Here is a 144,179-nt window from a genome sequence, read left to right as displayed (position 1 = left end):
ATTTATGTGCTTGTTTTCAAATCATGGTGTGAAAAGGGGGACATCGGAGGGGAAGAGTGAGCTATCCTCCTTACAAGGAGAGGAAGCTTTTCATAGTGAGCCACAGAAGACACAAGCTTTGCTAATTGGGGCAAATTGTGAGTTGTGCCGCCTTCACCCACTGAGTGGTATCTTCTGCTAAAGGATCTAAGTGACCCTGAAAAATGTCCTTTCTCCTAGTCTGAAATGCCTCTTCTTTTAGAGCTTTGGGGATTCTTTCTGGTAAGCTGGCGAGGCACTGACATTTCAGAAACTCCAGACAGATCTGTCCCTGCCAACAAAGTGTGTGTGTGTGTGTGTGTGTGTGTGTGTGTGTGTTTAAATTACTAACAATTCACGAGCCTGTTATGACTGTGATTGTACAATTAGGAGCATTGGGCAGAGCTATCAAATCATTTTAAATTGGCCCCTCAGCATTTTCTTGTTTGCCGACTGGATGGAGTTTATCAGTGGATTGACATGTTTCCTAGCATATGTGACCTCGGGCAGTCACTCTCCATTTTTTATCCTGCCAGTGTTTTGTTCATTCATTTAATTAAAGTGTGCCGAGTGCCCAGAAAATGCCTGGAACTGGGCTAGTCATGATGATCGCTGCTTAGAGCAGACCACTGCTGCTCCGGAGACCCTTGCTCTGATGCGGTCATGAGGCAGGCCTGCCCAGCCAGTGGGAGCCAGAGGACCAATCGGTCAGCAAACAAAGCACACCATGTCCAGCCTCAAGCAGCGTGCAGTCTACCATAGAGATGAAGGAACAGCCCGGGAAGGCCTCCCTAAGCAGTGCGACTCTTACGGAAGTGGTAGAGGGTAAACTGACATAGCTCATCACTAACGGGGTTTACTTATATCTTAAAGGACAGAGAGGGCTGGAGGGATGGGCCAGTGGGAGCTAAAGAGAGGAGGGGAGTGGGAAGGAGCAGGGTAACTATAATGGGGAGCTCTGGGCTGGAGAGTGGGAGGTTGGTGACATGAAAGGTTGGCTTTGAACAGAAATTGTAGAACCTTGAAACACTGAGGAGACTGGACTTGACACAGGAGGCAATGGATTGCTGACTTTTTACTAGTTCCTAGAACTCCATAGTCCTTTTTGACCCCATCTCTAATGTTCCAACTGGGGCATTATCTTCTGTCTTCTATTTCTTCAGATGAAGATTTCTCTCATCTCCCATCAGGTAGTCTGAAAACAATGAGCTTGAGCTTTGGGCCCTAGAGCTGACAGAGTATTGTGGAATCGGTTGTTTGCCTGTGGTCTCCAGTGGCTTTTCTAGAAACACTCTCTTACAGAGAGGACAGGGTGTGTGTAGGTTTATGTGGAAGCAGATTTCTAAGAATATCAGGTGGGCTGGTGGCAAATTTGCAAAGGGGATTTATGCTATCTTTCTCAGAGACCAAGATATTGAAACATAGTGATAGCTCTTTTCCAACCAACTTAGGAAGAGTTTTCTAGGAGAACCCATAAGAATGAACACACACACACACACACACACACACACACACACACACACTGGTATATCCAAGAAAAAGAAAAGATGTAATTGTTTTCCTGAGTCTCTTGAATGTATTTATATTGGGTTTTATTACAAAATGTATTTCTTTTGGGTTTTAGGTTCCGCATCTCCTTTCAGAATATCTGTCTATTAAGGATTTTTCTTCTTGAATAATAGGTGGAGTCCACAGAGCTGTCTGTCCCCCCACCCCTTGAATTATTTCTTTTTTCATCCAATATATTTTTGTCTTAGATCACATCTGCCTTCTCCTCTTCAGGGGCCCTCCATGCTGTATTGTGAAATGAAGATGGGCTGGAGCGAGCAAATCACCCCATTTGGGGTAAATGTCATAGACCTAATTTAGTCCTGTTATTAGAAAAGAATTTTATGAATGGAACCCCCAAGGTGTGCTTTCCAAACCCGCCAGTGCCAGTGAGATGAATCATGGTTATAATGCACTTGGTCAGGCAGCAAGTCATATAATATGTTATTTTACTTTTTGCCTCTCTCCAGACCAAAGGTAAGTGGTGATTCTCCTTGAAGGACTGGAGGTATGTGCAGGATGTCCCGTGTTGTGACACTTGGGGCTGACTGGGGGAGCTGAGGACCACAGTCAGGCTGCAGAGGGCAGTGTGAGACCACAGAGCCGTGAGCTGTGAGGACAAGCCAGCACTGCTCCTAATACAGGCCACCTGCGGGGTTTCAAGATAAATTATGTTAGATGGGGAAACCAGTCTATTGGATTTACAGTCAATGTGGGCTAGTTAGCTTCGCCCCAAAGAAAGTCTTTCTAAAATTTCCCTTTCTTCCCCAATTTCAAGACATCAAGTATTAAGTAGCTAAGTGGCAAATTTGTATTCTCTTCAGGAATGGCTCCTGTAAATTCCTTGGAGGACAATTGAGATGATATTTAGTGCCTTATCATATGTTGAAATTTAACTGCACTGGTGCTGATGTAGGTCTGGGTATGGGGAGACACTTCTAAAAATAATGATGATGATGATGATGATAACAACAACAACAACAACAACAACAACAATCACCACACAGGCACCTTCTAAATATTTTCTGGAACAATAGGATATATAGCCTTTGCTTAAGAGCCAATTCTGGACACTCAGGGTTCTCTGGAATTTTTTAGGAGGGGAGGAGACTGGTGGGTGTGGAGAGAGTGGCTGGTCTGACATTGAGGTTAAGTGTACACGTTAGAGTCAGACCTGGCTCTCTCATTTACAAGCTACCACCTCAGTTTCCTCCCTTGTAAAGTTGAGATTACCATAACAGTGATTTCCTACAGTTGCTGCATTAAGTGAGCCCATAGTTGAGAGTATCCAGAGCATAATGTCATTGTTGGCATTCAATTCACAAACGTTCATTGAGGGGATTGACAGCAAGCAATGCCAACATGGTCCTGACCCTGAGGTCTAGCGAGAAGAACAGACATTGATCCCTTATTCTATCAAGATAGCTCTTGGGGGGAAGTATAGTAAACTGATAAAGAGCATAGACTCTGGAGTGTCTGGGTTTGAATCCAATGCTGTTACTCCTAGCTATTTGTTCTTGGGAAGTTTCATTTCCCACTAGCACCTACCTCATAAGACTTTGCAGGGATTCAATGAGTTAACACTGAGAAAGTATTAAAATGATGCACTGCATGTACAATAGTAAGCATGAGGACTGTGATGAGCTTTAGAAGGGAAAAGAGCAGAATGCTGTGCAAGTGTATTATAGAAAGAAGTGAAGTTCCCCAAGGTGGGGAATAAGGCACAAAATAAACTAGGGGGGGAAAGTATGATAGATAAGTTGACATGTTCTTAGGAAACAATCTCCAAAATACATAATTAAGAATAAATAGCAGTGGGGCAGAGCAGTATGCACAGCATACCCCTATTTATGTAAAAACATAAATTAAATCTCTATCTACCTATCATCTATCTATCTATCATCATCACCTATCTAGTGTTTATGCATAGACTATTTTAGGCAGTATACATTGAGAGATGGTTAATAGCATTGCCTTGGGGAATGGTCTAGGAGACTGTAATGGCAAGAAGACTTATTTTTGGATTATTTGAAATTAATGAGTATTTACTTCTTAGGTTAAAAAAGAAATAAACTAGAAAATGACTAAGTAAGAAGATACACAACTTTATGATCTTCTGGCTAAAAGACAAATAATAAAACTAGACCTAGTCTCAAGTTTCAGGTCATGGAGGCCTCCCTCCTAGGCCTCCCTGGGAGTGGAGGAACAGCCTTCTTCTACATAGGAATCTCAGACCTAATCATCAGTCCATAGATTATTCCTAGAGCACAGCTTTTCTTCTTATTCTCACATGTTTCTCAGGCTACCTTCTGACCTCCCAGATTCTTTTCTCTTATCACACTATTCCACACCACCTGCCTTAACCTGATTTTATTGTCTCTGTTCCTTTTTAGACTAAAACAGACAGAGACAGTACACATCAAGGAGAGACTTTTGAACCTCAAACTACTTTAGGCAGGAAGCAGGCTTAAAGAATATTTCTCAGGTGCAAGCAACAGGCTATTTATAATGGAAAAAAGATGACTCAGATGGTAGAACAAGAGATCAAGGGGTGAAGCCAGGAATAGTCTAGGGCCCTGATTAAGACACTGGTGATTTCAGAACTGATGTGGAGCAGTGATTGCTGTTTGCCTTGCATTCCCATACTTTTTGAACAGGAGTTTCTGTTTGGTGATTCTAGCTGTGTTTCACCATTGCAGGTAGGGTATGTAATGTAGTCTGTTGGGTATGATAGAGGCAAATAATTTGTAATAATTGTGATAATTAGCTCACAGATCTTTAAAATGACACTTAAGGAGCTTCATTGAAACCTGGGTCTGGTGTAGGTGACCAGATACCAGACCTTGAACATACGTCTAATACTGTAATGGGATGAGATTGGCTCTTGTGTGTTGTAGGAGTGTAAATAATTTATGGCCAGAGAGTAGAATGTGAGAGCCAAAACAAAATGACTGCAAATTATTTGATACTGCTCCCAACGGGAGGTGAGTCTGTGTCTCCTTCTTAGCGGTGTGCTGGAGCTGGCTCGCATCAGCTTGTGAGAACCAACTGTGCACATCTTGTCCAAGCATCTTGTTCAGTGATGTCCTATTGGTAACTTGAAGTCAGCCAGAGAAGAAGTTTTCACTCCACAGGAATTGGCAAATGCTAAAAACCAGGATTTCCTTCCCCTCTCTGAAAAAATTCTCCGGTATACCATTGTTTATATTGAAAACTTTCCAAGATGTTGATGGGGTAGGAATGAACACCTAAATAGGATAAGTCATTCACCTGGGAGAGGAGACAACTGTCTAAATTACACATTCACAGATATTACTTTATCTGAGGGGCTAGTCCAGCAATTCTCTGGGTCCTCAAAGTCAAAACTTTTACAATAATACTAAGATATCTCCCCCTTTCATTCTTAGATTCTCATCAATGTATAGTGGAGTTATCTATTGCATATTTGGAAGATTTGTTCAATAAACCGACATTGTCCAAAAGATCAATGCATGATGTTATAAAACGATGCATAGGTAAATGTTCCTTTCAAAGTACAAGGTACACTAATGGATTTTAGTGTAACAGAATCTGAAAAGTTATAGATATGGGTTCAGATTCCTTAGTAGCACTTGTTGAATTTTAGTGTAATATTAAATCAGTACTGTTGAGTTTTGATGTAATATCAGGGGAGAATATTAAAATACCGATTTCTCTCTCCTCACACATTTCTTTGTGAGGCTTGATTTTTTTTCATATAGTTCACACAAAACAACAGATCTCAATAGAATGAATGCAGAAGCAGATAGGGAATCCAGCTGTCTTCCTTTAAGCTAGACAAAAAGATTTTTAAAAATCTAAAACAGCACCACTGTGTTCACTATTTTATTTCATTCTGGTAAATGCAGTTACTTTTATAAAATGCTATTTGTACTTAAATATAACAAATTTATTGTTACTTTAAACAAGCTAATAAGAACTTAAAATATTTCTTTAAATTTCTAATATGGTAAAGTAATAGGTATAACCCATATAAATAAAAGTTAGTTGGGGACATCAGTGCTTTTAAAAAAATATATTTTATTGATTTTTACAGAGAGGAAAGGAGAGGGATAGAGAGTTAGAAACATCAATGAGAGAGAATCATCGATCAGCTACCTCCTGCACACCTCCCACTGAAGATGTGTGCACAACCCAGGTACATGCCCTTGACCGGAATCAAACCCGGGGCCTTTCAGTCCGCAGGCCGACGTTCTATCCACTGAGCTAAACAGGTTTCAGCAACATCAATGCTTTTTAAGAGTTCTAAGGGGTCCCGGGACTAAGGGAACCTTTGAAGCACCCCATCATCACTGTCCACACGGGTATAATTGGTTGGTGGTGGAGAAGGTGGGGAAGGATGTCAACACCATCCCTGAATGTGTAGGTGGAGGGAAAGTGAGCACCATTTCAAAGCTACAAAAAGGAGGAGGCTGAGCTCTGAAAACGAATCTCAACTAAGTTGTCAGGAGTAAGAAATGGGCTTCAAAAGAAGTTAAAGAATTTTTTCCAGATACCTACCTCTCAGCTGGATGTTGGGGCACTTTACACATTTGGTATAGGACTTTACACATTTGGTGCTTATTTTACTGAGTTTGTGCCCTTGGGATGCCCTTTGGGTGCTACCCATAGTCAGGTGGTTGACAGGTGACTTTGGATCATAGTGCTGGTGGTAATTTTGAGAATAACCCTGGGAATTCTATCTTTAGTGGGGGAGCTTTGGTTTTCAATTGGCTTCTCTTCAAACACAGGCCACCGTAGTCCTTACCAGCTGTGATGCCTTATGGATCCTCAAATGCCAAGTGATTTAGTCACAGACTTAGTAAATCCTCTGGTCTCAATTCTATGTTTTGTGGGGACCTCAACAATTCCTACCCACATGCTCAGTGTTAATAGGGGCAGACTGGGCAGTTCTGCAGTTTAACTACTAATACAACTAGTTTAACTACTAATACCACTACTACTTAACATTTATTTTTTTTTAAAAAATATTATAGTTATTTTTCAGCATAGAAAACCTTTTTAATAACAAGGTACAAGCTGGAGTTAGTTTTTGTAGTGATGGCCCTTGGAGTACAGTGGAGTTTTGTGTGGCTGTGAGGGGTTCCTGGGACTTATACACCTGTGAGAACTAGAAAGCAAAACTGAGTCTAGCCTGAAGCAAGGATTTGCAGCATGAGGCTTTCAGGTTTGAAAAGCCTTGTAGCTTGAAGGACAGTGTAAAACATCCCTCTTTCTCTTCTACTTGGAGAAAAATAGAGGACCACCCAGTAAATTTTCCCTGTTTCTCTCAGTTTCATTTCAATAAGAGGGAGGGGAAGAAGGGGGAGCCTTGTCTGGTAGCCACAGGTCATTTTCGTGTGACGTGTCCTACTGAAAAAAATCACAGCTATTTTATTTCCTCAAATTCTTTGGAACATGGGACAGTCACTCCTTACTTGTTATCTGAAAGCTATAAAAAGTTCTGCATGACCCAAAAATCTTTCCCTTCCAGGCCTCCTTTATTCCTGCCACTCCCTCCATTAGCAAGAGTCCTCAGACACCTTTGAGAGCTGTGTTCATTTGAACTGACTGGACATGTTCTCACACTCATTTGCACAACTTAGTCCCGGGATTTGGTCTTGTTCAGCCTGCTGCCCAGCACCCAGTGGTGGCCAGCACCCAGTGTCTCCAGTGGCCCTGAGTCCCTTGAGGAGGCCCTTACCAGCTGACACTTAACCTTAATTCTCACATTAAGACTCATCTGGCCCTAACCGGTTTGGCTCAGTGGACAGAGCGTCAGCCTGCGGATTGAGGGGTCCCTGGTTTGATTCCGGTCAAGGACATGTACCTTGGTTGCAGGCACATCCCCAGTGGGGAGGGAAGGGGGTGCAGGAGGCAGCTGATTGATGTTTCTCTCTCATCAATGTTTCTACTCTCTCCCTCTCCCTTCCTCTCTGTAAAAACATCAATTAAAAAAAAAAAGACTCATTTGTCCCATGTCCCAGTTCCTCTGACCACTTTCCTGGCCTCTAGTAGGTTATCTGTAGCTAACATAAAGCTATTTATTAGATCTGGGTTTTAACACTGTGTTCTAAAGAGCCCCAGGGGTCCCACAAAAGTGCCATTGGGGCCACTGTAGAGCCCAAGGAGGAACTAGGATGGGTGGCCCCAGGCCTTCAATTCAGTTATACTCCAGTCGTGCCAAGTATGTGTTTTATACAGTGCTGCATCCTTCGAAGTATTCCTTTGAAGGGTCTTAAAATATATATTTGGGGAGCATTTTATGAGACTAATTTGTGCAAATGAACATCAGAAGGAGTCAAATTGGTTATTCTCTGGCAACCTACAGGTCAGGAGAGAGTTAGGGAAGGCTTGCCTACATGTGCCCTTTTTGGAGTTGTCTGTTCCTGTCACTAAGGGAACTCAAGGGGGAAAACAATCAAATAGCGTTTCATACAGGTGAAAGGCCTAGTGGCTGAGACACATCCCTTCAGTGTGGCTATTACCCCCCACCCCCCTTTTTTAAATTGTGAAATAAACACACATGAAAATGTGCAGAAAACAAAATTGCATTGTTCAAACACTGATCACAAAGTGAGCCCTTATGTGGCCACCACCCAGGTGAAGAGATAGAACATGACCTATACCTCCAAGTCCCCTGGCCCTGCCCATGCTTCTACCTGTCATTGCCACCAGATGATGACCCACTGTCCTCAGCTCTATGGTAGTCACTTTCTGGCTTTTCACCGAAGCAGGCATCCCTAAACACTACAGTTTAGTCTTGCCTGATTTTAAACTCTATATTAATGGAAAAATGAAATTTGAATTATTTTGCTAAATATTATAATCTTCCTTCCTTCCTCTGAACCCCACCCCCTCTTAAGAAATACATTTTGCAAATCTTAGGAAGGATTGCAGTAAAATTTCTACATTATAGGACCGAATAATCAGAAAAAGGAGTTGAATAACAATGATTCTTAACAAATGTCTCCAGCTTGGAGGCGATTACAGTGGATGGGTATTAAAGTAAATGCAGCATCACCATAATTAGTATTTGTGAAAGAATCTTCATGAGAAGGACTTACTATGTTAACTTCACAGATGCTTACAATTCTCCAGAAGCAGGTATATGATAAACAGAAGTCTCTGCTTCTTCTTCATCTTTTTTCCCCCTTCTAAATCTCCTTGGTAAGGACACAAAGGGACATATATTATTCCAGGATTGCCCAGAAAGACAGGGGCAACTGGGAATAGGAGCAGCCCCCCTGACTTGGGTCTGGCCTTCTGGCCCCATGGCCCCCACCTTTTTCTGATGGTGAATGTTGAGAGATGGTGATGGATGGTTAGTCACAAATAGTTTTCAATTTACCAAAGTGCACCCGGCTTTCTCTGAACCTCTTTGAAATGCTTTTAGAGAAACATGGGGGAATGGAATTCAACAACAATTCTCCACAGCTGCAGTCAGAATACAGTGACCCCAGGAGCAGCTGGGGGCAGTTGTTTTCATGTTTGTACTCACTAGCTCCTTCAGAGCTATTTCCAAAGGTTCTGAAAGGTCCTCTGGCATCCATATTATCAGGGACTGAGCTTGAGGCAGACCCTTAGGTTCTAGGCACTGATCCAAAATTTGGCAAGTGTTTGTCTCCACTTTCACCAGCAGCCTGTTCTCTCAGAAGTACCTCACTGTGCCTTCCACCGCCCACCCCAACATCCCCCATGCAGGAGCAGTCACTGCGCTGAGGCAGCTCTGCTTAGTGAATACGACTCTCATAGAGAAGCCAGGCATCAGGCAGGGTCTGGGATCAGCTGATGCTTGATTCAACTCTGTGACCTTCTCTCAACACCCTCTCCCTGTTGGCTTTGAGCTTCTACATCGGTGAAGTCAGGAGGTTGGACAGAAAACCTTACAAGGTTCCTTCTGTAGAGATTTAGCCATAATGTTTCTAGATAAAGATTTAGCAGAAGATCGAGACACTTGCTTTGGCAGGGCTGTCTTTACAAGGAGACAGATAGTAGACAGAATAAGTAGCCTCGTATGAGGCAAGATTTAATACATGATGAAGGACCCTATTGCAAAACCAAGGAAAATATAACACCCTCAGAATAGAAGTTTCTCTCACAATGAGCAAACACTTTTTCCTTCTCTAGTAACCATTATGCTACCCAATAGTTTCTTCCTTTTTTTGCACATATTGTGATTTTCTAGAGCCTATTATACAAATGTAAATGTCCCTAAGATAAGAAATAAGCAGTGCTGTTATGGGATTAGTGGCTTGACAAGTTATTAGTACCCTCCACAGTTGCATGCTTGTGATGTAGCTCAGGACATTTTCCAACTGGAAGAGCTGTCTTCTATACCAGTTCTCAAGCTTCAGTGAGCCAGTGAATGTGGGGAAGATCTTGTAAAATGTAAGTTCTGATTTGGTAAGGCTGCAAGAGACCTGACAATCTGCATTTCTAATAAGATCCCCGGTAATGCTGCTGCTGCTGCTCTGCAGAACACATCTAGACTAACAAGTCTATAGCACATGACCCTGTCTCCCAAGCACAGCTGTGTAGACTTCAGGGATTGGGCACCTGGCTCCATGTCAGCCAATCTGTAAGATGACCTCTGATCAAAGGGGATGAAGAGCCAATCAGGAAATTAAATAAGAGAGGTGGGTAGTGGCTCCAGGAATAGAAATCAAAAAACCTAAAGAAACCCAGAGATGCACAATGAGGGCTTGACTCATTTTAATGACAGAATATGAGAGGACTCTCTGAAGATGTTCTTCTTTGAATATGAGCTGTCCCTGCATTTTGAGAGCAGAGAGACTCTCTGGTTCCTGTTTCTTCCATGGATGCTGGACTCTACTTTTTATTCATCCCACCAGGCCTGGCTGCTGAGAATGTTTTCAAGGTTCTTGGGGTAACAAGTATCAGAGATTCCTATTGAACCCTGAAGACTCCAGGTTGAAGAGAAATACCTGGAGTTGAGTAAGATGTACACCTTGGTAGGGTCTTACAGTGAGCACCATGGATTGCTGTTTGTGTTGCTTTGGACACTTGAAGACAGAAGTTTAGTGAGGATGGGAGGAGGGAGGTACAGAGATTATAGAGGATCAAAAGGAATCAGATCTCACAGTTTGTCCAAGGCTGCTCACAAATTTTGTCTGTATTGTTAAACTCTTTGTAGGGACTTGGATTTTTCTGCTCACCTATCATTTCCTAGAATGTTTTCCTTTCCCTCCATTCCTCATGGTTGCTCAGAGAGCACTTATATTCATTCCATATGACTCCAGCCCCTTGCCACAGTTGATTGGTCCAGCAGTGGACTGCCAACCCAAACCTGACCAATTCCAAATTGGAATTTGGCACGAGAGTCAATTTAGACTCTTCTGGTACCAGAGTCTGTACTATGTAAAACCCAGGAGCTATTGACAGACATTTTCTGCTACATGTTTTGGCAAAAAGGAATGGTTCTGTAACATGACAAAGGAAATAAGCAGATACACTGGAAAAAATGCACAGAGAGAAAGAAAACAGTTTCTCTTCATGATCCTAGCTTTTGTTCTAAATGGTTTTTGAGACTGAATTGCCTCAATTCTTATTTTCCCTGAAATATTCCAACATCCTTTCAATGAATTACTATTTGTGGTTTAAGCTACTTCAAGTGGGGATCTGCCACTTGTAACTGAGGAAGTCCTAACTAGTACACTCTTCCTGTCATAACTAGTACACTCTTCCTGACTATCATATAAGATTTTAGTGTTTCAGTAAATATTGCTCACTCAGTTCCAGCTACCTCAGATAGTTCTTGCTCAGCCATATGCTAGTGATTTTGTCTGTGGTTAGTTCTTAAGTACAACTAGAAGCAAAACCTTTTAATCAATTATTGATAAATTAGCCGGTAAACATCTCTCTGGCTTCCCTGCCCATCTTTACTCCCTTGAAAAATCAGAACAGGGATCTTTTAAAAATGGCCTCATCTTGTTTCTAAATTCTTGGAATGATTCACATTCCTTGTTGCTTCCACTTGCCAGAATGTACAGGAATGAATACCCCCATTCCAAGTACAGAATAATTATTAGCTTTCAGAGGTTCTGCTCTTCCCGCCCCCCTCACCCCCCCTATTTTAGTTTCAGATGTTGGGTGCCCTGCCTACACAAATGAAGCCAGGAAAGACACAGAGATGCTAAGATGCTTCTATTTTCTTCTTTCCTGGGTGGGTTTTCTTAAAAAGATATCAGCCTCAATTGGTGGCTACCTCCCCGTGGCATTTAATTATTCTTGACATTTAATCCATCATGATATAAAAAGAGAACATACAATTTGTCTTCTCTTCCTCTTCTTCCAAAGAAACAATGTAATCATTAAGATGGTGACTTAAGTTCTAAGAATAATGAAAAAAAAACAAAAAAAACAAAAAACCACATAAAGGCTAGCATCGTATTTCCCTTAAAACATTAGCAGGAAACAAGTCTAAGGGTATCTACCCCTACTTCATTTTTTTCTACCCAGGTAATCACGAGTCACCATCCTGTATAAATGAATAATAGTTTAATTTAAATCAGCCAGTATTATTTGGAGGCCATTTGTCACCTCATGGCTCTCATTCACAGACTAGTCATGTGGAACCACAAAACTTTCTTGTTGTGCACTGGAGCTGGAAATCTCATTGAGTTGGAGGCCTCATGTCTGTGTATTTGGAAACCAAATTCAACATTGTTCTGAGTAAGGGGGTAGGGGTGGGGGGTCAGCGATGGGCTGGGGTGAGGTGGGGAATCTGAGTGCTGCCTAGAGAGGCTTTGGGTTTGGGTTTGTCACTTTAGGACATAGAAGCTGTACTTGGATTTGCATAATAGTCAGTTGATAGTAGTGTGCACCCGTGTGTGTGTGTGTGTGTGTGTGTGTGTGTGTGTGTGAGAGAGAGAGAGAGAGAGAGAGAGAGAGAGAGAGAGAGAGAGGAGAACAAGAAAGAGAGCTGATCTGAAAGCATAACTTTTCAATAAGAACAACCCTAAAAGGAGAGGAAATGGACTTTTTTCCAGGCTAACTATAGAAATTGGATTCATACTGTTAAGATTAACGATTGAAGGAAAAGGAAAACTCCAGCAATGCTCCTCAAACGCTCCTCAGCCAGCACGTTCAAATGATAAATTGCATTAAGGCACTGAAAGAAACAACAGCTGCAGTTAATGAAAAGCCAAATTTATCTAAATTTCTCCAGTTGATCAGTCAAAATCATCAGTATGGCTCTCACTCCATAATCACTTTTCTTTTTTTTTTTTTTTGGTAGGGGGAGAGGGAGGACAAAGGGAGAAGATAGGTTTTTATTTTTCAAGGAATACCTTCTGCAAAGGCAGAGCCTATTGAGTTCATCTGTGGGTAGTTGTAGAGAATCTTTTTTTTCTTTTCTTAGTATCAATATCAGAAATACTCTCGTTTTGTTGTTTTACCACTTATTTAAATATATGTTTTCCTTGTTGGTAGTATTACAGATATCACTGTTTATTTTTAACCTTCCTAAGGAGAATGTGGCTGGCTCCTGGACCAAGGGAAGCTTGCACACGTGGGCTGGAGGCAGGAAACCCAGGAGGAGGATTGTGATGATAATGATACAAATCTGAGATGCTTTCCAAAACATGATTATGTCCGTGGAGATGTTTCATTATTGCAACACCTGTGAAAGAGAATTGGTGTTGTCTGTGGCTATTTTAAGCAGAAGAAGACTCAAGTTTGGGGGATCCAAGGGACTTGCCTGCCCAAGGTCCGCTAATAAGCCCCTGTAAGAGATGGGGACAGAGGAAGGGGTCTCTATTCCTCTCCAAATGCTTTACCGGAAAACAGAACACATTCCCTGTGCCCCCATGCCCACAGAGGGAAATTAGGAGTAGTCTGTCGAGAGGAAACCTCTCGGAGAAGCTGCCATCAAAGGCTGCCAGGGGCCAGCTTCCCTCCAGCACAGAGCTCCGCACAGAGCCTGCGTGTGGTGTGGAATTCCATTAGAACAGATGCACCATATGTTTGTTTGCTGGTGTTCAATGGAACCTGAGGGAGGGCATAACGAATCTCTGTTACTAAACTGTGTGGAAGGCTTCCAGATTTAATAGTCTACCTCGAGGTGATAAACAGAGAAGGGCTCTTTTGCTCTTCACATAATCAGGGAGCCTTGGTGCTCTCAATGCGCCATCCTCTTCAGGAAAAGTCTGTGCATCTGGCACTCCCGGAGTCATTTAAAAAGCGAAGATGGGGCAGGTGTAGAGTGTGGGGGTGTGTGCCTTTCTCTCATCTTCCCTGGAGAAGATCGGTGGGATGAGATTGCACTGATAGCTGGAGATTCTGAGAAGAGAGAGAAGGCATTCCTGTGACTTGGGTTCCCTACATTTTGGCTGCGGTGGCCATTAACAAAGGCCATCGCTGTGAGGGTCACTGCGGGTGATGGCTGGTGGCTTGTGGAAGCTTAAGGTGAATGCCTGCTGGGCACCACTCGACTGCAAGGTTGTGGAATGGCCATGGAATTGTAATCCTTCTGTTGGTTTTCTCACTGATGTGCTTTTAATTTTTATGTTGTGGATGAAGGCTGGAGGGTACTCACTGCAGAAACAGAAGCACAGTAGAACTTCGTTGGTATGACTGCCAGAGGACAAGAAGCACTTGGAAAGAGGTTCTCAAGGAGACTGAGCCTGTGAGCTCAGAAAGGGTGGGAACCACTGGTTCTAAAGGGATTTCAAAGTCCAGGGGGAGGTAAGAGAGGGTTGACTTGCAGAGTGGAGGTTATCAGCTCTTTCTCAACCCTGTAGTTCTTTTCCATCTACTTTCTATTCCAGCATTTTTTAAACTAATACTTCTCATTCCTGCCCCATTTACCTTCCTCTTTTTGACAGCCAAGTCCACAAATTAAATCCTATCATAAAAATAAAGGCCCTTGCCTTCAATATGGATTCAGCATTGCATTAATATTATTTAGTACAACAAGTAATGTTCAAAAGGGGATGGGATGGTGAATACCCAAACCTCTCTACACCAACCTTTCCATAAATTTGCTTAAAGACCTGTGCATGGAATAAATCATAATCTTGTATTATCCTTCTAATTTAAGGAGATTATGAGTTTTTTTTTTCTTTTATTTATTCAGCATCAACTATGTGGCAAATGCTGTTTGGACACCGTGAGTATAGCAGTGAAGAAGGTGTGTGCCCTCAAGATGCCTTATGGGAATGACATTAAAATAAACCAAAAGCCATGCTATCAAGTGTTAGGTGTATAGCAGAATTTTCTTTTCCCCACCCCTTTGCTTAGACGGGGGACCCTAGAACTTGGGAGAGAATAACCGGGCTTATTGCGATGTCAAGTTAAAGAGAGGATTTCCTAATGAAACTTGAGCTTGAAAAGGGGCAAATACTATCTTAGGATTCTAAAGTAAAACTGTCAGACATTAGCTTAGCAGGGGGCTTGGCATGAATGTCTTGTCCAGATCTAATGAGCAAGTATTGGCAGGAGATTGGATCCCCAAGCAAGTGAAAGATGCATCTGAAATTGTTTTAGGTACCTGAGAAGGACAAAGGAAATCAAGTTCAAGCTGGGCCAGAGTGATGGACCAACTGCCCTCACCCCTGCACTCCCCTCCTCTTTCTCCCAGCACCAGAGGAGGAGCCAAGACTATAATACGCGGCAGGCCCTGAACCTTACAAGGCAGGGAGAGGCCTGGGATGTATGATGCTGGAGGAGCAGAGTCAATCTTGGGTATGGAAGCATCAGGGACTTCTGGAGCAAAGAAACTGGGAGGAGGGATTTCAGAAAATGTGGGTAGCTAGATTCTTGCTTTCACAATTCATAGTATTCTGTAGTTGACTGCAGTCCTCATTTAGTTATATTAAATGTAAATGTTTTCTCTTAGTTGGGGTTTATCTTTTTGCTATCATTATGGTGTCTTGATGGACAAACATTCTTAATTTTAGTATAGTTAAATCTATCCATCTTTTTTTTATTATGGCATTTGTTTTTTTGTGTATTATTTAAAAATCCTCTATGTACCAAGAAAATATTAACTTCTTTTTATATAAGTATAATTAAAGATAAAATTTATTTTATTTTTCAAATAAATACATACCTTATCATTGTTCCAGTGCATGCCCCTACCCATTTCTTCAGAATTTCATTCTTTTACCATTGATCTTCAATGCTGCCAACTCAACCATATATCAGTTGTTCAGACGGAGATGGTTCAATTCCTGGGTTCTCTATTTTGTTTGATCAATCAATTTTTTTTTTCATCTTTGAAGCTAGATAATTGTTCTTAATCATTGTAGCTTTAAGGTAAGTTCTAATTTAATAATTAGTAGGAAAATGTCCCCAGTTTTCTTCTTTTTGTGTGTCTGCTAAAAAATAGCTAATACCTAATACTTCCATATAAATATTAGAATCAGTTTTCAAGTTTCAAAACACACCTTAGTGCACACACATTCTCTCTATCCCTCTGTCCTGACCCTGTATCTATTCCTCCTTTCCTTTCTTTTCCCTACCCCAAACTATTGGGATCCACTACTTATTTGATGGAGTAAATAAATAGCTTGGGATTTATTTTATTGACTCTATAGATCTATTTGGGAAGAATGGGTATCTCTCTCACACTGAATATTCCAATCTTTAAATATGCTTATCTTTCTATTCATTTATATTAAAATATCTTTAGAATCCATTTATTATCTTTTTCCATATATATATATATTTATTTTTTTGTAAATTCATTCCTAGATAATAGAATATATTTTGTAATAGTATTTTAAAATTTTCATTTTCTAAGTAATTATATATAAATGATACATAAAACTGCAATCATTTTATATGTTGATTTTATTTCCACCCTGTATAAACTGACTTCTATTTATGTATCTGAACAACAGTTTTATTCATTTCCCCCAATATTTATGTTTTGATCTCTTTACTAAGACCTGGGATATATTATTGAATATAATTGATGATAGTAGATATCTTTGTCTTGTTTTTAATCACAAAAAGAATAAATTCAACATTTCACTCGTAAGTGTGGTATGTATATAACACACACACACACACACACACACACACACAGATATGTTTCTTAAACAATTATTTAAAAAATTTGTTAAAAAGTTTTCCTTTTTCTATTTCACTGTTTTTATTTTACATCATTAAAGGGTTTTGAACTTTTTTCAAATGCTTTTTTTTTTTTTACAAATATTGAGATAATTACATGATTTTTCTCCTTTAATCTCTTAATATGATAGATTATATTAATTTATTTTTAAATATTAAACCAATTTACTGGGGGATTAAATCCCATTTAGTTATACATTTTTTTTCAATATTTTGTTTAGTGATGCCTATAATATTATTTTCTTGAGTAGTCCTTTCAGATTTTGACATCAAAGTTATATTATACTTCTGGTTTCTGTTCAGGGATTTATCAAAAGCTATCTATAATAATAAAAGCATAATATGCTAATTAGACAGGACATCTTCCAGACAACCTTTCAGATGAAGTTAGGGCTGCAAGGGAAGCCTGGGTCTCAGGTGCCAGAGGGAAGCTGGTGCCAGAAGCCGGGGTAAGAAAGGCCTACTTTTGCATGAATTTCATGCATTGGGCCTCTAGTATCTATATAACAAAAGCCTAAGCAATCATTAGGGTGGAATGACCAGAATGACAGGTCGCTATAATATGCACTGATCATGGGGGGAGAAGGGGTAGATGCTCAACACAGGAGTCAGGCTCATGGCTGGCGAGTGCAGCAGGTGGTGGGAGGAGCCTCTTCTGCCTCCGTAGCAGCATTAAGCAAGGGGCAGAGTGGTAAGGAGCAGTGAACAGGTGGGTGGTAAGGAGAGTCCCGGACTGTGAGAGTCCCTGGACCCCCAGGGATCGGGCCTAAGTTGGCAGGCAGACATCCCCCAAGGAGTCCTGGACTGTGAGGGGATTCAGGCTGGGCTGAGGGGACTCCCCCTGCACTGGGCCTCTAGTAGTATATAAAATGGTTAGAAAAAACAGTACACCTCCAAGAGATAAAGCAGTCATCAGATTCAGACTCAAATGTGACACAGATGTTAGAATCACTTGACAGGGATTTAAAATAAGAAGTTTCTAATAGAAAAGGCAGTCATCATGCAAGGTCAGATGGATAATTTCAATGGGAAATGGAAACTATAAAAAAAATCAAAGGAAATGCTAGAAATGTAAAACACAATAACAGATGATGAATGCATTTTTTAGGCTCATCAGTAGATTTGACATAACTGAGGAAAGAATTAGTGAACTTAAAGCTAGGTCTAGAGAAATTATCCAGATTGAAAAAGAATGAGAAACTGAAAATAAAACAAAAACAGGATAGATTATCCAAGAATTCTGGGACTATATCAAACATTCTGACATATGTATAATTTAAATTGAATTTTGGTGGGGGGAGAGGGAGAGACAGAGAGAGGGGAGGGGAAAAACAGAGAGAGAGAGAGAGAGAGAGAGAGAGAGAGAGAGAGAGAGAGAGAGAGAGAGAAAATGAAGAGGAAGAGAAATATTTGAAGAGATAATCATGCTACCTTTAAAAGCAGAGTTAGGGAGTGTTATGGACTAGATTGTATCATCCCTGTATTTATATATTGGGGCCCTAACCCCTCATACCCTAGAATGTGACTATATTTGGAGCAGAATCTTAAAGAGGTTATTAATGTAAAATGAAACTACCCTGTTTCCCTGAAAATAAGACAGTGTCTTATATTAATTTTTGCTCCCAAAGATGCGCTAGGTCTTATTTTCAGGGGATGTCTTATTTTTCCATGAAGAAGAATATGGCACACATTTATTGTTAAATGAAAATAAAGGAAATTTATTACCTGTATACGGTACGGTAGTACAGTAGTTGTCAACACAAACCAGACAAACTGTGAATCCTACAGTATCAAGAATTTACTCATTTATTCAATGACAATCATGTCATCATCTTCTGGAACATCATCATAACAATCCAATTCCTGAATTTCCTGGTGAATTTCTTGTGACTCCATTTCTTTCAGAATCAGTGGACCAAATCTCTCATGTTTAGCCTAGGGGGGGGGGCCTTATTTTTGGGGGGATGCCTTATATTTCACTCAGAAGGAAACCTGTAAGTAGGTCTTATTTTTGGAGAATGTCTTATTTTCAGGGAAACATGGTATTACAATAGGCCTTAATCTAATCTGACTGGTGTCCTTATAAGAAGAGGTGATTAGGAAATACAAAGAGAGACACAGGGATGCATGCATGCACAGAAGAATGACTAAGAGGCAGCAAGAGGGTGGTCATCTACGAGCTAAAGAGAGAGGCTTCAGGACAAACCAATCCTGCTGGCACCTTAATTTTGGACTTCTAGCTTCCATAACTGTGAGGAAAGCAATTTCTATTATTTAAGCCACCTAGCCTGTGGCATTTCATTATGCTAAACTTAGGAAACTACAGGGTGTGTTCTGGAAGGTCTTGATTTTTCAGAAAATGTTTATCGACCCTGAATCCTTTTTCATTCTCCCCATGTGGAGTGCCATCTTCTTGATTACTCTTATTACCTGAAAGAGGCACTATGAACCCTGGTTTACTGCTGGCCTACACCTTTTAACTTATATACAGAGTTTATATAGGACATAGGTTGGAAATTCAAATGATATGTGGAGTAGTCAGTGAATGTACATAATTGAAGCAAGCACAGATAATATAAGACACTTGATACCTTCTTAGTATATCTTTCCACTTTTGATAGAAACATAAATACAAAAAATAGCTTTTACTGCAAGAAAAACAAAAGCGAAAGTATGATGATAATGGGAACTGGCACTGGGCCTCATTGTCAGGGGAACAATATGGAATGGTGGCGACTGAGGCAAACTGGAGAGTTCATGCCTTGTCTAAAAGGAGCAGATACTATTAGCTCAGATCATTGTTGCCTATTGGAGACCTACTTTTCAGAAGCCTGGAAACAGAGCATGTGAAATTTCTCATTTTGAATATGATGGCAACTGATTTAGTAAAAAAACCTGTAGAGGCAATAAAACTTTGATGGACAATTATGACACATCAATTGTATATTTGCAAATTTGCTGTAAACAGAGCTATTATTCCCCTGTAGAGCTTTTAAAATTGCTTCATATAATTAGAGTACAACTGCGAAGACTAGATTTTAGCTAGTTTAACTGAAAATTGTCAAATTATTAACCATATAGTATTTGTTATTTAAATTAAAAATGCTTATATGTCCCCACCAGCCCCCCCTTGTATTTTCTGTATGTGTTGTTCAAAATTGTTTTGGTTAGAGGATGAATTGGTTCAGAAAGTTGAATCTGTTTCTTTTTCTCTTACAGAAAAAAATGTGCAAATTATTAAGAGTAATAAGTTTGAAGAGAGAATATGCCCAATTTAGGCATCAGTAAGTTGGGAACAGTCTTATTTTCATTTAGGTAAGTGAAATTTCAGTTTTCTTTAAGCAACACAGCAAGAGAGGTTATCATTTGTTAAGGGTGAAATGATAACCTGATGGGATCCTGGGGGACAGATATTAAAGCTAACATGTGGGTCATATTTGCATGTTTTCTTTCATCATTGTCCTAAGAAACTGTAACTAATTTTCAACTGCATGTTAAATCCTGGCTGTGTATGTTAGAACAAGACTTCAATAAGTTTTTTAAGGGCTTCCTTCACTTTTGCGTAATTGCTTACAGAAAGGTATGACATAACTTGCATTCTTAATTTTTTTTGATAGTCTTGGTTAAATAATTTTACAAGATTTAATGTATTGAGAGTAAGAAGTAACTAATTTTTAGTTCTATTTTACCAGGTGTGTGCGTGTGTGTGTGTGTGTGTGTGTGTGTGTGTGTGTGTTTATGTGTGTGGTGTATGTGTAAGAGAGTAGGGCAGAAGAAAAGGAAGGAAATCTGGATACAGTATTTAACTCACTTTATATTTAAAGTGAGTTTCTCACAGACAACATATGTATAGTTTGGTTTTGTCTATTTATCTCTGTCAATCTCTGTCTTTTAATTGGTGTATTTAGATCATTCACATTTAAAGTGGTTATTGATATAGTTAGATAATATCTACCATATTCATAACTGTTTTCTATTCATTGTCTTTTTGTTTTATGCACACTCCTAGTTTTTTTGCTTTCTCTGTTTTTAATCAAGCATTTGTATGACTTATTTTTTTATCTCATCTCTTTGCATAGCAAGTTTACTTCTTTAAAAATTTTTGTGTGGTTACTCTAGAATTTGTAATATACATATTTAACTGTAAGTTTAACTAAGTCTACTTTCACACAACACTATTTGACTTCATGTGCAGTGTATGCATCTATAATAACAGAATATTTCCAGTTCCTGAAATATAGTGTTTATTATTTCATTTAACAAATAAATTTAAAACAGATTCTATATGCAAATACTGTGCTAGTTTCTGAGAGCACAGTGGTGAGTAACACTCAGCTCTGCCCTCATCGGACTGATTTTCCAATGGTGAATAAGTGACCACACAGATATAGGTTTACAAATGCTGATTAGTTTTATGAAGACCTAATGCAGGGCTCTGTAGGTCATGCTGAAAGTATTCGTAGAATCTCCTCCATTGGGGAACTTCTGATTCCTTTGGGCTCACAGATAGCCAGTGACTTTCCTGACAATGAGAGAAAAAAACCAAATGAGTTTCTGGTCAAGGATTCTGAGAATTTTCATTTCTGGACTGAAACCAGTTCTTGTGGGTCATGGGAGGTGCAATCTGTTTTTCCTTTTGACAGTTTTATGCCCACTGCCCTCCCACCCCAACCCTGGCCAATATAGGTGGAAGTAAATTACTCTGGAAATCCTTCTCTTTTTTCTTCCATCTCGTTCACCTTCTCCTGAATTCTGAAATAACACGTAGTGAGAAGAGGGTGGTAAGGAGGGGCTTCTAATGGAAATTGGGCACATGGTTTTAGGTGATTCCTTCTTCCATTTTGAGCTTGTTTCATATAATTTCCAGTATTCCTATACACTATTTCCAAATTGCTAGCATGACCGAACAGTCACTTTAATGCAATTGTAAGAATAATATAATGTGTTTATTTTGTATGAGAGCCACAGAAAGGTACCGAGAAGTAGCAGATATGAATGTCCTAGTCACATAGGAGTGCAAAAAAAGTCATCTTCTGTAATTCACTTTCCTCTGGTTTTGAGCTTCTATTATGTCTGACACAGAAAACATAATCTTGTCATGTTAGGTGTACCCCTTTCTCTCCTTGTCTAATTCAAGATGACCTCTTCTTTTGGCCTTCTTTCACCTTTAAAAACATGCTAAGTTAGCCAAGACCAGTTTGGCTCAATGGATAGAGCGTTGGCTTGGGGACTGAAGGGTTCCGGGTTTGATTCCGGTCAAGGGCATGTACCTTGGTTGCGGGCATATCCCCAGTAGGGGGTGTGCAAGAGGCATCTGATCGATGACTCTCATCGATGTTTCTAACTCTCTATCTTTCTTCCTTCCTCTCTATACAAAATCAATAAAATATATTAAAAAAAACATGCTAAGTTGGATAGGGACAGCCCACACCTGCCAGCTGGAAGGGAAAGTGTGGTTGCTTTATCTTCATTCGTATGTTACTATTCTGGCATCTTTGAGAGTCGCTTACCTCTTCTGACCTTTGAGTATGTCTTCCATCCACTCTAGCTTACATCCAATCCAAAATGGTTCCTTCTTGGATTCTGATCTTTGTTCTCTGTCCCCACTACACTCATGGTCTCACTTTGGTTTCCACCGTTATTCTGCTGTGCATTCTCTGGGCTGAGAGAGAACGTAACACCACAGGTGAAGGTAGTGGGGGAACTGATCCACACCGACTAATAGTGCATTGTATTGTGACCAAGGTAACTTCCTCAATTCGAATGGCTAAGAGATTTTTTAAAGAAGGCTTTGGTTTTATGGTTCAGGCTGATCTGTTTTAACATAACTTTTTGTGTGTGTTTGTTTCCTAAGAAACTAACTCAAGCCAGTGACCAGGCTAAGCAAGGAAACTTGCTTGGTAATGGTTAGGCTTAGGTGGTTAGAGCCAGGCAGAGCTGGTGTGAAATTTGCTCCTGATATTTGCTGGTTGTGCATATTAATCAAAGCTTCTTAACCTTCCTGACCCTCAGTTTCCTAATTTGTAATGGAGAGATATGGAATACCATGAAAATGCAATAGTGCCACAGAGAGTTGTGGCAAGGATGAAGTGAGATAATGCATGGGGCATATAACTACTTAATGCATGGTGGTTATAGTTCTCCTTAAGGGTAAAGTTACATGGTGATGGCTGTAGCTTTATGAGTTGTAAATGGGTTCTGGAGCAGGGGGTAGTTCCTGGATCCTACTCTCCTCATTGCAGTTGTGACATTTGTTTACTCCAAGGCTGTCCTACTATGCTATACCTCTGCCTTTCCTTTCTCCCAAGTCACAAGGTCTGGTAGGGCCTCCTTAGTTGCATGGATTATTTCTAATTGTCAAGACTTTGAAAAGTCAGCATACTTTGAAATTATCTGGGATTCTGTTGAATAAGTCAGTATTTTTCTTACTATAGTTTTTTAATCTTGCATCCAAGGGCCACTAAGGATGTTAGGCTGTCTGTGACTCTCGATGGAATGGTCAGCAAAAATTTGATATGAAGGAATATTTTTCTGAGGATAAGTCAACAGTTTCTGCAGGTTCTCAAAGGTAGCTGTGGCCCAGAAAAGCTGAAGGCCTCTGTTCTCAAGGACTTACATAGTTTCCCTTGTGGTAGAAGTGAATACTGTCTGCTAAAAATCACCTCTTATGGGGAGAGCAGAACTCTAGGCAGATCTCTTGGTTTAGGTTCAGAAGCCAGGGGAAAGGTGGAAGATGACTGTTTAGTGTCAAAGTGTTTGTGGTTGGCTTCTCTTGTTCTTTAGAGTTCATTGTATAGTCATTCTTTCCCTCTGTAAATGTAAGGTCTCATACATTTTATTTTTTACATTTTTTTGTTAATCCTCACCCAAGGATATTAATTTAGAGAGTGAAATGGAGGCAGAGAAACAGAGAGAGAAACATAGATGTGAGAGAGACACATTGATTGGTTGCCTCCCGCATGCACCCTGACCAGTACAGGGAATTGAAACTGCAACCCAGACATGTGACCTTGACAGAAATTGAACCTGGGACCCTTTAGTCCTCGGCAGATGCTCTGTCCACTGAGCCAAACTGGCTAGGGCAAAGTCTCTCACATTTCAAATGCAATTCATTCAATGATGACCTTAGAACAGCAAGGGTAGGTAGGGCATGGAAAAAGGCAATATTTCATGGACTTTAGTGCTGGACTTTAGGTGGCTTAAAAGCCACCTAGTGTAATGCAAATGACACAAGGGAGGCCTGAAGGGCTTAAGTGACTTGTCCAGCAAGTCAATGGCAAACTCAGGCAGAGGTCTGACTCTCCCTACCTCCCCTTGCCACTTGTGCTTCCTGAGTAAGTCCTCCTCATCATGAGGTCCTGTGATCACACAGATCATAAGTACTGGTATTTGGGTAAGTGCACTGAAGCTTTGAAGAAAACATAGGGAACATACTGTGGTAGCAGGTGGGCTGGGACTGTGTTTCATCAATACGATGGAAACTGCTGGAATTTAGAATATGCTGTTTCCCCCAGGATTAGACTGTCTAACCTGGTTGAAATAGTTAAGTATTGTAAAACATTATGTTAACTTCTGATTTACTCTTTATGTGTGTCTTTCTAAAGCTCTTTCTCTTTCTATTATAGATAGGAAAGGATTATATTGTATCAAATTGTGTTGTATTCTGCCTTTTTTTCATTTATCATTATATCATGAAATGTCTCATATGCCGTTAAAAAAGCTTTTAAAAACATCATGTGTAATGGTCACTGATATGCTATTGCATGGCTGTACCATGATCCCAAATTCATTTAAACTTGACCCTGTGGCTGGACATGTGTGTCCATGGATAAGTCTAAATAGTACTATGGTGAACATCTCCACACATAAATCTTCATTCACACCCCTTATTACTTTCTTGAGGTAGATAAGTGGAAGTTGAGCTACTCAGGCAAGAGGGATGACCTTTTCCAAATCTCTTGGTACCTCCTGTCAAACTCAGAGACATTTAAATGTGAAGAAAAGGTCAGTGCAAAGGTTCTCCTCAAACTTCTTTTATGAGACTGGCTGACCAAACCTGCTGACCCAAGCCAGATTTTTTTTATAACTTTAACATGCCTGAAACCTGATAATTACTAAAAAGGGAACTCATGTCTATGCTAGATGCTCTGTGAGGGGATTTCTTGTTTATTCGAAAAGCTAATTACTGGGCACTTACTGTGTGCTGGAGACTGATGGTAGTTTTGATAAACAGATGACAGGGGAAAATAACCCCCTACATGCTGGTGTGCTTGAATGCTAATGCTGTCTGCATGGAAACTCTGGCTTCCAGGCACCAGTTATGGTTTGAGTGAGGTTTCAGAAGCTGTTAGGATGAGTTATTGTCTTTATTTACCAAGTTTATTTCTTTGAGTATTTTCCCATTTTCTCTGACCCTTCCTCAATTTTGAAAAAGTTACATACTATAACTCTTCTTCTTTCTACACCAGGAATATCAAACTCAAAGGCTAACACGGGCCAAATAAACAAGACTTAAGTTTATGTGGGCCGCAAAAGAACAAAAGCTTCAACTTTCATAGAAACATAGGTTTACTTCAATAGAGACATGCTGAATACAAAGGGCTGAAATAAATAAGTAATTGTTAATGTAAAATAATAAAACATTTTAATAAAATTAATATTTTTCCTTGAACATTAACTTACCAGACACTGAGTAGCTGCACAAATTAATAAGTGTAACACAAGTAAAACTATTTTTCTTGTTCTTTGAAAGCAAAATATTTCCTGTTGCCACACCAAACAAGTCAGTGCAAGACTAATGACGTGGCATTGGCTGCTAAAATATACGCTGTTGTTTTTTCGTGGAGAGAAATGGTGCACCTGCGCATAAGGTATGTAAGGGAAAAGAATGCAACCCGATTATAGTGATCATTCATTAGCAAATGTATAGTTTGTTATTAATAATTATGTATAATAGGATATTGTAAAAATTAGGTTACAAAACTTTTATTAAAACATTTTCTTACATACCATTATATTGGCTGGACCGCAAAAATATTCATTGTGGGCTGCATGTAGCCAGTGGGCTACGAGTTTGACATGCTTGTTCTACACAGTTTTTCCTACGGAAGGACAGGTTGCTAAGGACAGTATGGAAATATTTAGTTTAGTAAGAGGTATTTTCTTAAAAAGTATAATTGACCCTGTTTTCCAGGAAGAAAAGCTGCTTAATTTTAGTCCTGTATCCATCTGCTTTTACCAAGGGCACAAAAGTTCTAGAAGGGAGGAAGTTACACTTCTGGGAACAATAATTGGTCTCATGTCCTCACTTTGTTCTCTATAGGAAATCAGGAAGCCTCCTCTTATACACCTTACTGTCCCTTCCCATTTCCCTTTTCTTCTTGTCTAATGGCAAATCTATGACTTGGATGGGAAACAGACAATTATCCAGGTAAACATGACAACTGTGGCAATAGAAAACATCTCTAACATGACAACTGTTGAACAATAAACTATAATTTGTTCTGATAATGTCAGCCACAATCTACATTTAATAAAGTTTAGGTCTTCATACCATTATTGTCCGAGGCTAAGAATACCAGGGATAAAAGAAGACAAGCCTGAGCCACCATTTTCAGAAGTGTTTGAACCTACAATACTTAGCACGGAAATCAGAGCAATGGGCAAGCAAGTGGTGTTCAGATGAAATGAACCTTTGTCCTTGAGGTTAGGCATCCAGTTCAGTGTGTAAAACCCAATATCTGTTGAAGAGAGGTATAGGCTTTTATTTTAAAAAATTTTAAGTTTCCTTATCTAAGGGAAAGAAGAGCATGTGCCTTTAATTTATCTTTGTGTGTATCTTTTTGCGAGAGTCCTAGTTTTACTGAATACTTAGAATGCTTTTGTTCTAAAAGCAAAAACTTGTTTGAATAAGGACTAATTTTTCAACATGTAGACAAAATATTTAAATAACTGGTGGAAATAATAAATTACTAGTATAAGGTGATTTCATTGCCCTTAAAAGCAAAAAAGCACCCTTGAGAATTTCAGGGAAATGACTCCATTTTCATGTCATTCCCATAGTGGCCACTTGATCTCACTCTGGGGTGGACTTGAGAATAAGTTTATTTTTTAATAAGTGAGCACCTCCATATTCTCTTTGGGAAAACAAGTGGAGGAGCGATTATTGGGGGAAAACAACCAAGATCTTTAAAAGCAATCATCACATCCTTAATGTCCTGCCTAACTTCATAGCTCTTGCCTTCAAACAAAACATGTTTGTAGGAGCTGCCTTGAAAGGCCATGCTGTTCTTTTGGAGGAGCTTAATGAGTGCTCATTATTTCGACCATTTGCACTTTCCTGTTTCTCAGATTCCAACTGCATAATCCAATTATGGTTTATGGGTCTGGTTTGAGCCATGTTGATCTTTGAGAGAGAAAGAGAGAGAGAGAGAAAACCATTTCTGGATCCAGAATGGACCTCTGGGGTCAGGCTGTTCAACTTAATCTTGGTATAGGATGTACTGCCATTCTTCACTCAAGCTGTCTGGGCCTCAACTCATTTGCACGAGTATCACCCTCAGAGGTAATGAGGGGATTACAAGAGATAATGCATGTGAAGTGCTTGGCATATAACAATGTCTGAATACATGTGAACTAATACTATCACACTGAAAACACAAGTCATAACTGTTCCAGATTGGTAGACTAGCACTCGGTAGATGGGACCAATACATTTGCAATCCAGGTGTGGCTTTTTCTCTAACCTTCCACACATGCAAACCACAACTTATTCACATTACTGAGTTTTCTTTCTCTGGTGCAGAGAAATGTTCTCCACGATGCCTCTAGAGTAGGTTAAGAAGTTTATATTCTCTTTTAAGATGTTTTCCTTTTATCTGCCCAGTGATTATCGTTTCCTGTGCTCTATCTGTGATATCATATTCAAAATATGTTAGTGCTTGGTCTTTCTGGCTTCAAGCCAACATCACTGGCCCAGAGTTTCTGAAATAAAAACATGGATTTTACAGAATCGTACTCAACGGTGGACATGCGTTGTGCTAAAGTAAATAAAGCTGGGCATTTGAAAACACACTTCCCCTCTGAAGGTCTTACTTGACTCCTTAGGATGAAGCCCAAGTTCTCTCACTTTTGCTGGCATTAATCTTTTCCTAACTGGCACTCACAACTATCCTCCCAAAGTTACCATGTTTCTTTGCTGGTGTCTCTGAACCTCATGCACTTCTGGCCTTCATAGGTGGTTCCCGGTTCCAGGAATGAACACAAACTTTTACTTATTTATGTGTTTGTTTGTTATCTTTTATGTTTTTAAGAAACATTGTCTTTGGATTTTATTAGATTCTTAACATGGTCTTTGACCCAAGAAAGGTTCAATATCTTTGTTTTTCCCACATAGGCATCCCCATTGTGGTCTGCAGTAACATGCTTGCATCTATGCCTGGATACTTCCTCACAATACTTATCACTTCCTGCTTCCCTAGTGCCCTTTCCAATCCTGTTGCATCAGCATTTTACATAACATTTGTTCTGTTACCACCTCCACAATTTGTGGTTTTTCTTCCATCACCTGAACAATAATCTTATATCTCTCTTCAAATCACCTATCATATTTACTCAACTTTATTTTAAATATAACCTGGTGGGTAGGTAATAAAAAGGGATGAATATGAAAGTTTGAGAAGACTGTGACTTCAGAGAAAAATATATTTCACTTATAGCAGAAATAAAAGACAAAGACTAGCGATGTCAGAGCAGGGGAGAGAGAAATGGTCTGGGCTGGTAATTCCTGTCCTGTGTCAGGAGAACTAGAGAACAAGAGCCATTGGGAAGACAGTGGAAATGGGATGGGCAGTCAGGTATGGAGATTCTGGCTAACTTGTGGCAAAAGAGATGATGCTTACTCGGGAGAGAAAGTGGGCACAGGGTAGGAGTGGGAAGATGAGGAGACAGGTTACAGTTTCTGAGATGGATAGAGGGTGTTGGGTGAGGATAGAGAGATGGATAGAGGGATGGTGCATAGGATGAGGTTGTGAATGAGAGAGGAGCTTTGGCGACTGCAAAAAAGATGGAGGTTGAAGAGAGGGAGTGAGGTGGGTGAATATCAAGGCTGGAAGTGATATAGGCTGGAGGTTAAGATGAAAAAGGGCAGCATTTTGTTGAAGAGGGTATGGAGAGGGAGTGTGGGATGTCTCAAAAGGGAGGCTTGAGGGGTTGGGGGAATACTCTGAAATGCACAGAGGCAGCAGGTCTCATGGAGAGGGGATGTAAAGAGTGATAAATGGAGGCCATCTTCTTGACATGGCAAACGTTTACCTTAACGATCTGCTCTTAAGTCTGGCACAGAAATCTGAAGTGCCAATATCAACATTGACAAAGAGATAATAGCGTATTTACTCTACAAACTGTGATTGAAAGTGCCACGGTTTGGGTCAGATGGTGAAGAGGTACTTGGGCTACCCTGGAGATCTCTAGTAGGCTGGGAAGTGGTTCTCAAACTAGAGGGTGCCTAGGAACCCTCTGGGAGTCTTGTTTCTACAGAGGCTCTGATTTAGCAGGTCATCATATCATCTGAACAATTTTTTATCTTATATCTCCCCTCAAAGGGCCAGAAAAATTACATGTCTGACAAAACCCAGGGTGATGCTGCTGCTGCTGGTTGGGGACCACATTTTGAGAACGACTTGGCTAAGGAAACCCTCTCATGCCTTTTAGAGATTGATCAAAGTGCTCTTAAGTTTCTTTTGAACAATAAATCCCTGTGGTATAAAATGAGGTAAGTGAACACGCTCTTTTAACTCTAAACTAATAGACAAATATAAAACATTTTAAATGTGAAATGGAAACATTTAAAATTGTTATTGATTCTCATCCATTCAATAGCGCTATAAAGAAAAGATTCATGCTTTCAGTCTGCCCTTTTGGTTTCCTGTTTTAATGTGGATCCTTAGCTTTACTTTCCTCTGAGAAACGATCGTTTCAGATTCAGTCTCAAGTGGCCCTCTATGTCCTGAGGAAAGGGGACAACAGGGGGAGAGCTGGGAAGATCTCCTTTCCCAGTCTTGGAAAGGAAGGGGGAGATGGCTAATGATGGAGGGAGAGATTTTGCTCTTATGGAGCCAGGATGCTGTTCCAAGTTGACAACCTGGTCATGGGGTGTCTTCTCTCTGCAGCCTCTGGCCTCAAGGCCCTCTGCCTACCAAGGCAGCTCCAGCCTTCTCCCTGGATCTAGACCTGAGCTTGAAGCACAGGAAGGATACTTTGGGGGAAGAAAGGGCACATTGTCAGAGCTCAAAACGAACAGATTTGATGGCTTCAGAAACCATTGCATCTCCTTGAGCATTTCTCATGATTAACCCACCCAATGCACACACTCTGACAGATGCTGGCAGGGTAAACAAAAAGCTTTTAAATATTAGCATAAGTTTCCCATTTTTCCTTGTTCTGACTCGACAGAGTTTGTCCTTGCTCTTGATAAAGGATTCCAGGAATTGAGGCAACAATTAAGAGAGCTGTTTAATCATGAAGAGGGAAACAGTCCAATCAGCACTGAATACAAATAAACAATGGAAAGGATGATGGATATTGACTTCTCAGCCCTCCTAGTCTTTAGCCATCAGCGACCTGCGTAAGCTTGTTGCTATAGCTGTCCAGATTGGATGTGTTCCTTTGGAGGAAGGAGAAAAAAAGAGATAACTAGGGAAAATCAGAGACCGAGTGCTTGGGTATAGAGTTGTCAAATAGACTCCTAGATGCCCAGTTCAATCTAAATTTCAAATAGACAGTGAACAGTTTGCTGTATCACTCATACTTATATCTCTGAAATTCAAATTTAGCTGGGCATCTTGAATTTTTATTGGCCAGATGTGGCATCTCTCCTGAAGGGAAACTTTTCTGATTTGGGAACAGACTTAATATTGAAGGCTGAGTTGCCACCCGTCCTGGCTCATGCCATTCAGAAGGTTGAGATTCTCTGAAAGTGGAATGATGCAGAGTCACAAGTGATATTTGTAAATTTATGTGGCTCTTAAGAAGTTAGATTCATGATCTTGGGAAAGGTGAAAAAAATCAAGGCTGGTGTTGGCAGAAAATCAAATGTGATTCTTTCCGCCGTCTCAATGGCAGTCAGCTGATAATGTCAGTTGGACATAAACTATAACAGCGAGTAATAGACGGGCCACCTTTAGGTTTTCTGTGCTGCATTCAGCACTTCTTTGAACAAAATTATAATCTGTTGGGGAGAAATATCAATTTACAGATCAAGTGCTTTCATAAAAAAGTGATTACTCAGTATTTCCTACTTTGAACCAAAGCACACACCAAATTCATCGTTGCACTGCCTTTTGTGCAGCCCATATATGCTGAAAAATGGACCACTTAATTATATGATAATCTGTCTTCAGGGAGGATATGTGAACATGAATGGGGGCTGTCAAGAGAGATACATTGATTTACTTGGGATTATTAATCTATAGCTACAGCCATTACAGGTTACAAGTTGACTTTTAAAACAAATATCTAAAATATAAATTACTTTTACAATGCAAAATGGGCGTTGTGGTGTGAAAGAACTCCGTGAGCTGAAAAATGGACACATTACATGAGTGGGGCTCTAGGCTAACACCATCCTTTTCCTTTCCTCTGGCTTTTAGAGATTAGTCAGTCTAGAAGAGGTCAGGGGGAGAGCCAGCCTCCTAATTAAATGGGGAGTGGGTGGGAAGGGAGGACAAAGGCCATGCAGTTAACCTTTGTAATTGAATCACCAATTGCAATAATAGGAAGGAATAGCACGTTGCAGTGAATCAGAATTCTGGGAAAATCTCATGGAGATTCCAGGCACCACGAGATATAAAGATAGGGGGATGTTTAGCATCTGTAGTCAAAACTCCATTAATTTTTCTTCAGAGGGGGTTCAGAGTGCAGGAGAAAATTAAGATAACAATGCTGGTGTGAGCAAAAGCTAGCTGGGAAGCTGGATTCAGCTACAGTGGCGTAGGGTGTAGATTATAAAGGCCTTTCTTCCAAAGGTTCAACTAGGTGCAAGCAGTTCCAAGTGACACCCTTGGCAAATGATTCCAATGGCTTCCCAATGTTTGAGTTAGTTAAGCTTCAATTCTGTGTTTTATAACAAGTGATTATATAGTGGCAGAGGACAGATAAAGAGAAACAAAACATTGAACAACTTGGTTAAGGTTCCCACGGGGTCCAATTGGATGCTCGTTCCTGAAGATAAGTTCATTGCTTCTGCTTCCAAAGGCATCTAATGACTTTGAACATCATATTCAGGAACATTCCTGTTCTTGATGGAATGAAAATAGTATTTTCATGTGTTTCTATATGTCAAATAAATTAATTTCCCATTTCTATGAACGTACTCATAAATGCAACATTTTTGGAGGGGGGCGGGGATTTGCCAAGAAGCAGGAAAGTCTCCTTACAAAGCTGAAAATATTTTTTATGATTAAAGGATGAGCACCAAAGACACTAGAATAGTTCATTCTATGAAGATTGAAAAAAAAAAAATTCCTTGTTTTGCCCTAACTGGTTTGGCTCAGTGAATAGAACGTCGGCCTGTGGATTGAAGGGTCTCAGGTTTGATTCTGGTCAAGGGCATGTACCTTGGTTGCAGGCACATCCCCAGTAGGGGGTGTGCAGGAGGCAGCTGATGGATGTTTCTCTCTCATTGATATTTCTAACTCTCTATCCCTCTCCCTTCCTCTCTGTAAAAAAATCAATAAAATATATATATATTTTTAAAAATCCTTGTTTTGAAATCGCCGGGCCATGATTGCATCATGCTAGGTGAGGCCTCCACCTTTGCAAACAATAGATAGACATTAGCTCTTCTCCATCTCCACTGCCTGGTTTCGAAGGCCTTTTTATTTTTTATTTTTATTTTTTTTTTTTGCCTCTCTTGGCTCTGAGTGGCTGCAACACATGGTAAATCTTTAACTTCAAGTGTCCTTCTGTGGTGACCAACTAAAATATTAGCAAAATAAATGTTTTATGGGGAAATGTTGGCAGGAGCCCCAACAGAAACAGGTGGTATTGGGTTATTTCAATATAATGTAATGATACAGCCAGGTTTCCATCTGGACAGCATGTGGTTGGGGCTGCTCAGAGAGTATCAAAGAGTGTGAGTATGCACTGGGGAAGCCGGGGGCGCACAAGTGTGCAGCTCGATGGCTACTTTACAAAATAATAGTCTGGGTTTCAGGTCCTCTGGGTTAAATATTTTTACTGTCAAAATATGAATTTCTTCATAAAATATTAAAGGCGAAGCAAACCTCTGACATGCAATCCCGCACCGAATAATTATAAGGCAGTTCCTGGAAACCGAAGAGAGAGCGTGCATTAAAGCGAGGCGTTCATTATAAAAGAGTTCATTACCCTGGGAAGCCAAGACATGTTTTGGAGGGAGCCTCAGAACAGAGCAGCTTTTTAGCGAGGCTTCCTCTACTATGAAAACAAGGCTCAGCCTGGTTGGTAAGAATGCAATTAGGAAAATAAAGAGAAAATGGGATTAGCTGACTGCTCAGGGCCTGATCGCGGTCCAAAGCTAAAGAGATGTAGCCTTATTTACCACCAGGGAAGAGTCTTTCTCCCTCGTCCATAAAATTCCTGCTCCAGGCACTTCAAAACACATGGAATTAGGAACACTTGGAACATTTGGTTTTGCGCTCAACTCTCCTCACTGTATATTCATGCTAAGCTCGATAATAAACTCTTGGCTCAATAACTCCCTATATATATCCCAGAGAGAGGCATAAAATTATGGCTATGTGCAGAGGTAGATCCTCTTCAGAGGCAGAGAGACCTCACTCCCTGGCTCTCTCAACTCTAGCCAAAGGGAGATAGGAATATGCACACGGGGAGTAAGCAATTTGGAAGTGGCCTGCAATCGCCTTGAGGCTGACTGGAAGACTCGGGAAGTCATGGGCACCATCTGCCAAAATGAAGAAGCCACTTGGACCCCAGGGTACTTGGCCAGAAAAACCTGGCTGGCTTCTAGAGAATTCTTTGCAGCCATTAGTTGATAGTGCAGCAGACATGGAACCATTGTAAGCAAAGGCCTAAATAGGAAATCTGAGGCTAGATGGATTAAAGTGATGGAATCGTGAAGGCTCAGAAAGAAGAGATAATGAAGTCAAGCGCTTAATTATAGTGCCCTCATGCCACTGGCACCCAGTATGGGGAATGCACACAAGCAGCTTTTGCCTGTTATTCAGAGAGTGGGCTGCCCCACATTCTCTGCTGCATTTTTCTAGGTTATTAGAGAGACAGAGAAGAGATGGTGGCATGAGAGGCCTGGGTGCCCTGGATTCTGATTCTCATACTCTGGATTGAGGCTAAGGAGAGAACCATGCGCTAGGGAATAAGACAAGTTGTAGTGTGAGAACTGCGTTACTTGGGGAAATGGTTTTATCCATCTAGAGCAGATCTGACATGAAAATAAAGGTATGTCTCAGTTCTTTCCAAAATGTGTTGATACCAATTGCATGCACCATGGAACTTTGGTTCCTATGGGTGTGTAGAAGGTGGTGGCAGACACGGTCTTTCTAGTTGAAGATTTTATGAAGTAATGGGGGAGAATGGATACCCAGAGAGGAAATTGAATGTGAGCTGATCAAGGGAAAAGATTCTGTCTTATTCTCTATTTCATACTGTCCTCCATCATAGGCATATAGTAGACACAAAATTAATGAACAGAACTAGGCTAGAAGACAGGTTATGGGTTTTGCTGATTATCTGACTGTGTATCTTGAAAATGTCTTTTGACCTCTGGAGGTTCTCAATTCCTCCTGTGCAGAATGAAGAGTCAGATGATTGGATCTACATATATCCCTCTAGATTTCAAATCCTAGGACCTTAACTAACACAATATGGAGCAGATAGTATGTACACAGAAGTGCCAATGATTATAGGAGAAAGTCTTACTATTCATGAGCATCTTCTATGTTAGGGGATTTGAGCCTCTCTGTAATTCTGTGAGGTCAGCAGCTTTGTCTCCATTTTACAGATGAGCAAACCCATTATTTTGCCCAGGTCCACACAGCTGCTGATCATTGGAAGTGGAATTCTTTAAACCCAGCTAAGTCTAACTCCAAGTACTGGGTTCTTTCCACTATATATCAAGCTGCCTCTCACCTCTGAGCAGAGGAAATATTAGAGTGCAGTGTAATGATTTAAGAGAGAGGTGGGGAGGTTCATAACCAAGATTTATGCCTCAGATTTAACTGCTTGGGTTTTTTGCCAGGTTATTATTATTAACATTTTTGTCTTTAGAAAATCATTTGAGATCGGGACAGTTTACTGAATTAATTACATCATTGAAAACTCTCTTACGATATTGCTAGAGTTCTCTGCCTCACTTCCCTTTTCGTTTGAAGTCTAAACTATCCAGGTCTCCAAGTGTAAGTGACACTAGTTCTTCCCTAAAGAAAAATAAATACTTTAAGCCACAGAATAAAACAAGTGGTCTTCTCCAAATAGGGAGGAGGCTGGAACAGAGACTGTGTTTTGCAGCGGGGAGAGCCGAGGTGTTGATCTGTGGTTGTCGAACCCTCTTGCTCTGCTGTCGGTCTGTGGTGGCTCATACTAACAGACAGAAGGAGAAGGGGAGGACAGGAGCTTAGTGGAGAAATGCAGTGACTTTGGCTCCCCTCGAGCTGTCTCTGCATTCTGTGCAGCCTGGTTGATGTGAGGAAAGTTGCCTCACTAACTTCAGGCTATTGGGGAAATTGTCCAGACTATTTTTTAATGTTGGGGTGTCAACAAATCAAATTGTAGATGTAGAATTTGAGGGGTCATTTTGAAATGATCTTATTGAAAAGGGTGCTAATGTTTGATATTTATTGAGCACTTCATACATGCGAGGTCCTTTGCTAAGTGTTTTGCAGGCGAGAAAATGGAAGCTTCAGTAGGTTGGGTGATGGGCTTGAGGTCATAGGGGCAGGAGGAATGAATTTGAATCAGGCCTGTCTGACTCCAAAACCCATACTTTTAATTATTATGCTAACATTACAGCCCAAATATAATGCTGTATAAGTAAAGTAGTGACTGCAGAGTGAATCAGTGGAGTAAACTGGACTTGTGAATAACCATTGAGAGTGGATCGGGAAGAACTTTCCTCTCATGATGGCAAAATGATTTCAGATGGATTAAATATGTAGGCTATAAACAAAGGAAAAACACAAACCAGCAAATGTGATGGGAGGAAAAGTCGATGAATATAATAAATGATGATATGAGGCAGAGGAAGACTTTATAAAAATAAATGAAAAGTAGGTTTGAAAGAAGGAAGGAGATGGGTAGATATATCTGTAGGGCACTTTGGCAACATGTGCCAATGATTTAAATTTGTTTACACCCTGGGTTGCAACGATTCTACATCTAGTAATTTGTCTCAGAAAAATTATACTGACTGTGAACAATGACTTGCCTCTAAAGACAAGCATGGAAACAGTGTTCCTAATAACAAAAAATTACAAATAATCTGAATACTCACTAATAGAAGGTGGGTTGCCCTAGCTGGTTTGACTCAGTGGATAAGCATCAGCTTGAGGACTGAAAGGTCCTGGCTTTGATTCCAGTCAAGAGTAATTGCTTGGGTTGCAGGCTCCATCCTGGATTCCGGTGAGGATGCATGTGGAGGCAGCCAATCAATGTGTCTCTTTCACATCGATGTTACTCTGTCTCTTCCCATCCCTTCCACTCTGTCTCTCTAAAAAAAAAAAAAAAAAAAAAAAAAAAAAAATCAATGAAAAAATATCTTTGGGTGAATATTAACAACAGCAACAAAAAATAGAGGATGGGTTAAGGTAATATTTTACTTCCATCTGAATGGTAAGAAATTTGATAGAATATTTTCCAGTCACTCAAAATAACTTTGTAGAAAAAATATTTAATGTCATGAAAAAATGTTAAATCTGCATTCCCTGGAGAAAAAGTGGGCTATAAAATGTACACATTTTCCCCCCTAAAAATCACCTATGAGATACCTTTTCTAAAATGACTGGAAAAAGAGACACTAAAATGCTAATAGGGTCTATTTCTCTGATCAAGGAGATTATTATTTCTTCTTCTTCTTCTTCTTCTTCTTCTTCTTCTTCTTCTTCTTCTTCTTCTTCTTCTTCTTCTTATCACTTTCAAATATTTCATATGTATTTTTAAATCCAGAGCAAAATAGTGTTAAAAAGTAGACTTCCTATTTTGCCCATTTTCTATATAGTTTGCTAAGACCTGGTATGCTTGTGTGTGTGAGAGGGCCAAGGATCAAGTGCTACAAAATAAATCATCTGAAATATTGCTGTCATTTCTGAGTGTACTATTATAGTTTGGGGAAATCTAGTGTGTTGTAAGGAGAATAGAGATGAATATAGGAAAAATTGTACTTTGAGATTCCCAAATAAAGGCAGGAGCTATTAATTTACTGAACTCATAAAACACACACACACACACACACACAACAACAAAACAAAACAAAAAAACAAAAACACACAAAACAAAACAACAACAAAAAACAACAAAAAAACAACAACCACTAGATAACAAGATGTTAACTTGACCTGGAAATGAATTCACGTAGGGAAGCAGAGGTCATCAGGTTCTCTCCACACTTTCCAGGGCAAATTGGACTAAGATATGGCTTCTCCCACATTCATATTTTCAGGTTCCAAGTCCCTTTTCACCCTATTTAAGAGGAAATGTAAGACTAGAGTTGGGTAATTAACTAAAGTGTATGTGCATGCACATGTGAATATATGTGAGGAGGTGGGCATTGTAAGTTTTTTGTTTTGTACTTTTGAACTGAAGCCTATTGCTTTGATTAATTAATGCTCTAATTTGAGTTGAACGTATCAGCTCTGTTCATGATCACTTTTTCAAAAGAGTTTAATTAACTGCTTAGAAGAAATCTACTTTGCTGTGCAAATTCATGCCTCGTTAAATTCCCGCTGGAGACTGTGGAAGGCAGGGCTGGGATCTCTGTACTAGTGGTCTACTGGCCCCACTAATCACCATTTGGTTTTCTAGAGTCAGGAAGTGAAATCCTGGATCATTGAACCCAGATTCAGAGCCCTGAGCTTTTGGGGTGTGCTCTAGATGTCAAACAGAAAATTTACCTGTTAACTTAGTTGGGGAAAAGATTTCTAGCCAGCTGCTAGAGTTCATTTAACACAGTTCATTTGTCATTGGAGAATTCAGAGCAGCTACTGGTCTCCTTTGCCTCTCTCTTCAACCATGTTTTTTCTGGCAGTGGTACTTAGAATGGCCTTTATATTGTGTTTGGATTCTTTTGTGCTTTTGTCTGTTATGTGTCAATTTGTGTTCAAATGAACCATTTTCTCTAATCAAATAGAGGCATTTAAAATTTTACCTCTATTTTTTCCAGACATGAACAATTCCACTCAGCTCTTGCATCTATCCAAATAAAAAAAAATTACAGTTATTCTTTTTATTATTTAATGACTAAAGGCCCGGTGCATGAAAATTCATGCATTGGATGGGGGCCCCTCAGCCCGGCCTGCCCCCTCTCATAGTCAGGGGAGAGAGGCACCCAGTGATCAGGGGAAGGTGACACCCCCATCACACCTGTGCTGCTGCCACTGCCAGCAGTGCAAGCCTCAGCAGGCCCTGGTTACCTGAGCCTCGGGCAGCCCTGAGTGGCTGGGCAGCCACTATCTGAGGTTTGCCTGCACCTCTTGCTGGCCCTGGGTGAGTGGGGTTGTGAGGGAATTGGGGACTCTGGAGGTAGGCGCATGGAGTGGCCAAGCCCACATGGGTGTTGGCCCAGTCTTGCTGAGTGCCTGCCACCCCAGCAAAACTGAGGAGACTGAGCGCTGACACCATCTTGTGGCTGTAGGGGCTGCCATCTTTGAGGGGGTGACAGTCAATTACCATATTCCCTCCTTATTAGTGGTTGGTGTCTCCATCTTGGAGGGTGGGGCAGTCAAGTAGCATATTCCCTCTTTATTAGATAGGAAGATATTTTAAATAATACCAGGTCCCAGGAGACCATCTTGAAGGTTGTCAAACAATGAATTTCTACCTATTAAGTGTCCATCTATCCATGTTTTATCAGCACTGTAAGATAAGTGAAGTTGAGACAATATGGAAATGTATGGACTGGGATTGAATGCCTCATTAAAGTTCAGATGGATTCCGTCTGTTTTTTTCTCTCTCTACTTCAGTTACTTTATGTATGGTATGGGGAGGGGAACTAGCTAGATTTGGATTTCCTTTGACTTACATATTTCTCCAGTGCTGAATGGTTATTTTTCTCAAGTCAGGCTGTCTTAGTGGCCTGTTCATGGGAGCAAGAAATGGGACAGTATATTCAGTTTGGCAGCCAAGAACCAGTGCACCACACCAAAGGGGCGGTAGAGTGAGATGGAAGATCTTTGCTCTGGTTTGAAGAATGCAAGCACCTCCTGCGAGATAAATCAATGTGCAGTGGCCCCAAATCAAATACCTTCATTTCAAAGTGACTGGACTTTGTTTTAGATCTGTGGGGAGGAGAGAAAGTCTAGAGGTTTGGAGAAAATCCAAACCAGTTCATCAACCTTTAATGTTTTCAAGAACATTTTATTTTGCTGCAGCGTCTAGTAAAAAGTTTAAGGCTGCCACGGTGAGGGATGAAAAGCAGAGCTATTTAGCACTAGTGACTTCATAAGCTTCAGAACGTGGACCCAATTAAGCTAGGGACCCTGAGGAAGGTGTGTCTTCGGTATTGCTTACAAGTCCAGAGTATTAGGAAGTTAAATAAATGCTTCTCTTTGGAAGGAACATCCACATTTGCAGCCATCTATGAGAAGCATCCTGGTTTATTAATAACTTGGTGTTGGAGCAAGCTCAGCCCTTGGCATTTTTAGTACAAATCTGGAGCTCTGTTCTTCCAGGGTGGAAGTCTGTTGGGGTGTGTGCAAAAATGCAAAATTGAACTTCATTTGGCCATTAGTCACATAGGTCAGAAATAACAGAAGTTCATATAAGTTATGAGGGTTTTTGTCTTTCATGTACTAAAAGTCCAGAGACAAGCAGTCCAGGCTAATATGACAACTCCATATGGCACCCTAGGGTCCCAGTTCCTTCCATTTTCCTGTTCCTCCATCCTCGCCTGTGGCTCTGTCCCCAGAGCTGCATCATGGTTCAGTATGAGTGCTGGAGTTCTAGTCATCATCAATTCCATGCCTACGTAGGGAATCAAGGGCAAAAGGAGGACTTGCCTGCTGTGCATCCCTCCCCCAAGGAGGCTTTCTGGAAAGCCCCTTTAATAATAGCCACAGGGCTATTATTGGCCGCTCTGACCTGCAAGGGCATATTTTAGCCAGAGAGCTGCAACTGGATTCTCAAACTAAGGAAGAGCTGTGAAGTGTCGGTCTACCCATTAGCACTGACTGGGCAACCATCCATCAGCCACAGCAGGAGTTCCAGAAGCCTGTGTGAGGCATTTCCTGAGCAAGCCTTCCTGCTCCCAGTTCTGACCCCAAAGGCTTTAACGCCCTTTCTTTATAAATTCAGAGCCTCCCAGCCTTCTGTGCGGTGCAGGCAAGAAAAAGGATTTGTATAAATGGATCTCAGAGAGGTTCCCTCATTTGCTTTGGGACACACAGCAATCTAAAGAGGAGTGGAAATTGGCTCTGGATGCTGGAAATAGATATCAAAGGCAAGAGAGTAAAAGCACAACTTGAAATACTGCCCCTGGTGTCATCAGTTCACCAAGGATAACGGGATGTGGACGTGATTAAGCTCAGGTCTGCAATTTCTGCCGGCACAGGGATTCCCACAGTGAGAGCTACTTATTACCATGCACTTAATATGGGCCAGGTGTTACCTGTCTATTCTGTCTCATCCTTCTGTGACCCTAGATTCGTGGTCGGCACACTGCGGCTCGAGAGCCACATGCGGCTCTTTGGCCCCTGAGTGTGGCTCTTCCACAAAATACCACGGTCTGGGCGAGTCTATTTTGAAGAAGTGGCATTAGAAGAAGTTTAAGTTTAAAAAATTTGGCTCTCCAAAGAAATATCGATCGTCGTACTTTTGATATTTGGCTCTGTTGACCAATGAGTTTGCCGACCACTGTCCTAGAGGAAGGCATCAATGTCCCATTTCTTCAGCTAAGGGAATTGGAAGTAGAGAAGGGTTAGATCACTTACTCAACTCACAGTGAGTAAGAGCTAGAGCAGGGAGTTGAGCCCACATCTTGGACACCAAATCTGGCTTTGTCCTCTGTCACATGCTTGTGATTGGATGCTGGTTTAGAAAAGGCACTGAGATCCTGTAGGAAAAGAGTTGATGGGCTTGTTCTCATGATGGGAAGTGGTACTTAGGATGGTGTGAAGTGTCCCGGCCCCTGCTGGATCGCAGCTGTTCCCTGACCATTCTGTATGCACCCCAGGCCCGCTGCTGGTGTTCAGAGCAGCGAGCGCCCTGTCCCCTTGCTTCACGCATCCGGTCACATTGTGTGCCACCTTCCCCCCGGGGTGCCGCTCTGGAGTGGGGAAAGGCATTATAAAAGCAATCGGTCTATTCTCATGTTTTTTCCTTGATGTGCAAAGATGAAGTCATGGCATATGGTCAGATTGCCAGCACTGTTAATAATAAACCTCACGTAATTAAGCACTGATTTATTCCTTTATATAAGTGAAACAAATTGCTTTAACTGCCTTTTGCTCGAGACCATCCAGTCAGATGGATTATGTATAGGAAGCCGAAACGAAAAATTATGGGCGCTCATATTTCACTGTGGTGGAGGTTTATTGGAGGTACAATTAGAACCCTAACTAAATGTGTCCTGTGTTCGCTTTGATGGAGAGATCAGATATTAATCTAGGGATATGACTAATTCTCAACACAGCTGCTCTTCTTGCTCTAATAGGCCCGTGTTAGCTTCAAAACCTAGAAACATGTTTAAAAAAATTGATCAGAGCTTATAATAGCAATAATCACCTTGAAATTGGTTGTTACTCTAGTTAATGAACTGAGCAGGAGAGCATAAGCCTCCCTCTGCGTCCCTCAGGCCCTCAACTAACAAGCTAGTTGTTAACCACTGGGTTTATTAAAAAAGAAAAATCTCCTCCAGGGATTGAACTGGGAAAAGGCAGGGGTTGACTGTTTCCTCTCTGAGGACCCTTTGACAGTGCCGGCCATCTCCAGAAGCCACGCCCCTTGCCCACCAGAGCCAGGGCTGGGGTGACCAACTGGAGGTGGCATCTCCTCGTCCTCGAGCAGGGGCCTGGCTACCCAGAGTGAACCAGAAACTTGTAAGAAATGCAGAATCCCACCCACTCATACCTGCAGAACCAGGGTCTGCATTAAAAAAAAAAAAAGTTTATTAATGATTTTAGAGAGAGGGAGGAAGGGAGAGAGAAAGACATTGATCTTATTGTTCCACCTCCTATGCATTCGTTGGTGGATTCTTGTATGGGACCTGACCGGGGATCAAACCTGCAACCTTGGTCTGGGACTGTGGTCGGCAAACTGCGGGTCGAGAGCCACATGCGGCTCTTTGGCCTCTTGAGTGTGGCTCTTCCACAAAATACCACGGCCTGGGCGAGTCTATTTTGAAGAAGTGGCATTAGAAGAAGTTTAAGTTTAAAAAATTTGGCTCTCAAAAAAAAATGTCAATCGTTGTACTGTTGCTATTTGGCTCTGTTGACTAATGAGTTTGCCCACCACTGGCCTAGGATAATGCTCCAACCACCAGAGCCACCTGGCCAGGCTACAGGGCCTGCATCTGAATAAGATCCCTATGGAAGGAGCCCTGAGCTGGGGGCCTCCTCTCGCTCCAAGCCCCAGTTTGGAAAACAGAAGCCTCACTCATTTCAGAGGATTCTCTGCCAACTCTCAGAAGGTCTCCGCAGACCCGCTTTTTCTGGGCACATCTGGATTCCCTTGAACCCCTTGGGATAGGACAATCTACACCAGAACACAGAATGTGACGCCTGGTGAGGAAGACACCCTTAATGTGTATCTGTTTGAAAGCAATTTCCCCCAAGCCTACCTCCTTTCCAGGAAGAAGCTCTTGGAGGAAGGGGAAGGCCAGCTGGGATTGTCTAGCAGCCTCAGGCGGGCCAGGCAGTCCACGGGGTTGGCACGTGGCTCACACCCTTAGAAGACTTTCATGCGGTCCTGCTTTCTCAGACAGCTAGCCCTTCACCTCCGTGCTGCTGACCACACCCAGAGAAGCGCTCCTTCTCTATAGCTTCCCGGGGGCCCAGGGGTGGCTGGGCTCCATGCTCTGCTTTAGGTCTAATGAGCTGCTGTTTTATTTCTTTGCTCTGTTTCCTTTTCTAACTGTCCAAGGCAAAAGGTTTCCTCCGAAGCTGAATGAAACCTCAATCACAGGCCGCTGGGTTTTATTGCCGTGCCACTGTTCTGGAACCGTGGGGGCCACTGAGCTGGGGGCGCAGCCTTAGGGAGCCCCCAGGGCGGTGGGAAGCGCATCATGGGTTAGAGAGGCCGGTTGCAGCGGGAAGAGAGGTTTTTCCACAGCCAGAGGTTTGCAGATAAGCTTGGGAGTGAAAAGGGACCCAGTATGGGGTTAAGCAGAGCCTTGGCGATTGTGGAAATATGTGGAGTCAGGTGGGGCCCATCCACATCCTCACACGCAGGCCCCCGAATCGCTGGGGCCATGAAGCAGGCTCCTCCGTGGGAAGGCGGGCAGGGCTGTGCACGGCAATCCTACCAGGACCTCACCCCCCCACACTGCTCTCTACATGGAAACCCCCTCCGCTCTCACTTCCTCTGTGGTTTGGTAGGTGTTGGGTTCACTCAGTGGACAGGCCGCCCTCCTTCCAGATTTACTGGAATTTAATTTTCACTCCAGGGAAGGTAGCCCCTGAATGACCCTTCAGTTCTCTCCCTAACAGGAGGGCTACCTTTTACAATTTGCTAGTTGTGAACTGGCTAATAATGTGATTCTGTGTTACTTTTCACCCAGAAGGGTTCTTTCAAAAACGTTCCGGTTATAAATGAGAAGTCTCACTTGGTATTTCTGTAGTGCAATTGTTTAGGAATTCAAGCAAAGGAAGCTGACTTTCAGTCTACCTCGTGTCATCTGTGAAATTTCGGTTTCTTCCTACGCGCCTTTTCCCTGCGCTCTCCTTGCAGATGGTTGCACAGTGCTGGGGTTGGAGGGACCCATGCAGGAGCTGGTCCAGCTCTCTCAGGTGACAGAAGCAGAGTTCCTGCCTCGTGGCCCTGGCGACTTATCCAGGGTCACAAAACGGCCCAGCCTGGTAGCAGAGCTGGAATGCAGGTTCTCCTTTCTTGCAGAGCTGGAATGAATGTAGTTTCTCCTTTCTTTCTTTTTTATTTAAAAAATATATATTTTATTGATTTTTTACAGAGAGGAAGGTAGAGGAATAGAGAGTTAGAAACATTGATGAGAGAGAGACATAGATCAGCTGCCTCCTGCACACCCTCTACTGGGGTTATGTCCCAACCAAGGTACATGCCCTTGACCAGAATTGAACTTGGGACCCCTCACTCCTCAGGCCGACGCTCTATCCACTGAGCCAAACTGATTTTGGCAGTTTCTTCTTTCTTACATTGGATTTTGGAAATTGTGAAATGAATGCACACTTATAAGAAAGTCTGCCCTTTGTCCAAAATGATGCATCCAGACCCCGCCCCTCACCCCGAGTTGCCATTTATCTATAGGCTTTTCTATTCAGAAATTTAAATTCTAAATAAAATTAAATTTATTGATGCTTTCTTTGTAGTGCCTATGCATTTTTGTGATATTTATATACTCTATAAATATAACAGACTATTTATATGTCTGTTATACTCCAAGTTCCTTCTAGTGCACTTATATACCAAAGGAAAAGCTTATAAGTAAAATAGCAATGCCTGTCATTCTTTATCTTCTGTGCCTTTCTTTGTTTTCATAGCACTTCTCATTTCATAGCACTTCTCATTCTGGAAGGTGTCATGAGAGGTGGGACTTGGCTTTGTCCTCTACAGTACTTTGTCCAGAGTGGGTATGTAAGAAGTTTTTGATGTTGAAATAATTTATGGCTTTATTTTCACATTTAAGTACAGTTGGAATTTATTTCGTTGTGAGGAGTAAGGAAGGTCTTCAACTCTACGTCTTGTCTCCTCCTTTAAGTCTTTTTTGTCTCCAGCCAATTTATTAATCTGTAAGTTCATTATCCCCCATGTAGGCTTGAAATGCTGTTTTTATCCCATAATTCATACCTGGCTATATTTCAGGACTACTCTTCATAAATGTCCTGGCTTTCTTTCATGATTTTTCTGTAGATGAGATTTTTGTGGTAATTTTATCAAGTCCTGTACACCTCCACCATCCCTGTGGAGGTTTCTGTACTGTACTTGTAGACAAAAATTAGCTTGAAATAAAAAAGAAGGCATCTGGAGAATAAATAAAATCATTATCATCAACAGGACTGGAGGTGTGAATCCAGCAATAATAACCAACTGAGTTGTATTTCTTGAAAATGTACTATCATATTTTATTGAATGAAAATGTTAATTATGACATCATTTTATGTATCACCAGAAATAAAAATGCCAAATTAATTATGTTGCATCAATTATAAGTTGCATCCAATTTCAGAAATATTAACATGGTAAATAAAAAAAAAGCATTAGAATCAATGAAATACCACATTCTTTGAAAAAAATCAGAGGAAATTTGCTTATTTAGTATTTTTTCTACTCTTTAAAAAATTTTTTTTTTAAAAACAAACTCTTCTTTTGTTTGCCCCTTATTACTACCCTGTACTATAGGAAGGGCCAATGTTTTAATTCTCAGTTTACCCATAACAACAATAGCAATCTGTATATAGCAGTAACTCTGAGCCAGGTGCTTTTCCAAGTCCAAGGTCACAAAATAAGTGGAAAGGTCAAGGTCGGAGCCTGATAACTTTGGCTCCAGAGTTCATGCTCTTAATAAACAGAACTTGTGTATGATGAGGACCTTGAGACCCAGGAGCCTTAAAAGATTTGCTATTATTTCTCAGCAGATTCTGACTCCCACCTTCCGGCACATCTGAAGCTGTAATAGTGAGGATCCTGGGCTGCACATTTCCACACCTTTGCTTTCAGCTCTTGGCCTGTGGTGTTACCAGAAAAGATGGCGAGGAGCTCTTTAGGCCAGAGACTTAGGAGATATACCTTCTAAGTCTTTTCTAAGTTCTCTCTCATATATATATATATATATATATATATATATATATATATATATATATATATAATTGATTTTTTTTACAGTGAGGAAGAAAGAGGGATAGAGAGTTAGAAACATCAATGAGAGAGAAATATCGATCAGCTGCCTCCTGCACACCCCCCACTGGGATGTGCCTGCAACCACGGTACATGCCCTTGACTGGAATCTAACCCGGGACCCCTCGGTCCACAGGCTGACACTCTATCCACTGAGCCAAACCGGTTTCTGCCTAAGTTCTCTTTTGTGATCTTAGCATGGAGCAGGGGCTCAGACTTTCTGTATACAGAAGAGAGACTGCTTATTGGCTGCAAGTATGTCTCTTTCCGTTTTTGTTAAATCTGCCTTGACTGGAATAACACCCCCCAGTGAGGCCTGAGTTACCCCAGTGACATTGGGTTTCTGTCCTGAGGCTGTCCTTTTGCCTGACCCGGTACAGTCACCAGCAGTGGTGACCTGCACAATCATGCAGGACTGGGTTCTGGGGACCCTCAGCGGACTGTCCCTCCAGGTGAGGAATGTAGCCTCTCTCCCTGGAGTTAATCATGGCGATAGCTGCACGCTGCGCCTGGACTTTCTGTGGGGAACGGAGCATTTGTGTTCATCTGGAACTAATGGCTTCCTGAATGATCCACTGATCTAATCTTTTGAAGTCATTTCCCTCCACGAAGGACTCAAGGGCATGCACATGAATGATTTGTGAGTTTTCCCTGTGCTTTTTGGGGTAAAGAACATAAAGAACATTCCAGATGGAGGGAGGCAGCAGCACGTTACCTGGGCGTATGGTGCTAATCTCTGCTTGAGCGGGGATCAGGCAGCTTTGCCCCTTGTTCGGGCCACAGGAGCAGATCTTTGTTCTAAAACAAGTGTGGACGAATAGACTTCTCAAATGTCTTAAAAAAAAAAAATATATATATATATATATATATATATATATATATATATATTATTGATTTTATACAGAGAGGAAGGGAGAGGGATAGAGAGTTAGAAACATCGATGAGAGAGAATCATTGATCAGCTGCCTCTTGCACACTCCCTACTGGGGATGTGCCCACAACCAAGGTACATGCCCTTGACCGGAATTGAATCCGGGACCTTTCAGTCCGCAACCCGATACTCTATCCACTGAGCCAAACCAGTTTCGGCTCGAATGTCTTTTCAGGGGACAGTGTCAGGGTGTCCTAGGCCACCCTATGCTCAGCGTTAGGAGCCTAAAATAGAAGCAGTGAGAAAGCCTGACCAGCCTCACCCAGATCCCTGTGTTAAACCTCCTAACAATGGCTTTTTCCTCCCCATTTTGTCTCAGAGCCTCCCTGGCTGAGAATTTGGAAATAAACTGGCCTGTGTGAGTGTTTCAGACAGCATGTCATAAGCTCCCTGTCACAGCTTCTGACTCCCCATCAAAGAGAAGGGGAATCCACTGACGCCTAACAAATGACAATTTACCGCAGTCTCCTGTGTTCAATCTTAACCAGCGATCCCTCAGAAGAACTGCTCCCCTAACTAAGGAAACAATTCCAGATAGTTAGCCAGGCTGCAAAGTATTGCCAAAGTGACTGGTGCTCTTCCTCTGCTCTGGGATGGTTTCTTAACGAAACCGGAGGATGCCTGGATGCCTCTCCTGTCGCTCTGCCCGGGAGCCAGCCTGGGAGCCACGGCACTGGTGTGGCGGCTGACTCCGTGCCAGCAGTTTGATGTGGCCCCAGAGGCGGCCCTCTGGAAGCTGGCGGCCAGGCCTGCGGGTCCCCAGGGCTTCCTCTCTCTCAGCGGGGCAGCTAGGAGGGAACTGTGTGGGCCTCTCCTAGCAGGAGAGAGTCCCGGCTCTCGCTGTGATGAAAGAAGCTGAGCTTCTTGATGGCGAATGTTTCCATTGTTTCTCTCTCGTGGAGGACCCCCTGCCCCATGGCTGGGTCTCTGAACATGTTAATAACTGTAATTTATTGGGGAAACTCGATATCAAGATCCAGTTTCCTTTGAAATACTACAGATACTAAATAGATATTCCTCCATGTAAATTAAGCCACTGTGATTCCAGTGGAGGCAAGTGGGAGAGCAGCCATGGGGCTGGTGAGAAACTCTCTGGAACATGCAGTTTTACTCTCATTGCAAGTTGTGTGGCGTGGCCTCTGCTGTATATGTGCGGCAGAGGCTAACCGTATGAATTCGCTGTGTATTTCTTTTTCTTTTTTTTTTTTTTTTAATATTTCTAATTGATTTTTTTACAGAGAGGAAGGGAGGGGGGATAGAGAGCTAGAAATGTAGATGAGAGAGATACATCAACCAGCTGCCTCCTGCACACCCCCCACCAGGGATGTGCCCGCAACCAAGATACATGCCATTGACCGGAATCGAACCTGGGACCTTTCTGTCTACAGACAGACACTCTATCCACTGAGCCAAACCGGTTTCGTCTCACTGTGTATTTCAACAACAGTTGGGGGAGGCAATAGTAACAGGTGGTTAGGAGCTGGGCTTTGGGCAGAGATTATGAGTTCAGCCTCTGCTTCCCATTGCTGTCTGTGTGATTTGGGGCAAGTACTACTTCAAGTTTTATAAAATCCAAAGCAAAAATACAGGTCCATATTGCTTATCTGAAACCCTTGTCATTTAGAATTCAAATGCTTTCATATCTTAGAAAAGTAAACTAGTACATATAACCTATTTTACAGTTACCCCTCTCTCTTCCCAGCAAGGGTAAGATCTGATGGTATCCTATAACCTATTAATATTTTTATTAACATCTTATAACTTATTAGGAATCCATTATAAGCAAAACAGATGAGCACTTGCACTAAATAAAGATTAGGGATAGGCTTACAGCCATTAAAGTTCAGGTCAGATTTTATTACCTAGTGAGTTTGTGGCAAATTTATCACAAAAACTTGGTGGTTTTTAGGGCTTTTCAGATTTTGGAATTGTAGGTGAGGGATAGTGAGTTTGTACCTACTCATAAAGTTATTTTCTTAAACAAGGTATGTGTAAAGTGCTTATGGCAGTGGCTTCTATGCATTTACTGCCAATAAACGTCAGCCCCCATTGGAAGTCTCAGCCTCTTGCTACAGCCCCATCTCTGGTGCTTGCTTATCTCTGAACATTCTGGCTGGCCATTGTGTCCCTGAGTCTGCCTGTAAAGATGTATCATCTCCAAGTGCATCATGATGAGAAGATAAGTGCATCCCGATGAGAAGACTTTTACTAGCTCCGCCTCTTAAGATGGTTCTTCTGTTCCACCATAGAGACCAGCACTGTCCGATGGAACTTTCTGTAATGGTGAAAATGTCCTATATCTGTGCTCTCCAATACCGTAGCCATTAGCCATGCATGCGTTCTAAGCCCTTGTAATGTGGCCAGTGTGACTGAGAAACTGAATTTAAAATAGCCACATGGGGGTAGTGGACACTACATGTTGGGCAAATGCGGATCAGAAGAGCATGGGCTCTTTAGACCCACTGAGATGAACTTGTTCTTTCTAGATGAAGAGTTCATTATCTTCAAGCTGTTGAAGCTGGTGAGGAACTATTCATTTATTTGTTTATTTCCCAAGTATTTTATGAGTGCCTAATATGGATCAAACTCTGTTAGGCACTGGGGTATAGAACAGGAGGAGATGCATATTTAAAACATACATTTGTGAGTGTATGGAAGCGTACACTTAAGAACATAAATTCACTGTGAGATGCTGGACTGCTGCAGGAGCACAGAGGAGGGACACACAACCAGCTGGGTGAAGGGTCAGAAAAGGAAGGACCCAGCTTGTTGTACAAGAAGTTGAAGTTAGCCGAGAGCAGTGAGTTAAGGGGAAGAAGAAATTATGGGTGAACAGGAGGAGATGTGGAAATGAAAACCAGCTTGATGTCTGGCAAGCTCTCAGCTGTTGATATGGCTGTAGGGGCTGAGGTTGGGGTGGTGGAGGGGATGGTGGTCAGAACATGGGGGGTCTTTTTGACAATGAGCTCCTGGAGGCAGCACTCAGAGCCTGTGTGAACTCGAGAGGTTGGGGTTCATTCTTCAACAGCCTCAGTCAGTGTTTCGTCAGAAAAATGGAATCCACTGTAGGCATTTCAAGAAGGAAGAGGCCTCATGCAGTGAACTAGTGGCCTACATAAAAATGAATTCAGGAACAGAGGTATGGCCACCTTCAAGGAATTCAGAACGTTTAGGAATTGCAAGGAGCTGCCACCTATATGGCTCTGAAAACCATAGGCAGACGTCCTCATCTGCCACCTGCACCTTGCAATGCCCGTGTGCCTGCTGCAGCTGGGGAATAAGGATTTTCTCGCTCTTCTGCCCTCCAAGTCTATGTCAAGTTCTTCCAGGGGTGGCAGTTAGCAAGGAAGCCTGTGAGTTGTAGTTCCCAAGCTTATACTATTTGTAAAAAGCAATTGTATAAGCTACAAATACTTCCTTAAGTGCCTCAAATTAGCAATATTGCCTATAGGTAAGGTGACCACAGAACTTATCATCCAAACCAGTCACTTTTAAAATTGAAATAGGCTCTATGTATCAACTAATGCCTATTAGTAGGCATTAGTTGATACATAGAACAATTCTGTGATTGTCCCAGCCCAATGGGAATGTATAGCTATCCTAGATTAGGGCATCATTTAGAAAATCATCATCTAAAATTTTAAAAATTAAGAATAGAAGAGACAACACAGGAAAAGTGTAGATAATTGTTGAATATGGTCCATGGAGTTTCATTATACAATTCTGTGTTCTTTTGTGCATATTTAAAATTTTTATAATAGGAGTTAAATGAGTAAAGCACCTGAAATTGCAATTTTAATTGATTCATATAATATATATGTGTATGTGCTTATATACCTTATACATTTATATTGTCAATGTAACTTATACAGAAAAGTATAATTTTTTTAAAAAAATGTTCTCTTTTAAAAATATATATATTTTATTGAGTTTTTATAGAGAGGAAGAGAAAGAGACAGAGAGAAACATCGATGAGAGAGAAACATTGATCAGCCGCCTCCTGCACACCCCCTTCTGGGGATGTGCCTGCAACCAAGGTACATGCCCCTGACTGGAATCGAACCTGGGACCTTTCATTCTGCAGGCCGATGCTCTATCCACTGAGCCAAACCGGTTTCAGCAGAAAAGTATAATGTTTTTAAAAATATATCACGTGATCTTTAAGGATCCTTGAGAATAAAGTGTTGTAACCAGAAAGTGGAAGGTTGCTTTGGTTTGGGGCTTCGGCTGTTTGTTGGACATTACACCTGGATTCTGATTAAACTTGGCCAGTAGCTTTTTCGAGTGGACTAGATAATTAGTCCCAAAATAGAATGAGTTAACTAGCTCCTAGCTAATAGAATTAGCCCCTAAGATGATTTAGTGTAGTCCCTGGCATCCAGAAAGTGGTCAATAAAAACTTGTTCAGTCAACGAAGTCAGAATACTGCTGCTTTCTTTCTGCAAGAAGTGAGTTTAAACTCGGATGACAGCTGGCAAGGCGGGGAGAAGTCTGGAGAGATAGCTATCTAGATGTCCGGGACCGTGGCTGTGTTTTTGGAACACGAAGGGTTTGATTGCATCATGCTCACTTGATTTTTGTAGTTTATCCAGTTAAGCTCTTCACTCTGCTTTTGAAAAAATAAATTTATTATGCGTCCAGCGGAGCCCTGGCGATCGTTCCTCCAGCCTGGAAGCAGATGTGCGTTTGGACCCACCAACCGTCCAAAGGAACTGAACGTGAAGGGAGCTGGAATGGCTGGTTCCCCCTCCCAGGGATGCTTTGTGATCTAAGAGGTGTTTTTTCTTTTCAACAATGTGCTGCGGAGCGGTCTGTAACAGTCTGTTGCAATTTTCTCCCCCAAATCTCCCACGTTTCTGCCAATAGTGAATTAGACTGTCATTAGCTTTGCAGATATGCTTTGATCCCTACACGGCTTGTCTCCTGGCGCAGAGACATCTGAGTCATTGATGTGGATTTGCTAAACCTGGAGAAGAAAGCACACCATGGCCCATAGCGCGTGGGCGAGGAGCCTGGGACCCCGGGTTCGAGTCGCATCCCTGCTGCTAATTCTCTGTGTCATCTTTGGGTGAGGCATTGAACTTCCTGTGGTCTCTGTTCTCTGATCTGTGAAATGAGCGGACTGGATTGATTCCTAAGTCTCTCTCAGATCCTCTGAGGGTAAATGGGGAAACTCTCCAGGCTTAGAGAGAGATGCCATCTGGCTGTTGAGATTTGGCTTTCTGAATTATGGCCTCTGGTGCTTCCCTTGGATAACCAGTGAGCCTGTTTGGTGCAGAGCTCAGTACTCCCAGGCTGCAAGAGCAGTCTGGGTTTGATGATGTATCTTTTCTGGGCAATCTGTCCTTCCAAGACCAAGCTGTTTAAAGAAGAAAATTAGGTTAAAGAACCATACATTTCAAGCGGATTGGCTGGGGACTTCTAATCTAACCCCCTTGATTTACAGATTAGAAACACAAGGCACAGAGAGGGGAAATCACTTGCCCAAGGCTACCTGGTCAGAGTTGGGCCCAGCTCCAGTTTGCCTGCCTTTGGACCATAATCCAGCACTCAGTCTTGTCAGCAGCCCATCCCCTAGTCAGTGCAGTGATCCTCAGTGATTTTAATTTCACTAAAGACCAGCATGAGATTTTGATAACAACATCATGATGTGTGGAGTTGGAGTGCAGGTGCTTCCTCAGGCTCAGGAAAGGGTGTGACAGGAGATTGGGAAGCTCTGGGGCAAAGTTCTGTCTTCACTGTGTGCAAAGCCAGGCAACTCGCTTACTTGCATGAACCCTGGTGTCCTTGTCTGTAAAATGGAGTTGGTGATACCTGGGCTGCCTTCCTCTCAGACCTGCATGCAGAACTTGTGCACATGCTAAGGCAACTCAATAGAGTTAGATAAAAGATAATAAAGAGTAGCAAACACCTGTTGCAAAGTTTTGACATGTCAGGCAGCTTTGATGCACTTCAGGTGCACATTCAATCCTGAAACAATTCCATCAGGCAAGTTTTGAAATTCGGAAATTAGACTTTTAAAAAACGGATATGGTTCAGGTACAGAAGGCGAGTGCTGGGACTCATTCAGTGGCAGCCCAGAGCAGGTCCTCCGAACCACCATACTGGAGTGACCTATCTCAAGCTTTCAGTGGTCCACAAAACCAGCAACTGCCTCCCTGCCACCCACATGCACTGTTCTGAACATTGCTGGAAGGTATCTTTGTAAGGCTGGTCCTGATCCAGACAACCCAACCCATGATGGGTGGTAACACACAGTGCTTCTTATGCCCCAGAACCAGGATGTGGGTGACTTGCTTGGGAAATGATGAATGCTGAAACCAACTCCGAACAATTCATGTCCCCCTCCTCCACCTGTGGGGTGGATTCCCATCACCTCAGTAAGTGATCAATCTCTCTCAGGAACAGCCAGAGACATACTTGGGAAAGAGAGGCCAAGGCGTGAGTGTTCTCTCTTTTCCCAGAAGAGTGGGAATCACATATGGGGTCAGTTCTCAGACAAGGGGGCATATCTATAGCACTACCTCTATCTGTCTATGTATGTATGTTTGTATGTATGTATGTATGTATCTATCTATCTATCTATCATCATCATCATCTGCTATCTAGCTACCTACCTAACTTGTTCTAAGAGCCTATGAATTGGACTCTTAAAGAGGCTCGTTTCAAAGGTTTTGATTTCCAGTTGTTCCCCCTGACCTATGGACTCCACTGGTCATCAGCCGGTGGTCTGCAGACCACTGGTGGTCTGTGAGGTCCAAAAGTTTGCCGACTGCTGGAGGCAGTAAAAGGCATCAAGGAGACTTTGCAGTTCACATCTTAGTGAGAAGGGAGGAGGGGAGGATGGGATTCACATTTGGCTACTGCTACTGCAGCTGTGAGTTCAGCCAGAGTGAGGGACGGGCATCTCCCCCAGGAGAGGTGCCTGCTTCTGATGTTCTTCCCCTTTGCATGGATCTTCGAGTGTCAGGAGAAAGTGTGTAAAGAAAATGAAGTTCTTTGGACAAATATGCCCAAGATTTAAATTTGTTTTAATGAACATTCAAACACATGAGAGAGAGAAAAACTAAAGTATTTGTGTATGAAAGATAAATCTGTGAATATATACATGTGTACATATATGTACCAGGCATATATGATCTTGTTATATCTTTATTTGTTTAAAATATTTAATAATATGAACTTATATTAATTATTTTATAATTACAAAAATAAGACATACCTTGAAAATATACAACCATAATTGAATAAAATGATCTCTTCACCTCAAAGTTTTCACTGTAAAGATTTTCAGATATGCTTCTGTCTCTCTTGTTAAGCATGCACATGATTTGAAAAGTCAAATGGTCATGCAAGACATAGCATAAAGAGTAGCAGATCCCTCCTCCAGGCCTGTCAAGTTCCGTTTCCTGGAGGAAAGTGCTTTAGTTGTTATAGCGGTCACTGTTAGTATGTATTTATTACCATATTTATAAATGATACTTTATATGCTACTTTTTACAATATTTGCCAAATGTAAACATTACCTACTGACTTCCCACTAACATAAAGATTTGAGTATCTCACAGACCCTCTGCCCTTTCATACATAGCCACACACACACACATTTCGTCTCCTACCAGTACCTTTTATTGTAAATCAAAACTCATATATAATAGTAAAATCCTGATTTCAGTTCCAAAGTCCATGTGGAGAGTCTGGCCACACCATCAAGCAATTCTCAGCCACCAAACCAAAGGATGATGGGGAGGATATGGGAATCTAACTGAATCAATTTAAGAGCATTTTTTACTTTTCTTTTTTCTAGTGGCACACCTCTTCCTTTCTTTTCTTAGTTCCTCTGAAGAAATTTGCTTATTTCTGAGAAACTCCAAGGACAGTCACATGTACTCCACAGAGAAAGCTCAGAATTTTCTGGAGAGCCCCTACCAGCTGAAATTATTTCAAATAACCTAATCGCCCTAGGACAGTGGTTGGCAAACTGCAGCTCAAGAGCCACATGCAAATCTTTGGCTCCTTGAGTGTGGCTCTTCCACAAAATACCATGGCCTGGGCGAGTCTATTATATTTTGAAGAAGTGGTGTTCGAAGAAGTTTAAGTTTAAAAAATTTGGCTCTCAAAATAAATTTCAGTCATTTTATTGTTGATTTTTGGTTCTGTTGATTAATGGGTTTGCTGGCCACTGGCCTAGGATATAAAACCCAAATTCTTACGTGGAGTAACTTAGCAGTTTTACCTCCAGCCTGGCAACCAGCTATCAATTTACTCCCCACAATGTGCTAGCAAGGCTCACAGTTGCTAGGTTCTCTGTAATACTTTTTCCTCTTTTTCTCTCTCCTCTCTTACTGATTCTACGTTTGCCTTTACTCTTCAACACAGTCTCTCTCCTGCATGTAAAGAGTGCCACGTAACTAGATGTCTATACACTTAGATGACACTTCTCTAGCATCCTCTCCGTGGGCATTTGCTACTCTTGATTTCTCAGCTGATTTCTCCATGCTCCGAACATTTCCTCAAATCTGCTGGTATCTCCTCTCCACTGTTGTCTCCTTCATTTCTCTTTCCTCCTTGTGAGTTCGTTCCTTTACTGTACGTTTTTAGCTTGATTGGGGGGAGGGGGAGAAAGGTACAGAAAGAAATGCTAGTGTTCTTTGGGTAAGTTTTAGCAGCCATCCTGTGCATTCTTTAAAAGTAAATATCAGCTGTAGTTCCTGCTGAAATTAAGAGCCCTGTGAAGATAAAGCTAACCAAAAACACAACTTGTGGATTTACTAATTGCTTTTCTTCAAGTGAATTTTAGTTGATTTCATTGCCTCAGCATTGGAGTCACACAGTTATGAGTCATGTTGACAATGCATGTTGACAATGAGTGCCGTAAGACTGTTCCCTGGTTCATGCTAACAAGGAAGTTACTACAGGAGGTGAAAGTGATTCTGACCAGGGACTGTTTTAATAGACCGAGAACATAATCGTTGTTTCACACTAGAATTAGTTGTCTGGGGAGCTTTTGCAAAAATCCCCATACTGGATCAATAACATCAACATCTCTAGGGATGGAATCTAGGAGTCAATATTAAAACAGAACGAAGCAAAACGAAAAATCCTGTTATTCCAACAAACAGGTAGGTTTAATTGCATCAGGTCTATCTGAACAGTGGGTGGTGGCTCACAAGGGATGATTTTAGGCATCAGTTCTCAAATTTTAGTTAACACAAGAATTGCTTAAGAACAGTGGTCAGCAAACTCATTAGTCAACAGAGTGGCAAACGGCAGCTCGAGAGCCGCATGTGGCTCGAGAGCTGCGGTTTGCCAACCACTGGCTTAGAGCGTTCTGTCTCTTTGACATTTGGATTTAGTTAACTGTGGGACTGGGCCTAGCAGTATAACACACTCCCCGGGTAATTCTGATGAAGGTGGTTCACAGGGTCTTCTTTAGGAAACACCTGATTTAGGATTTTCAGACCATTTCTGTCTCTTCAAATACCAGTTTAATTTTCAGATTCCTGAAATTGCACAATTAGACATTTATCCCAAAAATTTGCTCTGTGTGAATATAAACTTATCCAGGAGCAGTTTCTTACTCTGTGCATACTCACCCATCATGCCTAAAGGGCAGCTTGGTCCCTGTGGTTAAGTTATACAGCCTCCTCTGTGCTCCCTTCTAGGTTTTTCCTAGAGGAGAAGCATTTTTACTTTTGACCCTCAGAGCACCGTGAACTTCTTCAGTGTTGGGTTATATGTTACTCATCATATGAGTCAGCACCCAGCATGTTACCTGGCCCATTGTAAGAGCTTAGTACGTATTTATTTTGTATCTGTCACACTGTTAGGTAAGAACATGGGTTTATTAACTCCTTCCTGGATGGAGGATTTGTTAAAAGGAAACTCAGAGAGAAAAGGGCAATACTGTGTGTCTTGAGGGAGTCAGGAGAGGCCGCTCAAATGACACAGAAAGGAAGGATGGGGAGGATGAGGTTGCCTTTTCTAAGTTCTGATTTTGCCTCCATTCTGATTGTGTAAGACAGGGAGGTTGTCTTACTCTGAGGAAGGGGAAAAGCATGCTAGCAGCCAGCTAACGTATAATTAGTCTCAGCTCAAAACTGTCTCCCAGTAACTCACCTGAATCGCCTCCAGGTGATATCTCCCTGCGATACTACAGCCCACTGCCCACTGTCAGGAGGGAAAGCAGGGCAGCACTGTCTCTATTGCAGACAAGGCAACTGATGCCTGTGGGACTGAGATCACCCACCTGGCTTGATGTTGTGATGATGGTTATGGAGGTCTGGACCCCATGGCTCCTTCTCCCTGAGCAGTCTTTTGTTAAGAACATCTTGTTTCTTCTGCATTTCCAGCGAATTTTGACTAATCATGACATTTTACATAAGCTTTTAAAAATTAAAAATTTAGTGATTTCAGAATGGAAGGGAGAGGGAGGTAAGGAGGGAAAGAGAGAGAGAGAGAGAGAGAGAGAGAGAGAGAGAGAGAGAGAGAGAGAGAGAGAGAGAGAGAGAGAGAGAGAGAAACACCAATGATGAAAAAGAATCATTGGTTGGCTGCCTCCTGCACACCCTACTGGGGATCCAGCCCATAACCCGGGCTTGTGCCCTGACTGGGAATTGAAACCATGACCTGCTGGTTCATCGGTCAATGCTCAACTACTGAGCCACACTAGTCATGGCTTACATAAATTCCTAATCAATCAGCTATAAGGGTAGACTTTACTTCATGTGAATCTAACCCATTTTAGCTTATTTTTTTTTCTTAGTTCTTTACCTCAGAGAAGTCCTTTCCAAGGGACAGGAGCTTGGGGCAATTCAGGGGAGCAACGTATTTGAAGATTAAAGTTAACACCATTTTGTTTCCACAAATCTTTACTTAGTGTGAGTTACTAGATAATAGTGATGTTCTTTCAACTTCTTTCATTTTGTTTCCACAAATCTTTACTTAGTGTGAGTTACTAGATAATAGTGATGTTCTTTTAATTTTTGCATTCTCGAGCCCATGCCCCCCAAACCAAAAGGTCTGCCTTGCCGATGAACCGCCTGTCCCACCGCACTATCATTGAGCATCTCTCTGTGATGCCTGCGGGAACATCATAGGCACTGAAATAATATTTAGTGAATTAGTATATTTTAATATAACAGATATGTTCTGGAAAGGTGCATAAATCAAATTTTATAAGTGAAATTTAGCCTTGTTTTTTCTTCTTCTCTGATTTCTTATTGTGGCAGAGAAAGTTCGTGATTTCCAAATATTCCCTATGTGCCCCTGTACCTCTCAGCATTCCTTACTCTAATGTAAGACTGTAAGATTATTTCTATCCAGCAGGATACAAGCACAAGTGATGGGTGTCACTTCTTCTCTGAGACAATTATAAGGTGTGAATTCTTTTTTAAATTAAACTTTTTTTCAATTATAGTGAACATACACTATTATATTAATTTCAGGTGTACAACATAGCTATTAGACACCCATATAACTTCCAAAGTGATCACTCTGATAAGTCTAGTGCCCATCTAACACCATACATAGCTATTATAACATTATTGACTGTCGTCTTTATGCTGTACTTTACATGTGACTGTTTGAAAACTGGCAAAGGTGTGAATTCTTCATGTTTGCTCTCCTGGTTTGGAGGGGGAGAGGGGCAGCAGCTGAGAAGACTCTGAGATGGCAGAGTGGCCTGACTCACTGTTGGAGCAGAAATAACAAGAACTGCCTCATCTGCCTCAAACAGGGACACGAATGAGGAATAAATAATTGTTATGTAAGAGATTTCAAGATTTAGTCATCATTATAGTAAAGCCTAGTTTATCCTGACAACAATACTCCCCTTGGTTAGTATCTCCTTAGGAGCATGTCTGATGAAGAAAGTGACCAACACTTATGTTTCTCAGCTTGAGAATGCTAAGAACCCTTCTTGAAGAATAAAAGGTCCTTAGACCATTTTATTTAATAATTGTCTTAGGTAAGTATATACATGAAATAAGAAAAAATTACAGCTTTTATGTAACTTCAACACACACACACAAAAAATTAAAATCATATAGAAAGGCTAAATACAATTTGTGATTGATACATTGTCAAAATAAAATTGTATGCATTATGTTTAGTAGTTGAAAAATACAGTATCAAGTTTAATACTACATTGTATTTGTTACTCTATTTTGATATTAGCAATTTTTAATGCAGAGAAAGCCTGATTGCATAAGGGAAAAAAAGAAAATTACTTTAAAAACTTGAGGCTAGTTCAGGATAATTGGACCTTTCTCCTAGCCCAAACTCTGCATGAAGCAATACTCAACGGCCCATTTTAATGAGTTATCTCCTACTCACTCTATTAATTGTCTTACTCATTGAAGGAAAGGGTTAGTGCTGCATTGTTAGTAACTATCCACTTACTGCAAAGAGTTAAATCTGCAGTAGTGGATAGTTAATCTAATTATTGCTTGAATTAGGACAAGAAGTATTTGTTGTGCATTTGTTACCGTGTTTATTGCTAATCAGCATTTCTAAGGGGTTCCTGGGAAGTCAGGTTCCACCTAGTGCAACTGCTTGTAGTGGGTTTGTCCCGAGTGCCAGAACAAGATTCTTCTGAGTTGGCACAACCTGCAATCTTAGCCAAAGAGAAAACGTTTTCAAAATTCTCATGGATGATTATTTTGGACCCTTGAGAAAATGTCTAGGGAACCAATAGTTTACAGACTTCTAGTTGGTACAATAGTTGAGTTTGGACTTTCAGAACCAGACAAACCTGGATTCTCATCTTGAGTTAATCATATGACCTTGGGCAAATTACTTGTCCTGCTTGAGTCCCTGTTTATTTGTTGTAATGTGAACATAATAACACTTGCTATACAATATTGTGATGATTAAATGAGATATACATGTTCAGCACATGGCATATGGTGTCATTCAATAAATGAAAGCTATAATTACTACTCCCCTAGTTAATTAGTTTGCTTAATTTTCTCCTGAGTATATGGGTCAATCTGCTCTCCTTCATTTTGTTTTCACACTCTAACATCCTAAAGTGTTTCTGAGGCTTGGAGGGAAAAAATATATCCATCTGCAGATTATTAACCTTAAAAATGATCTCCTGGCCAGCTGCTTTAGTTTTGGTAGACTAGTTGAACTGGAAATTACATGGAATTATAAAACTGAAAAATATAGACAGCCTGCTTAGAAAAAAATGAATTAGTTAACATTTAAAGGTATTATTCAGAAAATGTTTTAGGTATTTAGTTTCTTCTTATTGAAGTACAGAAATGTGTATACTATACATATATATATTTTTTCTATTTTTTCAGGGGCATTTAGCTATCACTGTGGTAATCAACTTGACATTTCCCCGTTTTGTCATTAGCATGTCTTGTCCCAGGGCGGGCTGGAGTGCTAAAGAACAGTCTGGCTCATAAACTCTGAACTTAGAATTCTCTGTGGGTCTTATCCTTCACCAGTGCCACGATGCTATTCCATGAGAATTGTCATTTACAGTTTTTAACATACCTGAGTCTGGAAATGGAATAAAGGAAGGAAGAAATCAGGTGATCATTTCCTACTCTAGACTCCCAGAAAGATCATACTGTTTAAGGGTAATCACCCCATCCAAGAGTATCAGCTTATTACCTGAATTTCTTCATTTTAACTCAGTGAAGTTTGATTAGTTGAACAAATAGAGATTCCTGAGGGCTAGCCAGTTTCTTTTTCTAAAAAATGCTTCAACTTTTGAAAATGTTAAGAGTTAATTGTGAGTTAATTCTTCTAGATTCCTTTCCTCTAAAAGCTAAGGTTGGCTCCCTTGTCTCTGAAGAACTTATTGTTTTGATTGATGGGAAGGCAGCAGTAGAACTTGGATTGGGGAGTACTGTGAGAGTTGAACAGACCTGGGCAGATTCCTGCATGGGAAGCTGAGGGTGATTTAAGGCCAGAGACCCCAGAGGAGAGAGACACTAATAAGGATATACTAGTAAAGGGAAGAGAAGTGGAAAATATCTGTATACAAACAAAACTCTTTTAACATTTACCTGAAGTTACTCCTAATCCCTAATACTACGAAAGGGGAAATGAGAAAAGTCAAGGAGACAATTTCTTTTAACTTAACATATTCTGAGATTTCTTACATCTGGTCATAATCCTCTGTAAGAAGTGACCTTGAGCAAATCAACTTGGCATTCTTTCATCTGTAAAATGGGTTGAAAATTCCTGCTATCTATTGTATTTTGCAGGGGGGCTATAGAAATGACATGTGCAACTGTTTTGAAAAGAGTATTTTGAAAATGCTCTACAAATGTGAGAGTGAGTAATCAGCACTAAATCTAGTGGTAGTTGGTAGGGTCCATAGAAACTTAGCTCTTTCTTGCTGGCCTCTTGCAAAGAATTCCAGGAAGTGCACGTTTAATTGGCATGACTGGAGAAACTGCTTCCTTCCTGTGCAATCCAGGCTTCACCTGAGAAAAACATTTTGTGACAGTCAGTTTTATGGTTTCCCTTCAAGGAGTGAAGAAATAGAGCTCTCTGCTACCATTTTTCCCTTTGATTTTTCTTTCTTTGAAAAAGAAGTGAATTCTGAGTCCTTTTCAAGTTTCTCCTAGCTTCTGCTGAGCACCTGGGTGTAATTCCTGAGCAAATCAACACTGATATGTTAAGACTTGAAAGCCTCCTTAGTCCGGGCTGAGGATTTACCTGGGGCATAGCAGCAAGTCTCACCTGCAGGTGTTGATGGATATAAGACTGAACATAGCTTTAGACTAGAGGTTAGGCCTGGAGAGGGGTCTGAGTTCTATTCCTGCCTCTATTACAGTTTGGTGTGATCTTAGGCAGGCATCTTACCCCTTACTTGCCTAAATTTTTTAATCAGCAAAGTGAGAATATTTGTCATCAGACAGTTGTGGGGATTAAAGGAGATGACTGATGTAAAGGATGTAACCCGTGATTCAGACACTGGAAGCACTCAATGATGTTAGCTGTTTGAGTGTCTAAGGATCCTTAACTCTTTGGTTGGGAGAAGCTATGGCCGAGAAACCTGAAACTAAAGATTTAGGACTTTAGGCAAAACAAAAATCCACCTGAAACTCAGGTGAAGAATTATTGATATTAAATGCTCTAAGGTAATAGGGAAAACAGGGTTTGATAACAAAGCTGATTTTGATGCTAACTTTGGAAACTTGCCCACCACAAAAATGGTGACAGACCAACATTAAGATGCTAAGCCCTTGTTGCAGCTGCGTACCTGTTTGGCTTCCTGGGAGAATCTGGGATGGATTTTCTGCTATTGTGTTGAAATATGAGGGAGAAAGCAACGTCCTGTTAAATTAAGATATTCCTTGTTTTATGAGTTAATACAAAAGAATGGATAGAATGTCAACATCAGAGGATACCAAGGAGTGGACTGAAACTGTGGAGGACTTAGGATTTTCAAATAACTGTTATGTCAGTGATACTTAAAGAGTTTTTAACACAGTTTCATGTTATCTCTGCAGAAAGATTCCACTTCTCAATGATGAGTCTTAAAGTTATTTATCAAAATTCAAGGAACTAAAGCAAATGATCTTCTATACTTGGCATTCATTTGGCTAGTTTTCATGAATCTGTGTAGTATAATAAAGTCAGTTATAATCTAATGCACTACAGGAACTCAGAAGAACACATTTTACCACTTATCCCAGAATCTATTATTTGATTTTCGTGTGAAAGGAAAAAGTTTATTCATTTTCTGGGATGTGGCTGGACTTAGATTTTCAATGACCTCACAAGTGCAGTTACCACTCTGTTAACGAAGAGAAAGGATTCCAGCCATCTTGTCTTTGCCAGATGCTTCCTTGCTGGTAGGAGGAAGGAAGCATAGGGATCCATTCTAGGGTGTGGCTTCTCTCAGGGTCCCCTTCTCCTTTCCCTTCCAGAGAAGGTGAATTATTATGGCTCCAGAATGTTCTTAGAGTGTAAAGAGATTAATTCCTTCTGTCTTGGTATTATTCCAGAACCTGGTGTCATACTGAGACTTGGATAGCCTTTCTCTTTCTAACCAAACCTTATACAACCTTAAGAATTCTAGTGCCTGGCTTTCATTGAATCATATTAGAGTAGAGCTCTTCTTTTCCTCCTCACACTTACCAAAAAGAGACTTTTTAAATTTCATATAAGCAGAGAAAATGGAATTGTTACTACTCCACTGGTTTCATTCCATGATTGGGATAGTTAATTGGGTTGCTGGAAGAGCTGACATCTACGAGGTCATTAAAGGTCATTGTTCAGTGTGGCATGGTGGGCACATGTACTTCCTATCTCCATGTAATCATCAGATTCCCTGTCTCCCTGCCCTGGCATCTTTGCCTGTTATTGGGCTATATCTTAGGATGGGTGCTCTAGATTCCATTCTCCTTACACATATTTCTCAAGGACAAGATTTACAGATGGAGAAGGAACCTCTACCTTGTACCCCAAACCTATGCTGTGTCTCTCCATCCAGCTTTATCAGAGAGCTCGTTCTTTGAGGATGATTGAGTATTTGGTTAGGATTAATAAATAATAAAATAATAATAAATAATAAAACTGATGCCTTGATACCCCTTTAATTCATGAATCTCATGTAAATTGGCTCAATTGGTCAGCACCTAGGAGGGAAAAAGAATAAAATTTAGGCCCCACCCCAACTCTTCCAATGAGATCTGAACCTGAGGTAACATCATTTTCATCTTCTCAGTGGCACTGATCTCTAATCAGTTATGCACCTTGCCTCTCCTCTCTACCCAAACTTTGTGTAAAGGAAGCTTTGTTTTTTTCCCCCAAAGGGATAGACCTGCCAATCCCTATTCCACCTTCCTAACCTTGAGTTAAACCTATAGCTTAGATTCTGGGAGATAGAATGGATTACAAAGGAGGGGGAGGGGAACTGGTTTCTGGAGAAAGAATTTTCACAGAGGCCTATTGGAGGAAAGGAAAAATACTTGCACTCACTCTGAGGTTGCTATGGGGTAGCATAGGGCAGACCTTCTGGTTGCCCAGTAATATAATAAATTCCAGGTAAGAAAGAAAGAAGGAAAAGGTGACAGCACTATTGAAGGAGAGGGGCATGAGCCTTCCCAATGGATTTTTCTTAGGGCCCCCACTTGAGGTACTGTAGGGACTCAAAGGAAATGACAATGGAGATTTCCAAGAACAGCAACATCACATTAGTGACCGGTACACTGGAACCATTTGAGGGCCACCTCCCATTGGCCTGAAAACAATAGCTTGAGAGACACCCTCAATGGACCCAGCATTTCCTGGAGGAAGACAATTGGACCACAAGGACAAGGAACAGCTGGTGGGGCTGAACTCTGGGATACAGAGCTTACTGTCCCTTTACACATGCCCCTCTATTTAGATGAATGTGGTTCAAAATTCATCCTGTAACTGCTACCTTCATTGAGCAGAAATTGGTGGGAAATGCAGTAGGACTAGATGTCGTGTGGTCCAGTAAGAGTGAAAGCAAAGCTTCTTCTGAGCTGGCCTCTGAATATTAAGGAGGACGGTGGCTCAGGGGAAAGACATGTGTATTTAAATTCTATAAGGTTGTAAGATCTGAAGTAAATGTCCTGGGAGAACAGTGTGAAATGGCTCTTGAGTCCAAACCAGGGCTATTTTTTTTTTATTAAATATTAATGCCACACGTTTCTGCAGGGTTCATAGAACAGATGTTAGGCCTGACATTGTGGCAATTTAATTGACTAAGATTATTTCCTGTCATTTTTATCAATGTCTGGCTTTCCAATGTCTGTAAAATCTGAAAATATAAAACACAGGAAGGAATAATTAATACTCAGTTTCCATCCGTGGTTACCTGCTGATATTGCCCCCTGGAGAAGTTGTAGCTTTCTCCTGAGTATTTTTCTTGGAGGCTGAGGCAGGCTGAGCTGACCTAGTCTCCCTGCAAATTATTCCACTGGGCCCCTCGCTGGAGAACAGTCCACTGCGTGAGTGCAATTCTTCCTTTCCTGTTGGTTTTAAGAAAATAAGCAAATTCTAAATAAGCTTTGCTTTAGTGGCAAAAACTCTCTGGGATTCTGACTTTTCCCTTTCTTGCTAAATCCCACCCTACCTCCCCAAGCCATTTCCTCCAGATCCTGGTAGATTTACAACAACTGCAGCAACAACAAAAAAGCTCTTCAAGAGTCAAATCTTTGCTGAGGGGCCTTTCCAAGCAGAATCAAGGAAGTGGATAGACCTTATTTTGAGCAGATTCACAGTGACACAAAATGTGGCTTATGGTGATTTAGCATCAGGAAGTATTTGCCAAGTCGAAAGCTCAGGAAAGAACAATTCTAAAGTGATCCTTGGTCAGGTGCAGCTTATAATAGGCCTATTCATAGAAAATAAAAAGTCCTACATCCCTTCCTCACAAAAATTACATTATTTACGGGGAAAAAATGTCGTCACACATTTGCCCTGCAAGAGCATGTTGCTTTACGTTTATTAAACGATTCTGGCCCGCCATGCTGAAGTCTCTGTTACAACCCCAGGGAGGCAGGTCGTGGTAAGAGAGGCAGAAAGGAGAAGATGTGTTGTTCTCAGCCCTGAACATTAAATCATTGCAGTAATGATTTTAGAGGAAATGAGGGAAAATTGGGCTAAATGAAAACCTGCTGGTGTGGCTTGGGAATTACCTCTACCGGCCTGGGAAAACAGTACACATTACACCAACTGTGCCCCGCGGGTTGAGTTTTTGCCCTCTGCCTAGCAGATTTTCTCTGTCTTAAAGGGGCTGGTAGGGCCCACTTGTCTGCTTTCAAAACTCCATTGTCCTGTTGTCATCCAAACAAGTTTGCACAGTCTTGAGCTGTAGAAGTGGGAGGCACTTTTTGAAGGTGATGCTTAGGATGCAGGAAGACGTGATATTGATGTGGCAGAGCAGCTAGTGTGACATGAGAAGAGAGGGCGTAGGGGTTTTCAGTGGAGACTCATTGCAGCATATGTTTTAAAGAAGCAAGATCAGACCCCTGGACATGATAGAACTCAAGGGCCATAAAAGACCCGACTGCTATTTCTGCCAATATGCCACTGTGCCTGAAGTCCCACCTGTAGAACCAGTCTTAGAAGGCAAGGTTGGTCTCTGAAAGGCTCTTGGTAAAACACAAAGGTGCTTTCTTGGATGTGGCACCCATGAGTTGGTGAATAGGCAGAGTGGATTAGTTGGCAACTGTCACTGTGGGATGCCAAGAGTGGGCTCCTGAACTGATAGGATGTCAAATTGGTAAGTTTTGATGGGCATAGAGAAGATAGGGAAAAGGCCTAGGCATAGATCATCTTTCTCTGGGGTGTCACAGAATCAGGTTCAGGTGGGAAGTGCAGTAGGAAGGGATAGGCTGTGAAGGATCGCAAGGGAGAAAGCTACCAAAAGGAGAATGAGAATGGTATGAGACACATCTTGCTCTTTTCCAGGGCCTGCCTTGGATGGGGCCATATTATTTCCCACCCAGTCAGTTCCATCACACACGATCCTTTCTTAAGGGATCCAACCACCCAGTTTTTCTACACCTGTTCTGTAGTCAAAAGAAATGGGAACCTTAAACCCAGACCCAAAGCTGTTCTAAGAGATGTTTATGACACAGAAAGACTCAGCCCCTCCCCAAATTCCCACCCAACACTTTGAGCATCAGGCCCTGCCTTCACTGGTGAATTTCCAGCACCAGATGGAGGAGGCAGAGACACAGGCCTGGGTGGGAAGTTGAGGGATGTTTATAGTCCTGGAACCAAACTACAAAAGGAGGCAGGTGGGCAAAATTTTCCTAGGTTGCCTCTATGTACATAAATCACAAGTTTCAGATCATTTAGAGGGAAAACTGAGCATTCCTGAAACAGAATAATCCCCCCCCCCCAGCTTTTTTTAATGTGCCTTTTCATGGATTTTTGCTTTCAAATCTGCATGAATTATTTTTCTTCTATTAAATATTAATGTGCCTTTCTAAGTAGAAAAAGGGGACAAATTAGGTCTGGTACACATCTTCCTGGGTACTATTTACTACTGCTGAGGGATTGCTGCAAATGCCAGCTCCCAACACATTATTAAATCAGGCCCGCACCAAGCCCAGATGTTACACTGGGGAGGACGCAGTGGATACAGGTTAAAAGCAAGTAGCGGTGGGCTCAGGTTCTCTCCAGTGGGAGCTGCCCTTCTCACATCCCTGTCCCTCCTTCTCTGTCCTGCATGTCCACCATGCCCTTTGGGCAAATTCTCCATCAGCTGTGCACAGCTCACTCTTGGGCAGTAAGGCACGAGGGGGCTTTATTTTTTAATCCCGTTTCTCCCCCCCCCCCCCAATGACTCTTTCTACTTGATTAGTTCAGAATCAATATGTCTTGTAGGCAGAATGTAATGGGGAGAGTGATTTATCAGTGTCAGCGGTAGCTCTGGGCTTTGTTCATGTGGCTTTTCTCTTTGTGACAGCTTCCCCCTCCTCATGCCAACACACACACACACACACACACACACACACACACACACAAACTGCTCTCTGCTCTTTTCCTTGTCTAAATCCTACTCTAAGACCAAGATGATTCAGTCTTTTCACTGACACTTGTCCTTTGATCCTTAAGTTGTGCACTTCAATGAAACTATGATTCTTCAGACAATAATTGTTACATGGTGTGGGTTCTGGTTCCCTGATAGGCTGTAAACCCCCTGAGGGAAAGGATTATATCTCTAAAACATGAGCTGGTGGCAAGAGCACAGGGTTTGCCACCAGAATGCCAGAATCCTGACTGTGTGACCTTAAGCACATCATTTAACTTATAGGAGGCAGCTTTGTCAAAATCATCATCATCATCATCACCTTGATCATTATCATCATCATTTCTGCCACTCAGATTTCCCAAACCTGAACATACATATGGAGTACATGGGGTCATGAGAGTCTGTATTTCCAGAAGACTCTGATCTTGGGATTCTGGTAGAGTAAAGACATTGTATAAATGAGTGCATACAGGAGAGGCCTTCTCAAGTTGGATAATGGAGTCTTTTTTTACTTGAGCTCTTCTAAAATAGTACATTAATGGTGATGATTCTTGTCTGCTCATCACACTTGAGAGGCAAGGTCTCTGTGAATCTTAAATGAGATAAAATATATGAAAGTGTCTCGTAAACTAAAACACCCTATATTATTGCTAAACCATGGGTCATCCTTATCTCTTATTTTTATCCCCATTTCAAATCCATCAGCAAATCCCAGTGGTGCTATTACGACCATGGGAGGTTTCCTAGATGTAGCCAGTAATGACCCTCTGTCACTTCCAACTTCAGCAAAGCCAACATCCGGTCTCTTGCCTAGCGATTATTGCAGCAGCTTCCCAATTGGTCTTACTCTATTCTTGTTCCCTCTCCCAAATCTCTGTAGTCCTTTCTCCACCCAGCAGTCAGGTGATCTTTTTACAATATAAGTCAGATCATAAAACTCTGCTCTCTCAAACACTTCAGCAGCCTGCAAGGGACTAATCCATATGGCCCTATTGTTCTATGCCTCTTGCACCTTTTCCCCTCTGTAAGAATATGGCTGACCCTATAATTTTATTCAGCAGTCCCACCACTCTCTCTGTACCTACCTGGCTTTATTATGTTTTTCATGGCACCCACTTCTACCTAATGTTCTATTAAGCACTTATGTGTTTATCAATGGACTGTCTTGCTAACACAAAATAAGTTCATGGAGGCACAGCATGGTGCAGCTTGTTCTGCTCTGCATTTCCAGCATCTGGAGCAGTGTTTGGCACACAGTAGGTCTTTAGCTATTTGCAGAATTAAAGAAGAAATGAATGATTCTTACTTAATTAAATTGCCTTCTACCCCATGCCTGACAGTGCTTCATAAGAATATGCTTAGGCAACCGTTGATTGGGTTTTTAAATGGGCTCTCTCTGGATATCTGTGAATGGACCAGTTATTAATTTTTCCTGTGGGTCAAGCACACTTGTGCAGGATCGATCTTCATGACTGTAAAATGTAAACCTTTGAGCAATAAGCAAAGGCAGCTGCTGTAGTTCTGGGAAGCAATGACTGTGGGGATTGAGATAAGTTGTAGGTATTTTGGTTCCTTGGGACTGCTCATCTTTATTTAATAGCTTCTTAGCCAAAGTGATGCTACATCAAAACCAACCAACCAAGCCAAACAAAAGACAAACAATAACAACAACAAAACTAAGCGCTAAAAGGAAAAGGACAAATGGAGACTATGGGTTTCTGGTAGAGTGAAGTTGTTGTACAAATGGGTGCACACAAAAGAGACCTTCTCAAGTTGGATAATGGGATCTCTTTTTACTTCAGCTCATCTAAAATAGCACATTAATAAACTGAACCAAATGTGGTGCTACAGCTGGTTTTATTGGTCATTAACATTTACAGAGCCACGTGAAGTCATGTTTTCCAATTTCGAGATTAAAAGATTTAGCTAGTCTAATTATCAGCTGCGGAATGGGGAATGTATCGGAGCACGGCCAGCAGAACTGATTCGTCTCTGCCTTCTATTGCCTTTGTGGTGCAGGTGAAGCGAAAACAAATGCCTTTATTGACCCTCTGCTGGATTTAACCCTAATGCAGGGTAGGCTCTGGCAGCTGCCCTAGAGTTCATTTTGTGCTAGTTTTCTCGGTGAATTGTCTACATTTTAAGGCTGCATTTTGGGTTCAGGAGACTGACTTGCACATGCCAGCAAAGGGCATCCCAACCTTAAAACCTAACTTTCTATTCAGGTTCTGATTGATTTTTCTATCCTCTGTTCAGTGAGGTTAAGCCATTAATTGGATTATTAAATGTGGTTGAAATCTCTAACTGGAGGAGGCTTTTGGTGGAGACCAAATAACTTATAAATAGTGCTTACCAGACATTGTCCTGATTTTTGGACCAAGAAATATGGAGGCTGAGGCCAGTTTGGCTCAGTGGATAGAGCGTTGGCCTGAGAACTGAAGGGTCCCAGGTTTGATTCCGGTCAAGGGCATGTACCTTGGTTGCGGGCATATTCCCGGTGGGGGTGTGCAGGAGGCAGCTGATCAATATTTCTCTCTCATCAATGTTTCTAACTCTCTAACCCTCTCCCTTCCTCTCTGTAAAAAATCAATAAAATATATTAAAAAAAGAAGAAGAAATATGCAGGTCTGATGCAAAGGCAGAGGAAGGAAGTGAGAGAGGAGGTCAGGAAGCCAAGAAAAGAAAACCAACCAGCATTTAATCAAGACCCTCTCAACTCTATGTGTGAAACACAGAGATAAGTGCTCTGGGAGGATATAGCAGAAATGTGTATGGGACCAGCCCTGGGCTGGGTTCCTGGTGCAGTGTGTGCGCCATTTGGCCCCATCCTGAGCGCAGTGACTCTTGGTGAAGATTTGCACTTAGGGCCCAAGAAGGCCTACCTTTGATGTGGCACATGGATTGTGGGGCTGTAGCTAACTCCATCACATCATTCCTCCTTCCTGCCTCTCTTGTACCACCACAGTGTGCAGCCTGGGGAGTCCCCTTGGAGGGAGGCAGTTGGCCCAGAGGAAAATGGAACTAACAAGAGATAGTTTTCTTCCTGAGGCCATCAAGATAGCTACTGGCCACTGCAGCTTTATTTGCTCTGTGCTGCCTAGTCCTGTCCTAAGAAATACTTCTGCACTAAGAGGGGAGACTTTCGTATGCCCTGTCATTTCAAATTTTGCTGAATGAGTCTGACCAATGGGTTAGAGTTTTCTTTTAATTAGGACTCAAGGAGCAAGGCAGTCTAGGGAAAGGATTTGAAATCTGAGCAATAGTTGGGCTGGGAAATGAGAGATTGGCCAAGTCTTTTGTTCTCTCTGGGCCTGCGCTCTCTAATATGCAAAATGAGGACTGTTGGCCCATCAAATAGTCTTACATTCTGTACTTTAATAGGGACAGCAGATCAGCAGGGTGTTCTGAGGGTAGGAATGGCTGTGATCCAATATCAGTAGAAACCTGGAAGCATGGCTAAAGGCAAAGGAAGCAGGTATAGACTGAAGATAGGAAGAACACTTAAGGAACTCTTGCATAGTTCCAGACCATGGTTTCAATTGCTATTCCTTCTGATTTTTCTACCACAGTCCCTGGACTCCAGACCAATATCTTTCTGACCACTGATCCTTACTTTATAATTCCTATTGTTTATGTGTTGAATTTGCTTTCCCTTTCCCATCCAAAAGATATACTGTAGGTGGGTATTTTTTTTTTAAGTATAGTTTATTGGTTTTTAGAGAAAGTGTTAGGAAGAAGACAGAAACATTAACGTGAGAGCATAACATTGATAGGCTTGCCTCCTGCATGCCCCCTACTGGGGACTGAGCCTGCAACCCAGGCATGTGCCCTGATCCAAATCAAACCAGCAAACTTTTGGTGCACAGAATGATGCCCAACCAACTGAGCACTGAGCCATACTGGTCAGCAGTATGTTGTAGTTTTAAACTCAGTACCTCACAATGAGACCTTGTATATATTGGGTCTTTATTGACATAGTCAAACTAAAATAAGTTCAGCAGGATAAACCCGAATCCAATATTATTCACATCCTTATAAAAGGGGGAATTTTGGACACAGGGAGAGACACATATATAGGAAGAACACCATGTGAAGATGAAATCTGAGACCAGGATGATGCTTCTACAAGTCAAGGAACACCAGAGATTGCCAGCATAACACCAGGAGCTAAGAGAAAGACTTGGAACAGGTTCTCTCAACCCTCAAAAGGAACCAACTCTGCTGGTACCTTGGCCTTAGACTTGATCATGATCCTTGGCCTTCAGAACTGTGAGACAATGCATGCCTGTTGCTTAAGCCACACAGCAGCCCTAGCAAATGAATGCAGTTTGGCTTGGCTGATGTAACCACTAGAAATCATTAATTTTCTGATCTCAACCTGATTTCTTTTCAATCTTCCCAAAGATCCTTGCATTATAAAATTTAGTCTCTGCTGCCTACCTGGCTCTTTCTAAGGTCTATCACTCTAGGTTGCTATGGGATCCACTTAGCCTCTGCTATGTGTGATGCTGGGAGGTAATGGCGGCCTACAAGTGGACAGCTTTACCCTCCTCTGTGACTTCCTTTTATGCCCACTCTTTGCTGCCACCTATGGTCTTTGGGATCTAAAACTCCCACTATGTTTTTAACTTCCCCTAACACTGAAGCTGAATTGGAAGGAAAAGCAAGTGCCTTGAAGCTCCTTTGGTTATTTTTGGATTTGTTTGCATATAATTCCAGCACTCTTGGTCCTTTTCCAAAACCATCCCAGATGCATTTTCTCCCTGTATGACTCTAAAGTCAGGGATCAAGTTATAATCCAGCGAAACATAATTGAAATAATGTGACAACTCTGAACAATATCAAATTCTCAACTGTCTAAAGTACACACAAAATATAAGAGCCCACAGGGACTATGTGATCTATTTGAAGAGGTAGTTTTCTTGTGGCCAAATTCCCTTGTGATATTCCAATATGCACTTTCTCACTAAACTTTTTATTTAATACTAGAGGCCTGGTGCATAAAAATCATACATTGGCGGGGGGAGAGGGGGGCAGTGTCCCTCAGCTGGGCCTGTGCCCTCTCGCAGTCCAGAAGCCCTTGGAAAATGTCCAACTGATGGTTCAGGCCCTCCTTAGCGCTGCTGTGGAGGCAGGAGAGGCTCCTGCCACTGCTGCTGTGCTTGCCAGCCTTGAGCCGAACTTCTGGCTGAGTGGCGCTCCCACTGTGGAAGCGTACTGACCACTAGAGGGCAGTTTCTTCACTGAGTGTCTGCTTCCTGGTGGTCAGTGTGTTTCATAGCTATCGGTTGTTCTGCCATTTGGTCAATTTGCATATTAGCCTTTTATAAAAGGGATGGGCACTGGAATTTAATTGTGAGTATTAGCTATTTTGCTCTGATCATTTCTGACAAATCTTGTTTTGCTAAGTGAAGTTAAAAGAGGCATACTTTCCCATCAGTCAACAGAAATGCACTGATCTGTGCTGGGTTCCACAAGCTCTCCACTGGACATGCACACCTGGTCTCTGTCCGGAGTGAGCCTTCCATGTAGTTGGGAGCTCAGGCACCCAGATGCCAAACACCTAGAGAACAATTAAATCCTGAATGCGTTGATCTGGCTTTGGTACAGTGGGAGTTTGACCACGTGAAGTGTTTGGGAAAGCTTTCCTGGATAACATGGTCAGTTGGTTTGTTATTGAAAAGGTCAAGATCCCCCCTCTTCATCCTTCCTCAAAATTTCCCTTCTATCTCTCTGTGTAATTTATCATTTCATTATAAATCAGACATCAAACAAGAAACATAGAATGGCCCAGCACAGGAGCTGTGGGAGAAGCTGACACCTTTGATGCTGTGATGAAAACCTTATTCATCTGAAATTTAGGTAACACTTAGAAATCATAAAAAGGACAATCTTTTATTAATCCTGGATCTCTCTTCAGATTCCATTTCCTACATTTTACTTACCAGAAGATCCACAATTTCTAAGATATCCATGAAATTTAAATGAGGCCCCTGGGAGTTCCTTTTCCATTTTCCTGGTGGAGGAGATGGGAGACGTGCTCCCAGCTTGGAATTTGCTCAGATGTGTTTCCAAAAAAAGCACAATTTGACTTTGTATCTCTATTGTTCCCTTCCCACTAGTCATGAGTCAGTGCAGATGAAGTGTGAGCAAACATGCAGGGTAATAAAGCCATTCTTTCCTTCTCTTCACATGGACAGGACATTCATTTTGTTTTCTTTGCAAAAGTGCAGACTTAGTTTGAAGTTTGGCAAATAGAGGACGAAAAAAACAAATCAACTTTCTAAGACAGAAGACAACAGTTAAATAGGAACCACATTTTCTCTCTAAATGATGGTACCTGCAGGTCCCTGTGCAAGGGTGGGGAGGTGGTAGAGGTAGGATTTGGTTGGGTGTGGGGAGTTGTGGTTGATATTTTGATTGGCCCATCTGGGCTGATGTCTCTTGGGTTTCTTGGGATTCATGGAATATATCTGACTACAGTGAAACATGAGCACCCCTTTAGAAAAGTGACCATGGAAATAAATAGCAATACATATTCTGGTGTCTAGACCAGAGGTCAGATTGCATTTTAGTTCTGAGGGCCATTAGTGGGGTTAAATAAGGTCTATGGGGACTGTAGGTTTTAATGACAGAGCCAAAGTACAGGTCATTAGGGAAGGAATGAAGTAGATGGACTAAAGGGAAGGGAAGAGGTAGAGACTTAAGAAAGGAAAACAGATTGGGGTGGGGGAAGGAAAATATCCATAAGTGATTAAACTAGCAGTTGTAATCAGCAATAACTTCTGGCTCTACTTTATTTTTTAAAATATATTTTATTGATTTTTTTTTAACAGAGAGAATGAAAGAGGGATAAAGAGCCAGAAACATCAATGAGAGAGAAATATCGACCAGCTGCCTCCTGCAGACCCCCTACCGGGGATGTGCCTGCAACCAAAGTATATGCCCTTGACCGGAATCAAACCTGGGACCTTTTAATCAAGCCAACTCTCTATCCACTGAGCCAAACTGGTTTTGGCCTGCATCTACTTTAGGTTAACTCATTATCCTTGGTATAAAGCAGGATTTCCATATAATTTTAGAAGGTGCTTGAATTTCCTACAGTTTTATTTTTTGGGGGTAAAGAGGAGATGATATAAATTACTGGGGATCAAGGTTCATAGAGCCTGGGAAACTCTCCTTCCAGGGGAGATCTCTCTTGAGTCATGGGGCCAGGTATGATACAATGGGAACTGGCATTTAGACTCACCAATTAAAGCTCCAAGATTGCCTCTTCTTTACCCAATTTCTTTGCTGGCCTCACCTCCTTTTATAAGGTTGTGTTTTCTGGGTACTGTTGGCCATCCTGACACTGGAAGGGAAATGATTTCTGCCTTTTCAGCAACAACTGATCACCAAAAGTCATATTTGGAAATACTTGGAATATGTTAAAAAGTAGTCAAGCTATTTTTTCTCTAAAGATAAAGCACAAAGATTTGGAGTGAGATTATTCTAATAGTATTGAAAAAAACAACAACACACACCTAAAAATGTTCTTCAAAACAGATTTTAGTCTTATATAAAGATAAGTGCAAGAATTTCCCTCTACAAGCAAAGATTGGGAGACAGGGATTTTGCTGTTGTTGTTGTTGTTTATTTATTTATTTTTGCTCTTGATCTTGTGTGTTTGCTTCAGGTTTTTATTTTTATAACTCCAGGACCATTTCTTCATCCACCCACCAGCAATGTTTGTGGAGAGTCTTCTTTGTGCCAGGAATAGAGCTAAGCACTGTGGATAGAGAGATGAATGAGAAATGATTTCTGCCCTTGGGGAGTTCACAGTCCAGTGGGGGAAAGATAGAGAAGTAAACATTAATTACAATGGTGTGATGAATGCTCTAATAAAGTTCAGAGCAGGGTGCTCAGCTGCCCCACAGAGCAATAGGGAAGCAATCATCTATTTTACCTTAGCCTTCTAAAGGTCTTTGATTCCTCCAAGAGTAAACTACGAGCCCCAAATCTCAGGGGTACTGGACTTGGCATAGCTTTAAGTCTTGCAGGTTGCAGCTACTATGGATTCAAAGGCAGTGAAGAGAGAGGTGATTGTGAGATTTATTCTCAGGGTTCATGGATTTCTGAATTTATGTTCTTTCAGCTCTCTTTCCGTCCGAGGGCATCAGTCTGCTATGTAATATGGCAATGCTCCATTCCTGCCCCAGCCTGTCTCCAACCTGCTGTTTAACTTGGTTCTTTGGGAAGCCCGTCCTTATCCAAAGAGTTTCACTACAGACTGTAATTGGGTAAGGATTGATTGAATCCCATATCCCTGACTCCACCCAACACCAATCAAACAACCGCTGCAGAGAGCTTAGGCCACATAAACAGATGCTCTGCAATTTTTCTAGCTCCCTTTTTTTGTTTGTTTTGTTATTAATCCAAAGAGTATGGGCTCTCCAAAGCCAGGCTGTAGTCAAGAGACAGGACAATGACAATGGGAATGCATAAGTCACCAGGGAAATGCTTTCAGGAACAAAACAAATGTAGTCAAATGCTCCACAAATACTCCAGTGGTTTTTATATTTTTGTTTTGTTTTGTTTTGTTTTGCTACCAGGAACAGGACTGGAAAAGGGAAATATAAATTTGGAAAAACTCTTGTTGTTACTAAGGTTTGAATATTTCTAATATCAAAGTCAGTGTGTTATCACGGGAAAGATGTTCTGATTGATCCTTAAAGAAACATTTTCATGGTTCTTTGCTACCAAGGAACAGATCGCCATTCAAAGACGAGAAAACATCCCAGATTCACATATCATCTTGAATGCAGAGCTTCAGAAAGCAACAGAAAACTTTGGTGAAGCGAGACCATTTTCTCTAGTAGTTTATTGCTTTCCTGAAATGTAAATTTTAGATTGTTTGTGTTGAAAAGTTGAGCTGCTTGGCATCCATTTCTGTAAATTATGTGGTTGAGGTATATTACTGAGCCTTTTGGTGACCCTGAAAGTGTGATTTTTAACAGTGAAGGCAGGATAAAATTATCAGGACCAACTAAAAGAAAGGAAGCTGGAACTGATAATTTTGAAGTCATATAACTTGAACTTAAATACAAAGCAGATAGATTATTTAAAAAAACATGGTGATTGCTTTATAAACTGTCATCTTTGGGGCACGAAGAGCCTGGCTTTTAGGAAAACAGGGTTGGAGTTTGCAAATTTTGGCCCAGTAAGGAGCAGATGTGTGTAGGAATGTAAATCATACCCAGTCACCCAAATGACACAATCTTGTCCCTCACTGCATCATGCAAGTCCTGTACCAGAGCCCACAGCATGTAGGAAAGAATTTTAGTGCCTAATTCAGGACAAGAGCCTAGGAATTGGCTAGTTCCACAATCAATAGTGTCTGCCTGAAGCTTTGAGATCTCCTAAGGAAGACACTACAACAATCTGAAATCTGGTATCCCACACTTGGCTGGCCTTTTCTCAAGGTGAGGACACACCTCCTAGAGCACTGGTGGCTACTGATTCTGCCAACCACCCTTCCCACCTTTCCTCCCCTCAATCCTAACCCATGATTGGTCCTGCCTTGCTTGAGCCTTACACCTCATGTGAATATCTCCTGAGATTTGTTTAATTCATTAAATATTAGAGCCATGCTGATTACTGAAGAAAATCTATGAGTACCTTCCCAACAGAAACCAGAGAAAGATGGTGCCAAGTGGACATGTTGAGCTCATCTATGCATCACAAGTGTCTACCAGAATGTTTGGTATATCTCGGGTGTCCAAGTGAGAATCCAAACTGGTGAATATTCGATGGAATGGAAGTGTTTGTGATAATTGCTATGAAAAATTATGGACCACATAAACATTAAATACTACTCAGTAAAGATAAAATCATTTGTTTTTAGATTTTGGAAGAGAAGTAGCATTTGGGAAGGCAGGAGAGAGAGAATTCAGGTGGGGAAACAATAGGATCAAAGGCTGAGAGGTGGAGGTGAGTATGGGTTTAGGGAAAAGGGGGGATGTAGCTCCTTAGATTGAAAGATGTATTGAAAGAAATAATAGGAAGTAATCTTTGGAGCTCCCATATCACTGAGTCTCTTGAGAAGTTCGAAAGAGATGAAATAGGTAATGAATAGGTAGCCATTAAAGGTTCCAAAGCGAGAAATAACCTAACATAAGTGGTGAATCAGAGAGATGGAGCCTGAAGTAGAAAGGGGACTTAGTGGCAGTTATACTGGTGGAGACAATCACTTCGTGTAAAATGGACCATTGTGAGTCAGTGGGGATGGAGCAGTGGGCATAGGTGAGGGTTCATTCCATAGGAATTTGAAAGTAAATAAACAAACTCCAAACTTGGTATTGATGACTATAGAAGAGCTAAGATTCATTTTATTGAGAGCATCTAAAAACTTAGAGGAAATATGCTTTAAATAAGTATATTTTAACCCCAGATATTCTCTTTTATAGTCAACCACCCAGCCCTAAATTTGAGAGATAATACATGATCGATGATCCTGGAGTCATGGCCAGGCTCACCTTGGAAGGTCAGGCACAAATCTTTTTTTTTTTTTTTATCTAGTGCAGAAAATGTTAGAAGCTTTCCTGCTATGCCTAGATTTAAAATGTTGCAAAATTTCCCTGCTGAATTATATATCTATAAACAGTGTGTGATTTCTCATACCTTTTCTAGCACTGCACATTATCAAATATTTTCATCTCTCTTTCAATGGTGACTAGAAAATGCTATCTCATTTTAATCTCATTTGCATTCATAATGACTTATATTGAACATCATTTATAAATAAATTAACCATTCATATTTCCTTTTATACATACACCTGTTATTGCCATCTGCCCGTTTTTATAATGGACTCCTTTGTCTTTTTTAATCACTTATAAAAACTCTTTGTTCAATAACAAAATTAGATTTTGTTCATCAACAATTATTCAAAAGCTTAAATTTTCATAGATTTTAAAGTTTATGTGTTTATCAAACACATTCTGCTAGTATTCTGGGTGTTTAGAAACCTTCAGAATCCACCCTTCTTAATTTAAGGCATTATAAAATATTAAGCCTCGATTGCTCAATAGCAAAAGTACCCAAATTCTATTCTGATCTTTTCAAATACAAATGTCTTTTTGGTAACCCCACATCACTAATCTACATAGAACTAAAGAAGGAGGGGATATTTGAAAAGTTTCAGCCTTTCCTTTGGAGTTTCTAAGTTCATATGTGGAGTGGGTGGAGGAGAAATATTGAAAGATCAGATCTCTGACAGATGTTGCCATCTTGATCCTCACACTGCTACCCCTTTAAGGAAATTTGACAACCCAAAGTGACCATTCTTCTTATTCTGATAGAAACTGTGTGTCTTCCCCAATTTTGTATGTGCAAGCCCTAACTCCTAATACCTCAGGATATGACTACATTTGGTGATAGGGTCTTTAAAATGGTAATTAAGGTAGAATGAAGTCGTGTGGTGGGCCCTAATCCAATATGACTGGTGTCCTTATAAGAAGAGGGGATTAGGACACAGACAGACACACGAGGAAGACTATTTGAGGACACAAAGGCCATCTGCCAGCCATCTGCCAGCCAATGAGAGGGGCCTCAGTATGAAACCAACTCTGCCAGCACCTTGATTTCAGACTTTTAGCTACAAGAATGGAGAGAAAATAAATTTATGTTGCACAGCCACCCAATCTGTGGTACATGGCTATGGCAGCCCTCGCACACTAATATAATGCCCTACGGAAATTACCATAAACGTCACCAACTGGTTTGAAAGTCAAATTCTAACATAGGAAACTATAGAATTAAAAAACATCTATTTTGATCTATGATATCTCACCTCCAGTAGCTTATAAACAAAGAGAATGCTCCATTGAAAGATAAACATTTTGGGTTTATAATTTCTCCAGTTTTGGAGAATGTGAAAACCTTTGCATTCATAGTCATAGTTAGGCATTTGTATGGCACATGGCCATCTAAATGGGTTCCCTCCATTGGAATCCTAAGGTTTTAGGTCCATCTCTAGAAAGTGCCCTTGGATGAGAAGTGTGAGGGTCATATCTCTATATCAAGCAAATCAGTTTGGTGGAAAGAGCATGAGAATGGGAGTCAGAGCCTTAGTGTTGATTCCATCACAAGCTTTCTGTGTGGCCTCAGGTAAATAAATTTACCCTTTGGACTTAGGATCCTTATGTGGACCTCATAAGTTGTTTGCTGACTCAGTTCTATAGGACCCTAGAGGACTCCATGGATGGATTTTAGTACTTCCACAAAATTTTCATTTCAATTTCCCTTGTGGAATACATTTTAACCATTTTAAAACACTGCAATCAAAATAACACATTCAGATGTATTTTATTTCACATTTGAACATATCTAAGAACGTCATCATATAAAAATGTGCAGCTAGGTTAATTTATTTGAAATGAATATCAGAATAAAATTCTGCCACCTAGGTGCACCCATTTTTGATGAGGCATAGTGATATCCTGCTCTGGTATGTCTGTTTGTCTTTCTTAAATTCCGACATGACTCCTGCATGTCTCCACAGATGTAAACTTGCACAAGTATATTTGTGACCACAGTACATTTGCACCTGCTCAGTTAAGTGTCAATATTCACATTTGTTCTCCTCATGGCATATGACTTGTTTGTACACCCAGCAGCTGACTCTCTCACATGTTGAAAACATCACATTAGAGTTCAACTGAATGCGTCCTTTCTGACTTTACAATTAGAAATGCAAGAATCCATTAGGTGCACTAACAATTCAACTTTGAAGCCGATGTTTTCTATTACTTTTCTTGCAAGCTTCTGGATGAGTTTAGCTGAGTAGAAATCCAAGCTATAAGGCAAGTTGTTTTAAAATAAAACAACACAAAAAACAATTAACACTTGCAACTACTTAGCTAAATGAGTCAGTCTTTTCTAAAGAATCAACTGATCCGAAATAAAACAATAAGTCGATGCTGAGAATAATATGATAGTGATTGTTCCAAGTTTTTACATTCACCAAATCAGTCTCAGGGATGTCAGTGATATATTTTATATGCTATGTATGGCATTTGGACTTATGAAATAAATATATTTTAGTGAATTTGTGCATTTATTGTTAGAGTTTCACGTAATATTTCATTTTCCTAAAGGGTACCTTTGCAGTAAAAACAAAACAAAACACCAAGTTAGATAACTTCCAAGATTCTTTGCGGCTCTAACACCCTGCAATCTTCCAGGGTTGGTGTGAGCAGGATGCAGGGAGGAGTGTGAGTCAAGGCAGTGAAGGGTGGCTCGCTGGTCATCAAACTGTTCAGCTTGGGTGCTTCCTTCCACCTCTTTAACAGAGATGACTGAGTGCTTAGGTACACACCTACACCCCTTCTGGGGCATTGATATTTGATATCTCAAATGCACAAATGACTGGTCCTGGGGAAAACCATGTGGTATGTAGGTAGTTACCAAAGAATGCTACAAAGATGTTTTTAAGTATTATTTTTACAAGATATAGTATAATTATTTTGCAATGTGATAAAATTCCATTAAATGTATTGCATATTCCTGGTCACCTCCTCTCTGAAATGAATCTCTTCTGTAGGCAATATCTGATAGGGTGTGTGGGAGGAGTGGGGCCTTGGCTGGGACTGGGGGTGGGTATGCTAGGGATGTGGAGTGGTACAATCTTCCTGTAGCTGGAAATACGGGTTTATTAGTTGGAAACAGAGATCCTGGCTTGTTTCAGCTGCTGCTTCTCTCCACTAGAGCTTAGCAGATTCCAAGCCCCCACCCCTACCAAGGGCGGGGCGCTGTGTCCATGACAACTGGCTCTGGAAGTGGCAAGCCCCCCTGGGGCGGGATAGAATGGAGAAGAGCTGGGGTGGCACATGTGATGCATCTGCTGTATTGCAGTGACTTCTCCCTTTAAGATGAGAAGGTTTGGATTTCGAATGCTAGAGGATGGTAGTTCCCTGCCACGATCTGCTGTTTTCATCCTCCAGCAGTTTCCAGGAGTTGCCCTGGGACTATATCCACCCATTGGGATGAATGATTTTTAGGACCAAGAGTTTTGGCTGGAGGACCAGTAAGGATGAGGTGGTGCTCTTGTGTTCTGATATTGGATATTGTGCTGGTTAAGATACATGTTCACCTACATAAAATAGAGATCTTGAACAAAAATGTTTTAAATAAGACAAACTATTTTTATCTCATATACTAGCTTGAAAGCAGGAAGCCCAGGGCTGGTGTGGAGCTCTGTTCCACAAGGTGTCCGAAGACCTAACTCTTTCTATTTTTTTTTTCAGCTTTAGGGTGTTGCCCTTATATGAATGATATCATACTAAATGGCTTCCCTACATCCATGATCTGATTTCCTAATGAGCTAAAGCAGCCCAGCTCAGCCCCTCCTGTTGCTTCTTCTATCCTAAGCTCTTCCTTGTTTCACTGCTCCCAGCTTTAATAAACATACCTTCATAATCACCTGGACTCCTGTTGTGAAATTACTCCTTCATGAAATCAGGAACCTACACATGACCAGCCAGCCCTAAGCAGACCCACTTATCGGTCCCCTGTCTAATAACAATTGGTTCTCCATACTGGCTATCTATCATCCCTGGAAATTGTAATTTTTAAAATAAATTGTCTCAAATAATTCAGATGTGTGGCCAGCATTGAGAACCACTGGACTAGGGTATAAGGACGGGAGTGGCCAGCTGAGGTGGATCAAAGAAAAATGATCCATCAGAGTCAGAGGCCAGGCATTTGGAAAAATCACCTAATACGTTGAAGTCACGGGAATGGTGTCAGGGTGTGTGGTGGAGAGAATCTAGTGAATCAGAGGCTAAAACTGGGAGGTTGGTATAGTTTGGAAGAGTTTGGGTGTTTTAGTTACTCTGGACCAAATCTCTGGTCCTACCTCTCCTCTTAACACAAGAGCAATGTCCAGGGATGAGGTCGCCTCTAGATAAACTTCCAACTCATCTCATTCTTTGGTTTTTAGCATTTCCTTTTAGGGTTACTCTTCTTTACTGCTGGTGTTTGGAGAACCATATATGACTCAAGGCCTCTGCAATGTCTTACCCAGATCTGATTTTCTTGAGAGTTGACTCCATTCCTTGATCTTTTCCAAACATCAAAAAGCTTTCCTTCTACTCATCATAAAGCTTTCTTTTTCCTGCCCCACTCCCTCAAGGCTCTCTCAGGGGGTTGATAAATTCCAAATGCTCATTCCTATCTCATACCACCAGTAACCCCATATTCTAGCACGTAAGGGAGGACAGTCAGGTACGCAAAATAATTCAAATCTTCTCCATATCCAAGTCAGTGCATGCAATACCGCCCAGTGTGTTAAAGAGATCAGGCCATTTTAGCTGAAAATTTCACCCTCTCTTTTATGTTCTACATGCGTGCCGGTGTAAGCTATTTAAATCACATTCTTCTCTCTAGCTGAGCACAAAACCCCTTGCATTTCTAGTTTTGCTCTTTCCAAAGATAATTTCTGCAGCTTAATGAGATCTGAGAATGAAGTCAGGCATGAGCAGGAGAAAGGTCACAGTGTGTGCTCAAAGGTATATTAACTACCGTTGGCGCTGACATCAGTCTCCTTCCAGGAGGACAAAATTAAGCAGCAAATAGTAAATACGTTCAATGGCACTTTATTGCAAGTAGGACCATTTGCAATGAAATAAGAATATGAGAATGGTTTCGAAGAGAAAATGGAAGTGCGTACAAATAGAACACATCTTACCGGTTGGAGTGGGAATGTGGTTCCAGTCAAGGTTAATGGGGAAACAGTTAATGAAGGGTACAGATTCCAAAGCTGCATGATGCCATATTGTATCTCGCAGAGGTAATTAATACTAGAGACTCTGGCTAAATGGACACATTATCCACAGCAGACAACTTGAAATTCTGCACACCGTAGAGAGAGGCGCCTCTGGATGCTTTATGACTCACCACCACACTGACATGAGACATTAGAGGCCCTGGTTTCCATCCTTTCTCCTCAGGAAGGCGATGTGAATCTGTGGGAGGGACACCAGACAGGAAGGAAGGATGGGGGGTTCCAGCCCAGACTCAGTTCCTAGGAGGTGGTATGTGTGTGACCTTGGGCAAGTGACTTCCTACTTCTCTGAGGTTGTCTCCTCACCAGTAAGATGAAGGGATGGGGTCAGATACGGTAACTTGTAAAAAGTCCTTTCCAGTTTAAGTTCTGAGAGTCTCTGCACTTCATTGCCGTACCACCATGATCACTTCCTTCTTTCATAATTGTGTTATTAACATAGTTATGTCTGGGTAGAAGAGTGCATTTATAAATGCAGATGTGGATGGACATTTACCTGTATTTACCTGTTTGTGGCATGCATGAGCCTTTGAAAGACCACAACTTTAGAGATTTATATAAAAAAGTTTCTGTTTCTAAATTCTTCTTCCATTCTCCCCCCCCCGCCCCCCCCCCCCCCAAAAGGCTTAGCTAGCAGGAGTGAGGTTACTGCTGGATTCATCGATCACATCATCAAACCTCAGAGGGAAGAAGGGGATGGTGGGTGTAAGGGGGAGAGAAGAACCAAAGGACTTGTATGCATGCATATAAGCTTAACCAATGGACATAGACAACAGGGGGGTAAGGGCATGAGTGCAGGGGATGGGGAGGGTAATGGGGGAATAAGGACACATATGTAACACCTTAATCAATAAAGAAATTTAAAAAATAAGTAAAGTACCTGGAATTAAGTGAACTTGGGTGAAAGGGCCCCCTTAGCTTGTCTGCTCAGGATTATCAGTCCCTGAGAGGCACCTTTTGTTTCCTTCTCTTTCTCTAAACACCCCAGGCAGGAGAACAAGGCTAGAGTCTTATCCAGGCAGGTGAGGCAAGGGTTGGGGATCATATAACATCCTTTACATTCAGCTGTCTATTATGGCTGTCTGGAATCTCCTTTTGCCTCCTTGAGTCAAGGGGCTTAAGAGTAGGACATTTGCACACACTGATGTTTGTCCAGTGATCATCGTATTGACATGCACGCTTCGGCTGAACAGTCCTCTCTCTGTGTTCAGGCCTGTGTGTAGGTGGCATTGCCAGGGCAGATTCCATTCTTATTCCAGCCTCAGCACTCACTCCTTTCTGCTTTTTAAGATTCCCAGATGCACCTTGTTTATGTCTCTCTTCTCACCTGCCATGAACCCTCTTGCTTGTCCTTACTCTTTCCTTGCCCCTTAAAAAAAAAAAAAGAAGAGAAAGAAAAAGAGTAGGATATTAGGATATATATATATCCTAATATCCTAACTGGTTTGGCTTCGTGGATAGAGTGTCTCAGGCTGTAGACTCAAGGGTCCCAGGTTGGATTCAGGTCAAGGGCATGTAAGTTGATTGCAGACACATCCTCAGTAGGGGGTGTGCAGAAGGCAGCTGATTGATGTTTCTCTCTCATAGATGTTTCTAACTCTCTCTCCCTCTCCCTTCCTCTCTGTGAAAAAAAAAATCAATGAAATATATTTTTTTAAAAGAAAAGGACCACCTCTTTTGGAGTATCTGGCAAGAAGTTTTTCATGCTCCTTATAGAAAATTTAGAAATACCTTTCTGTTGTTCTGAATTAAGTAGCATAAAAAGACCTGCCCCATCTCAGATCTAGGGTGGGAGGGGCAGCTTTATACCCAACATCACCGGGTCCCATCTGCCACCACAGACAATGGGAGGGACAATCTTGGAGGGATGGCAGCTCCAGAGCCCGGTTACCCCATGACACTGACAGCTGCAAAACTGTAGCTATTGATTGTGGCGCAGGAGTGAATGTTTCATCAACCTTTAATTGTGCTGGTTTCTAAATAGAACGGGGTCAGCTTTTGCTGTGCTGCTGGCCTGAAGAGCTGAGATAGACACTTCTCCAACAGGCCCTCATTTGGAAAGTTTCTCACATGCTCTAGGTTCTAGCACATTGATCCTCAGCCAAATGTGTTTATCAAAATTACTTGAGGGCATGGTTAAAAATATTGAAAGGGGTGTCTTGCTCTAGCTAGCCGATTCTGATTCAATGTTTGGGCAAGAGGCTGGGTTATTGTATTATTAATAAACTCTTCTTTTTAAAGGCAGTTTTAATGAGCACTGTGAATACTCAGAACCCTCTGGAGGATTCCGTTGCAAACTTACAAAGTTACCCAGTGAAGTGGACAAGAAATGCTGGAATTGTGAAATAACCATATCATGTATTTTTTTCTGTGCAAGTGGATAAGGGTGCATGGATGGGATGAGGAAAATGTTAGCACTCTCTTAGTGTAATTTCTAGTGCATGGACATTGCTCTTTTATTGCCGCGTTAGTTGCTTCATTTCAAGGAGCAACTGGACCTTCGTTGGAGACACCCATCATTTACATACAGCTTCTCTTTAGAGTCCATTGGGAGGGACAATACCTAGCCATTACTGTGCACCTGCTGGTGAATCCTCTGTCCACTGAAAAAATAAGTTGGATTTCATGACATGACACCGTGTCATGTGGTGTGACCTCCTCCCATGGTTATGTTGGGTGGATGCTCAGCTCTGATTTTGATTTCTTGGTCATTGCTTCCTCATGGATTCAGCCTTTTTTTGGGGGGGGGGCAATTTACATGTCCCACACAGATGCCTCCACTGATCCCTGTTGCCATTCTTAGCCTCCCTCCAAGCCTGACTGGTTTGTTAATGAAGCCACCACACACCAAGCTGTGGCCAAAGAAAATCAAGAAACCATTTCATCAAAATAACATTGATGGGAAAGCCCGCTCTCGTTCTGAGCTTGTTTCACTTGTGCCTCACCTGACCTGGAGGGCCGGCGCCAGGGTGATGGGAGAACATGCGAACGCTGGCTACTGTGACAACGTCCTGTGTCCAGTGATTTTACTCTGTTTACACCCCTGCTCTGCTTCGCCTTTGAGGCTGCCCCTTCTTGGTTGGTTGGCAGGCTCTGTGGATCCCATACATTTTAAAGCTGCATTCCCCAGGGTTCACCCCGGCGATGGAGACCTGCACTTTGTCTTTTAAGCAGATAAAAAGAGAGGTCAGTCAGAAGTAATTCCCCTACTCCTCATATAAACAATTTAACTGCTGCAGCAACATACTTGCTTGGAATTACTCCCTCAGATTCAATTCCCTTTTCCTGCTCCACTTGTAAAAATGGTTAGTGTCCTCTATAAACTGCGGCTCACCAAGGTGCAGGGCTTGCTGTGCGGTTGTAGAATAAATGTTAATCTAATACAGGTTACTAGGTCAAATGCAATCACAGGCTTGTGGGAAAAGCTTAATGCTGTTCTGCCTCTCCTAACACAGTAAACCTGGATATTATATGATAGGTTAAACACCAGTGAACCATGGCAAGAATTTTCTTGAAAGTAGGATTTAGTACAAAAGGAACTACATTGAAAGGGTGACCTAGGATTGACTTTGCTCTCCGAGAGAGCATTCTAAGACACCAAAGTGCGCTGTGAAAATGAACTTAAAACTGTGACATTCTAGAATTCTTTGTTCAGGGGACAAATACTAGTTTAAGCAGCTGTGGCACAGCTAAAGGTTGTCATATGTTGTCCACTGTGACTTCAATTTCCCTCTCATTCCCCCAAAATTTGTGAGTACAAACACACAGGCACACACAAGCGTTCCTTATGAAAAGTTAATGTGGCGCTGGATGGCCTGTTAGAATTTGGATTCTGACTTGAACATGAAGTAAACATAGCATCTGGCGGGCTGAGCATCTGTGGGCCAACTGCCTTGAGAAGACTCTACGCATATCTTCTTGGTGGTAGACTCCTCGCTGTTTTATGTGGATGTTAGTGCATTAAGTGTTCCCAGCCTGTATTTGTGATCAAATGCCAAAGCTGAGAGGTACACATGCTAGCAGATGTATGATAAATGCTTTGGTAAATGAATATCAGATTTCAGGGGAGCTGTAGGGGCTGGTTTGTGGGAGCGCTTAGGTTCTGTCTTCATGGAGATGAGACTCTGCAAAGTCCTGTGCGCTCAAACTCTCATAAGTAGCCTCCTTTTCCTAGCTTTCTGCTGAGTCTGGATTCAACAAACAGTCGCAGCAAGGAGAGGGATGCTGAAAGGAGGCTAGAACCCACCTCTCCTCCTGAAAGAAGCTGGGACGTGGCTTTGTGTCTTCTTTTGGCTCTGAAGAAAACTTCTTACCGGGCCCCAGGGATTTGTTTGACTTGTGAGAAATGCATTTGTCCATTTACAGATGTGGCAAAGCTCTCATGTGATTAAGCTACATCACTTAGCAGGTGAGCTGACTTAGAGGGTGTAGACATTTGATAAAGGGCCTCTCTGTGTGCTTGGGTTTGCAATTAAATGACCGAATTAATCAGGTAATGCATTCCTGGATATGTGTATAAAACTCCAGTAAAGGTAGTGCCAGGCATGTGAGTGACCGTAGGAAAATTGCATAAAATAGTACGTAGGTACAGGGAAGGTGGAGATGGGAGTAGGTGGGGAGGAGAGATTAACAGGGGAATTTATATACGTAACCCATGGACACAGACAATAATTGAATACGGTTGAAGGCACGAGGGATAAAGGGGGTCTATAGGGGAAAACAAACAAAAAACAAAGGGGACCTTTATAATGTTTTCAACAATAAAGATTAAAAAAGAATAGGTACACGGCTGCCCTGGCCAGTGTTCTCAGTGGTTAGAGTACCAGCCCACACATCAAAGGGTCTGGGTTGCATTCCTGGTCAAGGGTATGTGCCTGAGTTGAAGGCTGTGTGCCTTCAACCAATCGATGTCTCTCTCTCATATTGAAATCTTTCTCTCTTTCTCTCTTCTTCTCCTTCCCTCTCTTTTAAAAAATATTTTATTGATTTTTTTTTTTTTTTTTTTTTTTTTTTTTTTTTTTTTTTTTTTTTTTTTTTTTTTTTTTTTACAGAGAGAAAGGGAGAGGGGGAGAGTTAGAAACATTGATGAGAGAGAAACATCCATCAGCTGCCTCCTACACACCCCCTACTGGGGATGTGCCTGCAACCAAGGTACATGCCCTTGACCAGAATCAAACCTGGGACCTTTCAGTCTGCAGGCTGATGCTCTATCCATTAAGCCAAACCGGTTAGGATTCTTTCACTGTCTTTAAAAATCAATGGAAAAATAACCTCAGATGGGGCTTAACAACAACAACAAAGAATCTGTAACGGCCGGATGTAGATTTTGGTGAAATGCACTTTTGAATTCTATAAAAACATTTAGATTTTTTGGAAACAAACCCAGTGAACTGCCTTTTATTTCTAAAGCCAGTTGTTGGGAATAGAAGAGACTTTACGTGCTTCATTCTTGCGCCCTGGCTCTGGATGGCCATCATCTCTGACCAGCCCATCCTGATCCCTTGCAGCGCAGGAGGTTGGCCACTCAGACTTGGATTAGCTGGCAGGAGAGAGGCAGCTGAAACGGGCTCCTATTCAGATAGTTTCCCTGCATCCCAGCATTAGAGCTAGTTCCTGCAACAGGAATGAGACCCTGAGCACTCCCATTGATTGGGAAATGTCAAACATATAATACATAGCTCACTTAAAATGCCCTCGGTCCCTTTTCTCTCTTTACTGCAGACTGAATGGTCAGGTTACTCGGCCTCTTAAGGACTCCATTTTCTCACAAGTTTTTCTTTGAAAAGATGTAAAGGGGAAAACATACATTTCTCCACAGCTTCTGTGTATTCATCGAGCAAAGAATGTTGGCAAAAGCTATGCTATTGCATGCTTTCTTTATGAGTTTGACCCACAAGTATTGCATTGGGGATATTCACAGTCATTTACGTTAGTAGAGACCAACATGGCAAGTTTCCAGGCAATGGCTTGCTTGGGATAAAAATGCCCCAGAATGGGATATCTGTTAGGAGGCCACTGACAAAGCTCAGAAAGGAGAGTTGCCTCTCTCTACCTGTCTGTTCTGAGGGAACATGGCATGAGGGGTCAAGTGTAGTTTTCTCATGTTTCAGCTGTGTGACCAGAGACTACCTCAGTACTCTGTGCCTCAGTTTCTTCAGCTGCAAAATGGGAATGATGTTATCTAGGTTTCCCTTTACACCTTTATGACAAGTGGGTTTTGGGGCCTGCTGGGCTATTGGCAGCAATAGGTTGTCAGCCTTCTTATTTCCTCTGGGCTCCTATTTCACTCAATTTCCCGTCTCCCTCAAGACCCTTGACTCTCTTTCTTGTTTTGAGCCTTTCTCCTACTCTTTGGACTTCCTTTTATCATTAGCTTTTCCCATCTTTCCCTAGTGACACCTATGCCTCACTCCTGGCCAAGCTTGCACAGGTAATTCAGATATCACTCAAAAAGGCTGGTAGGAGTGTAATGGGTATAATTGTGGATTGTAAGTGGAACATCTATTGTAGTACAGAGTAATAGGTAATTCTTGGTTCCCATTTTTTCCCTTTTCCCAAGAAACACTGTCAATGACCAAATGAAGCAATTGGGAACAATCACTTAGAATCTCTGAGTCTGAGGAAACTGGAAACAATAATGCTTATTCCACCAGGTGAGGTGGGGGTGGGCAGCCAGTAAGATAATGTAGATTAGGAAGTCAAAGTCCTGTCATTTTAAACCAAAAAAATTTAAGGCCCCATTCAGCAACTCCAGGGACTGAATTTGAGAATCAGAACTATCCAAGTGGTGAAAGTATTTGCTTTCAGAGCTGATTTACTGAGTAAACACAGTAGGTACAGTGGAGAGAGCTCACAATGATTTTAAGGGCCCACAAAAATATCTTAATTTCTTTTCTTAAACCAGAAAAATAAAAGTAAGTTTTTAGACTGAAAGAAGTGTTTACATATAATGACAATATATGAGTTTTTATAACAATGCTGCTGCAAAATATAATATATATACTGTTTTTCATTGATATATTTTTTTTGAGAGGCAGAGAGAGAAATATCAATTGATTGCTTCCCATGTGTTTCTGACAAGGGATTGAACCTCTAACCTTTTGGTGTACAGGACAATGCTCTAACCAACTGAGCCACCCAGCCAGGGAACAAAAAAAAAAATAAAAAATATCTATCTATCTATCTATCTATCTATCTATCTATATATCTCCTATCTAATAAAGAGAGAATATGCTAATTGACCCTTACACCAATTGCAAAGATGGCAGCACCCATAGCCAATAAGGAGAAAATATGCTAATTGACTGCCCTGCCCTCAAAGATGGTGGTGCCCACAGTTACAAAATGGTGGCGCTCAGTCCCCTAGTCCCCTTAGCCCCTCAGCTACCCAGGGCATAGGCAAGCCTTGGATGGCGGCTGCCCAGCTGCTCTGGGCCACCCGAGGCTCAGGTAACCAAAGCCAGCTGAGGCTTGTGCTGCCGGCAGTGGCAGCAGCAGATGTGTGATGGGGCATCACCTTCCCCTGATCGCCGGGTCACTTCCCACCCCTGAGGGTTCCCAGACTGAGAGGGAGCAGACTTGGCTGAGGGATCCATGCACTGGGCCTCTAATATATATATTATTTTTTAATGTGGCCCATGAGGGTCACATGTGGCCATGACTGCCTTAAAAATCTCAATGGCTATTGCACATATCACTATTTTTACTGGTATTATTTACTTTACTTTTTGAAACTTAAGTATAGTTGGTATATAATATTATATTAGTTACTAGAGGCCCAGTGCACAAAATTGTGTGGGTAGGGTCCCTAGGGCCTAGCCTCCTGCGGTCAGGGCCATCTTATGCCTGTTTGACAGTCTGCAGGCTGAACACTGTCTCTGCTGCCAGGCTGTCAGGTGGTTGAGATCACCAGCTCATCTCTGGTTGCTCAAGGACTCAGGCCTTCAGGAAAGCAGGTGCTGGTGAATTCACCTCCATGCATGTGTGCTGGGCCAGCCCCTGATGGAACGCACTGCCCACTTGGGACCGCCATGTGGACACTGCCACTACCGCTGCTACTGGGGCTTGAGGCACTGATGAAAGCTGCAGGGCATGCCCATGACCTACCTGCCCCAGTGTGAGTGGCCCCAAATGGCAATACATTCCATCAGCGGCCAGCCTGGTGCACAATCATGGAGATGAAGTCTCTGGCACCTGCTTTCCCACAGCTCTGAGCCCCTGAGAAGCTGGGGGTGAGCTGGTGATCCCAATGGCCTGACAGCCAAGCCTAGTCCTCCTGCCATCCACCCCAATTCTCCTGTTTACCATCGCTGATCCATCGGAGCCTGTGGGCCAGGGGCAGGGACCAAGAGGTCAGCTATTCAGCCTGCTTGCCAGTCTCAGTCCCACCCCATCCTGCTCATGGGCCGGGGGCGGGGCTAGGACTGAGAGGTGCTCAATGTACCTCATGGTGACTGGTTGCTTGGTCATCACAGTCATCATGAACACTCGCTTTTTATATATATATAGATAGTAGTTCCAGGTTTAAATATAGTGATTTGACATTTTTATACCTTATAGTGTGATCACCCCACTAATTCTAGTGATCATCTGTTACCATGCAAACTTATCACAATATTATTGACTATATTTCCCTTCACTCTTATCACCCATTCCAACCCCCTCCCTTATGGTAATCATCGATGAGTCTGTTTTTGTTTTGTGTTATGACAACATGAATGGATGTAGAGGGTATTAAACTAAGAAATAAGTCACACAGAGAAAGACAAATATTATATGGTTTCACTTACATGTGGAATATTAAAAAAAAACAAACCCACAACAAATAAAAAACAAAATAAAAAAACAAAACAAAACATAGCACCATTTTAAAATAGAAGTTCTTCTTTTTTTTTTTTTTCATGGATTAGGAAGGAGATTCCCTATAGATAAGCAGAGCAGCTTCACACTGGTGACTTCCAAACTAGGGGAATTATTGACAGTCACCAAAATAAAATATAATTTTTTCCCATTCTAGGGGGGCAGTTGTGGGTAAGGAGACCCAGCCTCCAAATGCAGAGAAATCCCTTATCTGCCTCCATTTGTACTTGACTTCCTGGGACCAGACAACTGATGTGGGATTTATTTGCTTTCTGGTCAAAGAAGTCCTGGGAGGTTTTGTCAAAAGTAGAGTTTAGTTGCTATCAGGCCAAAAAAAGCATGGGGGTTTTTGTCAAATGTAGAGTTGCACTGGTGACTCAGGACTCATCCTGCCTCAGCTCCTCAGCCTGCAGCTCCCAGGACATAGGGAATACAGATGTATCTGGCTCCCACTGACTGAGAGGAGAGAAAACCAGATGTTCTCTCACCGAAATGTTCTTCCCTGAGTGTGGGAATCAAAAAAGGGCTCAAAATCAGGGAGACAGAATAAACTTGTCAACTCTTTGGACTGACGTTCAAAGAGGCTCCAACCTCTGTTCCTTCCTCTGTATCTTTCCTCCTTGTCTTATATCAAGGGCCTGCCGGTCGCCTGTGGCCCACAATGAATATTTTTGTGGCCCAGCCAATATAAGGCATGTAAGAAACGTTTTAATAAAAATCCCATAACTTAATTTTTACCATATCCCGTTATACATAATTATTACTAATGAGCTACAATGTTTGCTAATGACTGGTCACTATAATCATGTTGCATTCATTTGCCTTATGCGCAGACACACCATTTCTCTCCAGTAATACCAGCAGCGAATATTTTAGCAGTCGATGGCCACTCATTAGTCTTGTACTGACTAGTTTGGTGTGGCAGCAGGAAATATTTCACTTTTTAAAAAAATATATATTTTATTGATTTTTTTAGAGGGGAAGAGAGAGGGACAGAGAGTTAGAAACATCAATGAGAGAGAATCATTGATCAGTTGCCTCTTACACACCCCCACTGGGGATGTGCCCACAACCAAGGTACATGCCCCTGACCAGAATCAAACCTGGGACCCCTCAGTCTGCAGGCTGACACTCTATCCACTGAGCCAAACTGGTTTCAGCCAATATTTCACTTTTGGAGGACAAGAAAAATAGGTTTATTTGCATGACGCTTATTAATTTGTGCAGTTACTCAGTGTCTGGTAAGTTAATGTTCAAGAAAAAAATATTTTTTATTAAAATGTTCTATTATTTTATGTTAACAATTACTCATTTATTTCAGCCCTTCATCCAGCATGTCTCTATGGAACTAAATTTACATTTCTATGAAAATTGAAGCTTTTGTTTTTTTGTGGCCCACATAAAATTAAACCTTGTTTATGTGGCCCGTGTTGGCCTTTGTGTGTGACATGCTTGTCTTGCATCCCTCTGGAGAGGCGACTTCCCCGGACAATTACAGCCCATCTCTAAGAAAAGGATCGCTTCTGTGTGCGAAGTCATTCCAGCTAAGCAATCTGGGCCCTAATTTCATCACAGCATTATGAAACTGATCGGTTTCTTTGTATAAAATCTTAAAAGGGCTCCATGGGCTCTTTAAGCCAAAAAAAGGGCTTTTGAAAGTAGTTCAGGAAATTGCCAGCATGGAAGCGATTTCCACATGTGTCTCTCAATATTGCAGCCTCTCTCTTTAGGTGCTGATCTCTCCTAGACGCTAATAAGAATTGAACGACCAGCTTAGTTTCCTTTTAAAAGGAGGCTCAATTAAAGAAAGAAAAAAAAAAGTCTCCAAGAAGTTTGCATAGGGGAATGACATGCAGACCATTAGCTTTCTCTCCTCGGCTTTCAGCCCGATCTGTATTCTCCATTTGCTATGAGTATTCCGTCCCATCTAGGTCAGGGAGAATTATGTGTGTGTTACTGAAGTGGAGTGTGGATTTTAAGTAGAGCATGTGATCCTAAGAATGCAGAAAGATGGTATAAATTTGCATTTCTTAAGAGGAACCCTCTCCAAAAACATGGAAACCATTTTAATCTGATCTCTCTTTCTTTCTTTCTTTCTTTCTTTCTTTTCTTTTCTTTCTTTCTTTCTTTCTTTCTTTCTTTCTTCTTTCTTTCTTTCTTCTTTCTTTCTTTCTTTCTTTCTTTTTCTTCCTTCCTTCCTTCCTTCCTTCCTTCCTTCCTTCCTTCCTTCCTTCCTTCCTTCCTTTCTTTCTTTCTTTCTTTCTTTCTTTCTTTCTTTCTTTCTTCTTTCTTCTTCTTTCTTTCTTTCTTTCTTTCTTTCTTTCTTTCTTCTTTCTTTCTTTCTTTTAGGAATGGGTGGAAGTTCCACCAGAAATCATCACACAACATTTCCTTTTTGTTTGAGTAAAGGATTGTAAAATCATTTGTCCAGCTGTCAGATGTCTCTGGGCAGACTTTTTGAATTGTGGTGCACGGAAGACAGAGGCTAGCACCATGCTCTGGAGACAAGGGGCAGAGCTTTCATTCCTGGGGAAGGAGTCCTGCCCTTCCTCCAGAAGACCTCTCAGAGAGGAGATGTGAAGCTATCCCCGGGGTAGCGAGGCCAGGGTTCCAGGCTTGTCATTAAGGAGGACACAGATTTTTCAGGGCATCCTAGCCCCTTTGATGCCTTGCCCTGGAGTGGAATCTTGGGATCCTCCCAGTAGGCTCATCAGTTATTTACTGGAAACCAACATGTGGCTCATTTGTGGCATTTCTGAAGCTTCTGCTTTTGAATTAATAGGAGTCTTAGGCTGGGTCTGCTTCTTCCTTCTCTAACGTTGCCATTGGGCTGTGCAAACCACAGTGGAGTCAGATTTCTTGGAATGGGTTTCCTGTTGATTCATGCTCTTGTTTTGTCCCCAACCCCATGTTTGTCTGTGGAAGCCACAGGATGACATATTCGGATAGGCAAACCAAGCTACCTGAGAAGTTCAGGGTCATTGTTTAAAAAGAGCCTTTACTCCTGAAGTTGGTCCTAAGGATTCAAGTTAGTTCAGTTCCACAAATATTTTTGAGCATCCACTAAGTGAGACTCTGACTGTAGCTGTGAGGAAGTGAAGGGTGAAGACCATATTGTTCTGTCCCTCAAGGACATTACAACTGAATAGGAAAAATGGGAGGGTATGGTAGAACTCTAATACTTTGTGATACTCCCTGAGCTGTCCTCTAGACAGCATAACCCTGTGGGATGAGGCTGAGTGGGAATAGGATTTAGGATTCAAGGATAAAAAGGTTTCACCATGTAGAGATGATATGAAGTGAGGATATTTGGGGTGAAAGGAACAGGAATCAAAAAGCTTGGAAGAGTGAACTAGCACTATGATTGTGTGTATGTGTGTGTGAGTGGGTGTGTGAGTGTGTATGTATGTGTGTGAGTGTGTGTAGGGACAGCATAGGCCTTTGTACTAGGTGCTGCTGGACATACAAAGACAAATCAGGCTCCAGGAACTCACAGTCCAAAAGATCTAGTGTGAAAGACAGGCATGTGCATAAGTAACTTTAATATGAAATAGGATATGCAAGAGATGCTAAGAGTTAAGTCCTGTGACGTACTCAGAGGGCATCTCAGAGAGATCCAGGAAGGAAGAGTTTGACAAGACTTGGTGTGATTAGATCCAGGGAGTAAAGCAGTTAGAAAAGCCAAATGACTTCTGCGTTTCAAAGATGGGACCTTTGAATGATGAAATAATAGATACATGTTTTGCTCTCTGTTCAGGTATAATTTATAATTTTTCCCCTCTTATTCAAGACAACCACATACTATGTCTTCATTCACAATTTGCTGTACTGATTGATCTGGTGCTCTCATAAATGCATATAAAAACTAACATCTATTAAAAAATTGGTAACAATCTACTCTTGTTCTGACTTTAAGCCCTATTGGCAAATAGGTGCCTTTTAAATAAGTGCTGTTTAACACACATATAGGATAAATGCATTTGCAAGTAAGGGAAGATATGGAGTAGAAGCAGTGAACATCTTTTCTACTTACTGTTGGATTGGCTTGTTGGGTATGAGTATTGAAGGGAATGATTCATATGCCACGTTGTGATAAGTTACAGCTCTAGGAGATGGGAGACTGGAAAATGTATACAACAAGCATCACATCTTGAGAAGAATAGGAGGGTTGAGTTGGAGACAGGTGGCTAAGGGCTAGCATTTACTGAGCATTTACTAGGTTGTCAGCATGGCCCTAAGCACGTCATAACAACTAACTCATTTGAAGCTCATGACAACCACATAAAGTATATCTTATTAATACATTTACTTTACAGGTGAATAAACTGAGGCATTACACTTCAATAACTGGCCAAGCCACACAGCTATAAGTAGGTTGCACCCAGAGCCTTCACAGTTAATCTCTTTGCCAAAATATGTCTCCATGAGAGTCAACAGAAGAAGAGAGCTATTTGACCTTAGGGCGCTACTATGTAAAATATTTTGTTTAGATTTGAGAAAAAGGAGTTTGTAAGACCTTATTAAATTTCCACATGGAATCATATAATTTTAGAATTTTAAACACCATGATCTATTTCTCATTTGTGATAACCTCATTTTTTAGATGAGGCTGAGATCAATTAAAATCATCACGTTTGTTGAAAGTTAACAACACACACAGCATTGCGCTGCCTTGAGAGGCAGAAGGGCTTGCACCAGCTTGCTAACATAACCAGACTGTCCTCACAAGGACCAAAAAGCAAAGACCAGACACCTTAACACAGGGCTCTAACTCTGAAAGGGACCCTTTAGCACAGGGAGAAGGTCTGCCTGACTTCCTAGGGAAGCAAAATGGAAGTCCAGTGGGCTTCTGACTCAACTTTCAAAATGAGGCATTCACACTTCTCTAAAGATGCCCTGATTGGCTGTTCAGTCTTGGCCACTGGCAGACCAAAAATAACACCTCTGATTACTGCATAGACTTACTTCTAAGAAATTCTCAGTGCACAATATAGAATCTGTGTTGGCTGGCAACTTGCCTTTCTGATCAAATCTAAGACACTTCTGTGTTCATTTTATGGTTATTTGGGAACTAGCATGCCCAGGTTCCCCCCTTTGCCACTCCCCAATTTTCAGTTTGACCTTCTAAGCTCTCATTGGAAACATCAGTCTCATTTCCCAAACAGGCAGGCAGGAGTTTCACTGGGCAGTGTAAGCGGGAGTGATATGGCCTCTCTGGAAAACTGCTCGCTCCAGGCCCACCCCTCCCAGCCCACAGTCCTTTCCTTTTAGCTTAGGAGAGAACAAAAGTCCTATCGGGAGCAACGAAACCACCTGAACCATTCTTTTTCTATTTCCAGAAATAGTTTATGGGGCCACTGAAAGACGTTGATGTTATCTTTTTAATATTCTGAGAAATAATCCTATTAAACAAAAAACAAGGGAAACTGTTATGCCCACAAGGCGGAATTTACCCGAAGCCGACCGGCAGGGTCGAGTTACCTTACAAAACCCTCGCTGTGCGAGGCTCCTATCGCTCCATCAAGGGCTTGGTGAAGGAGCAATCATTTGTGGATTCTGCTCATCTCTCTTTGCGAACTTTGTTCTGTGGAATTAGATACAACTTTGACAAATTAGAAAAGGCTCCCCCATGCCTGCTGTCCCCAAGCAGCACAGGCCGCTGATTGTGCTTTGGCCTTCTGAAGTCCCCTGTGTCAGGCCGTCAGCGGCAGCCCGGCCACCAGAGTACGCTTTTTAATAAGCAGGTCTGTCAGCACCAGGTTCTTTGGATCTTCCGACCTCTCCTTAATCCCCAGGACGCACTGACTTTCTTCTCTGTTTCGTTTATGGCAACAGGCCCCATGCCGGGGAAGAAATATCTTCTTTGTTTACAGCATAGAGGCAACAAAATTAACCTTTGAGATTAACTGTAAATGAGTGAGGATCATGTTCTAGCTTTGCCCAGGACAGGGGTAGGGATTAACACACATGCACCAGGGAGTGAGAGTGTGCACGCGTGTGGATGCATACGCACACATCCCCCTATGCCCATCGTTAGAATCCCAAATACCTTTCTGTTCTTGTTCTCTCTTCTCTATTCATGCATGGGTTCCTTCTGGGATGGCTGAGCTAATGAATAATATTCCATTAAAACCTTTTTTTTTCCAGTTATATTTTACATTCAAAATTATGTTGTATTAGCTTAAGATGTGTAGCATAGTGGTTAGATCAGTGGTTCTCAACCTTTTTAATGCCATGACCCTTTAATACAGTTCCTCATGTTGTGGTACTCCCCAACCATAAAATTATTTTTGTTGCTACTTCATAACTGTAATTTTGCTACTGTTAATGAATTGTAATGTAAATATATGTGTTTTCCGATGTCTTAGGCGATGCTGCTAGCAGTTCTCAACCTGTGGGTTGCAGAAACACTGATATTTACATTACAATTCATTAACAGTAGCAAAATTACAGTTATGAAGTAGCAACAAAAATAATTTTATGGTTGGGGAGTACCACAACATGAGGAACTGTATTAAAGGGTCGTGGCATTAGAAAGGTTGAGAACCACTGGGTTAGACAATCTTATATTTTACAAGTGATCCTGCTGATATTTCAAGTGCCTACCTGGCACTATACATAGTTATTACAATATTACTGACTATATTTTCTATGCTATATTTTATATCCCTGTGATTTTGTAACTACCAATTTATAGCATTTTTTTTTCCTGTCCTCAATTCCATTTGAAGGTATGTAAAACATCAACATATCACAAGTGATGCCCAATATGCCTAAGGATACAAACTTGTCTGTGTGGGACTCAGGGTCATCTTCCCCAATGAAACTGTTCAGCCCAGGAGAAGCAGACAGTATAGAGCAAGGAGCATGAACGATATCACAAAGGCCGTGATGAGGGGAAGCGTCTTTGCATTGGTTTCCATGGCAATGTGTTCATGTTTAATAGGGCCAGATGAAAGAGCTGTTGTTCTCTAAGATACAGAAAATATTGTGCTGGTACGTAACCCTCTCCTGTGCTTTTTATTGTAAACAAAAACCATTTGATAAGACAAATAAATGAGAGCTCTTCGTGTTCACTTCTGATTGTGTTCCAAAGGCGGTTTGAGTCAATTACACATGCTTAAAAAGTTTTTTGAAGAAAAGTTCACACACACACACACACACACACATACACACACTTCAACTAAAACAACAGTTGAGTGAGGGAAGAGAGAGAGAGAGAGAGAGAGACAGATAGATAGATAGATAGATAGAGAGAGTGAAAGTCAACTGCCTCATTTAGGTATTACTCTTGGTCTTTGGGAAGTCCTGAAGGATAGGATAGGATGAGGTCAAGATTGAATTATTTTTGACCTACAGAGAGCTTAGACATTCACTTCAGCATCCACTATCTGCTGCTGAGAGTATAGGGGTCGCCCATCTGCTGTGCATTCTGTTTTTGATTGGCTCTTCACCTTCTAAATCCGGCTCAATTATTATACAACGACAAATCACCGCCACCGTGGTGACCAAACCCAGGCACTCCACTGCAGTGCTCCTGTTTTTAGTTCTTGAAGTTGCTGACATGTGTCTGGCACTCGGTGGGGCAGTGACTCATGCTGGCCACAACCACCTATTGAAACCAATGGTTCTGTGAGAAGCCTATTCTGACCCCGGTTTCTTTCTATTGGGTTGGATCCTGTGGAATCTGACTACTTTTGTCATTTGGTTGCCTTTCATCAAACGGACTTGTTTCCTGCTGGTTTCTGTTCTGCCCTTTCTCTCTTTTAATAAACAGAACAAAATAAAGTGATGTGTCAGCACAGAGACATTTTCTTTTCCACTCAACAGTGGCAATGACAACAATTAAAGAGAAGAGCAGAGGGACCGTGCTGGAGGTGCAAGGTTGGGGTTACATCAAACGGAGAAATAACCGGGTCAGTGCCCAGGAGCCCCCTGTAGAACAATCAGCATTTCAGGGGGATGAAAAGAGCATGTGTGTGGGGATCCCTGGTGTCCCCAATTAACATCATCTTGGGCCAGGTACTTAACGGGCGCTGTGATAGTTTTGGCTGAGAAAAGTGCTTGCAGGAAGCAGCTTTTAAAGTTCACTTGATATCTCTGGGAGGTAGTAAACACCTTTATTTACAAATAATGCACTTTCTGGGAGGTGCCTTCGTGTGGGCATTGCACACCCCAGCAAAATGAGAGGTTCTTTGTTTTGCCTTGGTGGAAAGAGCGAGGTTCATCTTCAAGATGCCAGGCATTTTACTCTCCAGGGGTGTGACAATGCTTAGGTCCTTGAGCCGCTCTGTGCCTCAGTGTTCTCATGTCTGGGATGGAGTCAATAGTCCTGTAGAGGAACCAAGGGAAGAAAAGGCCCTATTTGACTACCTGGCTTCCCTGAGGCTAGCCTTCAAAATGCTATCAGTGTTACCTCCTCAAGTAAGCCTTCCTGGGCCTCGGGAGGCTGGGTGGCCCCAGGCCCAGGTTGGTGAGAACACATCGCACTGCCTAGGTTTATTTGGCTACTCCACCAGTAGCTTCTGTAAGCTTCATGATTTTCATCTTGTATCTAATAAAACTCTGAGCCCTGTGGTAGCTCACAATAGACCCCCGGTAAAGGCAGTCTGATGATGGATAAATTGAAGTCTGTAATTAAAAGGTGGGCTCAGAAGGATACCAGGTTTGCTAAGGTCTGTGTAAAAGTGACTCGTGGCAATGTACGTTTTAGCAAATTTTTCAATTAATTTCCACATTTCTTTCAAATAGTCTTTCTTTTTTAAAATTTCATTTTTATTTTTTTATTGATTTCAGAGAGGAAGGGAGAAAGAGAGAGCCAGAAACACAACGATGAGAGAGAATCATTGATTGGCTGCCTCCTGCATGTCCCACAATGAGGATCAAGCCTGTAACCCAGGCATGTGCTCTGACTGGGATTCAAGCCATGATCTCCTGGTTCCTAGGTCAACGGTCAGCCACTGGGCTACCTGGGAGGGCTAAAATAGTCTTTCTTAAGAGTTTGAGAAGGCTAAGGAAACTAAAAGTAAAATTCCTTTATTGGAAAAACATTGGATGTCACCCCCCACCCCCCACCCGGCCATTTTTTTTTTTTTTCAAGCAAACTAAGGTAAAGGGTGTAAAGAGCAATGATTGAACACCAAGGTGAAGGTGAAAGCGAGGGCTTTGGTGAAGCTCTGGATTGGATAATCACACCCGCTGTGCCCGCATTCCTCTGTGACCCGCAGAACAAGGCATCTTTTATCTCCAGGAGGTGAAATAAAACATATGCCAGGTGGATCTTATTGGGGTGTCAGCCTGGAAGGCAGAAGAGCAACAGAAGATAGATTTTTTGATTTTTCAGAAGCAGGGACAAGTCTGTAAATCTAAATGGATTGGTCTCAACACACACAGCCGCTTCAATAACATTTGTCTGAGGAAAAGATGGCATGGTTTTTCTCTCATCTGTTCCTCTTTTCCTTCTCCTCACATCCGGTATTTCATAATAAAATTTCCAACAGATACGGGTTGTTCCACAGTCACTAGCAATACATTGATTAATTACGTGTGCCAGACTTTCAGTGTATAATTAAGCTAAACAAAACTGCATTGAAGTAATGTGAATCATTTGACTTAAAGCTACCAAAACAAGAAAGCTGAGTGAAAGCAGGATCTCTGACCTCACTCACTCTAGCCTATGGTAGGAGACAAAAGTGCAGAGTCATAAATCACGGCCACCACAACATGACGAAGCAGAAAGGAAGTCATCTGACCTTTGATCTGGAGGAGTTTCAGAGGTGGAAATGAAAGTGAACACTTTGTTCTCCGGTAGAAACCAAAGTCTTTAACTAGGAAATAACACTGAACAAAAACACCTTTTTTTTTTTTTTAAAGAAAAAAACAAGTGAGTAATGCCTATTTCTGTTATTATTTCAAAAATTTATTTGATTACATTTTCTCAGTCTGATTTAGATACGGCACATTTACTGTTTCTCAAAACTACTTCATGTCAACATGTTTTTCCTGTCCTTAAAACCAAAATTCATAGAACAAAATATATAAATATATTCCACATCTACAAAAACATAATGAGTTCTTTATACCCTCTCAATTAAAAAAGGAACAAATTTGGAAAAAGCAAACCAAATGCATAAGAAGGAAAATAAAATCTATTTATGATTTTATTATCTTGAGAATCTGGAGGTAACCAAGGTTAACACTTGTTTCCTTCCAGTTTGTAGTGAGTGTGTGTGTGTGTGTGTGTGTGTGTGTGTGTAGTTTATGATTGTTGTGTTGTATCTACACTTTGGTACCTGCTTCTTTTACTTCACAGTATTTCACAGGCACATTCCTGGTGAGATCCATCCTTCAGGCACTGCCTTGCTGGGCACCGGGAATACTTTTAAGAAGGGGAAACCAACAACTATACCTGAACATCTCCCCTGTGGTTGGGACTCTGTGTTGGCAAGGTGGTTTTATGGGGTGAATTCTCCCAAATGGATGGAGACACAGTAAATGGGGCAGAAGAAAGCAGGTGGGACAGAGTGTCAGAGGCAAAAGTGAGAAGGCTGATGGATTTCTAAATACTGTCTGTAGTCTTATCCCAAGGTCAAGTTCTCTTCCTGCCCTCTGTTCTTTGAGAAATCCCCATGTCCTTTTTGCTTAAGTTGTAGAGTTACTACCTATAACCACATTACTCCCTATAAAGGCTTCTAGAACATTCCCACTCTGCCGCAGAGGCCTGCCTGCCTGCCTTTACTGCCTCCTCTGGCTCAGATGTGAGTCTTCCATTTAATAGCTCAGCTCCCTCTTTCAAAGGTGATCTTGTAAGGTGTCTTGAATTAGATGTGGCAAGCGGGAACAGGGAGCAATCTGAGTTGACCGTGAACCTGAGATAGGTTGGCATGCATGTATTGTGCCCATTTGATATGGGTAGAGGAAAGACATTTGACTCCATTTACTTAGTAGATGTTTATCAGTTCCCTCAGCAGGAATGTTGCAAAAATCTTCAAAGGAGCCTTTCTTTCCCTTCTCCCTGCACCTTGGATGTGATGTTCAGTGAAACATGTTGATTTTTTTTTTTTTTTTTTTTTTTACAAACCCCATAAAAATGTCCTGGGTGATGTGCAATGTTGTGACAAGCCCTCGTAGATGATGTCAATCATGTTGCTTTATGTTACAGTAAGTGACATATTGTAATGTGATTGATACAGCATGGGATGACACACCATAATGCAAAATATCATCTGGAAAGTGTAGAAAAACAACAGAAGACTGGAAGCCACTATATGTCTTTAATTTTTTGACTAGGATGGAGGAAAGATCTCCTTCTTCAGGACAGAGACTTGGGAAAGGGTTCAGTCATGATGGCGGTTTCCAGGTGTGCTGCTCTTTCCTTAGCAATGCACAGGTGATGTAGAACACATTTACATTTTTTTTTGGGGGGGGGACTAATAAACTCTGAGTTTGAATTGACTCTAAGCAATTCTTTAGTAACAATATCTTTTCCACACATTAAAATTGCCTTCAAGCTTATATCAAAAGAATTTCACCTGCTCACTCAAGTTAATAGTCTCCTCTTTAAAATCTTTGTGTTTTTCACCTTCTCTTGTTCTATAAAGAGTGAGGGGGAAAATGCCTTTTCAGATTTCACTGTAAGGTCAATGAAGGCCTTCTAGTGTAATATCTTTTTAAATGATGACTGTATCTCCAGAGTCTTACATAGCGCCTGGCAATAGTAACACTTAATGATACATGCTTTTGAATAACCTACCAAAGAGCCTTTGTGTTTAATTATATTTTACTTACATTTATTGAGTGGCATTTCATTGAATATAGTAAAACTCCATGTATTAGTTTCCTAGGGCTGCTATAGGCTATTATTACAAACTGGCTGGCTTAACACAACAGGGCCTTATTCTCTCATAGTTATGGAGGACAGAAGTCTGAAATTGAGGTGTCAGCAGGGCCACGCCCCCTTGAAGACTTTAGGGGAGAATAGCTCCTGATATTGGTGGCTCCGGGGTTTGTTAGCTTGTGGCCACATACCTCTTTACATGGCCCCCTCCTCTGTGTCTTTTCTTATTCTTATCAGGACACTTGTCATTAGATTTAGAGCCCACTTGGATAATCTGGAGGATGAACAATCTCATCTCAAGACTCTTAACCTAATTATGCCTGCAAAAACTCCATTTTCCAACTAAAGTCAGATTCCTGAAGGACTTAGATTTTGAGGGACTACCATTCAGCTCAGTATACCCCAATTAACCAAAAGAATGAGATGGCCGTATGTTGGGAGATTAACATTTTTTTAATTGATGTTGCATAAAATCTCTGTTTTAATCTTTGTTTAAACCTTTTCTGTTTATTTTTATGTCTTAATAGTTATAGTATTATAAAGACAATTGTAATAAACTAGAGGCCCAGTGCATGAATTCATGCATGGGTGGGGTCTCTTGGGGTGGCCTGCAGAGATCGGGCCCCAGCTCATGCCCCCAGCCTTGAAGCCCTGCAGCCCTGCCTGGCACCCTGCCTTGTCTTGGCACCACCCCCTCACCTACTCCACCATCCTACCTGGGGGCAGCCCCACCCTCATCACCACTGCTGGTCATTATCTGCAGGGTGATCGGAGGTGCGATTGGGCTTGCTTGCACCTGCCTTGTCCTGGTGTCGCCTGCTCACCTGCTCCACTATCCCACCGCAGTCCCGCTCTCCTCAGAGCCCATTGGGACTGGCAGTGCCTCCACTGCCGCCTGCTGCCAGTGCCAAGTTCAAATTGCCGACACCCGCCATGTCCCATGCCACCTCCTGGTGGTCAGTGCATGTCATAGTTAGCAGACGAACTCCTGGTTGAACTCCCTGGTTGAATGACCGCCTGAGGAGAAAATTTGCATATTAAGCTTTTATTATGATATATAGGATATTATTATAGTATCACAGGTAGGATTCCCAATCTGAATATGAATACTTACTATTAAAATAGAGAGAATTGAAAAAAATGAGATGAATTTATTGACCTTAATACAAATTCTTAAAGTCCTTTAAAAAACATGCCAACTGACCTCATTTCCTCCCAGAGTGTGCTATGAGAGGCACGTGATTTGTCTTTCTGTTTAAGCAGAATATATGAAGGGTTCTGGCTAGTTGAGGATTTTGAGTAAGTAGGACCCATTTGAGTTTCCTCAAGTGTGAATTTCATTCCTATTACCTCCCCTTTAACCCATATCTACCTACTGGCATAGTTCAGAGAGGAGAGAAATTTATGTTTGAGGTGACTAAGGAAGGTATTGTGGAAGATGTATGTGATAAGGGAACAGGATTAGGAAGTGTGGCCTCATGCTATGCCTCAGGGCCGCCAAATACACATTCGGAGGAGCACCAGTCCTTAAAGTAATGTGGGACTGAGCCCCTAGAACCAGGCAACATGAAATCATGTGGGCCAATATGCCCCTGGTCCTTCTAACAGCAAGGCAGCATGACCATAGACTTTTCTTTGCTCAATATTGTGTGGCAGCCTAGAGACATTTAATAAATCAAAATAATCTCTTTCAGTTTCCATTGTGGCTATATTGGTGGTCTTTTGAATGAAGTTCAGTTATTGGGATGGCATATATTACTTTGAATAGTTTTAAAGCTCAATTAATACACATATCTTCATAATGAATATTAATGTATCTTGTATGTCTACACCCAGTGTCCTGCACATGCACAGTCAGACTGCCTGTTAGGACCTGGGCAATTAATTTTCTTATTGATTTTAGGGAGAGGAAGAGAGAGAAGCATCACGTGCCCTGACCAGGGAGCAAACTTGTAACCCAGCATGTGTCCCCTTCAGTGTATGGGACAACACTCCAGCCATCTGAACCACAGTGGCCAGGGCTGGGAAATTAACCTATTTATTTTATCCTTTCATTGAACTCTGTCACTCACATCTGCATGTGGCCCTTTTGGAAACAAAGAGAAATTCTGAAGCAAACAAAATCATCTAGAAGTCTGTTACACTGAACAAACTTCATGAAAAAGTTTGAGAACTAAATCTGCTGTTTGAGAACTAAAATTGCTGAGCTCCATTTGTATAGAATAAACAGACATTAACGAAATGAATACCTAACTGCCTTTAGTCTTTGAAAATGGTCAGCCAAGAAGATATAGAATGTTTTCCTAGTAGGTTCAGAAAAGGGAAAATCTTAACTAATCCTCAAACAAATAACTAAGGTCTCTAATTAAGAAAACAAAGCTACCTGGATATATCCTTCTAAGGTGCAATGAAATCTCAGTATCTGATATCCCAGTGTTCATGTTCCCTACATGTACCAAGTAAGATTCTTATATAATATTTTTCAAATTTTATTTTTTATTTATTGTCTAAAGTTTTACATATGTCTCTTTTGTCCCTGCTTGACCCCACCCCTGCTCAGCCATTCCCACCCAAGGCATATCCCCACTGCCCCAGTGTCTGTGTCCATTGGCTATGCTAATATGTATGCATACAAATCCTTTGGTTGCTCTCTAACCCCACCTCCTGCCATTGTCTCTGGATCTATTCTTGTTCATCCAATTATGTTGATCATTATATCCCACATATGAGTGAGGTCATTTGATATTTATCTTTCTCTGACTGGCTTATTTCACTTAGCATAATGCTCTCCAGTTCCATCCATGCTGTTACAAATGATAAAAGTTCCTTCTTTTTTATAACGGCATAGTATTCCATTGTGTAGATGTACCGTGGTTTTCTAATCCACTCATTTGCCGATGGGCACTAAGATTGTTTCCAAATATTAGCTATTGTAAATTGTGCTCCTAGCAAGATAGGGGTGCATATATCCTTTCTGATTGGTGTTTCTGGTTTCTTGGGGTATAGTCCTAGAAGTGAGATTACTGGATCAAATGGGAGTTCCATTTTTAACTTTTTGAGGAAACGCCATACTGCTCTCCACAGTGGCTGCACCAGTCTGCATTCCCACCAGCAATGAAGGAGAGTTCTTTTTTCTCTGCATCCTAGCCAGCACTTGTGGTTTGCTGATTTGTTGATGATTGCTATTCTGACAGGTGTGAGATGTTATCTCACTGTTGTTTTGATTTGCATCTCTCAGATGATTAGTGACTTTGAGCATGTTTTCATATGTATCTCGGCTTTCTATATGCCCTCTTTCAACAAGTGTCTGTTTAGGTCCTTTGCCCTTTTTTGATTGAATCATTTATCTTTCTTTTGTTAAGTTGTATGAGTTCTCTACAAATTTTGGAGATTAAACCCTTATCTGAAATATCACTGGCTAATATGTTCTCCCATGCAGTGAGCTTTCTTGTTGCTTTGACGATGATTTCTTTTGCTGTGCAGAAGCTTTTTATTTTGATGTAGTCCCATTTGTTTATTTTCTCCTTAGTTTCCATTGCCCTAGGAGCTGTGTTGGTAAAGATATTGCTGTGACATATGTCTGCTGTTTTGCTGCCTATGGTGTCTTGCAGGGTTTTTATGATTTCCTGTCTTATGTTTAAGTCCTTTATCCATTTTGAGTTTATTTTTGTTTATGGTGTAAGTTGGTGATCTAGTTTCATTTTTTTGCATGTATCTGACCAAATTTCCCATCCCCATTTATTGAAGAGACTGTCTTGACTCCATTGTATACTTTTGCCTCCTTTGTCAAATATTAATTAAGCATAATGGTTTGGGACGATTTCTGGGTTCTCTGTTCTGTAAATAATCTTGTATTTGATTATATTTTACAGTCAGATATATTAAATTTTAAGTTCAGTACACAAAATACTACTCAACCATAAAAAAGGAGGAAATGTTACCTTTGTGGTAGGTTGGACTTGGAGAGTATTATGCTAAGTGAAATAAGCCAGTCAGAGAAAGACAAGCAACATATGATTTTACTCATCTATGGAATCTAATGAGCAAAATAAACTAACAAACAAAGTGGAGACCAACTCATGGATACAGAGAACAGACTGACAGTTGTCAGAGGAAAAGGGGCTAGGGGCTGGGGGAGAAGGATGAAGGGATTAAGCAAAGAAAGAAAAAAAAGATTCATGGACACAGACAATAGTATAGTGATTGCCAGAGGGAAGGATGGGTGAGGAGAAGTGGAAGAAGGTAGAGGGGGGATAAATGATGATGGAAGGAGACTTGACATGGGGTAGTAAACACACAATATACAGATAATGTATTGTAGAATTGTATACCTGAAACCTGTATAATTTTATTAACCAATGTAACCCCAGTAAATTAAATAAAAAATAAAGTTCAGTGCACAGTAAATTATTGTGGAGCAAATGGTAACATGTCTAAATTTCTAAAATATTTTGGTTTTAGTAGGAACTCAACCCCAGGTACAGGACATAGAGTCTCCCCTACAGCTTCACAAACAAAGGGTAACTAGATTGCTAAGCCACATGTTCCTTCTAAAGGGGGCCATGGAACCTCTGGTGTTTGTGTTACAATCATAACAGGCAGACTGTATCTGCCAATTTCAAAGCCAACTTCAAGATACTCTTTCTTAATTGTTGTTATTACCTCTTTGGAACCCAGAGCATTGACAAAATCATCCTGGTGAGGGAGAAAGATGGGAGAAAAGAATAGTTTTGAATTAAGGCCAGAGACTGAACTTGAGGGACAAAAGGATTTTTGTTTGTTTAATTCGCAAGTGTGGAAATTTATTCCCAATGCTGGACAGCAGGTGTATCCTTTCATTGTGGTTTTGGGGGCCTACTGTATATACTCAGTGGGGCATTTTTAACATGTTTGCAAAATACCTTCTCTAGTCAGTTTGTATCAAGTGTTGTCCCGATAATTTTACTAATATGTTGTAAAATATTTTGAGCTTCATTTCGGTGTTGATTTATTACCTGTCTGAGAACCTCCTTGTCAAGTGTGATAAAAAGAAAAGGCAAGCCCTTTACCCATGTAGCAGTATCAGAACAGTGTTGTCCCTAAACCTTAATTCCTTTAAATGGTCTAAGCTTAGAGCCCAGGCTCACCTATTTCTGTGCAATTATTTCAAACCTTTCCCAGAAGCAGATTTTTTTAAACATTTCATTTTGTAATTTTCCTACTTATTTTTATGTTTCTTGGTTCCCAGATTATAAAGTAATACTGCTCAGAGTCAGGAAATTTAAAGTAACTAAATGAGAGCCCTTGCGTATAAATTTTAAGGCATCCTATGCTGTTTTACTTCTGGGCATGCATTTGTCCTGGTAATTTGATAACACAGAGCACAGAATGAAGAAAGTGAAGAATGATCAACATATGAGGGAGTGTGTGCTGCATATTCAGACCTTATCAGCTCCAGGATCAGTTATCTGTTTGAGGAAAATTACATTGCATCTGTCAATAGACTTAATAACTCAGTGCCTGCTATTTGATAATGGATAATCACACAAATTCAGGAAGCTAGACCATATGCCATTCCAGTTTGCTATTCTCTGATTCACCTTAATTTTCTAGATGAGTGAAATTATCTAGTCCTGGACTCAAGATGGCATCCGTGGAAACAGAGGAATCCGGCCGCCTCTGAGGTTAGCCCACGCAGGTCAGGGCTGCCTGGTTATGTCTGCAACCCTGGCATCTAATTGAAATGGGCAGAGTTCGGAAAATTGTAAACCTGGACAATGCAAGAGATTAATGGATGGAAAATAATAAAGGGCACATGTGGAACAGCTGAGGGAATTGGCTAGTGGGAAACAGTGAGGCCACAGAAGCTACAGATTCAGGAGCTAAGGAGTAATTCTGCATCTCTCTCTATGAAACACAAAAGATGGAGACTAATTGGTAGAGATGATTTAGGGATCTATTTTTTTTTTTTTTTGGAGGAAGAGGATCCCCCAAGGGCCCTATATTCCTATTGATCCAGGATGCTATTGTATATCTCTATTTACAGAACCATTTCTCTACTCTCCAATAATACAGTTATTGTATCACTTAATAATGATTTGGCTAGGAGTACTGCATGACATAATTTCAGTGACGGAAACATATAGGTGTTGCTTTTTCTCAGATATCAAGAGGACCAGATGTAGGCAGTTTCTGGTGTAAATTTGGCCGCTCAAAGATGTCATCAGGGACTCAAACTCTTCCCATCTTTTTGCTGTGTCCGCCATACCAGGGTTCTTGTCTTCATGCTTGTTTCTGGTGGTTGCCAGGTGGCCACTGCATCTGTCTCCTCCTGTACGAGGCAGGAAGGGAGGATCTGAGCCATCAGCACCTGCCCCTTCACGTCAGGAGAAGCAAACCTGCTCCAGAGGCTCCCAATAGACTTTGGCTTCCTTCCCATCGGCCTGAACCATATCACATTGCCATCCTGAACTTCAAAGGAAGCTTGGGACTGGGCATCTTGCTGCTTGACAGCAATCAGTTTTGTGCACCAGAAAGGAGGGAAGAAAGCGTATCAGTTAGGAAATGAGGAGGGACTGTCGCAACCATGTATATTTAAGATTTATTGTGGAAGGAGAATGTTTTAGACAACTGTGCCGTTTCATATAATTACAGGGATGGTGTGGTTCAAGTGATTCCAATGGTGGGGTCATCTGGACCCACTGCAGTCTGGCTTTACATTCTCTGATATGAATTAATTGAACATTTTTGGAATTTGTATCAGATCAAGCAAAACCACCAGGATACACCATAGGGAGCTGACTCAGCAGGAACAGGAAACTGAATCATGTTTTCAACCTGGTTCTTGGCTGTAATTATCCCTTAGATTTCACATTAAGTGTCAAGCCTGTTTTGTCTGTCTGGACCACGGAAAGTATAGCATCAGTCACCGATGTTAAGACCACAGTCTAAACTGAGCCTCTCTCTCTCTCTCTCTCTCTCTCTCTCTCTCTCTCTCTCTCTCTCTCTCTCTCTCTTCTTTCCTCTCCTTTTTTCGGACCTCTGGTTTCTATTGTCTAGAAATAATAATTAAGTCATTTCTTAGAGAAGGATGTCACCTTGCTGAAAATGAGTCTGTCACTTTTTAACTTAATCACATAGATAAAAACTTGAAAACATGATAGCTCATTTATTAAATATATTTTGTATCTATATTATATTTCTTTCTCCCAGAAAAGCTCAGAAGTTTGGTCTGCATCTAATATATCCCCAGAAGTGCTAAAGAAGAAAGTTGAGGCAAATGTTATTATCCTGTTTTTGCAGATTTGGATCCTGAGACTCAAGAGCTTCTTCCTGAGTCACACAACAATAGTCATCACTGCAAATACTGCTGCAAAACGCCTTCCATTCAGCCACGTTGCTTGATACAAATGAATGTCCCCTGGAAAGCTAAGTCATGACCGCAAATGAAGACAAGGCCACTTGTCATGTATTTATTTTTGAAGTGATGAGTTTCTTGAGTGGCCAAGTAGAGAGAACAAAAGTCCTTGGACAAAAGATTTGCAAAAAGGTTTTTTTTTTTTTTTTTTTTTTGTAGATTCATGTTAGCTTACATATATCACCATTTTTGTTTCTGCATCCTTTAAGCAAGAAAGAACTTGTTTCAATTTAAAATTTGTACTCCTCATTCTTACACCTAATCAGGAAACAGCTCTGAATCAGTATTTGAAACTGTAAATAAAACTTTCTTTTATTCACTCTTTTAACTGTTGCTGGAGTGTCCACTAAGTCCTTGGCATGGTTCCAGGTGGGAAGAATCAGAGACAGACAGATGAGGTGGCTGCTCCGCTGGAGCTTCCATTCTAGTGAATGGCAGACATAAACAGCAAATGTGATTATTATTGCTTTTAACGAGCTGAAAGCAAGAGGTGGCAAACAGAAAACGGCTTAGTTTTTCCTACTATTGTTCCCTGGAACCTGATTTTCGGACTCTTTATCCCTGCCATATGGGCAAAAAAATTGAGCTGCTATAACTTTCCCAGTCACAGTAGTTACAAGAAGACTCTCCACAGATTTAAAGGATGTTGCTCTGAGATAGGACAAGGTAGGTTTGCTGAAGGAACAGAAGACCCAAAGGGCCACTGTGACCTGGCTTTAAGGAAAAAGGGAAGGAGGAGCTGAGCTGGAAACGCAAGTGAAGCCTAGCCAGGTCATGGTCCAGGGGTGTGGCTTTATTTCCCAGTGTGACCAGCGGCATGGGAAGGCTCTGAGCAAGGGAGTGATGTCATGGAATGTGTCATCTGAAGATCACTCTGACTTGTTTGGGGGAATGGGCTGTAAGGAAGGAAGCCAGAGAGGAGGTAGAGAAAACAGTTGGGAGAGATTCTTGCCTTGGTCCGGAGAAGAAATGAAGGTGATGAGGAGGGTGAAGATAGATTAGGGGGGTAGATTCCAAGTCTTTCACAGCCCACAAAACCTACCATGATGGCAGCCATGTGCCAGTACTTAGCAAGTCCTCCCTGAATTTCACATGGGTACTTTTATGAATTAAAGACGTGCCTTTTATATGATTTAGAGATAAATGTGTCTTATTTGGCTCCCGTAACTTCTCTACCATCTCAAATCTGCTTTCTAAATGCAGGCCTTAGAATATACATACTCACTGAAGGCATAAAATCAAGCTATGGTAAACGTTCCCTGACTCAGAATTTTTCTAATTGTCACATCTTGGCATAATTTAGCCTTCAGTCCTTACACAGAGGAAAAAGCTTCATTAAATAGCATTTGGTTTTCTGACTTTCTAAAAAGGTATACTCATTGCCCTTCCACTTTTCCCTCTGAAAAAATCCAAGGGTGGGGCCATCGTTAACCAGGTTTATGTTGAAACACATTTGCCAATAATTATTTTGAGGAGGGGGAAACAAAAGGAAATTCAGTGATAACTTCAGAAAATAAAGAAACATTCCTGATAAAACTGTAAACCACCCTAAAAGCCACCATCAAACTTCAGCACAGTGTATGGTTTCAAAGCAGGATTTATGAAGCAGAAGCCGTGATTAAAGTAAGAATAATATGAGCTTTGTGCGGCCCTATTGGCCCCCGGTGTGTAACTGAAGACTCCTGTCTCCGAGTCCTCTACAGTGACAGGGTTCTGCGAGATGAAAGTGCCTCTGGGAGCAGCACGCTGCACACCCAGCCGGCGAAATTGGTCTTTTTAACCAGGAACCTCTATACTTCTTGTTTTAAAAACAAAGACAAAACTGAGGTTGGAGTTCAAGGCAGGAAAGTGTCTGACATATACCCCAAAACACACCTTGGGCTTCCCAGCGGAAGGATACTGATTGGACTTCTCTGACCCTCTCGACGGACTCTTCTTGAAAATTGAAGTTTGGCTGTTTTCTTCTTGACTCCCCCACGCCACACACACACTCCCCCCCCCCCCCTTTTTTTAAATTAGATCTCTTTCCCCTCTCTCCACCCCCAAACTTTCTACTGTCCTCTCTAGTCCAAGTTTTGGGGCTCTCCTTGCTTCTTTCTCATCTCCCTTTTTCAATACCACAATTCTTTGCCTTTCTTCCTTTGCTCCTCCTGACTGACCACCCATCCCTCTAGGCCTAGCCTCCTTCTTCTCTATCTCTCCTCCATCCCCCATGACCTCGTGCCAGGCATTATTACTTCACAATAACTGCAGATGTTTGCTTTCTGTGTCCTTCAGACTCTATTTTGGGTGGAGACAGATGTGGAAGTCACTCTAAGTGTACGATGGATTTAAGCCAATGAAGCCTTTTGTTGTGCCATTAGCATCACCACAGAGACACACCGGATGTATCCTGTGGGATGGACTAAGCCAGGGTTGGTGTCTGATGCATGTGTGAGACGATCCCAGCTTCAGGGCCTCAGGGTGCTCATTTGCAAGTGAAGGGGTCAGATCAATTAAAGACTAAGTTCCTTAAACTCCATTTAACCACTCTCAGTTCCCAGAGTGACATATGACCAAGGCTGGTCAGAAAAGCAAGACACCTCGTAAATGAGACAGTTATCCCACATGCCTGGGGATGTCTGGGTGAAACATGGGGCCCAGAGAGTCCTAAGGAAGAGCCCCAAGAAGTATGTGCGTAAGTGTGCTTGTGCCTCTTGGGAAGGGACATGTTAGTCTCTCTGAAAGAAGGACACTGGGGTGAGGTGAGTTTTCAGCTTCCTCAGCTTGGATCCCTGCTCCTTGAGCTCCCAGGTGAACTCTAGCACCCCTCTCTGTCCTCAGTGCAAGTGGGCTCAATTCCCCCTGTGACAACTTCCTGATATCAGGTCAAGGGGCTGATGCCTACCTCGCAAGGTGATGAGTTGGCCAGCTCTCCCCTTTGTTGGTGAGCTGATGGCCTTCAAGCCAGTCCCAAAACAACGCAAAAAAAAAAAAAAAAAAATTGATTCAAAGGAGGGGAGAATAAAAAAACAAAACAAAAAAACCTAGGTAATTTTAGAGATCTTTTCCTTTAAAGCTTTTGCTTCTCTGCAAATGGTCAAATGGCTCTGGTGTCCTCTGCGGCCTTGTGACCATTACCCCCTCCATCCCCCCTCCCCAGCCTTCTCTGTGTCTGGCAGGCAGCAGGCTGGGCTGCCAGAGGCGGTTCCTCTGATACATTCCTCCAGGACCACGGCCTGTAATTTCTCCGAAGACATTTCTGCTTTTCTCGAGGCAAATGAAACTTCATGGACCAAAGAACCAGCGCCAGGGAGGGAGTGGAGAAGAGAGAAAGGCACTCCTCAGCACCCGCAGAGGAAAAGTGCTGACCCAGCGTGGGGCACTGGGACTGGGAGCCCGGCGCTGGAGCAGATGGCCGCTGCACGTGCACATTAATCAAGCAGCTTCCTGCGTGTCAGGTGGAGCGTGATGCCTGGTGATAAGTGCTCAGTATTCAGAATGAGAAATGTAACAGCCTTCCTCCCCCCCCCCCCCCCCTCTCTCTCTCTCTCTCTCTCTCTCTCAAAATAGGAGCAGACATTTCCCATTTCTAGCCCAGATGCTACCATTTCTCTGTTATTTGCACTTTTCTGAGTTGAAATGCAACAGATGTTTCAAAGGGTTTAAAACTAAATTCCTCGTTAGAGACCATGACAAATAAATCGCACACCTCATTTCAGGGCCTTCCTTTTGCTCAGGCTCTTGGCAGATGATGTTTTCCAAGGTGGAGAGGCGGAAGAAGAATTCTGCAATAAAATGATGATGAAAAGAACATAATGATAATCATGATTATTTATTGGTGGAGCTGGGACGTTCTGTTACTCCAAGTGGTTTCCCATCTGTTATTTTATTTGACACTCACAGCTACCCAAGGGGAAAGGCATGACTAGGGTCTTTGCGTGCACACACAAAACACTTGAAATGAATTCCTTCAATCAACCAGGTTTCCCAGCCACCACCAACAGAAGAGGTTCCCGTACAACTAATTCACCTTTCACTGGACGTTAGTTGCCCTGTATTATTTCCAAGGTCCCCCGAATGCATCCTGCCACACAGCTGGGGCCTTTTGTGGGAACACCTTTTCTTGCTGAGACCTTCCAGAAGCTCCAGACCCAGGCCTCTGACACTGTCATCCTGTGCCCTTCAGACTGCCCTGTGCTGGAGCCAGGCTGGGACCCTTGCAGGATGGGGTGGCCTTTCTCCCCAGCAGCCTTTCCGTCTTCTAGGTATTCCTCAGTCCTTTGTGCTAACAGCTTTTGTTTGTTTGTTTGTTTGTTTTTTTGCTCCTCTCTCTCTCTAGGACAGGAGCTGCGTACAAATCTCACAGACTCCTATCCTCCTCTATTGCAGGACATCAGTTAATCAAAGTCTGATTCAGGCTCCCTGAGGGCACACCACTCCATCGGCCCTTCCACTTCACCTCTTACATATGAAAACAAAAAACAAAAAACTTGAGGAGTAAATAGTTCCCAGAGGAACAGCAAAGCTTAGATGCTCCTAAAAGAGAACTCGCTTGCTCCTGTTAGGCCTTTGCTGACAACTCTCCCAAGAGAACAGGCTGTTAGCTCCCTCAGTGCCCTGCAGGGGGGATGAGGGCAGATAGCTGCTCCAGCTCAGCTGTTGGCAGGTGAGGGTGATAAGACAGTGCAGTGAGAGCTGCGGATGCCTTGTCATCCCCACCATTTCTGTCACCATCTCCTCTATTCCATACAAGTAATCTGTGGATCTGACTGTAATTGTTCCTGTTGCATTTTCTTTACAGCCAGTTTATTGTAGAAGGTCTGATAACTTTCAGACTGTGGAAGTAACCTTATGACATCACAGTATCAGAACAAAAGTCTATGCAATTTAAAATTCAGGGGTAACTTGCAGAAAAGAACTTATAACAGAGCAAAACCAAAAATAGTGCCTTGGATCTTAATTATTCTTCCTCTTCCCCCCCCCCCCCCCCCCTCAGAATACTTAGGTTCCTGTTGAGCTTTGTGTATCTAAAAAAAGTAAGAGCTTTAAGTAAATTAATATCATCCAACATGCCTATTTCTTTTCCTCTTAACTAGATTCCAGCAGTACTTATATCCAAATTTTCTCATGTGTGTGGTAACACACACACACACACACACACACACACACACATGCACACAAATGATATCAACAAACGCTTCTCTCTATGGAACTCTGATGTCAAGTTTAATTGGTTGAGTCACCATCTTTAGCTCAGCGATTTCACCCTTCATTGTTGGAGTGATTTCTGTATTAGAATGTGTCCACACAACCCAAATGAGGTATAAATAGCTTGGGGTTAATAGTTTAAGAAGTGTTTCACATTAGGTTACTTGCCCTCATGAAAATATGGTTCCCTCTGTCTTTAAGAAAAAAAAAAAAATCCATCTTGAGACACAGTCTTTGTTCTTTAGGCAGCAGTGTGGGGCAGAAGCCCCTGGGAATCAGCACTTGAAGTGGGAGGATCCCAGTGGTTTAGCCTCTTCATTGGCCAGATGGGGAAATTCAGGGTTCTAAGATGTACCTGGCCCAAGCATGGTGATATGGCTTGTGGGAGTCAGCTGAGCAGAGACCTCAGTGGTTCTGCCTCCCTGTGGTGCTTGAAGCGATGGGAATATGCCGACTGGATGCACTTTACTTAAAAACACAAGCAGGTGTGCTGGACTGGCCTCCCACTCACCCTGCTAGTCACCAGCCCCTGCTGTGGGAGGCATCCTCACACTAGAGACATAGAGACATTTTGAATAAACAAGTGGCATGAAGGCCTCTAAGCCCAGTAGTGTTCACAATGGACTGACATTGGTCCCGAAGTGGCCCCCGCCGTATTGGTGACCTCTTGCAGTAGGTATTGCTGGAGCCCTTTGCTTTCTGGGGAGCCACCCTTTCCATTTTCTGTCGCCTTGAAGTGAAGGCATAGAAAAACCAGGCGGATGTCTCAATTTGGGCCAAATGACCTGTGTAATAGCAGTAGTTACAATTGATTTCAGAGGACACACACTCTTTGCTTCTTTCATTTCTACGTTATGAGGCAAATAGAAAGAAAAATGAATATTTAGGGCAGGCAATGAAGAAAATCCCCGGTTGTTTCTCTGAGACTAGCAGAGATGTGTGAGGCCATATCCCAGGGCAGGTTAAAGCCTTTTTGACACATAATGCAACCAAGATCAGCTATCACCATTCTAAGAGCATCATTAAAGGAGGCACCATGGCGGGGGGGTACTTAGCATTAATAATAGGTGATTCTGAGGGCCTTGCCACATCCTGAGTATCTCTCATGCATACAGACTCACAAACCTTCTCCGGCAAAGAGAAGGAAGGGGCTGAATCATACAGTAATGAGAGACAAGTGCTGCCTTAGGACAGCTGTTCCCTGTTGTTGGAGAAGCGGAGCATAAGGGCAGGGAGAGAGAGGAGATTTTGTTTTGTTTCCATCTACATGACATGTATAATGTTTTATCCTTGATTTTAATTCAGTTCGTATTTGGAAAAAAGAGGGGATATTTCAATTCCAAATAGGATCAGGTAGGTGGCTAATCAAGTTCCAAGTTCAGAATTTTAGGGATCAAAGGCCATGGCCGGAGGTGGTTTCCGATGTCCGCAGATGAGCCAGGCGCATGTCTCTGGACTGGGAGGCATCATGTTCTGCTGCCTCAGCTGGCCCCGGGCCTGGGGTGGCAGGGTGGCAGCCCTCTGGGAACACAGTGTGGTGTGAGGCCAGGGTGGCAGTCGCAGCCTCTCCACACTCCCAGGGGAGGAGGTGGAGAGCAGGGGAGACACTGGGCACTCCTCAGATCCGTGCCTTAACCATCAGTAAAGCCGAGGCCCACATTGTCCTGCAAGAGAACGGGTTCAGGAATCCTTTGTTAAAGTTGGGTGTGGGTCATTCACTCACGAGGGTAGAATTTGGTCTCCTTTGCCAGTTAGCAGCTATGCTCCCTTTCCTGTTTGAAGGACAGCTACTCTTCCACGGCATGGGGCTTGCTGCCCACCCCATGTTATCTATGTGTTTAACCTCTCTCTGACTTAAAGAAAAATGGCCCCATTGTTTTTAATGAATTATATGAAACACTTAAACTATTAATTGTGTTTTTAAAAGTATAAAAACCCAGATGAGCCATTTAGAGGCTTTTTCAAATATGTATTTCCCCCTCAGTCATGAGAATTAGTCATTGGCTGAGCTTATATGAAGGCAGCTTCAAAAATCTTCAGTTTGCCTCACAACTCATTACCCAGGATTTTAAAAGCAGCCTCTGGTACCTCGCCCACCATTCCATTTTACTGCAGGCGTTAGTTACAAGTGGATATGGGGCTTTCCCCTAAAAAGAGTCCAGGAGATCAGGCTCTGCAACAAACAGAAAGCAAGGTTAGGAAACCAGATCTAAATCAGGTGACCACACTTGACAGTTTTCTGTGTGAGGATGTTCTTTATTACCCATGCGTGTCTTTCTCCCTTTATTTTCCCTAAACTGCCCATAAAGATGGATGTGGTTTTCTGTCTAGCGATGCTATAGGAAGTGGAGCATTAATGAGGAAAAGATGGCTATCTGTCCAGGTCCTGGACCCTCTGGGTGCTTAATGCTAACCAGCTTCTCTCCTGGTTAGTATTAAGTTGGTGTCGCAGGCTCTCGTAGGCAGCTGATATTAAAGCACATACCAGGCTGGTCAAATCCCTTCAGGAAATAGACAGGGACCCACGAACCTGCCACCATGGGGCCCTGACTCCTTGCTTCATATCGCCATGCTGCTGGGGAGGGTGGGACACTGGGTTAGAAATCAGGAGTCCAGGGCTCCTTCTGATTCTATTAGCTTGTCCTCCAGTTGGAGATAAGAATCCCTTCTATATAAAGGAGTGCATGTAATGGCAAGACACGGTAACGACTGGGTGAAGCTCCTGAAATGGACAGAATACCAGATAAACACAAGAGAACACTGTTCTCCTTTGCTCATTTCTGCTGCCTTCTTCCTACTGGGTAGATGGCCACATGCCCCGTTTTGCCCGGGACAGTTCAGATTATGCCTTTTTATCCCAGCATAGTCATTATCAACACCCCTTTCACCGGCATACAAGGAAGATGCATTATGATGTCACTTAAGTGACAACATGTTGGTCAACATGGTTATGAATTCCAACCTAGGATATATTTGGCAACAGAATACTTGGCATTAGGACCTGGTAATTTTGTTTTGTTTTATTTTATTTTATTTTATATTTTATTGATTTTTTACAGAGAGAAAGGGAAAGGGATAGAAAATCTGAAACATCGATGAGAGAGAAACATCCATCAGCTGCCTCTTGCACACCCCCTACCGGGGATGTGCCCGCAACCAGAGTACATGCCCTTGACCGGAATCGAACCTGGGTCCCTTGAGTCAGCAGGCTGGCACTCTATCCACTGAGCCAAACTGGTCAGGGCAGGACCTGGTAATTTTGATGTGTCAGAGGTCATACAATTTCAAAGTGGTCAGGATAAAAACCCAGTCTTCCCATCCCAAGGTCAGGACTCTGTTGCTATATCCTGTTCCGCTTTAACCCAGAAAGATGATAATGAGGTTTCAGGTAGAGAAAGAGATAAGTTCCTTTTCTTTCCTTGCCGTCATCCCACTGGATAGGATTTCTCAACTTCAGCACTACTGATATTTGGGGGATGCTAATTCTCTGTTTTGGGGACCATTCTGTGAACTGAAGGATGTTAGCTGCATGCCTGGCCTCTACCTACTAGATGCCTGTAGCACCCCTGCTATCCCCAATTGGGCACCAAAATATCTCCAGACATTGCCAAACATTTGCTTGGGGGCAAAATCATATCTCTTTAAACAATCACAATTATAGGAGAAAGAGGATTAGGATCTCTGGGAGAAAAGTTTCCTTTTGTCCACTTGGTAGTTGTCATACTTAGACTTGGCGAAGTTGCAGTTGTATAGTTACAGCTCCAAACCATAGACTTAATACAACAATGAAAATCACTACTGATGTTTTAAAGCCCTTTATATTTACCAAGAGAACTTTGTGCTGTAGGCCAAGGTTGCCTGGTGAGTCTTGGGAAGAGGGAGATTTGCTATTGCCACATGTGAGCCAGGTGTGCTAGATAGCACTTCCAGGATTTGGAGAGTAGATCAGATGTTCATGAGTGGGGCTGCTTACTGTCGTCTGGCCTTCCAATCCCAAGGTCAGGATTTTTGAAGGTAAGCATAATTTTATATCACGATGCCAGGCAGTGACATATATCACAATGCCAGGTACATGGGTAATGAAGGAGCACACCCCTTATCATGCAAACAATGCACAGTTTGAGACCCATCCTTATATATAAAGGTAAGAAACTGATGCTGCTCCTTAATGGATAGCTCACACAGTGTCTAGAACTTTCTCTGTACCCCATACCTTCCGAACGAGGATGTCTGCCTCTTGCTTCCAAGAAACTTTAATAGTAAAGATTGAGCCTGAATATTTGCTCATTCTTTTGCAGAAAGTCTGGGATCTTTATTTGTCAGGTAGGTGCTGCAAATGTATTGGATGCTGTGGCTGGAGCTTTCTGAATATGCTGTGTCCTCATTCTCTCTGCAAGATCAGTGACCTCCATTTAAAAATATTTGTTGAAGAAAAATATAACCCGATTTCCCTCTCAGAGGGCTATCTGATTGCCTGCTGCAGAGAAGTGTGGACTTCATGAGTCTACTTGTGTAACCGTTAAAGCCTGCTCCTGAGATTCGGGAGTGGAAGGGAGGGCACCCCTGTTTATCCCTTTATGCCTAATCATATGGGGCAGGACAAATTGAGTTTCAGTGCAGTCCTATCCTTGCTGGTCTCTTTCAAGTCTAGGCCGAAAGAATAGAAACAAAAAAAAGGCCAGTTTTTTTTTGTTTTTTTGTTTTTTACTGATAGGAAATTATGAATAATTGACCTATAACAATAAGAACAAAAGTGAATCATTGTGTTTCAAAGGGAATTTCATTTGGGATAAAACAAGGATCATGGGACATTACTGAAAGGTAGATGCCATACCATGTTATGGAGTTTGCACCTTTTAAGAAGTGTATGATGGGGCTATAGAACTTGAGAATGGAAAACCCATCATCTTGTCCAGTTTAGCTGGACACTGGGTTGTCAGCTGTAAAGAATCTCCAAGCTAGGAAATTCTAACAGCTTCATTTTTATTTTAGCTGTAGTGAGCACCCTCACATAGCAAAATAGTTGGCACACAGCAATGAAGGCTGTGTGTGTCTGTGGGAGAGAGAACAAGTTTTCACTGGAGTGACATGTGGCGTCAGGGTTCCAGGGAACAGGTACAGAGGATTTGGACATTCACCCCGGGATCCTGCACAATCCCAGCTGCAGTGGTGCTGTGGCAGGGACCCTGGAACATGAAACAAGTACCATGAGGCCCTCCAGCCAAACTCTTCCAACTGAATAAATGAGCTAATTCTGTGATATCAGCCAGGAGATGTCTCTCTCTGTTATAGCCCTCCTGATCATTACCTTGGCCATCAGACAGTTCTGCTACATTACACGACCGTACTGCCGAAAGAGAATCGACAATATTAAAACGACTTGGTTGCTTTTATGAACTGACTGTAGGAGACTAGAGTCCATTTCCATTACCGAGATGTGCTGTGTGTTAACCAAATGCTTTTGGAAGCAGATAATTAGGCATCACCGAGTGACATTGTTTAAAGAAGATATACAACGAGTTTCAGACTTCAGATGTTGTGCTCTGAAGTGTCTCCTGGCGTGAAGATGATGCTTACTTTCAAGAGTGCCCCCGGGGTTACTTCAGTTGGGAGCTGGGAAGGGGGCAGGACCATCTTTCAGGATCATACACTGCAGCAGAGGCAATGGCAATAATTTAAAGCCAAGCAATCCTAGAGAGGCAACTGTGAGCAGTTCTGAGTAATTCCAGCCACACATAACCCCTGCCCCAGAAAAAAAAAAAAAAAATCACACCATCGTGTCCAAGAAATCAGGGTGTTGCTTTTGAAACTTTAACCTTCTTGTTCTTAAAATGTCAGTGCCAACATACATAGTTTGTACACGCTGATACAAAGCATATTTGAAATCTGAAAGCATTTAAGAGTTAAATAATACAAGACCCGTATCTGGAGTTAATTACTGAAAATACTGGTGTAAAGGGAACACATTTACTACACCTTTTAAGGCCCCAAAGAGAGCCCTAAAGAGAAAAGATCCTTTTCAGATGAAATATATAGACAGCCCAGCGATGATAAAGAGGGAAATACAGGAGATCTTTTCCAGACTTCCCCAGGTGGTCAGAAGTAAAGGTAGGATGGTTATTGACTCAGGCAACACGACACCTGAGTGACATCATGGGCAGTGTCCATTGACACCCTGCCAATACTTTCAGGAAGTTCTAGCTCTGGAATAGCTGTATGAGGAAGTGACGATCTGTAAGGTATAGATGTATGGCAATAGGAAGGCCCTTTCCAGCAGTCAGTTTTCAGGAGCTGATTTCTAGACCTCAGTCAGCCAACCATCAGCTAGAGCCATGATATTCCAAGGGTGGACTAGAAGCATCGGCAATGCCTGGCACTCTTTAGAAAAAAATTGGACTCTCAGGCTTTACCCCAGATCTACTGAGTCAGAGTCCATTTTTTAAAATATATTTTATGATTCTTTACAGAAAGGAAGGGAGAGGGATAGAGAGTTAGAAATACTGATGAGAGAGAAACATTCATCAGCTGCCTCCTGCACACCTCCTACTGGGGATGTGCCCGCAACCAAGGTACATGCCCTTGACTGGAATTGAACCTGGGACCCTTCCATCCACAGACCAATGCTCTATCCACTGAGCCAAACCAGTTAGGGCCAGAGTCCATTTTAACAAGAGCATTAGGTGATTGGTTTACACATTCAAGTTTTCAACCTGTTGGGCTCTATCAATACTTCAAGGACAAAAGCCATTCATTTAGTCATTCTTTTGTTCATTTATATATTTAATGAGTATTTATTGAGTGTCTACTTTGTGCTAGACACGAGGCTATGCCCCAAGGAGACAGAAAGACAAGATTCCTGCCATCTTCATATTTGCTATTTGTATTTATTTAACAAATAAACAATGTTCTTACAGATCATCTCCATTCGATGTGCTTAATGTATATTGACTTATTTAATCCTCTAACAACTCTAGGAGGCAGGTACTATCAGTTTTTACATTTTAGAGTTAAGGAAATAAAGCACAGAGAGGTTAAGTAACTTTTCCCAGGCCACATAGCTTGTAAGTGGTAGAGCCAGAATTTGAATCCAGAGAACCTGGCTCTTAACTAAAGGGGTAGACAAAGGTATCTTTATAGTTATGAGTATGAGAAACAGAGTTATTCTTGTATTATATATATTTTTATATGAATAACTATAAAGGTTTTGCCCTGCCCCCCTGTATTATGTTATCCTATTTACATAAATCAACTATTTACAACCTGTGAGTTTGCTTTTAAGGAAATAAACAGAATGCTGTGATAATAAAAAATGGGGAGTAACCTTAGCTAAGCTGGTCATGGAATGTGTTTGTGAGGGCAAGCTATTTAAATTGAGACTGGTGGGAGGGAAGGGCCCCGGCATGGGACAAGGAAGCAAATTCTAAGCAGCTTTAGTAGGACCAGAGATAGAAAGGATGTGGTACATTTTGAGAACTGCCTGAGACTATGATAACTGGGGACATACAGGAGATGGGAAAAGAGGTTTGAGAGGAGGCTGGGAAGGTCAGAAGGGTAAGTCCCCTGGAGAGGTAAGCAGAGTAGACGACAAAGAGCCTGGGAAGGCAGGAACATAGTTGTGAGATTATTCCAGGTGTTACGGGAAGCAAATAATGGGTTAAGCAGGAGAGTGATGTGAGCTGACTGCTGATCTGAGAGCTGAGAGTAGTGTGCTGGGAGGAGCAGAAGTGGAGTTGGCAGAATCTCTCTAGAGTCCACTTGAGTGGTCCAGTTCAGAGATGGCAATGGCAAAGGGCATGGAGAGGAGGGCACAGGTTGAAAGGGTAGCAGCACATGCCACCCCAAATATGCCTCTTTGGCATAAAGACTATTTTAAGTTGATTGTTTTTGAGAAAACATCAGACACAGGAGAAGCTTTGGAAACAGTAGAAGTTATCCTTGTAAGGGGAAATTCATATTTATAAAGGAACTCTCTAATGAGAAGGGTGTTAACTGTAAATCATAAGAAACTTGCCAATAGAGAGGGCACTCACTTAAACAACCAAACCTTGTTTACTGTGTTTCCTGGTAACCACGGGGTAATTTGCCTCCCTTCTCCCCTAATTTTTTTTTCTTTTGTCTTTTAGCTGAAGATGGTATTTATGGTGGTGACTTGGGCCATCTGTGAACTTACTCATTTTTCCTGGGTATATGCCATGTGTACTTGAGATGTACATGTTAATACACTCTGTCTCTTTTTAATCTTCTATTACAGGGGTCTCAGCCAAGAATTCAGAAGGGTAGAAGGAAAAATTATTTTCTTCCCTACAGATTCAAAATATGATTTGCAAGCAATGCCAACAGGAATGATTAATTAGATATGTATGGGTGTGTACTGTTACAAAAGAAACTGAGACACATTAAAAATGTTGAGGGTATTATTATTATTATTATTATTTTGTTTTTAGCAAAAAACAAATTGAATCATACCAATCTCGAAGTGGCTGGGAGTGCTTCAACTGACAGGTGCTTAGGGAGGGAAAAGGTGGAAATAAAGTGAGAAAATTATTGATTATAGCTGAAAGCCTAGTTGCCTGATTGGTTGTATTTAGGTTTTAATTTTGTCATCTTGAGACATTTCAGGCTTAAATTTGGTTTGCTAACATAGGGCACCCCACTATTAGAGAACACCACTTAATGGTCTCCTTGTTAAATTAATTGAACAGTACACATGTGGATATGTGTTAATGTCTGTGCATTAGTGTATGTTTCTGAAGGGCAATGTGCATAAAAGGGAGGAATTGAATTATGCCAGGGTTTCTAATTTTAGCACATTGGGAAGGGACAAAGTTGTGTTATTTACTGTGGTAGAAACAATGAGCTGAATAGATTTGGGTGATTGGGGATCATGTACTCTTCTTAGGATATATTTAATTTGAGATGCTTATGGGACTTCCATAGGGAAGTAGAGATGTCAGAGAGGCATCTATGCCTTTCCAGCATTTAATTCTGAATCTGGAACAGAGCCAGTACTTAATCAATATTTGTTGAGTGAATTTCAGGGAAGACCTCCCAGTATGAAAAGATATATAGCTCCCTAGGTACTTACTATTGCCTGAAAGTTGCTCTAGCAGAGATCAAAGCTTTGCTCTTACAGGTGGAATCACATAAAAATGTGAACAACAACCACAATAGCAAACAGTCAAATCACAAATTATGGAGAGGTCACACATTAATTTAATTTACAGTAAGGTGTACATGACAAACACCAGAACCTTCTTAAAAGTGGATTTCTGAAGGTAAACTTCTGGTATTGGAAGGGAAGAAGGTGCAAAATGGTAAGTCTCTTGCAAGTGTGTTTTATTAATAGAGTGTCTGCGTGGCTACCACAAGAGCTCAATGAATGCTATTTCGAACAAGATGTCTAAGATGAATTTTGCTCAAGGCCAATGCTGTTCCATTAAAGTAAATTTTGTGACTACAAATTCTTTAGGGAATCTGAACATTGTCTGAAAGCCATTCACTTTCTATAGCTACATCATATACATATCACATATTGTTGTCTTCTTAGCTTTATCTATTTAAAGACTCCATACAGATCAGGGTCACACAATTACTCATATTACATTGAGATGGGCAAAAAATATATATATAGTTTTCATGTTTGGAGGATGGTTCAAAATTTAGTCCAGTAGGATGATTTATCTCTGTGTTGTTATTCAGATTCTTCCTTACTCCCATGTCCTCTCTTAAAGTAGAGTCACAATAAAAGAACCATCTTCATGGCTTTGGGAAAAAGAGTCTCCCCATGATTCTCTTGGGGTGAATGCTGACTGATGTCCACTGATATCTGGTTTAGCTTGCTGCCTCCTCTGAACACCCTGCAGCTGACGAATTTGCGGTATTTCATAGCTCAATCATGGTCCATGGGCCTCTTCCTATTGACTGGCCTCCACTTGATGTTGCCTGCTTCTGTAGATCACTGCGCCTCTGCCAAGTCTGCTAAGGGTTCCTGGACCAGGCCATCCACCACACAGCCTTGGGCTCACCTGGCTACCTGCAAGGGCTCTCGGACTCTCCATTCAGAGTCTGTGACACACACGTATGTGACTGCCTACCCTTTTATCTCTATGCCCTTTCTTCTTCAGACCTCCAAGGGGGAAGAGTTTTTCTTTGCCATCATCTTCTTTTTCTCAAAGTTAATTATGTCTTCTCTATTTAATGAAGCTATAAAGGAGAAGGGGTATGAGGTATAAGGAAAAGGATGTTGGAAATTATTCTGAAAATATACTGCTTATACAAATTTGAAGTCTGTGAACACCAATGAGAAGCCTGGGATGTAAAATAAGGCCATGAAAAGACATTCCTGATGACAAAGTGCATCCATCCAGAAGTAAGAAAATTGGCCCCTGGAGGAAGAATGTCACATCTCTTTGTTTTTTGTTTTCTTTGTTCCCATAGTGTCTTCATCAGCAAATGAAAGTCTTGCTTCTCCAGCTGCACAGAGCAGTGCCTAAGAAAATGAAACTGATTTGAATGAGTGAGTTCTTCTGGAGCCTACTGTGCATTCTGTACTCTGCTTAGTGCTGAGGAGGACAAAAAGGACAAAGGCATGTTAACTATCCACAAATAGGCTAAAAACTTCTTGGGGAGACATGGCCCACACCTATAACTAATGAGATCATTGGGGTCAGTGGGTGGCATTGACCTTGAATGCTAGAAGAAACAAGGAGTGGAGACCAATGTGAGCTTGGGGATCTCTAGATACAATCTCACACATGAGGTGCTGAGGGTGGTTGTGTTGCAGATGCAGACAGGAAGAGGTGAGAAAGAGGTGTAGAAAGAAGGAAGGTATGGGAGCAGCGAGATCCAAACCTTTGAAGTGTGACTGAATAGAACTGCATGTCCAATATGGTAGCCACTAGCATTTAAAATGTGGCTAGTTCAAATAGAGATATACTGTAACCATAAAATACATGCCAGATGTTGAAGTTTAATTAAAAAAAAAACTGTGAAATGTCTCATTAATAAAATTTAAAAATATTGATCACATATTGAAATACCATAGGATGATATTTTAAATATTAGATCGTATTATTAAAATGATTTTTTTCTATTTCTTTTTCCTTTTTAAAAATATGGTTACTAGAAAATTTACTGTTGCTTGCACTGAATTTCTCTTGAACAGCACTGGGAGAGAGAAAGCTGTCAGGAAAAGAGTGCCTAACTGAAGAAATGAGCCTGTGTGCCCAGTAGGTCTCCTTGGTCACAAGAAGAATCCTGTTTCATCTAAAAACAAACAAACAAACAAAGTTCTATAGGAAAGTAATTGTTCATTCAGGATGACAAGCAACCAAAAATTCAGTAATATTTCTAAATTAACCTATATTATTTGGCTTTCATACAGACTCCGGCAGTTTCATACATATAAAAATAAGACAGCCTGGCTGGGGTGGCTCAGCTGGTATGAGCATCGTCAGGGCACATACCTGGGTGGTGGTTTGATCTCCAGCTGGGACACGAACAGGAGGCAACCAATAGATGTTTCTCTCTAACATCAATATTTCTCTCTCTTTCTCTCTCTTTCCTTCCCTTTCCCTTACTCTTTCTAAGCATGTCATTGGGTGATAATTAAAAGAGAAAAAAAATAAAATAAATAAGATAGAGATGCGCAAGACAGCTTTAGTGTATAAGAATCTGTGGCCTTGGCACTAACTCTGAGGTCCCCTCAGATTCTGCAACTATATCTTGGAAGCTACAGCTGGGTGGCAATGATGGGGGCCGGCTAGAAAGAAAGCTGGCTGTATTGGGTAGAGCCTGGAGTGTCAAGTGTAGAATTTAGGACTTGATTTCCTAGGCCAGCGTTTTTCAACCGCTGTTCCACGGCACACTAGTGTGCCGCGAGATGTTGCCTGGTGTGCCGTAGGTGCAGACAAGACAAGTATTTTATAATTTTTCACTATTTTGTTTACTTAATATTTCATAATAAAGTAATTATAAAATACTTTCTTTGTGTTTATTTGATTCCTATTCAAGAGAATTACTTTATATATAGTCAATATAGGCACAGAGTTAAATTTTTTAACATTTTCTCCCATCCAAGTACTAACCAGGCCCGACCCTGCTTAGCTTCCGAGATCAGACGAGATCGGGCGCGTTCAGGATGGTATGGCCGTAGACTAAATTTTTTAACATTTTCTAATGGTGGTGTGCCTTGTGATTTTTTTCATGAAACAAGTGTGCCTTTGCCCAAAAAAAGGTTGAAAAACACTGTCCTAGGCAATAAGGAATCTTAAATACCCTCTACTCTCCTACCCTTTCCTTTGCTTCTCTAATGAGTATGACTTTCTGAGGAGCTCTCGTCTTGCTGCTGACTTTCACTGTTCATGCAGCTTGGGTGTTGGAGTAATGCCCTTGATCTCCAAAGGAGGAAATCAAAGGGGATCCTAAAAGACAGGGTCAAACCTTTTTGGGTGTCCTCAAACTCTTTTAGAATCACTGTGCATGTGGTATGTGGTCAAACCTGCCAATGGAGGACCTTTTGCAGGCCTGGGTGACAGCTATGGAACTGTTATTATCTTGTAGCCAGAAACCCTGCTGCCCTCTTGTCTTCCAAGTCTCTTAAGTATCTGGAAATCCTTTCCCCAGCTTGTGTTAAATGCTGCCTGACTTCCATTTGTAATGCCCAGCTCCTTCCTGGAGGATTTGACGCATCCACCTTACCTGTCAGCTAATAGGGAACCATGACCCCTTGTTCAACACCTGCTGCTCCAGAGGCTGTTGTCTGGGAAGCAGGTCTGCATGGGGCAGGCCTCCCAGTAACAGAAGACATGCCACTTCAGGGTGTCATCTGAGGTTGGTGATAATTATAGCCAATAAGGCCGATGTGCGAGGAGTGAAAAGGAGACGTTATGAACTTGGGTAACCTTATTACTGCCTGGGACACAGAGATTTATTTTCTGGATTCCTCAAGCCTTTCTCGAGAGATTTTGTCCCGTAAGTCTCGCTGACAGATTTATCCTGGACTCCTGTCATCGATGGCTGTCTACCCACTAAGCAGGCAGAAGGCAAAAGTGGGAAAGATAACTGCCAGCTGAGAGGTTTGTGAGCCAGTGCCATGGAATGGACATAAATTATATGCAGCCTGCGAGGCTTCAGCTATTGCTTCTGAATTGTCCTAGATTTCCCCCTCGGGATGGCATTGCTGTTGGCATTCGCCTTATTGTCTGCAGTGGTAATTAGAGATGTAGGCCTTGCCTGCAGGGCATGGGCAGGCTATCTCAATTCCTCTCACAGAAAAGGGTGGTGAGGGCAGGCAGAATCCCATGACTTCCTGAGAGCATTTGCAGGTACTTCAAAACAGGTAGACAAGCCCGCTGCTTCCCTCCACCATCACCGCCACCCATGGCCAAGGGAAAGATTCCTGTTTGACTTTGGTTCAACTTGAGTGGCAGAAGTTTTAGAGGAAGGGAGTGATGGCATAAAGAAAATAAGGGAAGAATTGTTAGAAAAACCATAGTGGGTAGTCCTAGAGAGACTTTTAAAGATATCAAGTGCCAAGTTTCATCAGCCTTTCTTTTGCCTTTGGTCAGCTATTTTTCAAAAAATGTATTTTACTGATTTTTTACAGAGGGGAAGGGAGAGGGATAGAGAGGTAGAAACATCGATGAGAGAGAAACACCAATCATCTGCCTCCTAATCACTTTCTACTGGGGATGTGTCCACAACCAACGTACATGCCCTTGACCGGAATCAAACCTGGGACCCTCTAGTCCGCAGGCCAATGTTCTATCTACTGAGTCAAGCCAGTTAGGGCTGGTCAGCTATTTTTTTTTTTTTTCTGATAGATGATCCCAAGCTCCCACACACATTCAGATGTAAGCCATCTTTTGTTGGCCCACAGCTAGTGGTTAATTACTCATTTCTTTCTTTCTTTCTTTTTTTTATGTTTTTATTGATCTTAGAGAAAAAGGGAGATAGAAACATTGATGTGGCTGCCTCCTGAATGCCCCCTACTGGAGACTGAGCCTGCAAACTGGGCATGTGCCCTGACCAGGAATCAACCAGCAATCCCTTGGTTCATGGGTCAATGTTCAACCACTGAGCATCACTGGCTGGACCCTTGTCTCATTCTCTCATCCTCCCCCTGTTATAATTTTATTTGGTACATGTCCAAATTTTTTTGTTGTCATTCTATTGGGGGATAAAATGAACAGAAAATCAGGGAGCTGCTCTGCTTGAAGCTGGGAATGTGTGCAATCCTGAAATAACTCATTCACCTCTGACCACCCCAACCCAGAGCCCTCTCGGGCAGTGTTCGGCAAACTCATTAGTCAACAGAGCCAAATATCAACAGCACAATGATTGAAATTTCTTTTTAGAGCCAAATTTTTTAAACTTAAACTTTTTCTAACGCCACTTCTTCAAAGTAGACTCACCCAGGTCCTGTTATTTTGTGGAAGAGCCACACTCAAAGGGCCAAAGAGCCACATGTGGCTCTCGAGCCACAGTTTGCTGAACACGGCTCCAGGGGAATCAACTACTTCTAGTCTAGTTGAATTCCTTTTGTTTTTCATTAAGAAGCTGAGAAGCTGAGTTTGAAAGTGCAGGGTCTTGTCCAGGGTCACAAAGCCCATGAGTATCAATGTGGCCATTCTGATTCCCAAGTTACTGCCAACGAAACACTCCCAAACAGTATCACCAGACTGCACCTGAATTCCTGTTGTATAAATTTCTTAGAGCTAAGAAGTGATTGAGTAGGCCAAGTCAAGGAATAACTAGAATGTTCTACAGAAACACAAAATTTGGACACAACTAGGAAATGGCACCACTCCTTCCAATTTTCTGCCCATTGTGCTTACCCAGAGGGTGCATGCCTGAGCACATCTTCCCTGGTCTGGGGAGGGAGACAAAGAAGGTTGAGGCAACAATTGAAAAATCGCCTGCGGAGATGGTTGTTCACTTTTACATCCCCTGGCCCTATACCCAGGTATGGATGCTGTCTCATTGAAGGCTGGATCTGAGGATAGAGAAGTAGAGTCTACTTCTCATAAATGGCTTTATGTCTTTGAGAGGAAGAATTATTTTCTCAAAGCTTCTTCCTTGCGACCAAGACTCATGGGCAGGTAACCTGTGCAGTTGTTTAGGGCACTGAGCTCAGAAGGACTCTTCATATCACTGAATGCACTGCTGCTGCCATCTTGAGATTCTTAATAATTTTTGAGCATGAAGGCTGGCATTTTCATTTTTCAGTAGGCCCTGCAAATCGTGTCCAGCCTGCAAACCAGTTTGATACATGTGTGTTTGTGGTGAGGATAGTGAGAAAGTCATGTTTGTAAAAGAATTGTGACTCATTGTGGTTTGAAGCCTCTAAAAAATTTGTGGCAACACCGGTTAATAACATTGTATAAATGTCAGATGTATGACACCACAATTCCATATCTGTATCCTCTATTGCAGCGGTCACTAACCTTTCGGATCTCACAGGCCAGCAGTAGTCTTCGGACCACCGGTTGAGTCTATTGGGTGCTCACTGCTAAAAGTCTAGTTTCTTGCTGTTACCATATATTTGACTCCTTTTACCCAATTTTTTCCTCCCCAACCCCTTTTACCCCTGATAACAAACCACCGTTCTATTGTCTATATCTATGAGTTTGTTTTTGTTAGTTTGATTGTTATTTTTTGTTTTATTTTCTACATATGAGTGAAATCGTGTTTATCTTTTTCCATCTGACTTATTTCACTTAGCATAATAACCTGAAGATTCATCCATGTCATCACAAATGGCAATATTTTATAAAAGTGCCTGTTCTGGAATAAAAGTGTATGTTTAATTCAGAGTAAACAAATCTGTACTATATGAGATTATACTGAATTATACTGTGGTTATACTGAATTTGGTATCTCACTGTTAGGAGTTAAAAGACTAGTCATTTCTCAGTGCCTTGTGCTATTTTTGGCTTATAGATCCTCAGACTCAAATGCATGACCTTTTCTAGCCAGTGCTTGCCTTGCTAGCTGTCAGGTTATCACAGGTCAGGGCCTGGGTGCTTCATCTCTGGTCTTCCCCTGGGGTACAGAACGAGAGCTCGTAATGAACTAAGGAGTTACAGTATTGTTTATCATCCTTCTAGTTCATAATATTTAAGATAAATAATCAAATTACTTCTAGAAATTTCAGGTCATTACATTTAAAAGACGCAGTGTTATTTTTCAAGGTAAATCTTGAAAAATGCCAACATCATAACAAATTAGTTTATACGTATAATCTTTCCTAAAGTCATAATAAGATATATATTGGGTATTTGCAAGAAGACATTAGAAAGTAAATGTTTCATAATATAATTATTAGCAAGATTATCAACATCAGTTTTAAGACACTAGAATGAAGAAAAATAACAATGAAAGAGCATAAATAGCTAAATTAAAAAAAAGGATAATGTAATTCAAGATCTCATTTGTCAAGAAATGTCAAAAACCAGAAATCAACTTGATTCTGTAATTTAAAGTGAGGCCGGGGACAATTAGGCCTTGTCATCTGGTTCTGTAGCTATTGTTGTTTGTGAATACGTGTACATGGAGCACCTTGCATGGCTGGGTAGTTTTGACCTGTAATCTACTGTCAGCCTTCTCAGATAAGCAGATCACAATACTGAACCTTGTTTAAAAAAAGACTGTGCAATATGTTTGAGGTCCTTATGTTTTTTTTCAGCATAGACATAGAAAACTCAATTATATACAGGGCCAATGGGTATGTGCCTGGGTGAGGACTGGGATGAACTGAAGAGCCAGGTTCAGTCCCAACGATTCAACCAGAACCCTATGATTTTGTGTTGACTGGGGCATAAATGAGGAAGAGTAGAGGGGAGAGATGACATCTTAGAGATGTGATTATCAGACTCAATTTCCTTTACTTATATTATTATTATTAATTTATTCCTCACCGAAGGATATTTTATATTGCTTTTATTTATTTTTATTGCTTTTTTATTATAAAATCCTAATTGTTGAAAGTTTTATATAGGTCCCCTTTCCTCCTCACCCCCATTGACCCCTTCTAACCCTCCCCTGCCCTTGGTTCCAGGCCTTCACCACTTTATTGTCTGTGTCCATGGGTTATGCATATATGTACAAGTTCTTTGTTTGATCTCTTCCCACCACCTTCCTCTCATTGCTTTTAGATAGAATGGAAGGGAGGAGCATGGCGGAGGTGGAGGTGGGAGGGGAGGGGAGCGAAACATTGATGTGAGAGAGACATGTCTATTGGTTGCCTCCTATACACACTCTTACCATGCTGGGATAGAACTTGCAACTGGGGTGCTTACCCTTGACTGGGAATTGAACCCATGACCCTTTGGTGCACGAGTAGAAGCTCTATCCACTGAGTCATTTCATTGGGATAATCTTTTTCTCATTCTAATTCAGCAGACACTGTAATCACCTGGTTTCTTCTTCATGGACTCCATTTGCCTAACTACAGAATAGGAGTGAGACCTCCGATCTTCACTTCACATTGGAAATCAAATAATAGGAGGAGTTAAAGACATTTCTGACTAAGAAGTGTGCAATGAAAAAAAAAAAACCATGTGGAAAAGAGGAGAAAATAGAGCTATTCTTTGACTTAGACAACATGATAGATATGCACACTATTCTGACGTATTTTATGGCCTGGATATATTTTAATGGGGAAATGACCTAAGAGACACACTATTTCTTACTTTAAATCCTGAAATTTTGTGAAATCAAATGATTGACTTTTTTAGGATGTATGGACTATTTTTCTTATTGGTGAACTGATACAAAACTGATAATTTTTTTTATCAAGTCAATAAATAAAATAGCTTTTAAAGTTATTATAATTTATCTGTATATGGAATTAAAAAATCACTCCTGTGTAAACTGTGTAATTTTAGATATTAAATGTTATGGTGTCAAAATAAATTTCTCCCACCAGCAAATTTCATAGATTACCCATCTTTGTTTTTAAAAGGGAATGTAAATAGGTTTAGTTTTATAGAAATGTGTGTAGTGTGTGTGTATATGATGTGATGTGGAGTGTGCATCACATCATATACACACATGTGTTTATGATGTAGTGTGAATGTGTGTGTGTATGTGTGTGTGTGTTTGTGTGCAGTGTCCCTTCCCAATGCGCTACTCTTTTGATGGCTCAATGCCATGGCCAAAAGTTCACTTCAGGACCTTCAACTTCAGGCATGGTAACTTGCTATTACCCTTCAATGTCACTCTTCCTCCTTGCTTGTTGTTTTGGTTTCATGCCATGCTCCTATTCTCTCCACCAGCTTAGTTACTTGTCTCCTAGGACTCTCTTCAAAGCCAAGTGTAAATCTGCTAATGATTTGCTTCCTTGTCTCTAGCTCTACCCTTTCAAATTTCCATTCTGAACCATCACAGGCCTTCTTCCCATCATACTGTTTCTTTTTTCCTTCCCCTGGATATTGCCTGCATAACCTTCTACCTCAAATTCTTTATTTCTTACAGTGTTTATTATTCTGTCTTTAAACCACGTGATTCTCAAATTCTTACTCTTGTTTCCCATCCATTTTTCTTCCCCTTGTAGACCAGCACATTTGTTTTTCTTTACCCCATTATCTGCTTTGAGAAATGAACTCGCAATTTCCCCCTCATCTTTCTCCTCCCACTCTTTACCTCTCTCCTCTTTTCTCCTTTTTATGTTCTCAGCTACTTTCCAAAAGCATTTAGGGCAGCTTGCTAGGCTCCACTCTTAGGTCACCATGTGGTAAATGACAACTGTGAAATTAAAGAAATAAAAAGTGAGTCCTGAGGAGAATCAGAATAGAATATGTGATGTGAATGAGAAGTGAGGTTAGGCAGCAACTTCAGCCATGAGTCATATACCCCAGAAACCCCTTGCTTTTTCCTCCTGTTCATCTTGAAGCTTTCCTCATTGGAAGCACATCAGAGAAACTTTCCCATGGCTCAAGGGTCAAAAGACACTGCGATCCCTTAGTCGACAGTTTGTTGGTGCCATAGCTAAAGGCCTGGGTAATAACAACTGGTCTTTGAGAGTGTCTAAATACCAGCCATTTCATGACAGACACACAGCCCTGAGTGACAACTGCTTTTCAAGGGGAAAAATACCAGTCATGACAAAGGGGTTGGGTGTCACCCCTTGTCTACATTTAGGTCTCATCACAGGGGAACCCAAGAGTGGATCATGCATCATTCCCAATGATATGTCAACCCCAGGGGACAGAATCTGCCTTTCCCTTTCTAGTTTGCAAAAGCCAGGGAGAAGGTTCATGAGGCCCCTCTTGCCTTTCCCCTCAGGCTCCAGACTGGATACCACATCTGCCTCTGGAGTTTCCTAAGCCTTGGAAACATTGCAATGCTTTGATAGCTGGCTAAACTATTGATATGGATTTTCTTAAACATTTCTCCTTCCTCCTTCTGGAACTATAAACCCTTAGGCAAAGGATTAATTTTATTATTTATTTATTTATTATTGCCTCTTCTGGCAGTAAATTTCAATTGCCATTACCTTGAACTCTTTTTTCTTACGTGCTTAAAAAATGTCTAATTTGTTTCAACCTCCTACATAATTAAAATTGCATTCATTCTGCACCTTTGTTTGTCTTACTTTTTACCCTATCTGTAATAATTGAGGACTTGATATTTTATTCCTTGCCTAAAGGCTCCATCTTTGCCTTTGAATGATCTTCCCAACACCATCTCCTCTTCCCTCAGGTCCTCCTTCTTCCTTGCTTTACTACCTATTACCATGCATTTCCTATTGGCAGGTAGTAACTTATCTTACTGTTCCACTTTTCTTCTCCCTTCCATCCTATTGCTTCTTACTCCTGCATATTTTTTCAACCACCTAAGACTGATCTGCCTTGAGAGGATTTGCTGCTGCCGCTAGCACAGGCCCTGTTATAATACAGAAATCCAGCCCACCCATTTCCTTCTCAGTTCTCCTTGCCATAAACAGCCAAGTTAATTCACGTTTCTATCCATCGTATAAGAAATCACTCTCCAGCCATATGGGATAACTTACGGCTGCAAATAAAAATTCCCCAATGTTTTGCTCCTCACAAGTTTTCACTTCCCCAGCACGGCTTGGGAAGTCCAAGATGTTAACATCCCTAGGGAGTGCATGGTTTCATGAAAATCCACTTTCCACCTCTAGAATACTTCTCCTACTGACATAGACTTGACTTTTCAATAACGTTACAAAATGTCAGCACTTTTCTCTTCTGCCCCTACTCCCACCTCGGCCTATATTTCTTTTTTTTAAGGAAGGCAATTTTGAGTTCTCAACTTAATTTGCTTTCCTCAACTCATAGGCTAAAGGAATTATCCTACATAAATATAGGCTGTAGGCTCGTTCTCACTCTAACTTATGAGTAAAAGGGCACATTAAAGTAAAAAGGCCATTTTATTTAAGTTGATTCTGTTTTTGTGGTTTTGTTTGTGTATGTGCACGAGGGTGGGGTGGGGAGGTGAAGTGTCTTTCTACATTGTTACAATGGCAATGCTTGGCATTGCCTCAAACCAGCCACTCACATGCAAAGTCAGGGCCTTATAAGAAGTTATGGTTGCCACATGGACTCACATACAACCTGATCCTTCTCCAGAATGTTATGAAATTTGGAATAAAAATTAGGCACTGAATATACTTTGGTATGGTGTATGTCATGGAGATAATCTCTTCAGATTGATTGACTAATTCACTCACTCATTCATTCATTTATTCTTCAGTCCAAAGCCTACCTGAGAATAGAGACAAAGCTGGCCATACAATCACTTTAACCTAGCCCATGTCTGTACAGTTTGATAGAATTAATTTCTTTGAGGTTATGGTTGCATACATATTTATTAAGTCTTGACTTTATTACTGTTGACTGTTAAGAGATACCCTGCATGGTTGTAACAGCATTCATTGCTTGTGGAAGGGAATCATCAGGCATGGATTATTCTCTAGGCTCCACTCTTAAGTCACCCTGTGGTAAATGACAACTGAAGTTACACACTTTCAAAACGATCATCTTTGAAATATGATACCAAATCATTTACTACCTTTTAGAGTATACCTTAAATATACACAATGCTATTATTCTCAATATTTGGATCATCATACTGTCAAGAATTTGGGGAGATTTCCCCTTTTCTCCCTCAAGAAAAAAAAATCACTAAATTTCTATGTTTGTTGTAGTTCCTGATTATTTTCTTTTTACAGAAAACACACACACACACACACACACACACACACACACACACACCATTTTATTAAGTATAGGATTGGTATAAAAATAGATTTAAATCTAAATGACTGATTCTGGATTCTTGCCTGTCTAAATGGTAGGAAGACATCCTGCTTACCTGGAAGATGAGTGAGAATGAATGGGTTATGGATAAACATACAGAGAAAGCTTCCGGAACTGAAGAAAATGAATTGTGTCACCCACACACACCACTTTGCCTCTGCATTTCTTAGTCCCTCTCATTGCTGGATCCCAGTTACTTTTCAGAAGCCACAATGTATTTTTCAGGGCTCTTGATATTTCAGATTTTTCATGACATTATGCTTCCTGCTGACCTGATTTTGACTAAAGTGGAGACAAGATCTGCAAAGCCACCTGGAGGATAATAATCCAATGCTATGGAGAATCACCAGAGACTATGCAGGCTTTCTCCCTCCCATAACCCGGGAGGGTATCAGAGAACCCTGTCCCTCCAGTGGCTTCTGTTCTTGTCACTCAGCACAGAAGTTCCAGGTGGGGCATATGCATGTGGAGGAGCCAGAGATTTTCCTTCTAACCCCTAAACATGACATATACCAGGTTTCCTCAGGAATGGATACATACTTTGAATAATTATTAATTCTAATGGACTAAATCTGAAAAGAAAGAAACATCAATTGAGCTATCAGCTGTTAGGTATATAAACATTTTTTTTGGAAAAAATTTTTTATATTTTACTACATAAGGTATATATCTATATCTTATGTAGTAAAAGCCTAATATGTAAATTATTCTCTCTAGAGGGAGTTTGAGCAGGAGTTCAACCAGGAGGTGGGGCCAGCTGGCCAACAGCCCATAGCCCCTCCCTCAAGCCAGCCTGATCCAGATCCGGGTGGGCTGGCCAGCCCCCTACTCATGCACGAATTTGTGAGCTGGGCCTCTAGTGTGTGTGTGTATGTGTGTGTGTACCATTAGCTATGGCCACAATAATGGTCCGTTAAAAACACACACACACACCAAAGTTAGAGGCATACAAAGTAAATGTTTATTTCTTGCTCACATGTGTGTTGGTTGGCTGGTTCAGGCTTGGCAAGGCTTGGCTTAATCTTGTTTTAATGACTGAGCTAAATTAGGCCATATGTCTCTTATTCTGAGACCTGAAGTTCCAAGACGCTGTTCTCATGGCCACCCATAAGAGGACAAGCCCACTATGCCCATTTCCATCATTCCAGCCAAATCCAACACGCCAAAGCAAAAAGTCTAAATCCAGGCGTGGGAAGCAACACCTTGTCTCTCAGAAAGCCATGTTGAAGGTGTGGGTTTAATACTACTGTAGGAGATTGGGACCAATAATTAGATATACCACAGGCTGTGATCAAGTAACATCAAACCCTTTGGATGTCCTCAAAGACTAAGAGACTTAAAACATGGTTGAAATTTCAAAGGGCAAATACTAACAATAACATGCATTTATTTTTATAGCAAATTATGAAATAAAAGAACATTTTACATTATTCCAAGCTCTTTCATCATCAATCTTATTTGGGGCCTCAGATCAAGTACAAATATAACTGTGTATATGTTTTTTTAACCATTTATTGAGTGCTTACTATAAGTTAGGCTTTATGCTAAGAACATCCATTATGTTATTTAATCTGCTCTGTGTTCCCATGAAGATGGTATTATTATCTCTTTCTGAGAAATCTGAGCTTGAGAGAACTTATGTACAATAACTTAACCGAAGTCACATAACTGATAAGTGATAGGAGGCAAACGTCATCCAGTGGCATCAAAGCATGTTTTCATATCTACTCTGCTATATACAGCCCTCCCGTTATAGAAAATCAACATCTCTAGAAGAGAGATGCTATCGTCTTTATTTTACAGATCTGCAAGGGGAGAAATAGACATGCAAATGAATCAGCATCTGACACATGCAGAGGGAGTGGTGCCTGCACCAGGATATGCATGTCCTTCACTCAGTCCTTTGGTAGCTTCAGTGTGGGACTGAGACTGGTCCAGATTTGTTTATTTTTAAAGCATTCATTGCTTTCCAGTGTTCTGTCCGTGTGTGTGTGTGTGTGTGTGTGTGTGTGTGTGTGTGTGTGTAATTTTTAATGATTTCAGAGAAGAAGGGAGAGACAGAAACATCAATGATTAGACAGAATCTGATTGACTGTCTCTTGTACACCTCACATTGGGGATTGAGCCCACAAACCAGGCATATGCCCTGACCAGGAATTGAACTGTGACCTCCTGCTTTGTAGGTCAATGATCAACCACTGAGTCACACTGGCCAGACCTGTCCCTTCTTAAGACTACCTCTTTCTATTTGGTTCTTCAGTCCTCACCTAGAGCCATTTCTTTATAGATCTCTTGGGAGGGCTGTGCTGTGATAAAATCACATCGCTGCACTCCTCACCTCTCTGCCCATTTGGGTTTATTGCTGTTCAGACACAGATTTGGCCAGCAGGGCTATTGACAGATATATGCCGAATTCGTTTCAGGTTGTTCCCAGAGCCCGGCCCACAATAGGAAGTCAAGCCAAAGATCCTCTGGCTGTTTGGGAGGCACATTCTGGGGACTCTGGGAACAGAGCCTGATGCCATGACCTCCCAGTGGGCTGGGCCAGATGGCAGCACAGTGCTCCATGATTGTATGATTGCATAAAGCGATCTTCTCAAGTGGATTTCTAGGGAAAGAGAAGTCTGGGGTGATGAATTGGGGGAACAACAGTTTTTCTTATTTTACAGAGAACCCTGGGGTGATGAACTGGGGGAACAACAGTTTTTCTTATTTTACTTGGCTTTGGGGGACTTTGGTCTGTGTGCTGACATGGTAAATAAACCCAGGCAGTTCTACCTGCTTCTCCATCTCTGCTCACAGGTCATGGGATCTGAGGTTCTACCTTAACATTAGAATAGCTTGGATAAAAGAGCTCTCCCTGAATACCTTATTTATATCTCCCCTCCCTGCACTCCCCCTGTCCCCATGCCCAGTCTCAGGCAGTGCCTCCTTTGTCTTTGCCAACATGTTGTCCTTAACACCTAGCCCCCCTGGTGTGAATTCCCTCCTCTTTTGTCATCCAAAGCCAGAGCAAAAGAGTCAGCCCCTAGGCTGGAAGCAGGAAGAGGAAAGCAAGGGGCCACCTCTTCCTGCACCAAAGCCCCCTGGCCACTGAGTTACTAGAGTCCAATGTTCCCAGATTAAATGAGGCTAAAAGAAATAGTGACATAGAGACTCAGAGTCTTGGATGGGGCACTGAAAAATGAAACAACTTCTTGCCAAGTTTAGTGTGAGAGGAAATACAGGATTAAGTGGGGGAAGGTTGCAAATGTAGCTTCTCCTATTGATGTTCTGGTTGTTTTGCAACTTGTGAACAGGATGCAGAGAGGGAAGAGCAGTGACCTGGTGGTGAGGAGACCAGGTCACTATCCCTCTCCTGCCATTGGCAGCTGCGAAGCTTTGGGCAAGTCATGGAGAATTCTTTGTGCGTCCCGTCTCAAGCATAACAGCAGCTCCTACACTGTGGAGCACTGAGGATGAAATGAAATGAAATACATGAAAGCAATTTGGAAACTGGAGAGTTGTATGCCAATATCAGGGTTTCTTATTCTTTCTCAATCCTGCCATCCTTCTCTCAAAGAACAGAAAGATGTTGGCATAGGATAATTTTCACAGTTTGAGAGGAGGAGTAAGTTGTTGCCTTTGCACCCTTAGCTGCTAACATCTGTCACCCCAGCTCTGACAGCTGCTTCGAAGTTTCCACTGTGAAAGTCACAGAACAAGGTTGGGTCAGCCCACAATCTCTATTCTACCACGCCCCAAGCCTTATTAAAAAATTAACGTCTCTTTTCCTTCCATATGCTTGGAAAGAGGCCACGAGAGAAGGCGCTTGGCAATCTTTGTATTCTACTTTTCATCTGGTTTGGGTTTCATTCCCTCCCCTACCCTGATATTAGCAACTTATAAAATATAACCAGAACATGAATATAAGAAGCAGCATTTACAACACCCTCCCCACTTGATTTGTATTCCCTCTCACACTAAACTTTGCGAAGAATCGTTTGGTTTCTCAATATGACACCATAGAAAATGCCCCATTCAGTAATATTAATAATAGTATATTTTTAAACCTTGACTTAAAATTACAGTAAGTGCCAAGAAGCTCTCGTTGCTATTTTGTTGAAATAATATCAGGTTTCCTGTGATGCTTTACATAGCTGTCATCTCTGTGATATGATACCTGCATGATTTATTGACCTACTAAAAGTGCTGTCATTGACTTGTCATAATAAACTTTTCTTAAAACATTAAAGTGTAGAACATTGAGTAATAGCTCAAACCATTACAGAGCCTCGATTTGGTGGTGGATTTGGATTTAATGGACTAAAGTTCTTCTTTTACGCCTTGAAAATGGAAGCCCTGCCTTGGCCATTCTCCCTTCTTACCTCCCTTAGCTCCGTGTCGTTCCCCCCCACCCCCCTGCTTCAGGGTTCATTGTCACTAAACAGGTTGGCACAGAGGAAGGGACAGCATGTAAGAAACTCTGAATGTGAAGGACTGATGGGTGAGGCTCAGTGCTGTGTCTGAAAAGGCTTTCTGGCCTTAGTAGAAACAAATTCAAACTCAGTGATCTGTACCCAGCTAACATGCCTTTGTCAATAGGCACTGTGTCCAACTGGGTTGGGGTAGAGATAGGGTTAATGTTTTTCAGAAAGGGAAAAATGTCCAACCCTGGAATTAGAGTTTAGTGTGCATGGATATGGAAACAGGGAGGAATTTTGAATCAGGGACTATCCAGGCACAACTGAGAAATATGGAAGGCAGGCTTGCGGTTAAGTCTGTCTCCCTTGCAGAGACCTGTACCTCTGAGGCTTGCTAACTGCTCCTTTCTGGCACTAAAGGAGGTTGATCCTGATGACCTGATCTCTATGGTCCTTGAAAAGTTCATATACTGGCTCTCATCTCCCCAAGTTCAGCTGCCTCTTCTGATAAGCTTGTGGTGATGGGAGAGTGGTAGATCCCCTCGTCCTCCCCCCATGTACTAAATATGTATCTAAGTTGGAGATTTGAGGAGGCCATATTATGTAATTCATTTGTCAAAAATAAGGCAAATTAATAAATTAGAAGGCTTGGATTCATGGATTCTAAGGTTGGGGCGAGTTGGGAGTTAGATCAGAAGGGAGCTAGGGGAAAAGCTGAAAGAGAAACGAAAAAGTACAAATGAGAAAGCCAAGTGAGAAGCCCTCACCTCAAATAAGGATATATATTTTATAAATATATGCATAAACATACACAACCCAAACCCTCACAGAATATCACCAAATTGCCTTTCAGAGTCTAAACTGAATGTAGTTTTTCACCAGATCAAATTTTAAATGAACTATTTTTAAAAATTATTCTCAGAAATTATACTTTCATGGAAGGATTGGGTGAGAGGTGTTAAAAATCTTGAAAATTTTTAATCCTTTGCAGTAATAATTTTTTAACTGAGGGAAAATAAATTTTTAGAAAAAACGAAGTTGCATATATGTAGCAATATGAAATAGTTATTTTTGTGGTTCCATTTCACTTTAAAGTTGTTTTGTGAGGTCAGAAGCATAAACATAGAGTAGTCCCAACATCATCCATGGTTTTACTTTCTGAGATTTCAGTTACCAATGGTCAACTATGCTCTGAAAATATTAAATGGAAAATTCCAGAAATAAAGAATTCATAGTTCTAAATTGTGTACCATTCTGAGTAGTGTGATAAAATCTTGAATTATCCTGTTCCATCTCACCCCATCCTGCCTGGGATGTGCATTCATCCCTTTGTCCTGTGTATCCACACTGTATACTCTCCCTGCCTATTAGTCACTTTGTAGCCTACTTGGTTATCAGATCAACTGTTGTTTTATCATAGTGTTTAAGTAATCCTTATTTTACTTAATGATGCCACATCTACATAACTTTTATTACAACATATTATCATTCTATTCCATTATTAGTTATTGTTGCTAAACCCTTATGGTGCTTAGCTTATAAATTAAACTTTATCATAGGTATGTATATATAGGGAATGACATAGTAAATGTAGGGTTGTGTGCTATCTGCAATTTCAGGCATCCATTGGGACTCTTGAAATATATCCCCTGCAAATAAAGGGGATAACTGTATACATATATTTAAATATATGAAGAATTTTTAATGTTCACACATGACCTTGCTTGGTTTATTTAGAGATGTGAAGCCTTGACTAAGGCTCCAATTGAAAATATGCCTGGAACAAAGTATATTAACTAAAACTTGCTTACTGACAGGTAGAAACGTCAAGATCTAGGGCAGAAAACAACATTTATGTAGAGAAAATGCATGTATTTTCATTTCAGGAAACAAAACATGTATTGGAGAAAGACTTCTGATTTTTTTATTATGAATTCACATTTCTAGAACAAATGAGAGTATAAAAATGAATTTTCCTTATTCAACAAGCCTTTTCATAACTAACACTTGGTTGTTGCAATGACAATGGACCCAAC

Source organism: Pipistrellus kuhlii, unplaced genomic scaffold (assembly GCF_014108245.1).
Source record: "Pipistrellus kuhlii isolate mPipKuh1 unplaced genomic scaffold, mPipKuh1.p scaffold_m20_p_13, whole genome shotgun sequence".
Lineage (NCBI taxonomy): Eukaryota > Metazoa > Chordata > Mammalia > Chiroptera > Vespertilionidae > Pipistrellus > Pipistrellus kuhlii.
The sequence above is the reverse complement of the archived record's forward strand: the minus strand, read 5'-3'. Positions refer to the sequence as shown.